The sequence below is a fragment of the Varanus komodoensis genome, unplaced genomic scaffold (genome assembly GCF_004798865.1).
Source record: "Varanus komodoensis strain SLA01 unplaced genomic scaffold, ASM479886v1 scaffold21, whole genome shotgun sequence".
Classification (NCBI taxonomy): Eukaryota; Metazoa; Chordata; class Lepidosauria; order Squamata; family Varanidae; genus Varanus; species Varanus komodoensis.
In genome coordinates this window covers 4,464,238-4,593,624 of record NW_025335589.1, presented here as the reverse complement: position 1 = coordinate 4,593,624, position 129,387 = coordinate 4,464,238, and the positions used below count along the sequence as shown (strand labels likewise).

General features: G+C 40.6%; 3 protein-coding genes across 8 annotated transcripts; 2 read left to right on the top strand and 1 right to left on the bottom strand.

Moving 5' to 3' along the window:
* Nucleotides 1–7,994: 7,994 nt before the first annotated feature.
* On the top strand, nt 7,995–68,876 carry TBC1D9 (TBC1 domain family member 9). The gene is made up of 21 exons (XM_044430762.1): nt 7,995–8,384; nt 29,218–29,328; nt 34,094–34,212; nt 34,842–35,070; nt 36,892–37,153; nt 38,874–39,081; nt 41,070–41,276; nt 44,882–45,052; nt 46,583–46,733; nt 47,953–48,167; nt 49,947–50,064; nt 50,577–50,862; nt 51,949–52,078; nt 55,193–55,291; nt 55,389–55,457; nt 58,873–59,113; nt 62,101–62,166; nt 62,653–62,739; nt 64,768–64,842; nt 64,953–65,053; nt 66,065–68,876. Exons 1-21 carry the CDS (start codon nt 8,258–8,260, stop codon nt 66,764–66,766), a joined length of 3,774 nt encoding a protein of 1,257 aa, XP_044286697.1. The 5' UTR covers nt 7,995–8,257; the 3' UTR covers nt 66,767–68,876.
* A 102-nt stretch (nt 68,877–68,978) lies between these two features.
* ELMOD2 (ELMO domain containing 2) lies at nt 68,979–84,370 on the bottom strand. 6 transcript variants are annotated; one of them, XM_044430764.1, is made up of 9 exons: nt 83,828–84,370; nt 83,027–83,174; nt 82,048–82,076; nt 80,810–80,907; nt 78,498–78,627; nt 77,274–77,407; nt 76,501–76,569; nt 75,729–75,862; nt 68,979–74,577 (listed from the first exon to the last, which is right to left on the bottom strand). In XM_044430764.1, the coding sequence occupies exons 2-9, from the start codon at nt 83,169–83,171 to the stop codon at nt 74,423–74,425; spliced, it is 894 nt and encodes a 297-aa protein (XP_044286699.1). In that variant the 5' UTR covers nt 83,172–83,174; nt 83,828–84,370; the 3' UTR covers nt 68,979–74,422. The 6 variants fall into 6 exon arrangements, with proteins under 6 accessions (XP_044286699.1, XP_044286701.1, XP_044286702.1 ...); XM_044430766.1 differs by having other exon boundaries at nt 83,839–84,370; XM_044430767.1 differs by having other exon boundaries at nt 84,210–84,370.
* Nucleotides 84,371–94,597: 10,227 nt separating this feature from the next.
* Nucleotides 94,598–128,830, top strand: MGAT4D (MGAT4 family member D). Its single transcript, XM_044430668.1, has 16 exons — nt 94,598–94,688; nt 105,387–105,548; nt 106,398–106,400; nt 107,663–107,815; nt 109,017–109,150; nt 112,295–112,341; nt 114,143–114,256; nt 115,975–116,050; nt 119,629–119,743; nt 121,658–121,788; nt 122,733–122,840; nt 124,669–124,862; nt 125,428–125,506; nt 126,319–126,391; nt 127,464–127,576; nt 128,810–128,830. The coding sequence occupies exons 1-16, from the start codon at nt 94,598–94,600 to the stop codon at nt 128,828–128,830; spliced, it is 1,614 nt and encodes a 537-aa protein (XP_044286603.1).
* The last annotated feature ends 557 nt before the right edge of the window (nt 128,831–129,387 follow it).

The following is a 129,387-nucleotide window of genomic DNA, read 5'->3' as shown; positions in this document are numbered from 1 at the left end:
TCTAAGCAGGTCAGACTAGAGTTAGCTCTAAGCAGGTCAGACTAGAGAAAGGTAAAAGTAGACAGTGGGACTAATTGGGGGAAGAGCAGGGATGAAGCTGCAGAAGGGCTGTGCAGTAGGCAGCACCTGAGAGAATTTAAAAACCATTGATTCATGTAGTGTGTCGTCAGATTTAATGCTAGTTTTAAACACAACAGAGATCTAGAACTTTATTCATCCTTCTGCTTGACGATAAAGAAAATAATACTCGACTGTATGTTTCCTTCTTTACACAATAGTAATATCGTCTTTAAGAATCCCCTGGGAAATTCTCAACTAAGTGCTTTTCTTCTGTTCATGATTCAGGTTTTATTTTTCTTTAATATTCTCATTGCCTGTTGGAGCTCTTTCTGTAAGGGAAAAAATCCACATGCAAACAAAGCTTCTGCATCTTTCTAGCAACTGCTTTATTGTGGTGCTCCAGAATTTTGATGGGCTTTAGCAGAGCTTTGCATAAAGCATCGGTATCGGTCTACCGAGATTCTTGGCAGTTGTTAATACAGAGTGGCTGAGTCATTTCCTCAAAATAGCAAAGACAGCGTCAGCTTAGCCAAAGGCACAGGCTGATTACTAATTAGGTTTCTTGGTTCTTAACACATCTGGGAAAATCACATGAAAGAAATTGCATATTAAATTTGCAAACATTGAAATGGCAAAAGAGGTAACTTTATTCTTGACACAACAAACCGACAGCTTTCCAGTTTTCTCATGAAGTAATAACAGTTACAATGAATGACTCAGTTTTCTTTGGTCATATCCGCACCACAAATTTAAACAAGTTTAGCAATAATATTCTCTCCTGAAGGAATGCAAGAAAACTACAGTTCCATCATCTCACCTATGTAGATGCCCCATGGCAGTAAAATTGGTACAGAATCATTGACCAGGTTTGGACAGTATGTCATGGTTTAGTTAACTCACAAGCTGCAGCTTGCTCAGGCACCAAGCTGCATATGAACACTGCATTCAGGGGTTCTCATGCTGTGTAACCTTGATGAGCACATTAAATAATTCTCACACAACCCTTAAACAGACTTTAGGTTATGTGAAGGTTGTTTAACCCTTGAATAACCCATGTTCACTGGGTTCACATAACTGCCGAACAAGGGTTGTATATTCAGAATGGTGGCCACACACACTGCAGTCTCACCCACACTGGGCTGATGTGTTGTGCAAAAATCCCTAGCAAGTTTGCAATCTAGATACGCCCAGTCACTCTCCACCAGAAGATTTCAAGTCTGTCCCCATCTCCTTTACAGGAATTTGGGTTATGCAGTGGTTCTAGGTTTAAAGGGATCATAAACTCAGGGCTGTTGTGCAGTACTTCACCAAGGTGTACTCACACCATTAAGAAGGTAGGAAGAACCCTGCAAGCCTCTGCGTTTGGTCCAGCTCTCTGCTTCTCACAGAAGTCAGCCAGATGCTCTATGAAGCTCAAAAGCAGGACAGGAAGACAAGAACACTCTCCTGCTGCTGTTGCCTAGCAACTGGTACTTCAGAGGCACAAGGCTGGCTGCCTCTCATCCTGGAGATAGCACTGGTGGTGTACAGTCATCCTGACTGGACAAACTCAAGGAGAGACAGGCTGTCAATGGCTACTGGTCAGTCTTATCTCCATTGCTTTGCATATTCATGATGGCTATAGGATGATAAGTAGCAGCTGAGGGCAGCATTCCTCTACTGTCCTGTTACAGTCCAGTTGTTGGCATCCCCCAGCTTCTGGCAGAAAAGCCCATACTCTAACAATGTGGTGTCAAGCATAGGGATGTGAGAGGAAGCTGGTTTGGGAGTAGGAACCTCTCAGCTTGGCCTCCTGGACTCCAGCCTTCTTTCTTTCTGCCCTCAGTCCACCTCACACAAAGCTCACAGCCTGCTCTGCAAGTGGAGCTCTGCTTCCATGCACATGACTTCAGGACTTTGCATATGTTGTGTACTTTGCACAAGGAAGCTGCTAGCATTCCTGAATGTTCATGGACTTGATCTTAGACTGACTTGCAAAGCATGGGAAAGAAGCCTGGCAAGCATATGAGATCCAAATTCTGTCTTGATTTTTGTATCCCTAGTCAATAAGTACTTCCTTTTGTCTGTCTCCAATCCCACTGTTCATCATCACTCAATAATTTCCAGCTTCTAGAATGATAGGGGGAGAACAACCTCCCCTCATAGTTGAAAAGAGCATTAGGTCTGCTTGAATGCAATCACCATCCCATTCAAAAGTGTTAACACATTTTGTTAGTTGTTCAATATGCTAATCTGTGTATCATTGCTAGTTTCTATTGCACGTACCTATTACGTTTGTCATTGAACAACAACCGCCTACCATTCTCTTGTTCACAGGGACACTGGTACCATCCCATCACCTGGCACAGCTTAATTTGAATGTCTGTAAACCCACATCCTCATCAGCTTAAGACTTGGAATATGAAGACATCCTAACTACAATGTTCAGCCAGCATCCCCTCCCTGCTGCCAACCCACTTTTGTAACATCCTACCCGATGAAAGAGGCGTGGAGATCTGGAAAGCTTACACAATGTTTTGATTCTTGAGTTGGCCTAATAAAGGTATTGCTGTATATGGATTTATAAAGATACTCTGTGTGACTCTGAAAGAGGCTCTGAAACATGCATTTTAACCTTGTCATATGTTAGTGTTTCTTCACAGCTGGAAAATTTCCAGCTGTGAGTAACACTGAAGCAACCATCCAGATAGCAAAACCAGACCAATAGTTATTTGTGTTTGTCATATGGTAGAAAAGCAGCTTTCCCTTCCTTGTGAACTTACCAGTCCATTGCTTTCCTCATTTTTCAGCAGAAACTAAAACTACATACTGATACAGAAACAAAGGAGTTTCTGCTTTTTAAGCTCTGCAGAATTTTTCTGGGAATGATCTTGAAACTAAGCTGGGCAACAATGTTCTTTCTCAAGAAAAGTTTGTGTAGTTTGGTCCTTTTCTTTTTTTAAAAATGTCATAAAATAAGAACATAACAAAAAGCTAAAGAAGTAACTGAGGTCTGTTGTAGAGTAGGACTAACAAGTAATTTTACTCACCACATTACGTGTCATTTTGCAGAGAAATATAAGAACAAGTAAGAAAGATGACCTAATATCCCTCTATTGGATGCAAGGGACCTCAGCACGCTCAGCCCAATAAAGCATGACAAGGATGAGAGATTAAAAGGCTATGTTTTAATCAGTAAGTTTGATTATGGCAAAAATGTAATCTACCAGAAACACATGGGGGAGCTCCCTTTTATACTCTGGATGACCAGGTAGCAAAGACAATTGCTTAATGGGTTGAAATTCCCAGTGGAACTCCTGATTAGCACATTTCAGTCCATGTGGTCTCCACATGCACATGAAAGGCTGGGTCACCTTAGAACTGTGATTTAAGTTTTTTAGGTTGGTGATTCTCTGTTGTGTAGCTGTTGGGGGTTCTCTAATATGGTGTTGGTGCTTGGGATATGACTAGCTGGCCCATGCCTAACTCCAGCCAGCCAAGTATGTCCTACACCTCCCTCCCAGAAGGAAGGAGGATGAACAATTGATTCCTGAGGATGCAGTAGAAGAGTATTTTGCTAAAACAAAAAGAAAAAGAAAACCAAACCTCCTACAGCTTGGCTGACATGTGAGGATCAGAAGGTAAAGCTTTCCCCATCATGGAAATAGATATGATCACCTGAGAATTGCTGCAGATCAAACTGCTGCTACCGCCCAGCATGGCCCAGTTCAAGAGTTGGCAGTCCAAAGTACAACACTCTTATTATCCAAGTCATAACTGATGTGTTGAAGGCGGAGGTATCAGCAGGAACAATACGTAAACATCTCTTGCATTATGCAGAAGCCAGAAACAGTGGCGGGGTCTGGGGCGGGGGGGAGAAGAGGACTTTTTCCATAAGATAGCTAATTTTCAATAAATAGCGCTGCTCGCTGTTTCCAGGGAAGGATCATGCTATAAGATCTTCTTCATCCCATCCTCACTTAGAAACCACAGACCAGTTGTAGTTCCAACCTGTATCAGAACTGCAGCCACCATCAGTACTAGCCAGCATGGCTATTAACTACAGTCCAACACACCTGGAGGGCACTAGTCAGGTTGGACAACCCAAGTCATCCGGCTCGTATCAGTCCAGCTCCTACAGCTTCCAACTTGGTTCTGCTTGCCTACTGCACAACGTGCTGTCCCAGTGGGCCAGTTTACACCATCACTGGAGCCCAGCGTAGTTTACATTGAAGCCATGGAAGTGGCAGGGCATGGTGGTGGTCCTTTTGACTATTCAACCCCTGGGGTTGCCATGGCTCATTGCATCATCCAAACCTGAGCTCCAGGGGTTGTTTGAGAGAGACAACAGTTATTGGAGGGTTGCTTAATCCTCAGTCTCTGCCACCTAGGTTCAGATGGCACAACAAACTATGACAACCCACCACTGGAGAGTAAATATTTGAAATGGCCACTGGCACATGTTGCAACTCGCTGGCCTGGTCTGGATGATCACTGGGACAAAAGCCATGGTGGCTGCTTTTCTCCGCTCTCTATATGCCAGCCCTGTGCCATGTCATTTCCCTAACCACCCTCACAGGTAATTATGTGGCTTTCCATATCATCTGTACCTGGTAAGGTGTTTAGATGGGTTGGCTCCAAAGCTACCCTTTGCTTGGCTTCAATGGCATGAGAAACCATGTGCCGAGAGGAAAATTATGGAACTCACATGAGGCACAATCAACACACGGGGTGGGGAAAAGAAGCCACTGTGGCTTCTTTCTCTTCATGGTCATTGAAATCAGTCCCTCTGTCTCAAATAAGTGATTGTGGGCTGTAGTGACTGTTTGATCCTGGACACTGTACCTTCCTCCTGATTTAACCCGGATATGCAAGAGCATTCTTACTCCCTCTACCTAATTTAAATTCTGGAGGATTTGCATAGGTCATAACCCATGGCTTTTCAGTCTGTTTATTTAAGCTAATACATTGTCAAGCATTAGATCACAGTATCTCAGCTACTTTAAGTAATTGAGACATTTGGATTGGATCCTAAAAGCTAGACTATGTATTAACTGAATTCAAATAAATAAAAAAATAAATCCAAGGGCTACGAATTGGTCAAGTATATTGACTGCACCCTGTAAAAATGTTTTTTTATACGTAAGTTAAATATTAATTACATGCTCACTTATTATTTGTCTGTCTGATAAGATTAGATGTGTGATCATCTCCCCACCTTAAACTATTTTGATCATTGCCAGTATATCATTTCATTCAGTCCAGTGGCCAGGGCTCTTGCTGAAACAATCCTGTAGTCTTGATTTAGTAATGAGACAGATCTATACTGTTCAATCTTCAGAGGATGTTTGCATTCTTCATGTATCATTTTTTAATTCATTACAGAAATAAAGATGTTTTTCACTGTCTGATTACATTATACCATAACATTTAAACTGAGCTGTCCTTTTATATGTTATATAATTCTCAGTACAAGCTATCAAACCCTGGCAGGCCTTCATGCAAAAGTTCTGCTATTAAGGGGTTAGTCCTATACATATTTATATGGAAGTCCTACAGCTTCCATCTGGGAAAAATGCTAGGCATCTTCAGAGTTATTTCTGCCTAAACATGCATAGGACCCTCAAGATCACCCTCAATAATCAATTATTATTTTTCATCTATGGTAAAAATGTTAAAAATCACCTAATGTAACTAATGTATTAGGAGGTTCAGTTGAGCTAATGCTTTGTACAAGTAAGTGTTGTACAATCCTTTAATCATTAAAGTTTAATGTGTTTGGTTCACAAAAGAAACCGGACCAGAACCAACTTTTCATTGCATAATTCTGTACCACAGTGCTCCTGGACACACCCCTTTGGCACCCACCAAGAACCCTACCCCTTTCAATTATTCTTATTATTTTACTTATATGATTATTTTTATCTTGGGTAGCTGGAAAGCCGCAAAGCTCCAACTACCCCGATTTCCTGATTTTTCTTGCCCAGAATGCTTCTGGGTCTCATGTAGGCTCAGAGTGTTCTTGTTTGGAAGCCCTAGTTCTGTCACTTGCCAGAGAATATAGACGGAAAGTTGGTTAGGGCGAGCTTGAGGTCCTGGGGGGAGCAGCAGGAAATGACTTGGAGGGCAGAGAAACTGCGGCTGGGAGGTTAGGAGAGACATTGGCGGGGTGCCTGTGCACATCGCACGATGGATGAATAGAACACATGATTGTAACTCTGTGAACAGATGTGTGCATACAAACTGACAGGGAGGCATCCCAGGGCGGAGGGAGGCACAACCATACCTTAGATTAATTGAGCCCCAAGCTGGAAGCAGTTTAACAGCCAAGATAATAACACCTATTTTCCAGAGAGAGAAAACTCCTAAAATATTCAAAATGGAAGTTGCCAACATTATTTAAACAAATAAGTGATACCAAGCAAGCAAAACAAAAACCCAAAGGTACCCTAAAGATACACCCATAGTCAAAGAACAGACCCCAGAGGTTTCTTTTATATGAGTAACAAAAGCCATTCTGCAAATGAGTAAATTTCTGGCCAGTTTTGCACATTTCATTATTCGATAGTTATTACAGACATTCAATCTTGAAGAAGTCTTGTGGCACCTTAAACACGACTGGAAACTCAAAATGCCAATGAGATGCCAGGCTTAAAAAAGGATATAGGGTCTTTCTATGTCCAAATATTGAAACAACTGAAAAAGAAGGCAGCAGGTGATGTGACCTATTCACAACAGCCTCCGCAGCAGGGAACACTATATTTCTGGCTGTGCTAATTTACTTCCCTTCCCCAAAAATCGACAGCTCTAATTAAGGCCAAGTTGAATGGGATGTGCTGATTACTTCGAGTTCAGCAAGCTCTTGCTCGCGCCCCTCTTTGAAGGCTTTCAGCTGAAGAACGGGGACTCAGAGGTCATTAGCAGGGACTGAACGGCTCCTCTCCCATCCCACCGTCTCCCCGAAAGGAGCTCAGGCGACTGGCGGCAGTCCGCAGGGGGGCTCCTGAGCGGGCTCCACGGAGGGCGATGGGGGAGGAGCCTGCGCAGCGTCGAAACGCAGCAAGGGCAAAGGCGTGACCTGCTCTCGGGATTGCAGGAAGTAGAAAACCAACAATAGAAGGTTGCTCAGGATCTTCGGCCGCTGGCCACGCCCATTTCGAACCTGGCGGCCGTCACGGCGGCGTAGGTCACGTGCTTATGTAGCAACATTCTGTGTCTCGCCTTCTGCCACCCTCCGCTGAGCCGGAGTGGACATGGCAGCCGGTGCCCACCTTCAGCGCTTACGTGCCTGGAGGGTGATTAGATGCGTTAGTGTTGTGCACGTTCCGAGTGCGCTCGATTTCTGAGAAATCAATACCTCCTGAAGAGGCCCCTGCTCAGACCGTGTGGGGTGGCCGGCGAGGGGGGAGGAAGATTTTGCAGCGATTTCGAATATATGTGTAATGTTCCCTGGCAGCATTAGCTAAGTATGTATGTGTGCATGTGGGCGAGCTCCGATGCCTAATGCGTGTCCGGCCTTGGTATGCGGGCTTGGACGGAAGCGCTTCAAAGATGATTGTTTATTTCTGCACGCCTCTAGGCAGTCCCACGCCCAAACCCTTAACTTCTGTTTGCCGAGCACGGTCCTCGTAGGGAGTAGCGCCGATTCGCAGCGGTATATCATCATCTCCCGCACGCTCTCTGTGGTCACTGCGCAGTCTTCGCTCCGTGGCGTATCCATGCAGGGGGGAGCCGAGCGGTTCTGCAGGCGGGGAGAGCAGCTCCGATTAACCTCGCATTTACGGTTGGGGGCGTCGGTTTGCAATCTGATCCTTCCAGGAGCTTGATTGCAGTAAGCCGGCTGGGAGACAGCGCTGCTGTTGCAGCCTGCTGGTGGTGTCGGTGGTGATGAAGTTGGGCGGGCCCAGCCGCCGCGGGTGCTGCTGATGCTCTCTGAGGTCACCGTTCCACTCGTCCCCGCGTCCCTCGCCAATCGTGCCTCTCGTTCTAGACTTGCAAAGGGGCTGCCCAGGGCTGGAGGGTCCCGGCGGGCATGCCGCCGCTGTCCTCGCTGCATCTTTTTAGCTGTAGCCGAGGCGTCGCTAGCTCCTACCTCCTGGGCTGGGCAGGACGCTTAAGGCGCATCGGGGCTTTGGAGCATCCGCCCGGGGACTCTGCATGATTTAAAAGAAAAATCCGAATCGATTGCCGTCGGACTGCCTTTGTCTTGGCCGGGAATATGTGGGTCAACCCGGAGGAAGTGCTGCTGGCAAACGCCCTGTGGATCACGGAGAGGGCCAATCCTTACTTCATCCTGCAGAGAAGAAAAGGGCACGGAGGAGATGGAGGCAGCGGAGGGATCGCTGGTAAGAAAATGAAGAGGAGACGCTCCTCTTTGCGGAAACGGCAGGATCTCTGTTTTGCCGCCGCGGTGTGTGTGCGTGCGTGTGTGTTTACATGTGTACTCAACATCCAGTATCTTGGTGCAGGGGCTGCATTTTGCAACAGGTATTTTCATTTCGCAGTGGAATACCTTGCAGATTTATGATTTGTGCGCTTGGTGAACTGAAGAGTAAATTCGGAGTGCTGGTCTTCCTCCATGCAGTGTTTTGTAATTCATCACCAGCAGCTTGCTTAGGCTGTAGATTCATATCAGTTCTCTCATACCTGCATACCAGTGATAACGTTTTTGAGATAGGACCCTTATCTATTTCCTTGTGTGGAAGGAGCATCCCAAGAAATGGGAGTTCTGTGAAAATGCCCAGAAATCACTGGGATGGTAATTCCAGTGACAGGGAGGAATCATACACAGAGAACTCGAAGCTGCATCCTTGCATGCTTTCTTGGAAGTAAGCCCTTATGAGTGGTATTCTCAAGTGACTGCTTCCCAGTTACTTTAATCCTTTTCTGATTTATCCTGAAATTGTCTGTGAAGGTTCGTCTTTCATCATTACTGCAGATATGCTGTATCAGGAATGAATTGTAGTAACTTGCCTCTGGTCCCAGAGTGAGTTTGGATCTTATCAGGAATACATATCTCTCATGTACAATTATTTATTTACTGGAGCCCACTTCTTTTATTTCACACAAGACACAATCGATCCTGAGCCAGCTGGCTCATAAGAGCTAGAAATGGTGTAAGGCACATCTGACTCTACAGCCTGCAGAACAGCAAGACTTAAGTGATGTAGTGGGGACCTTTCACACTATTCACTGTTTTGGTGGATCAGATGCACGTCTACACCTGACCTGGTTTAGAGGCAGCTGTCTAGTCCAGCAGTCCCCAACCAGGTGCCCCCAGAATTATGGGAGCTACAGGAACATACAAAGCTGCCTTTACTGTATCAGGCCATTGATTTGCCTATCACAGAGTTGTTAATACTGACTGGCAGTAGCTCTTCAGGATTTCATGTGTTTAAGTTTGCCTGCCTTACTTCAATATGCTGGGAATCAAAGCAGGAACTAATACTGCTGCGCTGCAGCCCATCTCAACACATCTGTAGGCTTCCAGGTTGGGGAAGGCTGATGTAGTTCAAAGACAAAACAAAACAGGCCTTTTCTTGCCATTCTAGACAACTTTTCCATTGAATAGTTGGAATATTAGGGGGGATGGGAGAATGATTATGGCTTCAATTCCTATTAGCCATGTATGGTTTTTGTAGCTAGCATCAGTCAGAAACAGTGAAGAATTCTTCAGGCAAGAAAATAGGATGTGGCTCCTTTTACACGTGCATCGCTGTGTTTTTATGGGCATGCACAGTACAGTTCAGGGTTGGCTTTACAAAACTAGCAGCTAGGGTCTGGTATTGACTATAAAATGAGAAGCCTTAATTGGCCATAAAGGTATGTAAACGGAAGAATGCGGGTAGGATGATCTTAAAGGAATGTTAATGCTCCTTCTGATATGGGATTGTTTGTTCCAGCTTTTTCAGAAATGACAGTACATGTGTCTTTTTCTGCACAAAAGTTCTTTTTAGGATAATTTGATTCAAATGTTCTGGAAAGCTGCTGCAGTAGGACTTTTCCATTAGCCACCATTACTGCATATAATACTTCCTTCATAGAGACTGATTGTTTCCCCCCACTGTTGATTACAGTGATTTACCAGCATGGAGAGCCCAGAAATGAATCATAAATACATTTCAGCTTTCTGCTTTTCTCAGCCTTCATGATCTCATTTGATAAAGTTGAATTATAGCAATGGATTTTGCATTCTGTTTTGATTTTTAATTCCTTTGCTTGGTTCTAATACAGTGCTGTTGTCAAGCAGCATCTTAAAACTCTTGGTCATTTTATGTATGTCTTATTCAAAAAGCTACTTAAGGCTATTCCAGTGATTGCTTGCAGAAGAAGCCCTCACTCCAATGGAGAGTTAGTTCTCTTGGCTACCTAGATAATTTACAGTGGAAAATGATTCAGATATAAGCTTCTGAAGTCAAAAGCTAGCCCTTTGGCCTTCAAGCCCTGCTGGGTTCCTATAATATGTACAGGTTTTCATGGATGTGCTGAAAGCAATGTATTTTCCTGTATGCAAAGAGTTCAGTCCATCTCTTAATCTTGTGGCATGACATAAAGGCTTAAAAAACTGAGTTTATGTGCTTGCGACAAACAATATGGTGACAACATTGTCACAGATTGTACAATCAGTTATAGAAAGTGTATACCAAGCATGCACATGGCTGAAGTGGGATCCATTTAGAGCAGGTGTTTAATGGATACAGCCCTTAGTACCTAGAGTGCAGTTCTGTACCTTTATGCTCAGAAATAAGCTCCATTGAATTCACTGAGACTTGTGTACACTTTTCTGGGAATACAATTGTCTTCTTGGCTGCCTCTCAGTGGGCAAAATATGTCAATTTATATGTAAAAATGTAAGGAATAACAAATCTAAAAGAAGATCTTAGTAGCCAGAGTGAGAAAGCAAGATTATTTTGTCCTGGGGACCTCTGCAGTATTTCAAATAAAATAGATCTAGAAAGGGGATTGGGTACAGCATTTGCAGCTCCACGAAATTTCCCATTTAAATATTTAAAAACATGAAAGTCCCAGGTTCAGTCTCTAACATTTCTTGTTTAAAGGTGATGGTGGTTGGCAGGATAGGAGAAGAGGTTAACCTGATAAAGCAGCCAGCCAATCAGAATACTGGGCTATGTGTACCAGAAGCCCAAGTCAGGATAGGCAGGTTTACATATCTTTGTAAGGAAAAGGTGCTTTTAAGTCACTCTGTGCCCAAATGCCTCCAGGTGCTTGGAAGCTTCAGTTTCCTCTTTCCTGCCACTAGGGTTGATTTTTGATATTCAGATCTTCAACATTTCTGCCCACACTGACAGCTATGTTACCAGCTAGATAGTACAGTTATTTATAGCAAGGGGATAGCACCTTTTTCAGTCCAAGGGCTGGCTTCCTTGGAAGCTTTCAGGGCCACATTTCAGTGGTGGATGAGGCCAAAAGCAAAATGAGATAGGCCAGAGACAAATGGGGCAGAGCCCAAATACCAAAAGAACCAGAACGTTTTAGCTTTAAGCTTATTGCCAGTAGCTTAGCCTTGAGCATTCCAACCTTTTAGAATGAGAAAAATGTACAAAAGCTAGGAAACCACCAGATGATCAGTGGTTGGGGGAAAGGGGTGAGGTCGGGATCTGATGCGTGGTCATCTGGGAATCTTAGGAGGGCCAGATTGGGATCCCAGCCCTGAGGTTCTGCACCAACGTCTTCTGGAGAGTCTTCACAGATTCATAAGCAAGTTCTGGGTCAGCTATGGGAAGAATCAGCTTCAAAATAGGCAGTTATGAGATCATTGCAGATTAAGACTAGCACTTGACATGGAACCCTGCTTTCAGATCCTGAATCTCTGCTGTTGTTTCTGTTTTATGTTCCGGCAGCTGCTTTCAAGTGCAGTCAGCAGGATGCCTGCATAAATGTGTGTTTTTAATGGAGACTTCCATTTAGACCCCTAAGGGGAACAAGGGATGCTGCCTGTGTTGACAAGAGCCATTTCTACAAAATGGATTGTTTTGCAAATACAAGTGGTTATGGTAGCAGCTGGATTGCATCAGTGTGGACTGGGTGTTGTTCCTTGCAGCTTGAGTATGTGGGGATAGCTGAAGTCTGTGAAATAGTGGCAGAGAGCTTTCTAGCACCTCTGTGGGGAGCTGCCTCTCTTTGATGTTTGAGAGCATAAAGTCATCAGAGAAACTGAGGGAGAATGGGTTTCTCGCATCATTGGATAGAGAGAGCTTACCTAACTGATGCACATTTAATACAACAAGTAATTGTTAATAGCTAACAAATCTATTTTTAAATAATGTCATTCAGTCAAAACATGAAGACTTAAAAAAGATCTAATGTTCTTCTGAGAATTTTAGACGCGTTTGTGTGTAAGTGTTGGTGCATGTGCTAAGATTTTATATTTATATTGTATTATTTTGTCATATTTATTATTACATTATTTAGTGATTATCGTATTATTTGTACTGTTTAGTGTTTGCTTGCCACTTTGTGAGAGTCTTAAATTCTGAAGAGACATGTTTATCCGTCAGTGGTATCACTTAAGGGAATGGAGCCATTGTTTGGGTCTGCCCCACAGTGGGAGGCACTGTGTAAGATTTTCCTAGTGAGGGGTGAGGTGAATAATCAGTAGCTACAGTTCACAGGAGCTCTGAAGATGGCAGTGCAGGTGGGCCAGATTGGTACTGGAGAACACCCCTTTGGGAGCACCATAACAGTCACCCACTGAAGTCTAGTACCAACCCAGAATACTTGACCTGCATAATTCATTTATAATGCACATTAAATGAGAAATAAATTAATCCTGATCTTTGTGAAAATGTTTTGAATAAATCACATTTTGCAATCTCCTTGCAATTAGCTCTTAATTTGTAGATGCAAATATTCTCTAGTATAACAGGATCTTCATATGCTGGGAGATACAGGGACAGGGGCATTGCTGCTTTTTATTTTCATTGTAAAGCAGAACTACAGTAAGGAAAGAACATTTTGTCAGTGGCTTTACAGCATTCAGGTATAAAGTAAGTCTTACTGTCCTGGATTGCACATAATGCTAACCTGTGGTTTAATTCTGGGTTCCGATGATGTGTGAACATGTGCCAATCATGTACAACCCTGAAAGAGAACCCATGGTTTGTTGTTGGGTTATGAACTCTAGGTTGCTTAAACCATGGGTTGTCATTATATGTGAACTCCAAACCATGAGTTGTACTAAAATATGGTTGGTTTGACCAGGCTACAAGGAAGTGGACAAGAATAGTCAAAAGAATCAGGAAAGGTCATACTGCAAATGCATTTTTGATATGGAGGAGTGGACAAAGGAGGGAGAAGCAAAGAACACAGGGACTGAGAAAGCAAACCACAACTTGTTCGGTTGCCTGCCAGATAAACCCTGCAACATACCATGGGTTAACTATGGTTTAGCATCATGTACAAACCGTACCAACATGACCCTCAGATAAATGTCTAAGTGGCTCTGAACAAGTCACTCCATTTGGACCTCAGCTGCCCTTCTGTAAACACAATGGGCACAATGGTGTCCATCCTTGTGATTGTAGTAAGGATGACAATGCAAAAAAAATGGTGCACAAAATCTAAGTTAAATATAGTACACAGGATCAATTTTCAAGCATTGGATGGTGTGGGCTTTCATATCTTTGTAATATCAGCATTGCATCCTTACAGTTGAGGGGCTGCCCCTTGATAAAAATCAAGTATACTCTCCACTTTTCAGAAGACTTCAGGGGAAAGGTCCTAACGTCTGAATGTCTCTTTCTTTCACAGCATTGCCAGCCCTGTTCTAGGCTTCTCAAACTTACTTTCTGTGTAAATCTTCAGTAGCTTTCATTTTGCAATCTAAGAGCATCCTATAACTTTCTTATTACTTGTTACATTTGTTTTGAAATATAAACCCTGCTATGCTAACCAATCAGGTCTTCAGAAATTTCCTTGTTTAGTAGATGAACTTGTGCAAATGAGATACAATGGACCTTGGAACTGATGTAATTGTAGTGTTTTTCCAGCTCAGTCATGGGTGATTCTTCCTGTTCTTAAAGATACAAATGAGTGAGCTTGTTAACCATGTGAGCTGTCTTATGAAATGAAGCAAAATTTATGAGCCATAAAAAGTTGAAAGGAAATAGTTACTATAACTATTTGTAACTATTGTTATAACTTGCAACCTGGTATAGTGCAGCAAATGACCTAAGACAGGGATGTAACTCTATAGGTGTTTGAGGACTGCAGCTCTCATCATCCCTGAATGTTGATTGTCTTGTCTGGAGCTGATAGGGGCTAGACTAGAGGATCACAGGTTCTGCCCCCTGCAGTGCTGAAATAAATGGTTGCATTTTCAAATGTCGATACAGTCATGAGTCTGATGGGGTGGGTGGGTGTGTGCGTACCTGTGCGTGCCTTGTCTGTTCTCCCTTGTTAATATGGGGTAATAATGTTGGCCTATTGTTTGAAAGGCTGTTGTTTGAAAGTGTTTCAGTAGGAAATCCCCCATATAGTTAATAACAGCTTTGATAAGCTTATGGCTTCCAAAAATCTAGAATAAGGGTATCCCAAAGTCAAAGATCAAACAGGAAATGGTCAGATCATCAGTAGTAGTTCTTTGTGGTGTGGTTGTTAGGGTGTTGGACTAGGGACCTGGGAGAGGTTCCTCAAAAGAGGAATAAATGTGGGATGTAAATGCAGTGCAATGTAGTAATAATAAATAATGCAACCCCTTGAAAGTGGAGCTGCTGTAAAAGTACCTCACATTCTGTTAAACAGAATTTGTCACACTGATATGCATTCTTATTTATGCACCTGTTATGCTTTTGAGTATCTTCTTTCCTCCCATCACTGGCAACAAGCTTCCTTATATTAGGGATGGTTGGCGTAACTGCAGGTCACTTGCAGCCTCCACAGCATTTTTTGGCCTACAGATTTATGTGATAGCCAAACTATATACGAGATGATTCACGGAGAGCTGCTGCTGCAAAACAGCATCTAATTTTCTCTTCACCATAGCCTCTAGCTGAAGTGTCCTTATGTTAAAGCAAATATTCAGTGGTGTAGTTGAGCTGAAAAGGATGCAGTACCAGCATCTATATTAAGCAAGGAAGCTGTCATGTGCCACCTCCCTGCTCCCCGCATCTCTCTGAGCTTAGCTACAATACTCACAGTAGTGGGCTGGTCGGGGGGTTAATTTTCCCAGCAACAATATATTGTTCTCTGTTGCACTGCAAAGTATTTTGGGTTGGGTTGGTCTAGAAAGAACATGCAGAACAAACAAGCAAACAACCCTTGCTCTTGGAGAAGGGAGAAACTGCTTGAACTAATTTGTTGCTGTTGCCTGAAGTTTTGGACCCTTCTTGGGGACTTGAGAATGAGAGATTGATATGATGAGCACCTGCATTTTAAAACTTACCTCTTCCCCAATGATAGCATTCCACGTTTCACAACCTGCTAGAGCAGCAGGCGTTTATGTGAAATGCAAAATGTTGTGATGCTGTAACATGAGATAATCTTCGTTAGACATGATGGGATGTAAGGGGAAATTAGGTGCATAGCATTGCCATTTTTAGTGGCAACCATGAAGTTATCCCCTGCAGGTCTTGAAAAGCCTATGCATTTCAGCTTCCATGTCTTAAAAATAAATAAATAAAGTTAAAAAGTAATGTTCTTGGAAAATTTGACGCCTGACAGGCTCAGGATTTCTGAAGTTTTTTAGATGGTAAGGTCCTTGAGGCAAGCCCTCTCTGTTTTGTGCCTGTGAAACTCTCTGAGACCATGTAGACTGACAGCCATGAGTAAATGTGTAGCAGCTGCTGTTTTGAAGAACTGTTTTATTGCACTGAATATCCAGTGCCCGTTGTCATTTTACCTTGATAGGACATTTGGGGAATATACTGATGTGCTAGGAACTAGCTTCTGAAAATTTTAAAAAATGCTCACAAAAGGATATTTTTGGGCAGGGGAAATGGTTTACTAAACATCACATTTAAAAAACAATCAAAGGAGTTATGCCGATGTAGCTAATTATGTACATATAAACTATGTAGATGACAGGCAACCCTCCAGGCTTGAACATACACCAGAGTAACCCTCGGTGCTAAGTAAAGTTGCCCAGCCTGTTCTGTTTGATTCCAGTAAGATGTTCCAGTGATGTAGGACTTGTGAGGTTCATATTTGGATGATGTTGTGCTTGGAGTTGCTCTTGAGTTAGGGTAAGTTTTAATGAACCAGAAAGTGAAGTTTTCCGTGTCTGCTCAAATATTGTTGCTATTGTAAAGGTTGTTCTTAATCACCTGTTGAAATCCATCCATGGTCATTATGTTCTACCATACAAAAGTGACAGCAAGAGCTATATTCACTTTTTCTTTGATGTATAGTCAGTGAAACTCCTGGGGTGTTTTGTTCCAGTCTTACCCCAATCCAGAGCTAGCAGGAGCCTTCAAAGTACTTAAGAGAGTGCATAAGTAAACACAGTTGACAAGGAGATCCTCAACCATATTTCAAATAAGTGCACAACTGAATATGGTCCTAGGTCACACACAGGATGCAGTGTGCTGACCCTCTCCTTCTGAACTTGGCCTATTAACCCAAGCCTGTCTGAGATCAATGGCTTCTGTTTTTCCCAATACTCTGTTGTTAACCTATCAGCTGAGTAGCATAAGAAAGAAAGATTGACAATTATCCTGCCGCTTTGCTGGTAATCTCCCCTCTCTGTAAATTCCTTTCATCCTTGCTGATTGCAGGAAACAGCTGAAAAGTGGAGAAATGGGCAGGTGGCTTCAGAGGCCCTCTGTGAAATAGTCCATGGAGGAAGAAATCATTCTGTTCGTCTATGGGCAACTCTAGAGGAGCAGGCAATTTCCTTATGATTGCAGCTGGCACAGGAAGGGCTACCATTCCCCCAAGGCTGAAATATTCTTTAGGCATAATACATACAGTGTCTAGGACCTATGGAACTTTCAAGGGCCTGTGTAAAAGTCTGCAATTAGGATTACAAATGTTTCAATGTTATTAAATTGAATGTAATTGTGGTTGTTTAGCAGTATAATATGTCTTAGGTAAATGTAAGTTAAGCATTAACGTGGCTTCTCTTTTTATTAGTAAAATCACAGATCCTCTCTTCAGGTTTCATTTTTGACAAAAGTTGATTCTCATTTGAGAATAGTGCAAGTGAAACTAGTCCTGTGGTTAAGCTAAGTTTCAAATTTGGAAAAGAGTGCTGTCTTTCACAATTTGTTGCAAAAATGGCAAGATATCTTGTAAAAACAGTATGAAAGTCTGGAAAACTTGTCACCAACTTGTCTATTATATATGCAATGACATTTTCTGCCACAAATTTCCTGTCTGCATATATACATGAAAACAGTTGAATTTTGCCTTTGAATGCATGTTTGAAATCTGATAGGTTGGTATCTGTTATTGCCCTTGCTTAGAAACTACTTCATCGCTGCATATAAATGTATGTACAAGAAAACAAAACAAAAAAAACTTTCATTATGTTTTGTGTATATTGCTTCCCTTCTTCCATTTCAATGATACATTTATCCTTTATAGGATGGAAGGACTGTGTGCAAAATTTGCCAGTGACACTGGATATTATTCAAATCAGTATTATCTGTGCAAACCTCATAAAAATAAAACAAACCAGGTTCTCAGTCATTTACCTTATGTAGTCTCCTTGTAGTTGGGTCATGTGAGTTCTTTAGTCAATTTTCATTGACTAAATGCAAGGCAAGTCTTTCAAAGCTTAGCCTTGCCTGATTTTGTTAAAGATGGGTGTAGCCATATGTCCAGTTCCACTTGGCCAGTGTTTCAAAACCTTTGAACACTGATAGCAAGAATAAGAGGACAAACTTCCTGGCAATTTCCCGCACTCCACTGACACCTGAAGACATAGTAAGGACCTCCTTGGGTACTCCAGCTTTGGCTCAGATTTATAGTACTATGTTAGAGCAATTGGCGGCATTAGCAGAGGTCAGGAGAGGAAAGTCTTGGTATGTTGAAATGAAATGATGTGGATATGAGGACTCATCTGTGGATTCTATTGTTTAGGGGTTTTTGTGGACACCAGATGTTGGACACTACAACCTTCCCATGATTGTGCCTCATTAGTCCACAATAACACACTCACCATCCCTGTGTATAGATCTGTGATGGTAGAATTTATGCAATGTAAATATTTATATGTAAATCTGTCTTTGGAGGTTTACATTATCAGAGTGCCTGGGGCCTACAAAGACTTTAATCTGTCTGCTTTCCACTCCCCTCATTCTGTGCTCTTCTTGAAGATTGCCGCTTCCCACTGGCTTGAAAAAAGAATCTTCCAATGGCTCTCAGGGGTGTGTGTGCGCATTTCATGTGACTCTGTGAAAATGGATGTGTGAATGACCTTTTTCTGCTCCTGACACATGGCCACCAGAAGATTAGTCCTGGGAGAATGTCACCCTTAGAATGAAAATGATTCTGCACCCATGGTCTAGATTAGCTTTCCTAGACCTCATGTGTTCCCAAAGTGATAGACTGCAGTTTATTTGTTTATTTAAAACATCTGTATGCCACCCACTTGTGCCACAGCACCTCTGGGCGTCTCACAACCACAAGATAAAAACACAGTAAAAACATAATAAAAACCAGTAACACATTAAAAACATCATTCTAACCCTGCATGGCTAGAGTTGCAGTCCAACAGGTCTGGAGGACACTAGGTTGCGGAAGGACGGGCTTTTGTGACTCTTTCTTTCCTCCCTTCTCTATTTGTAACTTCCAGAATTATTATGGGCATTTCTCCTTCCTCACAATAGGTACCGACAGCTTGTTCAGTGAGTAACAGTAACTTTATAAAAGACCTCTGCAGCTTTTCATGAGCCTAGTTATATCCCACTTAATTTCTGGTTCTTTCAAATGGATATCATGTAGTTGCAGCAGACTGACATGGATTTGTTTTCTAACCTTCCAACACAATTACCTAAAGGGAAGGGGGTTGTGTATTTTTGTAAGATACTTCCCAGATTTGTTGTTGTTTTGTTTTGTTTAGATAGCATCTAAAGGGCCATAGGATTCTTCAAACTCCCAGATCCAAGGTTGGGAAAGAGCTCTTCCCCTGAAGCTGTGGGTACATGCATGGATCCCACTCTTTCATAGCTCAAGTGGAAAGAACTGTGCTGGCTCCTTCTCTGAGGCTCCAAGAGCAGCCTTGGAGGAAGGGTATAGGGGGTACCTCTGGAACAGGGATGAGAGAAGACTGAGGCCTTTAGGTTAGGGTGTATTTGTGATGATGCTCCAGCTTTATTCCCTCCCCTCCAAAGTGTTTCAGCTGAAATCGCAGAAACAGGCTGTTTAGATGACCTGGAGGGTAGGTAGGAGGAGTGGGAAGGTGGAGATGACCTCCATCACTCTCCCTACTCTGCAAGTTTGGAGGTTTATTAGCATCTTGATTGGACTGCATCCTAAACCACTGTGCTAAATCTGGCTGATCTTATTTTGGAACAAAAGCAGCCCTGGGACCTTGATCCAGAACAATTTGCCAGTATGGAGTGTGGGTACATATTAGTCTTCTGCATCGCCCACCCTAGGTTGCATTAACAGGTACTAAAACAGCATTGAAGTTGGGGCCTGTCACACTGCAGCAGGGAAAGAATCTCAAATGTGAGGGTGCCGCAGCTGAGAAGGTCCTCCTCCTTGCTACACATGCAGGTATTGGAACAACTCAGAAACTCATCTTTGCCTCTTTGCTAACAGCTTATTCCACAGCAAGCGCCTGCTGAGAACTCTTGCCATTTGATGAATGTTCTCAGCCTCTAATGATGGTTGTCTGCTTTGGTTCTGAGCAGGCTTCCTCTGTCCTGCTGCAGAGTCAGACACCAAAAAACATACAAGCAAGCAAACCAACCCCTGCACTAACTTTCCAGATTTCTGGGCAGACTGCCAGGTTCACCACAGTGCTGCTTTGCCTTCCCCCAAGCCTTGTATCAGTGAAGTGGAACATGTTTGCCCATGGTGGGCAGCTTGTCAAGTACAGTGAATGACATCAGATTTGTTTTGCTTTCTATTAGGCACCAATATCAGATTGCAACCGTAAGAGCTAGTAAATTACTTTTCACAGTGGAAGCTGATATTCCTGGAACACTGAATCAGTGCATTGGACTCACTTGCAGAATACACGAGACAAAACATTTGGAGGACTTTTTCAGGATTTTGCATAAGCGGGTGCACTTACCATATGCTTTCTATGGAAGAACACAGGTTTGGGGCTTGACGGTTTTGCAAGCTGGCCATACCAAGGCTCCCAGCCTGGCTTACCTTAGCTGTGTTGCTGTAGGTCAGGGGTCCTCAAACTTTTTCACCAGGGGGCCAGTTGAAAGCTGCTGGTGCTGGCCGTGGGCCGGAAAGGTGGTGCCGGCGGTGTGCACGGGCCAGGCCGGGGGCGGTGCATGCGGGTGCACACACTGAGGCAGGGGTGGGGCGCATGGTGAGGCAAGGTGAGGCGGGACACAGGCGGGCACGGGGAGGGGAGGGGAGGCGGAGCAGGCACGCGCCACAAGGTGGGCGCATGAGGCAGCGGCTTGCTCACTTGGAGATTGTTTTCTCCGAGCAAGCAAGCCACTGCCTCCCCGCGCGTGGGGTGAGGTGGGAGGCGGGTCCAAATGGGCATGGTGGGCCAGATAAATGGGCATGACGGGCCAGATCCAGCCCCCAGGCTGTAGTTTGAGGACCCATGCCGTAGGTGCTTCACTCCCCATTTGGCTTGAATAAAAGTCATCTGGGGAAAAAGTCACTTGAAGCACTGAAATTCAGGATTCTCTAGTTTACCTCATCTGTGTACACCTTTTTTATATATATAAAAAAGTGAGTCGTCCTATTTTATTTGTGCACAGACATGTGAACAAACAAAACATGAACAAGAAAAAGGTCCATTGGTATTCATCTATTTCTCAGCCTCATGTTCTTTAGACATATAGGGGAATTAATAACAAGACATTTGTGAAGAGAAATAATAGCACTGAATATGTTAACTTCCACTCTGTGTCTTGGCTTGCTTCCTTGATTTATTTATTTTGCATGTGTTAGAAACTTTTCCCCCATTGATTCACTAAAAGCCCCTGGGAATAGACTTAGTGTTTCCCATTTATTAAACAGGTATTTAAAAAATTAGAAAGGGTTTAATTCCTTTCCTATAAGCATATATTTACTTTCTTCTTGAATTGCAATATTTGGAAGAATCCCGCATGGAAGGTATTGAATGAAAGCAGGATTATTATTATTATTATTATTATTATTATTATAACATTTCTATGCCACCCCTTGCCGAAACCTCGGGGCGGCTTACAACATGATAAAATACATTGAAATACAATAGTACATAATAAATTACCATTAAATATAAAAATACAAAAAATACATTGATTTACGAATACAAAATTAAAATTATCAGTATAAAATAAAAATGTAGGAGGAGAAAGAGAAGGAAGAAGAAGTTGCCCAGGCCAGATCATATGTTTTAACAATTGAAATGATGTTTAAATAAAAAGGTCTTTACCTGGCGCCGAAAAACCAGTAATGACGGTGCCAGGCGGACCTCTTTGGGGAGTGAATTCCATAGGTTGGGCGCCACCGCAGAGAAAGCCCTCCTCCGGGTACTTACTCTCCTAATTTCTTTCATGGAGGGTTCCTGGAGAAGGGACTCTCCCGCAGATCTCAAAGGGCGGTCGGGCATATACGGACGTAAACGCTCGTTCAGGTAGCCAGGACCCAAGCCGTTTAGGGCTTTGTAGGTCATAATCAACACCTTGAATTGGGCCCGGGCTTCAATGGGAAGCCAGTGAAGCTGATGGAGGACTGGAGTCATGTGAGCATAACGCCCCGTCCCCGTCAGCAACCTGGCAGCTCTATTTTGCACCAATTGAAGTGTTCGGACTGTCTTCAGGGGAAGCCCCACGTAAAGCGCGTTACAGAAGTCTAGGCGGGAAGTCACCAGCGCGTGTGTCACCGTCGCCAGGCAGTCGTACTCCAGGTAGGGGCGCAGCTGATTAATCAGCCGAAGCTGAAGGAAGGCGCTCCTCGCCACCGCTGTCACCTGAGCTTCCAAAGAAAGCTCCGGGTCGAGGAGTACTCCTAAGCTGCGGACCTTATCCCTAAGAGGGAGTGTTGCACCATTCAGGACCAGGTCAAATCCACCCTCTCCGAAACCCGATCCGCCAACCAACAGGACCTCTGTCTTGTCTGGGTTGAGTTTCAGTTTATTGGCCCTCATCCATTCCCTTACCTCGGCCAAGCACCGGTTCAGCACAGCCACTGCCTCACCTGGATTAGTGGAGAATGAGAGGTAAAGCTGGGTGTCATCAGCGTATTGATGATTCCGCAGCCCACACCTCCTGATGACCTCTCCCAGCGGTTTCATATAGATGTTAAATAGCAGAGGGGATAGAATGGAGCCCTGTGGTACCCCATGGCATAGCTGCCATGACGTAGAGACATGGTCCCCCAGCACTACCTTCTGGAATCGACCGTCGAGATAGGAGCGGAACCACTGCAAAGCAGTGCCTCCAACTTACAAGCACCCATAGTACAAATACCTTTTGTGGATTCCGAATTACAAGCAATAGTTTTTGCCCAATGAAATAAAGCTTTATTCAGTCATTTTGGTGTATCACTTTTCCATTCGAGGTTGATAAAATGAAACATGGAGAGGAGAGGATAAATCTTCCATGGACATAATTCTTTTTCCAAAGGCAAAATGACAGCCAACAACGTTCTCTTTTCATGAACCGAACCGTTATACCTTGGAAATACTGAGAACGAAACCAGGCTGTATTCATCTAGCTTCTTCCTTTAAAGAACAGCATCACACCAAACTAAACAACAGACCTGGCAAGCCTCTGAACTGGCTTTTTAAAATAAAGAGAACAGCCAGCAGACCTTTAAAATCCATAAGCTATATGTGTGCTTGTGTGTTTTAAAGAACTGGCAGATTTTTCCATTTCCCAGAATCTTGATGTTATCCAAGGGCTGAAACTTGAACATCAGCTTCAGTTTTTAAGTGAATGGACTCTTTAATATAGTAAGATTTTTTTATTACTAAATCACTTTATTTAATGGGAAAATACTATTTTGTTACAATCTGAAAAATGGAAAGTCAAGTGCCAGAAGTAATCACTAGTAAAGGCAGTGGAGGCTTTTCAGTAGATGCGTGCAGGACTGATTCCAAGTCTGGTCTTCTGAGAATACGTTCTACACTCTAATGCACACTGACTTGAATAGGATCCAGGAGGGAATTGCAGCTGGCCCTGCATTTTTTTTAAATGTGTGTCTGTCATGCCCCCCCTTCTCCCTGTTGCCATTTTGTGGTTCACTCTGCTGGTTGATGCTAAGGCTTGGTTTCAAGAAAGAAATCACTGAAGTGTGAAGCTTGCCTGACCCAGGGATAGAAAAACCACCCGTTCTTGTTATATGATGCCTGTTTTATTATTTCAGTATCTATCAGGTAGCATGTAGCCTTCAGGACTGCTGGCCACTGGTAGCCTCCTCCGTGTATTTGGCCCGTCCCCTTTTAAAGCCATCCAGGTTGGTGACCCTCACTACTGTCATGCAAGGGATTCCATAGTTTATGCACTGGGTGAAGATGATGGTTTGTAGGGGAGAATTGGTCAAAGCTTGGATTTGACCCTTAGTGTGGAGAGAAACTGTTATGACCTTTTGCTGCAAGGATCACCTGAAGTGATCTTACCTTTTGGAATTCGGTTGGTGTCCAGTGTGGTTCTTGGTGAATTATCATACACTACTTTCTCCAGCTAGATGGCCTCCAGAAGTATCAGTCTTGTCCAGTGTGATCAACTGTCAGGGATGATGGGAAGTGTTTCCAAACATCTGGAGAGCACCAGTTTAGGGAAGAGCCTGCTTGGCAGAGGCATGTTTGGAGGACACCAGGCACATCTTTGGCAGAAATGCATCTTGGTAGAGGCACTTCTGGGGGCACCAGGTTGGGGAAGGCTGTGATAGAGTGGTATAGCTTCTCTGGAGAACTGTTACTACTTAAGTTGACTTGTAAACTAATTTAAAAGTCACATTTACATTAATGAAGCATTTGTTATTAAACTATTATATGAAATATCACTTGACATCAAAACACTTCCCCAGGGCAATCAATCTAATACTGGATCCCTTATTGAATATTTGCTTGTTTGTTTGTTAGACTCTTACACCATGCCTTTGACAGTTTTCAAAGCAAAGTTAGGTAAAGTGAATAAAACATCAGTAATTAATGTGTCTATTTCCTCTCACTGAAGTCATCTTTGCTAGTCTTTATCTGATACCCTGCTCACTGCTAAGAGCCAACTGTAAGCCTACCAAAGTGGCTGCCAGGAAAACCAAGCATCAGAAGGCAGTTTACAAGGAATGAGGCTTCTCTGTGAAGCCACCGATGTGAATGTGCTGCTTGGCTGCTACATCTTCCTTTCTGCATAGCGTCAGACAGGAAAAGGATTCAGGGGGTAAATCGCCAACAGTCCTTTTTCCAGGTTAGGTGCTCTGGCTTTTGCTCCTCCTCCTTAAATGTGCAACAGTTGACATAACAACTCATTGACATGGCTGCCAGGAAAACCTGGCATTAGATGAAAGTTCCAAACATACATTGAAAGAGAATGGGTGTGAAATATGGTAGAGGAAGCCATTGTCTTTACCAGACATTAGCTTTTGATGGGTTACTGTGGCTTAAACTCTGACTCTTAATAGCAGATCAGGGCTTTATTTCCATCCCTCTGCTAATTTATTATGCAGTGTATGTACATCTAAACATTAAGACACATTTCAAGGTATAGTCTTTAGAATGGTAATGCTACTCTCAAAGTGGATTGTCTTCCAAGGGAGATGCTACTGCAGTGAGATTTATGGTTCATTACCACTAGCAGAACAGGAGTAGTTTGTCAGATAATAGTAAAGATGGCTGTAAGAAATCGGGGTCACCTCCATGTCAAAAGACATTGCAAGCGCTGACTGGGGAATGCTGGAAGTTGTAGCACGTTTCTTTCTAAACATGCATAAAATTATATGCTTAAAGTTACAAGTACCAGACATTGAGCAGTCTGGACAGAGCTTTTTATTTTGTTCCACTGAATTGTTATCAGCTGGTCTCTGACACAGCCAGGAATTCAAAACTGATGCATAATGGTGCATGACCAGTTTTTCAGGAAGCATAAGTGTGTGGAACAATTCTGCCCTTTGCATAGTTTAAAATCATGCAATTTTTTGTGATTCATAGGCAACAGTTTTCCTCAAAATAGGGAAAATTTTGCTAACCATTTTGTTCACAGATCACACATCTTATGTGTATAGTATGATAAATTGCAAGGTATGGTATCTGTTCACAGAAGTAACAGGACACTGAAAATGAAATATTTTGGGGTAGTGTTTAAAGACTTCTGTATTAAACAGAAAATGTAAAGTTCTGGGATAGGTGGTAGAAACCGTAGAACAGGGAGGAGGCACACAGAACAATCAGGATGGCAGGGTAGCAGAGGGGGAGATGCAGTAGAAGAAGCAAAAATTAAGCCCTGATTAAAACATGGAAAACAGAAGGAAAACAAGGAAATATATCTGTCAGCACCACGTTACTATGTATTAAATCAGGAATGGCCAACCGGTAGCTTGCCAAGTGACTGTTTTTGATGGGAGACGATAACCGAAAGGTTCTTCATGGTTGATTGTCAGATTTTCTCTAACCAAGCTGTTGGGAAAATAAGTTTTTGTGGAAGCCAACCACCAATTATCTTCCTCTCTCTCCCCTGTCCCCCATGCCCATACTCTCAGAGCTTGATCATCACTGTAGCAGAATATAGTGTTGGAAACATGAAGATATTAATGTGATATCTACTTCTTTCCTTTTCACAGTTTCATCTATGCTTCTTTCTCCCTTTCCTTTGATGTATGGCATGCTCTAGGAATTATCCCTTGCAGCCTCATCCTTTCTTCAGTTTAACTGCATTGCTTGAAGAAGCCTTATAGGAGAATCTCTCAAAGTCTCCCGCAACCCTATCCCTTTGTCCATGTACTCTTTCAGTGTTACTGTTGTCTTGCCAGTTAAAGCCACATTTCATGTATTAGTCTGTGACATCAAAACCAGAAGAGTCTTCAATGTGCCAGAAGCCTAACAGATTTATTATGATGTAACCTTCTGTGGTCCAGAGCCCACTTCAAGTATTTGTTATCCCTACTTTGAGAAATAGCACTGTGGCAATAAGAAACATGATTGCAATATGCTGGGGTGGCCAGACTTATTCAATGGAAGAGCCGCATCAGGTAAATGTCAGATGTTTGAGAGCCACAAGACATGAAAAAATATTCATTTTTTTATTATTAATTTATTCTGACCAAACAGACATCGCTACAAGTGATGTATTGCAGATAAGACTCAAAGGTTTGCTTGCTGCAAAGATATTATCCTCAACAAACCCTTCCCCAAGCCAAGGAATAACAAGACACTCAATCAGCTTGTCCAGTAAGAAGAGGAGCGTTACCAATTATAGGTTACAATTGTGTTGCCCCTTTTTTAAAAAAAGGGAACTCAGGATGGTGCACATGAAGGGCAAACTGCTTTTTTAGCTTCACAACAACCCTCCATGGTAGGCTGAAGTCAAACGACAGCATCCAAACCACCTCTGTGGTTCACACCATTTTTATAGCAGCCTCTGCAGAGGTGAGTTTGAGCAAAGTTCCTGTCGTGGAAGCAGCACGTGCTGCTCTGGCTCTAAGCCAGACTCACCAGTTTGTCCTTCCCGCACGCACGCCTCACTTCCGTTGGCCCAGGCTGACACCCTGACTGGCCAGTCACAGCACCCCACCAGTTGGTTGAGGGTTGGAAAACGAGAGTGCCTTAGTTAGTCTAGTGGCTTCACTGGAGAGTGCTCCCATTTGCTCCTCTTTCATGAGTTCCAAGCAGAATCACACATTGATGCATTTCAGTCCCTATGCAAACCACAAAATAAATTCAAAGAGCTGCACGCAGCTCACCGGCCTCAGTTTGGCCACCCCTGCTATATTCAATATGCAGTGAGTGCTTGCTTTGCCTTCCTTTTCTGTCCCTTACGTGACAGATGCAAGGGTGCGCTAGGCTGCAGGCAACCTTGCATTTTCTGCTGGGAATATTCCTCTCCTTACCCTGTGACCAAGCATATAAAGGCCACCTCTGATATTCTTTGCTATAAATTAAGAGGAATGCTTATCAGAAGAGGAAAACTCCACATATCCCTGAAAGTTAGTGTCTGAATACATGTACAGGATGCCAGTAAAGTGTTGAAAAAATGCTCAGTGTAGCATTTCCTTTATGTACAGCAAAGGCCAACTAAGGGACATGACAAGCAAGGTCAACATCTCAAATTATGCTTAATTATTTATCACTCGTATGAACAGAGTGGAGTTCAATATGTTAATGCTGCTCAGTCTCTGCCTCTTGTATTGACTGAGACTAAGACAAGGTGGGAAGGAAGAAAGGAAAACAGCTAATGGTAGAGATTACTTACTCCTGGCCAAAGGACTAAGAACAGATACATTTCTAGGGTAGAGAGAGAACTGAATGTATGCCTACTGAAAGTTTCACTGGAGTGATGTGGGGACATTTCAACTGCTGGCTCATTGCTTGGACTGTACAGTAACTGAGAGACTTTGAGGCACTGTGTTGTGGTCAGATTTACAAAGTTCTTGAGCCCCAAAAGCATGAAGTGGAGTAGTGAGGCATGATAAAGAGATATATTAATGGTCTGCAGTAATTTAAAAAAAAATCGGCTTGTATCCTTCTTGCATGGGTAAAGTTACGGTAAGAGAACCCATCAGTCTGAACAATACAAAGGGAAGCTTTTTATTCTTCAGGGTGGTGAGCAGAATGAAACAAGCTACTGCCACTGCTTCACAAGTGCTTGTTTATACACTAGCAGAAAAGTGCATACAGTATTCTCTTCATCATCAATATTCTGAGGAAGCTCTCATGCTTCCAGGTAAGGAATTTAGTTTTCCTCTTCTCAAGCTGTACTCAATCACTGCAACAGCCTGTCCCTGGATGAGAGACACTTTTAGGTGTGCTGAAAACTACCTTTGGATGCAGTATACTGCAACTAAAATTAGACATACTGTATATTACCTTCTTATTTAAATACATTATTGTAGGAAAGGAGGGTTTTTCCCAAAGCTGGCTCAGATTTCACAATCCTTGATCATTATCATTGCTATCTACCTTTGCCTATTTTAAGGAAATATTTTATTACTTTATTACTGTTTTGTTGATTTGTTTTATGGCATCTTATCATGATATTGTCTATGAACCACTTTGTAATTTAAAAAAATAAAAAGCAATATAGAAACATCCTCAAAGAAATAGCATGCAGAGTTAGAAACATAAGCCACTTTATGCCAAATGCTATACCTTTTTCTCCTTTCTAGCTAAGTGCTGCCTGAAAGAGATGCTGAGTGATCTTGAGCAGAGGTCTTTCAGCTTGTATGCATGTGCAACCTCTTCCTAACTAGAAATGCCAGGGACTGAACCAGGAACCTTCTGTATGCAAGGCATCTGCTTTACTTCTGACAGCACTGGGGCTCTAAAAAAAATGCTATGGCCTTTTAAACTCTGGCAAAGGAAAAACTGTGCTGACACCTCTGCATCACTTTGTTTAGCGGGAGCAGGGAAGGCCTCGCACTACCCAGATTTGCTGAATGCTCCCATGACCTACCCACCTTTCCTCCCCTTCCAAAGTGTGGCAGCCAAAATCAGCTTTGCAGGTAGCTGTCACTTCTCTACTCCTCATACCCTGCATAGGATGCCTGTAATCCTCTGAGTTTGGAGGTGTATGGACATCCCCGTAGGACACTGATCGTCCCTACTCCTTACAGTGGCGGGGGGGGGGGGGGATCACATGGGAAGATTAATTTGGACCTATCCGAGCTTACTTTTTCTTCCATTTAGCTTGCTTTATATAATGAGTGCTGGCAAACTTTATGTGCTTCATGTAGACCATTCAAGGAAATTAGAGCACTTCAGAGCAGCCGCATCCAAGGACAACAATCAAGTTACCATACCTGTTTTTACTTTCATATTTTTAAATCTGCTTTGCAAACATGTTCTTGGCTGAAATAGTCCATTTTGCTTCAAGTTTGTATGACTACCAGTAGATGCTGACCTTTTTCACCATGGAATTTCTTTTCCTCCAGGTCTCCTTGTGGGAACTCTTGATGTTGTGCTAGATTCAAGTGCAAGAGTAGCACCATATCGCATTCTGTACCAGGCTCCAGATTCTATGATATATTGGACTATTGCCTGTGGTGAGTGTGCAGATTGTAGTTGAAGTTTGCCAGAGGACAGAATGTTTTTCTTATTCATTCATTTATTTAGAATCCTGGTATTCCTCCCCTTCTCCAAAAGGGACACAAAACAACTTACAGTACTAAGAAAAGAAGTGCCTATAAAACAACCATAAAATCGTGGTATCTTGTTCACATAATTACAGTGTAAAAAAAATAATCTCATCTAAAATTACCAAAGCCAACAAACCAGGCTTTCTGTAAGCAGAAAGGTCTTGGGCAGCTCAGCCCTGTGACTGCTAGACAGCATTTAGATAGCCACAGGAGATTTCAGATACCCATCTGCAAGGTCAGAAATCACTTTAACCTCATAGCTCAGCATCTGTGCTTGGATCTCCCTCTCTCCCTCACCGTCAGAGAAGAAAGAACTGTGTTAGCTGCTTCGGAGGTTGTCAGAGCAGCCTCGGAGAATGGGTTTGGGGAGCATTCCAGCATTTGGGAAGGGAGGAAACAGGTACCATCAGCATGTACAGTATTCTGGTAGCACCTCAGCCTTCTTCCCTCCCTCAAAGCATTCAGGTGGCCAAAACTGAAATGCTTTGCAGGGTAGGAGGAGCATAGAGCCAATCTTAGCCACCATGTTTCTTCCATAGGATGTCTACAATCCTCCGAATTTGGAGGGTTCTGGGCATCCCAATTAGATTGTGCCCTTGCTTACATTTAAAAATAGATTCTCCTAGGAGGGAATTTCATAGACGGGGATGCCACTGAAAAAGCAATGACTCTGTGCCCAGGCAGAAGAGGGGATGCAATGTACAGGGCAGTGGCTGAATTTAAAAAAATGTAAGCCTCTTTGTATACATTTTGTTGTTATTAGGCTGCAAAGGTTTTGGATGCCACTGAATCCCATCAAGCATTTGTTCTATAATAGGGCATTGCAATTATTTTGACATACAGCCAACTGCAAACTAGTGTAGTCTGAGGGTCGTCTGTGACCTAGTGCAGACATAACACTGTCAATTAAGAGACTGTAAATGGGCCATCATAATGTATTCTTGTCTGTTTCCTCATCCATACAACAATTCCCCCCTCCTTTCCCTTGTCAGCATTAACTTGTATCCATAGTGGCAACGATTGGGATCAATGTTAACCTCTTCAGGTATAAAAGGAGTTTACAAAGTAATGGTTAACATTGTGTAGAATGTATTCATTTATTTGCTTGTTTGTTCATTTGTTTTAAACATCTTTCATAATACTAAATTTCAGAGCTGTGTACAGCCTGTCTTTCTTGTTATTAACCAGGCTATGTCCAGAAATCACACGACAGCCTTTTTGTACAGGGAAGAGAAAAGGGCTGCATCTTTGTTTTTGTCAGAAAATGTAATCACATCTCCAAAGAAATCAGATTGATTTATTTTTCTCATTTGGGTACACAGTAAAACTTGTTAATGGATTTTTTTAGTAGAACTCATAAAGCACTATACTGCACTTCTAGTGAACACTAATTATTTTTAATTAAGTCAGTAGATCCTTTTGGAAAAGTTCTCTTTAAACTTTATTTTATGTTTTTGCCTGCAGTTATGATTTGTTCACATTGTGTTTAAGATCATTGCTTCTAAGCTCCCTTTCTGTTGTAGAGCTCTATGATACACCCTGTAGCTGAGCGTGATGAAACAACTCAGGAGACAGCTGGATTGCAGATGGAGGAAACCTCACAGTGAATGCAAGAGAAACCTGGAATATGCCTACAATTGGGTGTATTTAGAAGCAGTGAGAGTAGCAAAGGAACAATACTTCACTGCCTCTATCCAAACTTCTCTTTGCTGCCCAGCAGAGCTTTTCAAGATCATCCAGGGCTTATTACATTCTGGCCCCAGGGATACCTTGAAACCATCTCAGGATCTGCTCAGTGGGCACTTCCAGGGCAAAATCTCTTGCATTCTCCACTGGTGCCTGGACTCCTGAGTTGTAGCAGTTGAGTCGGTGGAGCTATCCAAGGCACAGTCTGATCCAGTTTTATTGAGTTTTGTGAGTTATTTTATGAGTTTATTGCATGATTTTTCTGAGTTTCAGTTGGTATAGCTCAAGGATGTGGACAGAGTGCTTGGACAGGTGCAGCCACCTCTGTACTAGAGCCTTGTCCTTCCTGGTTTATAAAAGCCAGCAAGGAAGGAATAACTACCTATTGAGTGCAGATTAAACATTCAAACATGCAGTCTTAGATTTACAGTCTACAATAACCTTCTCCTTTTCTCTGGCTTTCCTTCTTTACATAACCCACACCGCATAAAATAAATTAAGAACTGAATAAGTTACAGCACAAAAGTGGGTGATTTGTGGCCCTCCAGATACTTTTCACTATAACTCCCTGGTCTCTCACCACTGGCTATGCTGACTACAACTGATGGGAGTTGCAAGCCAAAACATTTGGCAATTGCCCAGCCTGGTATAAATATTCCTATCAAAATGCTGCCGCTGTGAGAGTTTGGTTGTTTCTTTTTAGGGCCAGCAAGGAAGTTGTTAAAAAGTCTCTCTCTCTCTCTCTCCCTCCCTCTCTCCCTCCCTCCCTCCCTCTCTCTCTCTCTCTCTCTCTCTTTCTTTCTTTCTTTTTGCTAGACTGCGCTGCTTTTCATCAGCAAATCATCCTCATTTTTATCTCTTGCTTTGTCCCATGAAAATATATTGTAGTGTTCTTTCATTTGATAAGTCTTATGATAGCCACTCTTCTCCAGTAACTAGAATTGGCGGAGAAGAAAAGTGGAACAAAGGTAACAGATTGCAGGCTTTTTGTTTATCATTTCTGCTCCAGATTTAATGAGAATAATTTAAAAAGCAGAAACAAAAAACTAAGTGTGTGAATAGTGGTTGTGATATTTGGAAATGCTAAAATGTAACCTCAGCTATAATAGTAAAAATAAAGTAATTTAAAAGATGACTACAGAGCAGAGACAGAGATGCTGTGGTGTCACTGTATTTTTATTGCTTGACAGAAGACAAGCCATTAAAAAAACCCCAATGCACCTCCCTAGTGATTTTAATTTAAGTATTAACCCTATACGTATCTCTGTAGGTATGTAAAAGTGACAGGAAGAATAATTCTGTTTTTAAAGCCACATTCAGACTTATAATGATACATTTTCATACAATAATCACAAGCAAAGTCAAATGTGATGATCAGTTACATGGTTTTGCTGCTGCTGCTTAAATTATGTAGGCTCTCGGAAATGATTTGTCTTCCAAGCGCGGAGCTGAAATGCCAGCCCTCCCTGGAAGCTGCCCAGAATGATCTCATTCCTCAGCAGAAGAACAATGTCAGAGATACGCTTAAGTTTGCAGTTCCATGGAAATAATTTCTGTGTTAGCTTTATAATTTAGTAGATAGGAAATAATTGATTTGCACATTGCATATATCTGTGCCTTTATGGCACTGTTGTAACAAGATCTTCAGTGATTTATAGAATGTAGTACTGTAACACTTTGATTAATTCAGGAGTACAGTATGATTTAGCAGTATGATCCAGCTGAAGTTAAGCACTCAACTCCCAACATCCTGGATTGTGCTCCTGTGCATTTACTGATATTGCAAGAGCAAATAAAATAACATAGTTCCAGTCCACACACTCTTTCTCCTCAAGAATTGTACACAAAAAGCCTAACCTGGTTTGTTTAATTGTTCCTGAGCTGCTGGCTCTAAGGTTTAGAGCTAGATACCCCCTCTAATTTCTGGTGTTACATGGAATTTCTGCAGATCTCTTGTATCCTGGGAGCATGGTGTATCTGCATGCATGTGGTAGAGCAGGGGTCTTGTAAACTGCTCTGCTATAGACCACTCCCCATCTGCAGTGTGCGATGTGGTCCAGTCTCTCCCTCATCCTCTCTGTCTGCAATTTAGAGGTGATAATAATGGGCTCTTCTTTCCTTGAAGAACAATTATTTTCCAGCCAGAAGGCTTGAGTTTTAAAGAGTACAAACTCCTGTTTCTGCTTCTACTTTGGGAGGAAGGGAATGACAGAATGCTACCAGATTACTGATTCAATTAAGGCCTGAATTTCTACATTGTCCTCTAAGAGTGCTGGAAAATCATTAACTCCTCTGTTGAAAGATAACCAAGGCTTCAGAAATAACCAAGAGCATCCAGTCTGCCAACAAAGGAATAGTCAAGTCTGGTAAGGTCTAATCTGCCCCCTGTTCACATAGGCACTGTTCAGTGTGGTAGCAAAGTGCTATGTGAACAAGCTGCTCCAAAGCTGAGGTTTCTATTTCTCCCCTCTTCTGCCAAGCCCATGAGGAGAAAAACGTAAAATTTCTCCTCCAGTTCCCCAGAACATCTAAACTCAAGAACAGATGGTTTGTTTAAATAATGGTTAATGAAACCATACCAGGTTTAAACTATGGTTTCTGATCCTGGATCATTCTGAAACTATATTTCAAACAAACCAGTTTCTCTAGTTTGTGAAGAGTGGTTTCTTTGAAAGTAGATTTTCTCCTTTGTGAAAGTGAAGGATTGAGTAGTGGTGAACATGCAAGTTCACAACTATGGCATATGAGCTATGTTATTTTCATGTAACACTAAACCATAGTTTTCCTTTGCAGCCAAAGTGATCCATGGCATTTTGTTGAACAAAAATATTCTCCTCTGCTGGTTTGCTTCAAAATGCACAATGTGCTCTTGTACCTTTCTTGATAATCACTTATAATGGTCATACCAAACCTATTGGGTATTGTGTGTGTGTGGCACATGATGAAGTTCCAGCTATCCTCTGTAATTTTTTTCTTGTTGTTATAGGTTGTTCAAGGAAAGAAATAACTGAACATTGGGAATGGCTTGAACAGAATTTACTGCAAACTCTTTCTATCTTTGAAAATGAAAATGACATAAACACATTTGTCAGAGGAAAAATACAGGTAGCACATGGATCATCAGCACTGTTAATTATGTGTATGACTGGGAAAAGTTATTATGCAATTTGTCCTTAATTCCTGATTTGCTGGTTTGTGTACTTTGGTTTTAGGAAAGCATTCTTTCCATTAACAATGTAGTTTAGATTGAGGAAGTAAACAGCCACATCTACATGGACGTATGTAGATAAGCTAAAATTCAAAGAGCTATTCCAGGGACTTTTTAGGGGTTACTGCTAGCCCAGTGGACTTTTACCTTTTAACAGCAGGTATGCACATACCAGCCATATCATGGGTCTGCTTGAAATCAGTTTGGTTTGCCATGCAGTGCGGGGTGATACTGTTTAAGGCACACTAAGATTAAAGACTTTTTGGCAAAGTGAATCTCGCTGTGTGTCTTGGGATCCTGGCCGTATAAATTCCTCAGTTTCTCTATTCAAAGGCCTATGTGACATCCTGAATAGTTTCAATTTATCTGTTTAGACTTTGCGTTCCAATGTCCTTTTCTGTGTGGTTTTGGTAAGCTGATCCATATATTAGAGGCATATGTGTCTTGTGTACTTCAATGCTGGAATGTAAACACAAAGCGCACAGATTATTTTGGGCTGGCCAAATTGTTCTGTGTGATCTTTTAGGGCATCATTGCAGAATATAACAAAATCAATGGCATCAGGGAGGATGATGACACTGAAAAATTTAAAGAGGCGATCGTCAAGTTCCACAAACTTTTTGGGATGCCTGAGGAAGAGAAGCTGGTGAATTACTACTCCTGCAGTTATTGGAAAGGGAAGGTCCCACGTCAGGGCTGGATGTATCTCAGCATTAACCATTTGTGTTTCTATTCCTTTCTCATGGGGCGGGAAGGTATGTATGAGCAGCTTCTGTATTTATTAGTAGCATCATTCTAGTACTAATGAAAATGAGAGGGTTCAGTGACAGATGATGTAGAAAAGCATGCATGGATCCCAAGAAAGCTCCTATCTTCCCACAGTGTTTCAGACATCATTTGATGTAGCCCAAGAGTTGGCAGCTGCTCTCTGGACTGTCTTGTTTCTCCAGAGAAAGTTGCCATTTCCTTTTAAGAATGGCGCAGCAGTCACTTCTGTGGCAACCTGGGATGCAAATTATGCCAGAGTACTATGGGGAAGATAGGAAGCTGCTGCATACTGAGTCAGATGATGGGCCCATCTTGCCCAGTATTGTCAACACTGATTGGCAGCAGCAGTCCAGGGTATCGCACAGGATTCTTGCTGAAACCCAGTCGGAGATGGGAATTGAACTTGAAATCTCCCGCATACAAAACAGGTGCTCTGCCACTGAACTACCACACAACCCCTCATGTACAAAGTTGACCGTGGCAAAGACACCATGGTAGATGCAGCTTCATGTGTGGTAAGCCGAGAAAAAGTGACATAATGGTCTGGAGAAGCTGCACAGATTCCCTGCTTTGGATGAGTCCTTGTTGCTCAAGTTAAGAAGCAGGTGCTGTATTTGTCACGTATCAAAAACTATATATGCAAATTAGCTCATTCTTATTGAGTTGTTAATATTGTATATAAATTTAATTTCTCCCCACTGTAGGTAAGCAGTGTTTCAGATGAACACATGCCCACAGCCTGCATCATTTGTATGGTCATCCTCTGAGATGTTGACAGCTTTGCATTGCAAAACAATATGATTAACTGAACCTTGCCTGACTAGCATTTGGCTCATCAACATCATTCTGCCTCCACATTCCTAGTCCCTAAATCAATTCTGAACTCTACCTATTTGTTTTTGTCTCTTTAACCTCTTATGTGTGAAGCACCCACAAAAGATCTTAGTACTGCTTTAATGGGTGTCTTACACGTCACTTTTTATTACTAAACTATGGCCTCTGATGACAGCAAGGTCAGATGTTTGCTGTATGTGGAGAGATGACAATTATATTGATTTACAAATGTAAGCACTTCTTGTTCTTCTGGTAGCCCAGCCAGGTGAGCCTGTGAACAGGAAGCGCAGATGCCGGCCAGCCCTTCCTGTTTGTGTTCAGCAACTGGTGCTAGGGCAGGGGCAGGCCACCTTTTTGGTCTCACGAGAACATTTGAGCTCTTGCGTACCAGCAAACATTGCCTTGTGCTAATAGCAAAACACTGGGAGTGCCTCTGCCTTTCTGGATTCTGCCTTTTCATGTCTGCCTCTGCTTTGCATTGCCACACATGCACAGGCGAGCACCCCACAGCCCTACCAGGGAAGCAGTAATCCAGCGCATCAGGAGATCTAGGGGCAGCAGGACGCTCCCAGTCTGGCAGCGTCCTGCTGCCTCATTGTGGTCTGCTGAGGAGAACATGGAAGTCGATGGCAGCAGCAGGAGGGGGGAGGGGGGCATCCCAAGTGAGCACGTTGGGGTGGGCTAAGGAAGGTGGGTGAGGATAGTGTGGAAGGTGTGCAGGGTTGCAGCAGGCACACTCATGGGTGCCTGCAGGCATTGTGCTACTGGCCACTGGGAAGTAAGCCTCATTGAAGACCCTGAGATTCACTTCTGAGCAAACATACATAGGATTGCACTGCGAAGTGCTGAAACAAGAGTCGTCGAAATGTAAAGGAATGTTCTCATGATCTATAATTATGAGAAGGCTCTTGGTTTTTAATTATCAGTGATTTAAAAATACTGAACTTCTGCTGTGGCTTACTTCTTTTTCGCAGCCAAGCTAGTCATCCGGTGGGTTGATGTCACCCAGCTTGAGAAGAACGCCACTCTGCTTTTACCTGATGTGATCAAAGTGAGCACAAGGTCCAGCCAGCATTTCTTCTCAGTATTCCTCAACATCAACGAGACATTTAAACTAATGGAGCAACTTGCCAACATAGCCATGAGGCAGCTCTTGGACAACGAAGGCTTTGAGCAAGATAGGTCACTACCCAGACTGAAAAAGAAGTCCCCTAAAAAGGTGTCTGCACTAAAACGGTAAGTGTTGAAGTCAGGATGTTGATATGCAGTTCTTTACTGCAAAACCTTTGAGCAATGTGTGGCGAAATATCCAGTTGAAATCAACACTGAGCAAATGTAACTATTTTTTTTTTGCTTATGTTCAACTTTCCAGTAGTGGCTAGTGGGTGGTTTGATAGTTGTAACTACCTGGTGCCACTTGGGACTTTTCGGGCGAGTGGGGAACTCCTTGCCCTTAAGTGCTAGGAGCTAGAGGCCAAGTCAATAAGGTCGCAGACTGGATAGCCACCCTCATGGTCATTGGGATGTTCCCACTAGGTTGACTGAGATGTCCCCTGGCTTAACTCCTGACGGCAGGTAAGAGTGTGAGCACCTAGGACTACATCTGTCTTTCGATTCATTAGGGCTCCTCTTATGTTTTGATGTTCTGCTTTTATGTGCAGAATAGCACCAGTGGTAGGAGGCCGTGAAGAGTAGAATTTTCTGCATACAGGCTGTCTCTCTTTAGACAGCTTCCTGCTGTTGATATCAGGCAGACACTGGTGTTCTGTTTTTGGTGCCTGCTAAAGATGTTTTTATTTAAACAAGCCTGCCCTAGCTAACCAGACAGTTTTACTGGCAGAATTTTATTTTAAACATGTTAAGTCTGTGTTTTATTTTTTCTAGCATTGTTTACTATGCAAGAGTCTTTTTAGATATGGAACACTATGTAACCCTTGTAAATAAATAAGTACTCTGTGTCTTGCCTGTAACAGTAAGCAGTTATTTACTACTTCATTTTTATAACCCAGTGGCAATTTGTTGCATATTGTATTTTACTGTTTTGCTAGAATGTGCCCTTTCTGGTGTATATCAAGAAAAGGCACGCTGGCTGGCTGTGGCTTTGGCTTCAATTCCAATCCATCAGTGATGAATTTACCCTTAGTACTCATAACATTCATCGGTCTTACAGTTACTGTGAAACTGCAAGTCATAAGGCAGCCTTCTGCGTACCCATTTGCACAGTCTCCATAAGCAACAAGGAATTCCATCCAGGCAAGTGAGTGGAGGACAGGAAGGAGCACACCCAGCCTTGTTTAATGCTGGACTCAGTGGAAGCCACTTCCCCACCTCCTTGACCAGCACAGCAGTGAACGAGACCACCAGGGGAAGCACAGAGTTCCCCATGGCCCTGCCTTTTGCCAGCCAGCTGCCTCTTGGCAACTGGGTGGGGTAGAAGGGAAGTCCCTCCTCCTCATCCAGTGTAGTAAAACACAAGCAGGTAAAACATTTTTAAGGAGCAATTCTGGGGCCCTGCTCATTGTCTGAGGACCAGAGGACACTGCATGTTCCTTTCTTCTAGGTCACAGACAGCAGTCCAGCCTCAGAAGGGAAAGTTGGAACTGTGTCTCCCACCACCCACCTCAGGCAACACAGAAAGAACCTTCAGGTGAACAGGGCAGGGCAGGAGGAGATGCAGGTGATACCCACTACTCTTCCCACCCTGCAGTGGATGATTGGAAGCTTCCAAGTGTGGGGCTTCCAATCATCTATGTGGAAGATAGTAGGTTAATAGCTCTTTCCCCACCTCCAAGCTAATTTACAAGACTGGTGTAAAGCATGTTAATATATGTACAGTGTAAGCATATAGCCCATAGAAATAATTTCTTATTTTGATGCTAATGTTTGGGACCACAAAATGTGGGTTTTATCTATGAATCTGAATATGAACACTGAGACTCCAAAATACTTCCTCCAGGGATCTTGATGCCAGAGCAAAAAGTGAGAGGTACCGTGCCTTGTTCCGGCTTCCAAAGAATGAAAAACTAGATGGACATACAGATTGCACCCTGTGGACTCCATTTAACAAAATGCACATTTTGGGTCAGATGTTTGTGTCTACAAATTATATCTGTTTCAGCAGCAAGGAGGAAAACCTGTGCAGCCTTATTATCCCACTGCGAGAGGTCAGTATAAAATCTGACCTTTTTATTATATGGTATAAGTCAAGCTCATTGATTTCTTCTTAGCTTCTAGAACACAACTTGACATTGAACTTCAGTGCTTTATTTTCAAGTTCATTGTAGAATGCATGTAATTCGTAGAAAATTGGTATTCTCTCTCATAAGACCATGGGGATCTCTACATTTTTGGCTCCCCTCCTCCACGGTAAACCTAACAGTAGCATGCTGTACTAAAAGGTTAGAGGAATCCATGTCTCATTGATGCAGTAGACATAATATATGGGGGCAGTGGGGAGGGCTGGGAAGGAACAACAGAGTCAGTTCAAGAATTCTTTCCTTGTTTAACTGCTATTTACATTGCTAATGTAGCTCTGTTGCATTATGGGCAGCTTAAGCTAGTATTAAAAAAGATGATGAGCCTGGTTGGGAAGAAGATTGAAAAAATATAATCTAAGTAACTGAGACATCGCTTGTGATCTTTGAGTACAACTTAACAGGATGTTAAGTGAAAAAAACAAATTATCCCTTTCAGCTAATGAAACATTAAAACTGTACTAATGCTTGACCATAGATCGTTAAATCTATTTCGAAAAAAAACCTGTGTAAACTGAAACTAAAGCCTTTGTAAAATGAAACTCTATTATCCTGAAGAGCCTAATGCAATTTTTATTACTTCTGATAAACTATCTGAAAGCAGTGGTTTAAAGATCTTAAGAGATTTTCTTCATGCTCTTGAGAAAGAGTCTTTCAATGTGCTTTCATTTATTTATTTAATTTAATGTTTAATTCATGGTGAAATAGAAGTATCACAGTAACATACAAACAACACACAGAGAGAGAGAGAGCATGTTAGAGCGTGTTAATTGTTCAGGAGCCTATGTTAAGGCACAATTCTATGATTGTTTAAACCAAAAAAAAAGTGGTGTAACTGCCAGCTGTAGACCTTTTTCTATTTAAACGTGCATAAGATTGCACTTTCTTGAGGAGGGTAAAAGCATGTCGTGCAAAAGATCAAAGGTTCAGCGTCTGGTATCTCCAGTTTAAAAATAATTGGGTAGCAGGTGAAGAGAAGAATCTGGGTCGAGATCCTGGAAAGTCATGGCTTCTCTGGATAGACAGTTCTTGGCTGACATGATATGAAGCAGCTTCCTTTTTTTCCCATGTTGATTCCCAAGATGACTGTTTGGGGCTTTACATTCTCTCTGTAAGAAAGAATGTAGCTGCCCATGGTTATAAGATATAGCTTCTACTTTGTAGCTTGCTGCCAGTCTGATCAGTTTCATCTAGGGTATTTTATTTATTTAGAGATTTCCTAAATGCTCAGTTGAAGATGATCCCTGGAAGAACTGATCTATAAGATGAAAACAGTACTCCTCTCAAATGATCTTAGCTCGCTTTTATTGAACATCAAAATGTTATTGGACTGCCTATTCTTTGAAGAACAATTGTTACTTCCCTTATCCCAACATCCCAAGTGCAACTGGTAATTCTGCTAATAGTGGAAAGGCACTAAATACCATTGATACTCAGTCTTTCTGTAAGAATGTGATACTTCTGCAGCTCCAGTACTGTACAGAATTGGGTATCTTGAAAAGCATTCTACTTACTGTGTTGAAAAACATGTGAAAAGAATGTTTTTCATCATGCAGAATATCTCTGCAGATACAGGACGTGCTCCTCTTCAGGCTATTGCCCTGCACATGCACAGGATAACAGTTGTGATTGTGTAGGCATGGAGTTGTGGTGCTCCTCTTTTAATGCGTCCTTTCAGCATGGCAGATAGAACACCAGAAGAGGGCCGTAGTTGAAGGTGTTTAGCCTTGCTGCTCTGAGGTTGGCAAAGGAAATCATTAGCAAATATAATGAATAGTTATATAGGCAACAGACCTAAAATTGTGCGATGGCCAAATCCTGAAGAACTATGACCTGCTGTGTGTGTTACATTTTTTTTCCTTTGTTCTCTTCCACGCTCCCCAAACCCCTATCCTTAGGTGACTATTGTAGAAAAGGCAGACAGCTCTAGTGTATTACCCAGCCCGTTATCTATCAGCACTAAAAACCGCATGACATTTCTTTTTGCCAATTTAAAAGACAGAGACTTTCTGGTGCAAAGAATTTCTGACTTCCTCCAGCAAACTACTTCCAAGATCTACTCTGAAAAAGAGATTTCTGGAAGTTACAACAGCTCAGATGATGAGGTGGGTAAATAACATAATCTTTTCTGTCACCAAAGTCCATTTCAGGTTAACTCAATTATTTTATTAAGAGTTCTTGGTCTCAAGTAACAGTGTGTGCAAGACTAATATTTGTGAAGCAGATGTTTGCCAAGCTCTGTTGACATAAAGTTTTATGGTCTTCCTCATCCTTAATGAAAAGCTGAGTTAAATATGAATCTTCTCATTGGCCCATTTCACCTGAGAATGCACCTGTAAAATTGCTTATTTGAAAATGCTTCCATCGGAATGTGCTGTATCCTATGACATAATGCTATAATGTCACTAGTGCAAATTGTGTTGCACTAACATAAGGTACTCTAACACAAAGTCAATAGCATTAGCTTGCATGACATGATTCCCAAGAAAACCTGTGGCTAATGCTGTGGGTGTTGCACTACAAATTCCTTATACTAGTGTAATTTAATTCTTGTCCATTGATTCCCCAAACATGGAAAGCTTGTACATCAGGGAGAAAGCTGCTTCTGCATTTCTGAGGTGGCAAATGTGTATGGAAGTTTCAAAGATTAAAGGAGGAAATGGGACCTAGATGTAAAAGGCTCCTGGAAAATAAGCTTGATTTTCCAGCACTCTCAGATCATCAACTGCATGGTACACAGATAAGGAAGGAACTGGTGGTTGCTATGACTTGGCATAGTCATAACATCAAACTATGGTTTAGACCTACAAGAAAAAACCTTTCAAAGAGCCTCAGGCTTGCACACATTCTTCTCCCCTTTTCTTTTCCCCCTCACACAATTCTCTCTCTCCTTTCCTGGCTTTGAGGCAAACCATAGTTTTGTTATTTTGCCCAAAGCATAAAACTCTGGTGCATCCTCTGTAAACCAGAAGCAAATGCTGCTTTATAATCCTGGTTTGCAGAGCACGCGCATGTCAGTGTATGTGACAGTTTGGATGAAATGACACATGATGGGTTGCCTTCAAGGAGGAAGAAAGGAGGGAAGGGCTGCTGGGGTGGGGAAAAAGGAGGATGCAAGCCCGATGTTCAGCCATGTATCTACAAACACCAACCCATGTTCTAAACCAAGTCTGTCATTGCCAGTCCAGGCATATATGCAGTCTTGCAAAGTGAGGATCAAGGAATCTTTCACCAGCAACTGCGACCTAAGATTTCAGAACCATCAGTCCAAAATGAAAATTACTTCTTTTTAAAGAAACCATCTGCTTTAAGGTTAAATGTAGAAATATATCTAGATTCAGAAGATGTCATCTTGTCTGGAAATTGTCTGATGCTGGCGTCAGCAATATGCCAGCTATTGACTGTTGAGAGTTTGCCAACTTGCTGATGAATTGCAAAGCAGGAAAACTCAGCAAAAATACCATGACAGGGGACATATAAAATTACAATAATGAACCATTTTGTCTGTATTACAAATGTATTCTAATTAGCACAGAGAAATTACTGAGACCAAAAAGTTTACGACTTGGATTTTAGCTAGTAGAAGGCATTTTGCCCAGCTTTGGGGGATTCCCTCCCCCATTTCCCTGGAACATAGCCTGCCCCATTCTTCAGAATGTTTTCTGTGTCACACTTTTGAGGCTGGAGGGGCATGGAAGTCTATGTCCATCTACCCAGCTACAGCCACCTAAATCTGGATCCAAAACAGTAACTGGTTAAAAATTGTGGCAATGAGCCACAATTCAAAAGCTCACCCCTCTGCGTCAGATGATTTCACGAACTGTAGTATTTGCCTTTATATGTGCTTATGTTTACGCATGTCTGATTTATCAGCAGGCTGAAAGTAAAATCCTTTCACAGTCTTGAAAAGGTCAGTAAGCTGACCTTTGGCTTGTCTGGCTCAAAATGGCCATGGGGCTTTTTTCAGCTATTCCTATGAGTTTGCACAGCTTGTGACACATCAGGCTAAATGCAGTCCAACAGTCATGTGTGGCAGCACACTAGGTGCTTGGCAAACCTCTCTCTGGAACTGAAATAAACACAACCACCCGGGGCACTGAAAGCAGCAGGCAACCCACAACACATTGTAGGGCAGCATTTGGCTTTGTAGGTGACAAGGTATACAAGTCTGCTATGGATCAGAGTGCTTTCATTTGGTTAAAACCAATTCAGTTTTGTCTTTCAGCAAGCCTTGACCTGGGCCTATCATTCTCCCATGTTCTGCCAGGCTCAGAAGTAGCATGCCATATGGTCTCTTTTTAATCTAAGGAAAACTCAGTTCCATTTATGTCAACCTTGCAGACGTTTTGGACAATAGTGTTCAAGATACTCATTGCCCATACCAACTGGGCCTAATAGAAGCAGCTGACTAAAACATCTGGAGAGCACCAGGCTGGGCTGGAGAATCTCTTTCTTTAGCTCCTTTTATTTCCATGTTTTTAAAATGTCATGAAAAATAAATAACTCAACTATCAAGTAATAAGACTGTTCATTTGTCCCACAAAGATTCTTCCTTCTGCTTCTCCCTGATAATTTGTCAAACTATTTACTTGTAAGACCATCCCCATTTTTCATTTTTTGTTTGTTTGGCAAGAAATCCACAGTAACCTAGGACTGTGACACAAAAGTGCATGGTGGCTGAACAATTTAGTTGCTACCAGAAATGTTGGACACAATCACCAGAGAACTGTAAGAAGCCACCGGTGCAGCGTTACTTTCTGAGCATCTCGGATAGGAAAAGTGCTTTGCCTTTCACTTTGATAAATTATGTTTCTTGAAATTTTCATCAGAATAATTTTCCTTATTAATAAAAAGTACAATGGGGGAGGGGAGAATCCTGTTGCCACGTTGTTGTTGCTGCATAGTGGACCAGATCACCCTGCTGGGTTAGTGTGATTGTATTGCTTTTCTAGAGTTAGCTGATGGGATTACTCCTGGGCAAAAATTTTAACAATCATGCCAGTCTGGTAATTTCAAAAAGCTTTAAGTTGTTCATTGAAGAAATTCAACTTCTGTTCTGTTCTCTTAACATGATGAAGTCTTGTGATTTAGGACACCACAGAAAAGGTTTAGAAATTCTTTTGTGAGAAGGTAAAATATTCACACAGGGCTGCAACCAATACTAACTTAGGGCACAGCCCGAGCCTCTCTAACCATGCTGTGCTCCTTGATGCTTATATTTGCTGCAGTCTAGTGCAATTTATGCTTTCCTTAATGATTCTTTTACAGGAATTCTACCATTGTAAGCAATCATTGTGCAGGCCTCTATTTTGAATTAAAAGGCTGCAGGCACCTGATTGAGAGCAGGGTGTGTTCAGGCTTGTGTCTCTAAGACTTTGTGGCACAATGTGTTTGGCAAAAGTGATTTTTCTGCCGCAGTGCTGCAGTCTGTCTGCCCTTTCCTTCTCCCATCCTCAGTAGCTTGAATTACTCGAGCTCAGCACTGAGGCTGGCTGAGAAGGGTGGGCATTGTGACAAGAGCCGCTGCACAGGCCAAAGTGCTTCCTGCCACATAGCTATTAAAAGCTCAGAAGCCCCTTGTGGCAATCTGCAGTTAACAACCCGGTCGGCACCATCATGCCAGCACAGCTCAAGCAGTTTTATCCATGCGCTTCCTGCCTGCACCTGAAGAGTTCGCAAATGATATAATTTTTCCCCTCCTTCCCATCAGCTCTATTCAAGGGCAAGTAGTATCCTTTCATCAAGCCCCCAAAGGAGCCTTGGTTCTGAAGCAGATGGAGAACGACAGTTTAACTTGAATGGCAATAGCATCCCAACTGTAACACAGGCACTAATGACCATGTATCGGCGACGTTCACCTGAGGAATTCAATCCGAAATTAGTAGGTCATATCCTCTCCCCTCCCCCCATCTCGCTGGCTAGCAAAGTCCTGGCTACATTAATGTTTAAAAGAAATGAATTATAGTTCTGTTCTGATCAGTTCCTTGATTTTACCTTCTTGTTGTCTGGATGCACATTTAGTGTAGGGAAAGGATTTCTTGGTCTAATAAAAGATTCTTAGTGAAGTCTCTGCATAGTTCATATGAAAAGGTAGTGCTGTGAAATAATAACAAGTTTTATGTTTTTAAATATGAAAAATTATATTCATAACAGCTAAAGACTTGAAAGGCACATCAAGTCATCCCTTGTTCTCTTCTGACTTACTTAGATTCAGCTACTTTCCTTAGGGAATCTGTTGCCCAAAAATATTTAGTTATTTATTTATTTATTTTTCTATTTATATCCTGCCGTTTTCCTACAAAGGACTCGAGGCAGCTTACATCAATACCCTCCCCCAGCCCTGTGAGGTAGGTTGGGCTGAGAGTCGGTGACTGGCCCAAAGTCACCCAGTTGGCTCCATGGCTGAGAGGGGCCTAGAACCCAGATCATCTGAGTCCCAGTCCCATGCTTCTAACCACTACACCACACTGGCAAAATGGAGCAATGATTGATGTAGCCTTGACACAGTGCAATGCCTTGAAAGTCACTGTGGACACATAATGCCTTGGAAAGGCGGCCAAGCCACAGATTAAAGGTGCGACCCTATGCATATGATGCATTTTTTGACAGGAAAAAAATCCTGTGTCTGGGCGTGCTGGGCACTGTAGGACTTCTTTCTGTCTGCACAGGATTGCACCTTAAGTGAACAGCCCTGTAGTCCCTGCACAGCTTCTAGAGGGCCATGTAATCCCCTTGAAGCAATTGTGGCTGCATAATGCCTTGGGAAGATTGTGGTCTCAAAAGGCAACTAAGGAATAGATTAACTAAATGAATATATGTGGAAAAGGTTGTTGTTGTAGTCATAGTCATAGCTTTTATAGTGTTTAACTTTTTCAGAGCTAATCCCATCGTGAGATTTCTAACTACCATCGAATTGCAGGAATTTCTCAGATATGAATGCATGTGTATACATATATTCGTGTTTGTGTGTGTGTGTTTCTGTGTCAAGCAATATTAGAACATGAGCGCACCAAATAAATGTGATGTTGGAATGAGCATACTAAGAAAACAAAAAGAGTTGGTAGAACCCTATCTCCCCAAAAATAGAAGTAAAGAATACAGTGACTTTGGGGGATGGCTTCATTTTTTGTGAAGTCTGGATGCATTATTGGGAGTTTTGAATATGTAACCCATTACATAATCCACAATTAGTTTAAGGATTATGCAAGGGTTGTTTAACCATAAAATAACCCATACTTGCCAGGTTTGTATGACACAGTACCCCCCAAGGAGGGGCTGTTTATGCAAAGTGGTGTTCATGGGTGCTGTGACTTACTCATGGAATTCTGCCATGTCCAAACCAAGTCAGTGTTTGGGAGGGAGGGAGGGAGGATTCTCTGTATTTTATACTATGTCCTCCTATATTTTTAAGGCAAAAGAATTTTTGAAAGAGCAAGCTTGGAGGATTCATTTTGCTGAATATGGCCAAGGCATCTGTATGTATCGTACAGAGAAGACAAGAGAACTTGTTCTAAAAGGTATTCCTGAAAGCATGAGAGGGGAACTCTGGCTGCTCCTGTCAGGTGGGTATCAGTCGATAACATAGTTTTATGATTTTGAGTCAGATATTTATTTTCTCAGGTGGTCTGCTTGTGGAATACATTATATATAAAACAGGAGATCCAAATGATGAAAGATACATCAGATAAATAGAACTGCAGCTTGCAGTCTCCAAAAGCACAATTCTTTTGTGTGTCTACTCCAAAATAACTCCCATTGGGTTCAGTAGGACTTGCCCTCAGGCAAAGGAATATAGGATGATGTCCCAAGCATGGGTGCTCTTGAAACACTGTCTTTAAATTCAGTGGAATTAAGTAGCACGCTCAGAATCACAGCCTTAATTAGTGAGGTATGTTTTCCTTTACCAATTGGTAACTTGAATGTGTGGGAGTTTGGGGGTATTTAGTTGAACCCAACAAACTTGACCTTAGAAGAAGAGGCAGGCGAATCAATGGATTATGGTAAACCAAAGCTCTAGTGACTGTTAACTTGAAGGCAGAAGTTCTTGTAAGGACATGACTTGCTTCTCATAATTAATAGCTGGGATTGCAGAAGCCACATTAGGCACACCCTAATAAAAGGGCTTGGGTAGGCCTAGAAGGATTTTTAAAAATTACTCGAACAGCAACATGATGTCCCCTGTATACCATAATATTCTCCCTAGAAGGAAAGGTTACAACATCTGGGATTGCTTAGCCTAGAAAAAAGGCAAGTAAGGGGAATGTGATAGAGGTGTGCATGGTATGAATGTAGTGTAGTTAAACTATGGAATTTGCTATCATAAAATATAGTAATAGCCACTATGGATGTATTGGAAAGAGGATTCAACCAATGGATGGAAGATAAGGCTATCAGTGGCTACTAGTCTTGATGGCTGTCTGCTGTCTCCAACATCAGAGGCAGTATAAGTTACACTGGTTGCGGAAGAATGTGGACTTGAGGTTGCTGTTACCTTGTATCCTACTTGTGGGCTTCCCACAGACAACTGGTTGGCCACTGTGTGAACAGAAAACTGGACAAGGTGGACTCTTGGTCTGATCCAACGCAGCTCTTTTACAAACTGTTCTGGAGAATCCTCCAAATTCCAGTGCAATTTGCTGAGTGGTTTCAGGCCTGCTGTTTATGAAAAGAGAAGCCCCAAGCTTGTTAGGCACGTGGAACTAGCTCCACAGCTCTTTTGATTCCTGGTCTATGTACGTAACCTATGTTCTCCTGTGACAATTTGTTGTCTTGCATTCTTAGGAGCTATTAATGAAATGGCCACCCATGGTGGCTATTATGAAGACTTGGTGGAGAAATCCATGGGAAAATATAACCTTGCAACAGAAGAGATTGAGAGGGATTTACACCGCTCCCTCCCAGAGCATCCTGCATTCCAGAATGAGATGGGTATCGCTGCTCTGAGGAGAGTACTAACTGCTTATGCATTTAGAAATCCAAACATAGGATACTGTCAGGTAACTGATGCTCCCTTCATTTAGAGCCCAGATTTTTTCACTCACTCCTGCATTTATCATTGAACTGAATTATTTGTACCTAGGCCAGATTTTTTAAAACTCTGCTTTCAGTGTGCAACCAGCTAGTTAAGCATTAGTGTCTCTTGCTAAGAAATCCACTCATATTGGCAATACTTGCACAATTGGATGGGCTTCAATGTGGCAGCCATGCTTACACATGTGTTAGGACTACCCTGAGACATTTTGCACTCCCAAGAAGCTTTGCTGTCGGGTTTAAGAGGCACCTGGATCCCTTGCAGTGTTGTAGAGGAGACTGAAGCCAGTTATGGTGTGCCCTCATTCCTCTGCACTGCTTCCTTGGAGCCACTAAAAAATAGATGGTGCTTGCTTGGGCTGTTTGGGCCAGCCTGATGAGTACACTGTTTTGCAAGTTTTCAAGATACCCTGAAGAAAACTGAACACTTCATTCATTCATTCATTAACAATATTTGTACTTGGTCCGTTATAAGATGTCCCAGGATGGCTTACATCAATAAGTGCTAAAGTACATAGTGAAAATGAACTTTACAGACACCTTCAAAGTATGGGGTAGCTTGAAGCTTGGTACAGAAGCCAGGGGGAAAAAATAAGACTAATCCTGTTCTTGGTGCTCTGTCAGGGGCAAGAGCTTTCCAGTCCTGAAAACCACATGCAATGATGGCTGGAGGATGTGCACACTCACACATACGTACATGAACATCCATGCCAGCAATCCTGAACATAAAAGAATAAAAGACATAAAGAATTTCTTTGGAGTTCATTTTTTTAATTTTCTCTGTTCATGATCCCAAACAGGAACCCAAATGAAAGGACAACTGTGAGTTTCCAAACTTGTGGCCATGTTTGAAAAGTGCACATTTTTAGAAAATGCACATTTTCACCCTTTAATCTCTAGGATCAAAAACCAAATCTATTTTGGTTGTGCAGTTGAAAAATGCACACTTTTTGGTTCCAAATAGATGGGAGCACCTTCAGCGATGGGAGCAAAATAAATTGGAATGAGTATACAATTATTTCTCCCTTAACTTTGATCCAGTAAAGTAGGCTGAAAAACCAAAAACCTTATGAAAACTTAAGGTTTTAACAAATGGAACCTGCAACAAAATGTTGCTGTGTGTCCTCCCTCCCCAGAGAACAGGACTGGTTCAGGTCCAAGCCAGCCATTCTGTTCAACTTCTATAACTTTCTGCTGTACCTCACCTTACCTGTTTTCTTTTCCATGTAACATTCGGTGACTTATGAAAAGAATTCCTCTTCCACTGGGAAGTGTACCCTTAGATTTGTAATTTTTTTATCCTTTTGCAATTCTTGTATTCGCTCAAACATGCTGATAAATGCCTCTTCTTTCTCAGTGACTTGTTTTGACTGTGTGGGCATCAGAGTTTGCCACCAGAGTTCCCTATTAGAGGAAATATTCTGTAAAAGGTGAAGGATTTAAAACCGCTAACACAGTAACACAATAGGTTTTTTCATCCTCTTTGGCTGCATCATTCAGTCTTTAAACAGCATGACTAATGCCTCACCACATTTCCTGGGAAGAAAGTGTTGGGGGCTGTGATAACTTATTAAAGATGGCCAAACAGCTGCATGATTGTACCTCTTAGAGAGGAAAACACTTTGCAGCCTAGTGCCACTGCTGCTCTCTAAAACTAGGGCAAAAACTAGGGCTGTTGCTTGAATATATCTTGTTATCTTGAATGATTAAAATGAAGTATATGTCCTTTTTTAAACCTTTTCTAGGCCATGAACATTGTTACATCAGTACTGCTTTTGTATGCAAAGGAAGAAGAAGCATTTTGGCTGCTTGTGGCTTTGTGTGAGCGCATGCTGCCGGATTACTACAACACAAGAGTTGTTGGTATGTTGAAGGAGTCTTTAAAGAGCCTGATAATTTATAACTTTACACCTATTTTTAAATTGACAGAAAGTTAGCAGACCTGCCAGTGGCCTTATTTGATTCACTGATGCCGGGTGACTATTGAATGGTTGGACATTTGAATTTTTGAAAAAATAAAATAAAACTCAGTTTTATTTCCTGTTTCACATCATAGCCAAACATAGGCTTTCTGTATTTATTTGTAACATGGACTGCAGAAATCAAAAAAGATGCAGTCTGATTAACCAAAGGCTACTAGGAACAAAAATAAGCGGGCTGAAGATTTTGATTATAATGAACTCAGTTTTCAGTTATGTGAAGCAGATTCTTTTCAATGGTTTATTGTGCTTACTTATGGCTAAGTAATGAAAGAACTACTGTAGTTCATTGTAAGCAAGTTGGAAGAAGTTTCCACTTGGTGTTTTGGTAGATAGCACATGTATCTGTTGCACTAACTCAAATTTTACATCTTAATTAATGATTATATCTTACAGGTGCCCTGGTGGATCAAGGTGTGTTTGAAGAGTTAGCTCGAGACTATGTTCCTCAACTTTATGACTGCATGCAGGACTTGGGGGTCATCTCCACGATCTCTCTTTCTTGGTTCCTCACACTCTTCCTTAGCGTCATGCCCTTTGAGAGTGCTGTGGTGGTTGTGGACTGCTTCTTTTATGAAGGCATAAAAGTGATATTCCAATTGGCATTGGCTGTGCTCGATGCAAATGTGGACAAGTTGCTGAATTGTAAAGATGATGGTGAAGCTATGACTGTACTTGGAAGGTAAGCAGTGCCTCTCTTTGCTTTGTTAAACTAGCTTGTCATTGCGAACATCCTGCTTGCTTTAATACAAGTAGCATCAAATGACTCTCTTCTCCCTTAAAATGCAATTATCCCACCCAAAGGCTTTTCATAAGATAGAATGAAATAATCGCCATTCAGTGAAGGCTAGGCTTGTTCCGTCCTGCTCACTGGCCCCATGGTTGTGCTACAGCAGCTGTCTCTGGGACTGTGGAACAAGCTCCCCACTGTGGCCTACCTGGCACCAACTTTACTATCTTTTCAGCACCAGGTAAAGACCAACCTCTACTGCAGGGGATTCAAGTAGTTTATTGGGACCTGCTCACTGTTCATTAGGTCTGAAGATGTTTTTATATTATATTTTATATTATTATACCTCTCTCTCTATTTAAAATTTGGCTTTAGATTTTGTTTTGTCCACTTTTTATGATGTTTTAATATAATGTATTGTTACTGTCATTTTAAATGTCCTTTGTGAACCACCCAGAGAGCTTTGGCTATTGGATGGAATAGAAATTAATTAATTAATTAATCTACACCCCCCCCCACCAGTTCTGTCACCATCATCTGATTCCATTATAAGAAGCTGCCCAGTACCTAGTTGTTTCTGTACCACAGTATTGTTGACCTTGGGCAGTTGTTCCCAAACAGAAGACTTTCACTGTTCCATTTCTTTAGTGTAACAGATGTCCAAGAGGGCACCATACACTCCTTCATTCCATCCACAAGCTCTGCCCACATTTTTCCCTCTAGCTAACTTCTTCCCTTCAGTGAATGCTCTTAGGCAAGCCGTTCTCTTTCCACCTGAGCCACAGTATATAGCAGTAGCCAATACAGGGCTGTTGCGAAGAATAGCCGAAATAACTCGAATGAAGTGCCTTGGGCTTTTTCCAGAAGTGCTTGGAAGTATTTTCAGTGCAAACTCAACTTGCCTGGAGTGTGCATGTGTGTTTAATAAATTCAGGGGCGGGGGAATAAAATGGACAGTTTTTATTTTATGCTTGGATTAAGGTTACTTGTTGAGTGGTGCCTGAAGGTGTGTCAGTTGTTTTCCCTTGCCATCTGTAGGTATTTGGACAGTGTGACCAATAAGGACAGCACTTTGCCACCAATTCCTCATCTTCACTCACTACTAAGTGATGATATAGGGCCTTATCCTGAAGTGGATATCTTCAGGCTCATCAGAACTTCCTATGAGGTAAAATGACCAAAAAAAATAAAAAATCAGCAACTCTAGTGTTGAATCAAGAGAGGGGAAAGCAGTACAAATGAGATGTTCGGCTTTATGTACTAGGAAGAGGAAAAAATCTCACGCAGAAATCCTGAACCAGTATACCTGGTGGTAAATCCCATTGTATTTAATGTGACTTAGATCTGATTGCACAAACTCCTCTTCCCACCTTGTCCCAGGTATGCCTGTCCCTTAGATATGCATGTATGCCTTAAACTTAGTAAGACATGCAGTATGATCCTGCATTTATACATTCCTGGCTGGAAGCAAATCCACTGTGTTCAGTGATGCTTACTGGCTGAGCAACCTTGCTATCTCGGGTGGTGGAGCTTTCCAGGATATCCATCATCCTGTTGGACTTGCAGCGGCCGGGGCAGAAGGAGAGGGAGAAGTAATTTTCTCATTTTCAATTTTCTTCTCATTTGTCCCTGCTAATATTCCTGTCTTGGTTCCTGTGGGAGGACAGTTTAATAATCCAGCTCCAAGGCTGGTGTAGTCTCCACCAACACAAACAATGCGGGGGCATGTTGAGAGAATGGAAGAGATTTGGATGCAACAGTTCCAAATCCCACCCAGTCTGCACCTGGTACACACCTAGAATACACTCTTTTTGCAGTTACTGCCACTGGAGTAGTCGGGGGGCTCTGTGTCTGCAGTGAGGGAAGCATGCAAGAGCAGAACTTCTCGACCTGCAGACCTCCCTTTCTGCAGGTAAAGACGGAGACCCGCTGTGGGAGACTCACTATGTCTTACAGTGCCCTTCCAGAGGTCACAAGATTGTATTCCAAGGGCATTTTTCAGATCATACCAAGCCGTTCTGAGAATAAGACATTATGTGTTCTTTGTTTGTTGAACAACCAATGTTACTCACAACAAATGATCAGGAGCACGACAATTTGGCACGGCTTCTGTTTCAGGCCTCCTGTCTGCTTCTGCACATATCCTAGCTGCCTTTGTGGTGGAATCCCTCTCCAGTCCTTGTATTTGCAATGACAGGGAGTGCTCTACCCCTCCCCATTGCTACATAGCTTCAAATCTACATGTTGCAAAGCACTACATCTTGGCACCCCATTCCCTATAGAGGGAATCTTGCCCAGCCACTGGGCTGCCACCCATTTTCTGAATAATGTTAACACTGGCAAACCTCCTGTTTTTGTCTTTCATATTTGCACAAATGGATTCAGGGGCTTCACTCTCCCCTTCAGTCCATTACAAGTATGCCGAGTTGGACCAACATTTACATTCTTAAGCTGTATCACTACGACAGCAGCTAATACAGTATCCAAACACAGTATGCCCTCTATACATCTAATCATGCCATTTGTCAAATTCTTCTCTCATAACATGTTCTAATGCCAGCTGTTCAGTTCCTCCTCCACATCAACACTTCCCTTTCCAATAAACTCCCAAAACAGGAACAGAGCTTTTGCTATGGGTGCAATGTGGAGATTATTTCTGCTTTGCCTATTTAACAATTGAAGAAATTTGTGAGTAAAAGAGGACATATGTCTTGCCAAAGTGCTGCAAATGTGTCACTTCAAACATTTTGTACAATTTTTAAAGACCGTTTTTTTTAGCCGGGGTGGGCGGGGGACGGGAAGCAATATGGATCCTGTTGGTACAAGCTTGGGAGTGATCCTCAACCCAGAGCTGTCTTTGGAAGCTCAAGTGACTGCGGTGGCAAGGAGCGCTTTCCTTCAGCTTCGGTTGATCCATCAGCTGCGTCCCTACCTGAAGGACGATTGCCTGGCGACAGTGACATATGCATTGGTTATTTCCCAATTGGACTTCTGTAACGCGCTCTACGTGGGACTACCCTTGAAGACAGTCCGGATACTTCAGATGGTGCAAAATAGAGCAGCCAGGTTGCTGATGGGGACTGGGCATTATTCTCACATAACCCCAGTCCTCTACCAGCTTCACTGACTCCCCATCAAAGTCCGGGCCCAATTCAAGGTGCTGGTTATCACCTACAAAGCCCTTAACGGCTTGGGACCTGGTTACCTAAAGGACGCCTGCTTCCATATTTGCCCTCCCGCCCCTTGAGATCGGCGGCAGAGGCCCTTCTCCAGGAACCCTCTGTGAAAGATATTAGGAGGGTGAGTACCCGGAGGAGGGCTTTCTCTGCGGTGGCGCCCCACTTATGGAATGCACTCCCCAGAGCGGTCCGCCTGGCACTGTCGTTATTTGTTTTTCGGCGCCAGGCCAAGACCTTTTTATTTAAACAATATTTTAATAATTGTTAATATTATTTATTGGTTTTAAATTTTTATAGCCAGGGTGAATCCAGATTTTATTTTATATGTATCTATTTATATGATTGTTTATTTATTATGTTGGAAGCCATCCCAAGGCTTATGCGAATGGGATGACATACAAAAACTCCAAATAAATAAATAAATATAAAATATTAAGATAGAAACATAGAAACAGAGTGCATCAGAAGGGGTCTCCTGGGCCATCTAGTCTGACCCCCAACTCCAGCTGGCTCTGCTCATGACACTCCTACCTAATATTGGTGAAGGGGCAAGTGCCAACAGCGAAGAGGAGGGCAGATAGCAGCAGCACTAGCCGAGACTGTGAACAGGAGCTGGGAGGGGGAGTTGTCACTCTTGCCAGGCATCTCTTGCATCCACCCGTGCTGAAGCAACTCTGCCAGGGTTGGTTATCACAACAAGCCACCCTGAGGAACCCCACTATAGGCCACAGGTTCTCAGAGTGGCCTCTGTGAAAAACAACTCATGTTATCTCCACACCAGATGTGGAGATAACACCATGGCATCCTGCAGCTCATCCATGACAACCCCCCATCACTTAGCATGGTGTGTGTAGCATTGCAGTGTTCTTAAGAGCACTATTGAATATTAATATGTTCCACCAATTCAAATGATGCCAATATTCTTAATATTGCACCCAAAACTTGCATGTTTTGCACACGCTGTCCGTCTAGTACTGAGTGATTAGGGCAAATTTATTTTGTCAGAGCAAGATGTAAAACCTAAAGTTAAAATAGAGGTTTGCTTCATGAATAATAATACTGCAGATGTTACAGCTGAGCTGGATGATAATTTTTCTATTTAGAAATTTGGAAGCATACGAGCAGATTTGATTGAACAAATGAGATTTAAGCAAAGATTGAAGGTGATCCAGACCCTTGAAGATACTACCAAACGCAATGTGGTAGGTTTTTGGAGTGTATATTGATTAACTGTTTCTTGCATTTGGAAGCCCAGCTAATTTTATGAACCTAAACATTTCTGCTTTAACTTTTTGAAAGGTACGAACCATAGTGACGGAAACCTCTTTTACAATAGATGAGCTGGAGGAGCTGTATGCTCTTTTCAAGGTAAATTTGAAATAGATGTCTAATTCATAAATTATTTAGTGTCATTAGATTGTCTGTTATCTGTGACCCACCGTATTTTAGCTTCCATCAATTTCCACTGAATTTTAGTTTGTCAAAAAGAGCGGCGGGGAGTGTACAAGAGACTAACATTATAAACTGAATGATAGTCATTCTCTAAGCAACATTTCAGTTGGGCTTTCAGGCATGATACAGGAGATGAGTTTGGTTACCTTGGTGTTTGATAACCTATGTAGGAACTGGATGTGGGGAACACCACCTAAAATCCGTGACTTTGATTACCATCAATCATGGTATCCTTGTGTACCTGGTAGAGCCAGATCTTGTCCCTCCTTTTTTGCACTGGTGTTGGTCCCTTTTATCACGTCATGTCTAGAAGGTGGTGTTGGGGGATTACTGTTCAATTCCATAGCCATCAAACCGTGGGGTCCCACAGGGTTAGTTCTTTCCCATTTAACAGTGAAATGAAATGTCCATTCGTGTAAATATCACATGACATACAAGCGAAAGAAGCCATTCAGTGCTTAGGTGTGAGGATCCACTAATATGCTGGTGATTCACATCTCTGTCCCCTTAAATCAGGGAAGCAGATTGACCTCTTGAATACTGCCTAGGTTGATAATACTGCCAGAGGGTGACCAAGCTGACAGGCGCATCATCAGTCTGTAGAAAGACTGTCCAGGGAACTGGAATTCAATCTGTTCTGAAATGGACTGTGCTTCCCCTGGAGGATCAGTTCTGTAGATTGCAAACTGCTCTCTGGATCTTCAGGGAGCAGTTGTAGCATGGGGTGCATTTGTGTTATTGCACTTGGTACTCCAGCTGCGGCCCTGAGGTGGTCTGACATGGCAGCCAGTTGTCATGCTTTGGTTTAGAATATTTGGCTTTGCAATATGCTCTGGTGGGATTAACCTTGAAGAGCTTCTGGAAGCTATAAGTTGTGCAAAATGCAGCACCTAGGTTGCTCACAAGTGCTTGTTATTGGGACCATACTACACGTGTCTTGAAAGACCTGTACTGGCTCCTAGTTGTTTCTGGGCTCAATTCAAGGTTTTGCATTTAACATTTAAAGTCCTAAACATCGTAGGACCTGCCTGTTTAAGGGGCCACCTATCTTATTATCAACTTGCCCACTTGCTAAAATCTTCAGGGATCCTCATTGTCCACAAAGGCCCATTTGTCAAGCATGCACGAAAGGCCTTCTCCTGTGTTGTTCCCATGCTGTGGAATGTGTTGCCTCAAGAACTATGACTGAACCTCACACACTTGACTTTTAGAAAGTTCATGAAGTGAAAACACTAAAAATGTAAAGCAGAAATAAATATTTCACTTCCCTTTTTGTTGCTGACTATGCAAATGTGGTATTTTAACATGCTGCTCAAGTGAGTGTTTGATTGTGGAAAACAAAACCAGCTGCCATGTAGCATTTTTTTCAGTTACTATTAATTGTAAAATAATGTTTTCCCACTATTTTCTGCAACATGATCATAACTATATACTAGTTGTAAAGCAATAATTATAACAACCAGAGAGTTCAGGCCCATGACAATGAATTAGAGATTCAAGCTTCTATTAAGTCAATTAGAGCTCAATCCTATGACCACAAGGTAGGAGCTCAGGTTCAGAAACACCCTTTCTTTGCGCTTACAGCTGTTGTGCATGGAACTGCACCAGCTGTGGCTCCGAGGTTCAAAAGTGTCCTTCGAGATGCCATTTTGTGGGCATTCTGAAGTGGCAGAGAATGGAAAGGATGGGCTCTGCCAACATAATTACAAAATACAGTTACAAAATACTAAAACCCAATATAAAATTTTTAACATACAAAATTTAAAGCAATTTAAACAAATAAAAACTCCAATCAAATACTAGAATTGTTAAATACAGGTGATGTAAATGCTCTGCTGTAAGCCACTAAATGTCTGGGAGTAGAGGACAGTCTTAACCTGGCACTGAAACATTGAGAGTTATGTTGCCAGGCAGGCTTCGGTGGGGAGAGAGTTCTGTAATTGTTGGGCAGGGGAGAGGAACCACTGAGAAGGCCCTCCTACTGAGAAGGACCTCTTCCCTGCTGCCACCTTACAAGCCTTCCTCGGAGGTGGCATTCAGAGGAAGGTCTCAGATATTGATCACAATGTCTGAGTAGATTTTTGTCAAGAGAGATGGTGCATCAGGTATTGCAAGCCATGCCACATGAGGCTTTTATAGGGTAAAACCAACATCCTAAAAAGGGCTCAGAAGCTTACTGTTAACCGATGCAAGTGGGCCAAAATTGATGCTATATGCTCAGACCTTCTGATTCCAGTTACTAATTCTGTTGCATTTTGCACAAGCAACAGTTTCTGAACAGTCTTCAAGGACAGCCCAACAAAGAGTGTATTGCCATAATCTAACATGGGAGCTATGAGAACATAGTTTAGTGAAGTCAGGCAATAAACAAATACAGTATACTCCCGTGAAGTAGCGGTTCAGCGTTCGTGGCCTCAGTCTTTCGTGGAATTTTCTGTGCAGCGGCTTGCTCGCAAGGAGATCAGTTTGGACTTGCTCAGAGAAAACGACCTCTGCACGCGTGTACCCCTGCCCCTGCCTCACCACGCGCGCACACCTGCCGCCCAGCCTGGCCCACAACCCCTGCCCAAACTAACTTGGTGGCCGGTGCCCATCGCCAGCACCAAATTAGCAGTTTTTCACAATTCGCGGGTGCTCTAGGAATGTAACTCCCGCGAATCTGGGGGACTACTGTATATTAAATGCTTTTGCATAGATGCAGATAGGGCAACCTGTGCTTTCCTGTCTCCAGTCATCATCCTCCAGTTTCTGTTAGGATCGGGAGAAGAGTATAGTATATAGTTAAGGGCTCTTTGTAATCTTGCCATACCTAAGCTATCATAGCCACAAGGGCTCAATGCAGGAAGAACTCTGTGACTAGAAAATGTAAAATGCAATTTTCTGGTGTCAGAACTGTGTTACTTCTTTGATATACAAGGACTTTAGTGCAGGCATGGGCAATTTGTATTCATCTAGATATTAGCAGATTGCAGTTCCCATCAGCCTATGCCATTGACTAAAGGCTAATACCGAAGGAAATCATAGTTCAGCATCTGAGTGGAATGAAGTTGTCCACCTGTGCTTTAGTGCATTGGTGGCACTGAAGTGGCTTCCTTCTTAGGAGTAATAGTATCAGCCCCCTCTATCATAGTCAGTCATCAGAGATTGTTGGATTTGTAATTCAGAACATCTGGAGGGCACCAGGTTTCCTGCATTTGGTCTATTGTATTGCCAGCACTAGCAAAGGTGAAATGTATTTTTCAAAATTCTTGTTTCTTTGAAAGCATCATGAATTGTAATGGCCGGTGCAATAATATCTAAGGATAATAGCATGTGTCTTGCTTTTCTTCAGGCAGAGCATCTCACTAGCTGCTACTGGGGAGGCACCAGCAATGCTACTGATCGCCACGACCCCAGCTTGCCTTACTTGGAACAGTACCGCATTGACTTTGAGCAGTTCAAGGGGATGTTCGCTCTCCTCTTTCCTTGGGCTTGTGGAACTCACTCTGATGTTTTGGCTGCCCGCTTATTCAGATTACTGGATGAAAATGGAGATTCCTTGATCAACTTTCGAGAGTTTGTTTCTGGGCTAAGTAAGGAGAATGCAGGCACTAAGTTCCTTTTCTGAGGCTGAGTTCATCTCTCCCTTTTCCATTAACTGTGAAATCACTGGTTTGACATGCATTTCTAAATGGCTGTATGCATTTATGTTCTAACAATTTCGATATGATTATATCTGTGAAAATCACTTTCAACAGTAGGTTATATGGAGTAGCTAATTTTCTTTTCCTCAAACTCAATTCTGCCATTTTGTTGCCACTAGAAGCTAAAATGCATTCCCCTTCTTAATATTAGGTTGTTTGTCAGTCAGTAATTGTCATTTAGGTTTTCATTCTACTATTCAAATAAAATGTGTATCTGTTCCATAATATGTATAGGACATATTCTAAATTTTCCATTGTTATACATATTGATCTATATCAATGTAAATTTACGGATTGAAGCTAAGGAGCAAACAAAGAGAGTAAAAAAATATTTCCAAAATCTTAGCAACATTTGAGTTGAGCTTAAAATAATCATTCCTTAAATAACTTGTTATTTACTGTTTCAAAAGGTCACTTTGTGAGTAAAGATTGCTTGTAGCATTTTGTGAGGGATGGTTTCTAAGAAAAGCCCAATTTATGCTGTTCATGAGACACTCTCATACGGCTAAAGTTTTGCATAATAAGTATACACTGCATCACTGTATGATTGGATGACACCCCAAAATGGAACATGATGCTGATGCATTTGGGAGCAATTAATATATCACCATGTTTGTTCAATTTCCACTTTCCACTAAAATAGTGTTCAAGGTAGCTAACAATAGGTACAGAAATTCATTAAGTAAAATACATCCAATGAAATGTTAAGAGATAAATAACACTTATTTGAATAATACCATGGACTAGACTGAAACTTTCCTCAGTAGCCAGAAACCTGTTTGAATGTTGGAAGGACACCTGGAATATAGCTACCCTGGCCTCTCTTTGTGGGACGTTTAATAGCTTGGGAAGAGCTTGTATTTCCACAAGATGTGCCTCTGATAGTAGCAGGAGAGAAAGAAGTATGTTTCCTGAGGATGTTAAAACATGGGGAGACTCATATGAGAGAATGGGGTCTGTGTCGGTCTTTACAGGTCATAGTCAGCAATCAGAATTGGGCTCAGAAAGAGCCAGGTAGCCAGGGCAGCTGTTACATCAAGGGCATCACATGCCCTATCTCCAGTCTGAACAATAATCTGGCCCCAACATTCAGGGTTAGTGAAAGTTTCTAAAAACTTTTCTATCTCTTTCTCAAACATTGCCAAAGAGTCTGTGGGAGTCCTGAACCATTATCTGAATTCAGTGAGGGACTGGATGTAGGAGAATAAACAGACTCTGAGTCCAGAAAAGATGGCGGTACTGTGGGTCAGTAAAAAGGCCTACATAGGACTAGTTTAATTTTCAGAGTTGGAATATAATATGCTCTGCATGAAAAACTCCTGGATTCCACTAGGGTTGGGAAAGAAACCTGCCTGAAACCTAAAGAGCCACTGCTAGTTAGTCTAGATCAGCCTTCTCCAACCTGCTCTCCAGATGTTTTGGATGATTAACTCTCATCCTTCCTGGGTATTGGCTAAGTTGAGATGTAAAACTTCTGGAGAGTCCCAGATTGGGGAAGATTGATGCAGAGTCTACTGAGCCAGATGGACCTGTGTCCTAACCTGGTATAAAGCAACATCCTATGTTATTCATGTGGAATACACTCCCCAGAGAGGTTTGCCCGGCACTGACACTATTCTTTTCAGCACCAGGCCAAAATCTTTTTATTTTCCCAGTATTTTAAGGTTTAGGTCGAGGTTTTGAGTTGTTACTGTATAGAATGGATGCTGTGCTTCACTTTGTTTTATTGTAAGACCGTCCTGAGACCATTTGGTAATGGACGGTATACAAAAGTTTTAAATAAATAAAAATAAAAATATATCCTCCCTGCCAGCCCTCAAGAAGGCTGCTCCTCCCCATGTCCCAAAACAGGCTATACCTGCTGTTTGTGTTCTTTGGCTGAGGGTGTTTTCTTTCCTGTGTTAGTTAAAAACTGGAACATAAAAGTTCCATTCATACCATCCAGACTGTGACCTCAAGTGGACATAATTATAACTTTCAGTATTCTGAAGCTATATCATAGTCCCTAAGACTTTTGGAATAGCCCCTAAAGCAAACAATAGATTGCAATTATGAAAGCAAAAGAGCCATGCATTGAACCAAAGGCTTTCCTAGTCCAGCATATTGTCCATTTAAACAACCAGCTGCCTATGGGAAGCCCACAAGTAGAACATAAATGAAGTTATATCACCCTCCTGCTCATGTTCTCCATCAGCTGGCATACAAACCTCTGATAGCAGAGTAGCATATAGCCATCATTACGAAAATCTATTGATAACCTTATCCTCCAGGAATTTGTCCGGTCCCCTTTAAGAGTCATTCAGATTGGTGGTTATCACTACCAGTTAGGTTGCATATTCCATAATTTAACAATGTGTTGTGTGCAGTGTTTTTAATTTGTTTTGACTCTCCCACTATTCAGTTTCATGGAATGAACTTGAGTTCTAGTCTTATGGAATGGCAGGTCTGGGAGCAGGAGACAACTTCTCTCTGTTCACTTTCCCTATATTACAAATGTAGTTGTGATTACTGAATTTCCATGTAGACAACATATTTTATCTCAACAAATATAAGAATATAATTCAATATTTAACTGCTTAAACTCATTAATATGGATTTTGTGAATTCACTATTTGGATAGGGAGTCCAAATTTTATTTATGAGACCGAGTAACGTGGTTTGATTGCCTGATGATCACCTATTTGTTTCAGCATATATGGTATGAAAACATTTCAGTGTTTATGGAATGTATATGATACTTATGGGATGGAATGTAAATTAGAGATAGTTTTCTAGCTAAGATAGCTCAAGGTAAATTCTAATTGTTTTGAAAATTGTATGTTTTGTACAGTATTGACTATATTCAGTAACTGATAAAGTGGACATAATTCTTCTAGGTGCAGCATGCCATGGAGATCTTACTGAAAAGCTGAAGTTGCTATATAAAATGCATGTTTTGCCTGGTGAGTAAGCATAGGGCCATGCGCGAGGCCATAACATTCTTCTAAAGACTCTTGCAAGTGCAATCCTATGGTTATTTACTCAGATGTAATACCTACTGTGTTTAGTGGGCTTACTCCTTAATAACTGCGTTTAGGGTTGTAGCTTTACTGAGACACATCCTGTAGCCCTGTCCTGCCAACCAATAGTGGACTTTCTATTCCAACATAACGATTGGTTGGGGTGGCTTTGCAACATGGAACAGTCATAGTTCTGTTTGTTTGCTTGTCTTAAATCAAAGTTGTGAATTACAATGCAAAACAGAATAAGCACATTGATTAAACTATATTTAGTGCAGCAAGTAGTTACAAGTAATTAATAATTTGATGATTGTTGCTAAAATACGTTTCATGTGGATGTATATCCTAATGTATGCAAGTGAGTTGACCTATCTACTGAGCTGTACTCGATACTTCAGTGACCTGATACTTGACACTTCTTTTGTGCAGACCCATCTTCTGATCAAGAAGAGCCAGATTCTGCTTTTGAAGCAACTCAGTACTTCTTTGAAGACATCACACCAGATTGTACACATGGTATAAGAATTTATCTCAGATTTATTATCTGTCCTCCTTCATGATTGTCATGGACTGGCAATGTTGCAGGAGTAGAAGGGAAAAAAATAGAGCACCCACAATTATTTTTGCTTATCTCTTTTAATGGTCTGTTCTACTACCACCAAACAGAAATGTTTATTTCTCTGGCTGCCTCCACCAAACCAGTTTCAAAACTCTCTTTCGGAGGAGTCCACAGAACTTCAAACTTTACTGATTAAAAATATCAGTAGGAAAAAGTTTTAAAATGTGAATAGACCAACACACACCCCTATTATAATAAAATAATAAAAAAACCAGAGGAAAATGACTGAAACTCACAAGTGTGCATGCAGAGACTCAGGAACACACACACACACACACACACACACACACACACACACACAGAGGGAGAGAGAGGGAGAGGGAGAGGGAGAGGGAGAGGGAGCGAGCGCTTCTTAACCCCATAATCCCTTAAAACCAAACCAAATAGCAAAAACTGGAAAACAGTTCTTTTCCATCACATTAATCAAAGCACCACTCTGTAAAGGGGACATTATAAGACATTGTTGTGGTGCTCTTTTAATATCCAGAGGACTATTAATTTAATCAAAAGTGTTTTCCAGCATTGGACTCCGGGAATTGCTTAGTGACAAAATTTTGATTGCCCCAGTCAAGTGCCATGGCCTATTAAGTGGCATGCAAACATTTCCTTTCTAAAGATTTAGCTCCATGATCTAAAGATCTTTTGACTATCATAAAAGAAAGAATGATTTACTTATTGTGTAAGAGGCAGACTCAGACTGTGAGGGAATGTAGATAGCAGTTATCTTCATGTCAGGGTCAATGTACCATATTGTTACACCGTGGTAAGTTTAACTAATACTGGAATTTTACGCATGTCCACACAGAAAACCCACTGAGTTTAATAAAGAGCTAGCCCAAGGTACTTCCGTACCCAATATAAAGTACAGATACATCCTTCCTACTTACAGAATTTAACAAGAATAATGGCTGAATCTTATTTCAGTGCTAGTGGTAGAACAGCATGCTCCATCACTTCTGTGAAACAGCAAAACAGTAGGACAGCCTTCTCTAATCCATTTCCCTCCAGTTGTTTTGGACACCAGCCTCTGTCAGAATAGTCTAGAATACTGGCAGTTATAGCCCAAAACATCAGGATGGTACTAGACTGGGGAAGGACAGGAAAGGCTGCATATCATCCATAGTCTGGTGCTCCAATATGCCATTGCTACTTTTCTTCCAACACTTGCTACCACAGGTAGCTGCCTCACTATGTCTAATGGTAGAGCTGGCCCTGGTTCAGTGTGGCATATTCCAAGGGAAGTAGACAGCATTGTAGTTTAAGACTACAAATTACATAACTCTACTTTAACAGATAACTATTTCTATTATATATAAATAACTGGCCACCATCTCCCAGCCTGACGAAGACACAGATTATAGAGAAGAGGTGAGTTTACAAAGAGAGAAAAGGGAAAACTGGGGATGCTGATGTTTATATGTTCAAAACTGCTTCATGGTAGTCCTGATAGGCACTGCAACTGGAGATAATGTCAGGATCTCTGTTTGCCACTCTGAACTATTGACACTTTAGGATCAGTGAAAAGTAGAAATGCATTCTTTATCTCAATTCTCTCTTAGTAGCTCTTAGTCTGTTTTATTAGATTTCTATCCTACCTGTTTTTCTTTTTAAAGAATACAAAGCAGTTTACATCATTCTCCTCTTCCTGCTTTCAGTCTTTTCCCCACAGCAACAATCTTGTGAGGTAGGTTAGGCTGAGAGTCTGTGACTGGCCCAAGGTCATTCAGTTGGCTCCATGACTGAGTGTGGACTAGAACCCAGATTGCCTGATTCCCAATCCTGCACTCTTAACCATTACAGCACACTGTATCAGAAAGCCTGGCTGATAACAGATTTCCCAGGCTTGTAGTCACTAATTTATTTAATTGTATAAGTGCCGAGGTCTTTTAAAATACACTAATTACATTTTTTCTGCATATTATTAGTTGTTGGTGTAGAAGGCAGGAACAGACAAGGAGCAGAGGAGGGATTTATTAACGTGAGTGTGAAAACTGAAAAAGGTATGCTCTTTATCTTGTTAGTTAAGCTGGTATGTGTACATGTGCAAATTCTGGTTTGTGAAAGTAGATTTTTATAATTCTTTCATTGTCTGGGCAACTGATTGTAATAGGTAAGAAGAACTCCCAGGAAAACAGAAATTACCTTAGAATGTGGAATCAAGATAATAAATCCAAAGCAAAGAATGCAAAGGATTTGCCCAAACTAAATCAGGTAAGCTTTCTTGGAACAAAAAGAAACATTTTATATACTTTTAACAAATGCAAAACTCAAGATTTATTAACCGAATATTCGCTAAGAGTACCAAGCCATTTACATCCCAGTAGGCAAGAATGAAATAAGAACTCTTAGAACTCTGCCTCTGGATTGGGTCCTATGCATGTAAAATGTGAGGTTAAAAGTCCCATATCCAGCCACTAGAACTGCATTTACATCCCATAACAGGGCTGTGTTGAGAGGTAGCACAGTTGGCTTTATTATTACTGGTAGTAGTACTTAATCAAAACCTAACAAGGAAACGCTTTTCCTACTTACACCAGCTGGTGAGCAGTGTCATGAAGGTACTGTGGATGAATGCAGAATGTACAGCTGTACTGAAAGATCTATGAATCAATCTCTTGTTCATATGTATTTAGCAAAGGTTTTTTGGGAGTGAAGCACATCTTCCTCACACTCTTGCACAACTCAAAGATTCATCCACTGGTTCTATTTGAGTTTGCATAAATAAAACCTTTTTATTTAACTGTTATTTTAAAAACTAATTTAAAAATTTAATGTTTAACAGTTGCTTTTATTTAACTTATTTAATTGTATTTTGGTTAATTGTTATTTATTGCTGTTTTACTGTTGTTTTAGTGATTGTAAGCTGTCCCAAGATGCCATGCATAAGTGACAGCATACAAAAGTTTTAAATAAATAATACTGAAACTGCTGCATCCAACAGGAAAATAATAGGGCAGCATCCAACAGGAAAATAAACACAGCCAAAGTACCTCCTTCCCTCTATAAAGCGTTTCCACGTAAGAGCAGCTCTTCCTTTTTCTTTTTCATAATCGAACTATGTCTTTCGAGACCCAAAGGGCAGGCTTGGAGCCCTTGATATGGTATCAAAGGTGCAGCAAGGCAGCTGTGGACCTGGTTTCTCCCTAAAATGGAAAATAACTCTAAGCATATACAGTAGAATAAATGCATTAAGAAAATAAAGCTCCGTATTTCTTTTACTAGGGGCAGTTTATTGAATTGTGCAAGACAATGTATAATATGTTCAGTGAAGACCCCAATGAGCAGGATCTTTATCATGCTACTGCAGCTGTGACAAGTTTGCTTCTGGAAATCGGTGAGGTTGGTAAGTTATTTAATGTCCAGCCTATTAAAGAGCCCGAGAGTAGCAGCAAAGGCATTCAGAATGCCCCACTTCTAAAGAAGGGAAGCCAGCAGTATCACCTTGAACGTGATCCTTTCCAAGATGGCTTCCTGGCTGATGAAGAAGAGAATATTTGTGGTGATGGTGCACAGATGGAGGACATTAAGCTGGAAGATTCTTCTCCTAGGGATAATGGAGCTGGTTCTTCCATGCTTATTTCTGATGATGACACTAAAGATGACAGCTCCATGTCTTCCTACTCCGTCCTAAGTGCAGGTTCTCATGAGGATGACAAGCTACATTGTGAAGACATCAGTGAAGACACTGTTTTGGTTCGAAGCAGCAATGCCACTTCTCTGCCAAGAAGCACTAGCATTGATAGAGACTGGGCCATCACCTTTGAGCAGTTTCTGGCTTCCCTCTTGACAGAACCAGCCCTTGTGCGGTACTTTGACAAGCCAGTGTGCATGATGGCAAGGATTACAAATGCTAAAAATGTGCGGATGATGGGCAAACCCATTATATCTGTGAGTGACTATGAAATCTCAGCTATGTCAGGCTAAGTGAGCCAGCTAATTTTTTATTGCATATGTTAGGTTTTTATTACGTATTACAGGTCCTGTTTTCAAAACTTGCTAGTCCTCACTCATGTGGACACACTGGGATGTAATTCTTACCTTGAATTATTTTTCTCTTTATGGGAAACATTACCAGAATGCTTTTCCCTGCCAGTATACATTGGGGGGAGGGGGTGTTCATTGTCTGTGGTGTGTGCGTGTATTATTAGCCTTGCTATCCATGGATAAATTGGTGACAATTTGTTCTGTTTTAACTTAATGAAAAATTGTGTATGTTTTCCAAACAGGCCTGAGATCTTTAAGGAAGAGACTAGTAAAAATTAAAAATGGCTGCTCGAAGAACTAGCACTGTATGTGCTTCAGTGTGCCCATGGAACTCCTTTGTATACAGTTTTTCTCCACTCACTTTGGGGGAAGCAGCTCTACATTAGTATGCCTTTTTTTGCACAGAGCTGTTTCCTTCAGCTTGAGGCAGATAGAGAAATGGAAGCCCCTGTAGGCAAGAAGCAGCATGTGTGTGCACTGGAATCCCTGTGCCTGTAAGGGATTGGTAGACTGAGGCAAAAATAGAAAGGGATGCTGTCAACTTGTTTAGGATTCAGAAGTGTTCTGTGCAGCATCCCTGGTGGATGTCTTGTTTGTTTTTTTTTTTAATCAGGATTTCTAATACTTTTTAAAATGCATTCTTCAGGGACACTGCCAGAAACTTTCCTTGGCACCTGCTCAAGACCGTACCTAAACACTTCACAGTACCCCTTTTTAAAATGAGAGGATTTTTAAAAAATCTGTAGATAATTCTGTGTTGACAATTTTAGATCTAAGCATTACTATGAATCTAACTTTTATCGTAGATGAAAAATTCATAGCTGAATGGCAAAATCTCCATTTAAACCAGTCATTAGCAGGAATGTAATCTAAAAAAGATCTGCAAGAAAATGTAACTGAATGTTTGAAAGTCTTAATGAATGAAAACACTGTCACTTTATTATAGATTAATATTGTATAATGTCATTTACTGAATGGTATGTTGAATGACAAATGGAGCACCTGCACTTTGAATCCTTGCTTCTTTCTCAGAACCATAAAATGGACAGAATCCACTGCTACAGTGCACATAATTCCCACAGGCTCAATAGGAACCTGTTTTCTACAGCCCATACTGCATCTGCAGGAAGGAAACAGGATTTCAATGAGCCTGTGCAAGTTCTCGGAATGTGGGCACTGTGGCCATGGTAAGATTGGATTGTGCCCAGTCTTTAAAAAACCAATACCTTAGTTGATTTTTCATTTACAGATGACTAGGCCCAGATCATTCTTATATACCTGAACTTCATTTGCTGCCTTCAAAAATATATCCATTACTTTTGTTTTTTATATATTGTATATTATCATGTAATTTTTTCCAATTTTTTTAGCCAAAGCTATGGGCTTAATTCTTATTTAAAATAACTGTCAAAAGTAGTTTTAACCACAGTAGGTAAATGTGAATAAGGCTCTTTTTAAAAAAAGAAAAGAAAAACATTAAACTAGTATCACATGCAAATAGTGTGACTGTCTTTCATTATGTAATTCTTCTAGCATGAATTTCAGTTAGTTTTATGTAACAAATCAAAACTTGTATTGAAGGAGGGTCATCTCTATAACAGATAATTTAAAAGTTAACAATGCATAGGATGTCTCCATGGCACATATTTTCTTCATAGGCCTGTGACTGAAGCATGGAATATGGAATCTTCCCCAAGGTACCATCCTGAAAATAAAAACTTTCTGTATTCCTGTCCAATTGTATGTGATGGGTGGTAAGGTTTTAGCTAGAGGCCTAGCCTGCAGTACCCTGCTGCATGAAATCTCTGGATTGGGATTAGTGACATTGGTATCAGAATTCCCATCAAAGAGAAGCATAGCAATTTGCTTAAAATGCTTCAGCAAAATGATCTCTGCCTAGGGATAAAACACAGAAGCAGCAAAACTAAAATAAGCAGCTTACAATTACAAGCCCAAAACAAATTACTAGGTAGCGCTACCTTTCTACTGAGTCCAAAGAACATATAAACTTGCCTGAAAAAAGAATCTAGCTGAAGGGTGAACATTCATTGATATGCCTACTTTATTCCTTGGGCTGCTGCTGGTCATATAGATATTATATAAACCATGCTTATTTTTCAGTTCTTGATCAAAGGATTGGAGACTTGGAGACTTCTGTTGAACTTTTTATTTGATACTTTAGAATGTTTATGAAAACAAACAGAGGGAAATACAAAAATGCTGAACTCTAATATAGAATTCTAGCAACAGTGCAGTGGAAAGTTCTGATATAACACACTTTGCTAAAAGAATAGTTTCTGGTCAGCTTTTTCCTTACTAATATTCTCATTCCACTCCTAAACATGTATCACATTTTATTGCTTCCATAATACAATAAGCACATACTTTTAGGTAGTTGACAGTGGCCTTACACGTCACTACCCACAAATGTTTCTTACAGTGGAATGGAGAACACTTCAGCAACAGAAAGAACAATTTTACCCATACTAGTACCACAACAGTAAATTAGTAGAAATACAATTCATAAGGACTAGAAACAATAATTAGCAATACAGGCTACTGAACCTTACAACTTTAACAGCTTTGACAGGAAATAATTTGAAGGAATAAAGAAAAAGCTTGCTTTCAAAGATAAGTCCATTGCATTTTGGATCATGTGGTTTCTATTTCTACATCCTACATACTTTCAAGATACTCTATCAATTGCAACAGAAGTAAATAGCCTGATAAACTTGGATACCTAGGGTTGTATCCAATATAAGTTTCTCTTAACACCCATTCTATCAGTGGATTTACTCTGAAGAGGATTACCATTGGATACAATTCTCATACAGGACACAACCAATAAAATAGTACCTGATGCTTATGAACAACTTCTGTAATTGGCAATTTCCTTTTACTGAATTCATTGAAAAAATCTGCAACTGAATCCACCTTCGTAAACTTCTATTCATTCGCACTCAAAAGTTTCAAGCAAGTATTTACAGTTTTATGAGCAACAATAACTGATTTTTGTAATTAGCATCCTTAAGCAAGGAAACTATTTACTTGTCTCAAGAATTTTGCACTTGTGCTTAATTTTGTACCCTAATCCATTATTTTGCAAGCCTGGATTTTTATGAAATTGTTTTGAGAAACCAAACTTGGACTTGTTTATTCAATATTGCCATACATGTAATAATATGCTATTCAAAACACAAATATTATAAAAGAAATGTACATGCAAACAGTTGGATTTCCTTCCATGTGATCACACAGGTTCATAAACTTTTGGGGAAACATAGAAATGACTACATCTATTTCCATGTAAACTTCCACACCCATGTTCAAATGAACATTTCTCCATCTGGTCATGTATTTAACTCCCTTAAAAAGAAATCAGTCTTTACTTCAAGGTGGACTGAAACTTTGTAGAACATGTTCAGAGCTACTAATGTATTAGGATTGTCACAATGCAGTATTATACTAAACAATAAATCCCTTTCTACTTTTACAAAATACTGCTGCCTATCACCAAGTTTTTAATGTTTTCACAGTATGAAATAAGGCGATCAAGTGGACGAACTACAAGTGAATTCTTAGTGAAAATGGACAAGGATGTACACATGCCTGGTGAAAAACTGACTCAGTTCAGATGGAATTATGTCACATTGATTAAATTAGGTTTCACTGGACCAGGAACAAACCACAAACACATGCAGTTCCTCCTCAGACCATCCACTTTCCTCAATCGGCCAACATCAATAAAGCTTTTCTGTATTATTTTATCCAGTTTTGCCACATGGACATTCTAGTTTAAAGGTTCCTTCCAAATCAAGACTAAGCCCTGGTATGACAGGAAAAGTTTTGCCATACCTAGAAAAAGGTAAGGAGCACATTGAGTATCACCAGTCCAATCAACAGCAGTATAAACTGTCTGAGATTATTCTATTTGACAGAGACCTCTACATTTGAAAATTAACCATGGAATCCTAAACATTCAAATGGGATTAATTCCCTGAAAGGATGTATAGGCTTTTTAGTTTAAGAATGTATTAAGCTTTTGCTATTTTAACTGAACATTACATCTACCTGGGACAAGATAGCTCAGGAACACTTCTTTATAGTTTTAAACCATACACTCAATAAAGAAGATACAAATCATTCTAGTCTGCAGTGAGTATTTCAAAATATTTACAAGACTGGCATCTCTCAGAACTTCAAAAATCCTTTCAATAAATATTCCTAATTATGACTATTAGTGCTATTTAAGAGTACACTGACTAAAACCGATAATGTTATCACCTTACAGCTTACGGATAATCTTTTTCATTTGATGTTTTATAATTGTTTAAAGCTATGCATATTTTGTTGTCAAACATTGATCTTTTTAACTACAGTTGCTCAAGAACAATACATAAATTTTATGGCAAAAATGCATTATGGTTGTTGCAGATAGAAGGTATTGCTTTGCATATCCCCAAACAAACCAGCATCCAGACATAACAGAATCAGCCATTGGGTAGCTTATCAAATGTTCTAGGTTTCAACACCCTCTGGTGGGTTCTGTGTCCTGCATAAGCAGCTGGAGGACTTCAAGCCAAAATGTGTGAACAGGTCCACAAATTTATTCATCATAATTAATCTTCCCCATCTCCTGAACTTAGGTGGGATTGTTCTACATTGTTTAGATGCCCTGTAAGCATAGCTGACATTCAGCAATAGAGACAAGATCTTGCATTCCCCCTACCTTAGGAGATAGACATGTTCATGCCAAATGGTCCTTTTGGCTGTAAAGGCTACCCAAACGGTGAACCCCCATGTGGCAACATGTAACCATTGTTTGAGAAACCAAAGTAGATATATCAGAAAATGAATTTCAGAATCTAGCCCAGAGTTTTAGTAGACTCAGATCCCACAAAGCCTTTTTCTTAAAAACATCCTGAATGGATCTAAGTTGTTTGGTTGAAGGGCAGTATCATAGCAACAAATCATTTTGGGACAGCTACTTAATCTTGTGGCAACCATTATTTGGGAGGCCAAAATGCCCATTTCAAAATTAACACTTTAAACATTGATGGAATTTCTATCCTACATGTTTCTTGCCACTGGGCAAGAAAAGGTACAGCCTTAAGTTTCTGACACATCGTGACCCAGACAGCATCCAAGTGAAATATTCATTAGAACCTGGATGGCCTGAATCAGCATCTCCAGTCCCCCAAATCAACCAAAGTACACTCATTCCCATAAATCCAACAAGCAGACTGAAGGAACAATTAAGGCAATGGAAAAAATAGTATATTATGCAGAGATGTGTAGGGGAATACAATGTCCTGCACTTTTCATTCAGAACTAAACAATAAAAAAGCAATATGGCAAGCTCTCATGAAGGCATGCCCTGAATACTCTCCAGTATTCTTACTTGGGAATTTTCAGCTTCCAATATTTTGATACATATAATATAGTGAAACTACTTTTTAAAAACCTAACTGAAACGTACGTTTCCTATTAGCATTAAAGTGAAAACTCACATGGAACTTAATGTGTCATCACTGTATCTCCACACCATGAAAAAAGGGGAATAATTTCTTCATTTTAACAGTTTAAGCCAAAAATTACGTTTCTGTTCATTCTGCACAAACCAAGAACTCCAGTGCCTATGCAAACCAAGTATATGAGCTTTTCCATTTTCTTTATGACAAACCTCAGCCTCCCAATTCAGAGAAGGAAGCAAAGCTGCCATTGCACACAAGAGCTCAAGGGGTACATCTATGCCATATGGTCTTTTGGATTACAACCCAACACATTTTACACATATCAAATTTCTCTTGCAAGAATGTTTTATTGCAAAATACTAAGCATCTATAAAAATAGATGTAGATATTAAAAACCCTCACTAACCCTTCTATTTTGCTATTAGGATATATTTTGCCCCTCAAGGGAAAACAATTTTAACCTTAAAATATATTAAACTGTCCCATAAATTAGATGTAATCAGTGCTGTTTTTTTCAAAGTTATGCCAGATCCTTGATTATTATCAGGTGCTATAGGATTTTTGTTCAACATAGGAAATGTCTGCAATGCTCGAGCATTACCAAGGGCATCACCATTCACACTATTAATAATAGTAAATTACAAGCACAGGAGTTCCAGTGTAGATCAGTACCCTGGTATGAAAGTAGAAAGAGTCATGCCCTTTGTGTCATTCTCCTGCTGTGGACCTGATTATTTCACCATCTTTCCTGACTATCCATGCTTGCAATTTACACTGGAAAAAAGTTTGCATTTTGTCCAATGGGAAGGGTTTTTTGCAATACACGTAACAATGGGTTCCCCAAACCGGTCAAGGAGCATTGTTTAGCTCCCACAGCAGGGTCCTGATTTGAAGTGCTTGCTATCTACATACATGCATGCAATATGCTATTTAAAAGCTGTTTGTGCATCTGCTAAGTAATTTGGCTCCAAATTGCCTGTACATGTGCATCTTTTTCTTCCTTCAGATCTTCTCTTCCTGTGCTGCTTTTTTTCACTGACAATATCATTAATAAGTCAAGCAACTAAGTATGGATTTTGCTTAATTCTAGTATCAGTCTTAGCACAGCAGCCATTATGTGCTAGAATCTGTTCAGCACTGATACGGGGTCAGTTCCAAAGCCTCGTGGATGGGGCTCAAATGCAGTAAGTAAAAGGCACTTAATGATTTAAAAAGATCACCCCACTTATAAAACACACACATACAAACACAAGGCTAGTTACAAACCAAGCTTGTTTAAGCATGTTTGATACAAGACTTAGGTACAAAATCCTACTGTCTAGATTGTCTGGGAATACACCATCGGAGTTGCTTTCCTCAATACACAGAACAAAGAAACAATAAAAAAATACAGTTAACACTGATTATCCCCTTACATATTTTAAGCTCTAACATTCTTGAGCTCCAATGTTAGCTGTCATTTTGTTAGCTGACAAAGGGAAAAAGGTCCAATGGTTGATATAGGAAGGCAATTGCATAGCCTTAAATAAACAGAACACTGGGAAATGTTTCAACCTTAAAATAGTTGCAAAGATTCAAAGTTTTAATCCACCAACTATCATGACAAAGAGCAACTAAACCTGAAGCACTATGGAATAAACTTATATAGGCATAAGTGAAGAACTTTTCATTCATCCAAATAATTTAAACATTGTGTGTAAATGGCCAAATGGCCCTTGTTAACAGATCATACATCCTAACATACAAATCTACAACAAAAGCTATTTCTATTTGTGAAACTTTGCAACATATCTTGTGATAAAGTAAACATGAGTCAAATTTGGGGAAAAAACGCTATCGCTAGTCAATATGATGCAGCCCGAGAAACTTTTTCACCTTCTAGTACCAGATGCACAGAAGTTATTATGTTCTGTGATCCTGTGAGGGTCTTTGTATTTTAAGATGTTCTTACCTCCAGCAAGTAGAATACCATCCTAAGTAACTGTTGATTGTTCAAGCTATTGATTTTTTCAATAAAAAAATAGATGTACAAAACTTTGATCAGTAAATGAAGTTTTTGGTTAAATATGAGGATTCCAGTCAAGTGCATAATTTTCATCTGCAGAACCCACAGGACTGCACATTATGATTTTTCATTTTTTAAGGCAAGGACTGTGTCATAATCCTGGAGCTGTTTTTTGACCTTTGCATGAAACTTCTCTCTATACTGGTTGAAGTACATAATACTTTCAGGTTTTTCGTCAAACCAAAATTGGTCAAACTTATAGGCCAAATAACCTGCAGGAACCAAAACAAAAAAACAAAAACAAAACCCAAAACATATGTTGAGACCATACATTACAAATAAATTAAATTTGAAAAACTGCAGCCATCATTAAAATTGCATTTGATTCTCCAAATACACTGGTTAAAATCAAAAGACCTACTTCAGACACAAGCAAAAATATAAACCCCAGCACTTTTTTCTTTCAAGTTTTTATTATTGAACATGAATCTTGAGTTAGATCCAGATAGAAATACACCTAAGGGGATGGACAGTGGGAGATATCCCTTCTCTCTCATCCTCTGAAAAGCCTCCTGCTCATGGAGGCTGTATCCACCTGATTTTTAGGGATTCTCACACTCCACAGCCCTCACCTTTTGGTGGGATCCTCTGATATTCAAAGTGCTTTTTGGGGAAAGGACACATCAGCTTCCACCAAGCTCAATATACGTACATTTACCTGGATCCAACATAAGATTATTCATGTATGTGCATGCAACAAATAAGAACATATATATACAAGAGCATGCTAACACTATAAAAAGAACAGGCAGTATTTAATATTCTTTTGTTCCACCATGATTTGGTCATAATTTTTAGGGCAAACTTGTATTATTTCCAAAGAAGAGAACAAGCTAGCACAGGCCACATCAGTGAACAGTGGAATCTACTAAATTTTCTCACACAGAATGAGTATGCCAGCATCAAAGAAGGCTATAGTAGGTGTTCGGCATCATTATTCAAAGTGTTTTTTCCCCATAATGGACTGTGGAGTAAAGCAGATTCTGGAAAGAAGTTCTGCAACTATTTCATCTGGAAGAAAACAAGCCAACTCTGGTTGTCTGGAAACTAAATGGCAGAAGACTTGATTATATACCTTTGTTCTCCTGCTAATGTGTTATATGTAGTATGTGTATCAGCCCATGGAAGCTCAACTTTCATCTACAGCAATATATTGTATGTTTGCTGAACGTGTGTTGAAATCTCACTTTACAGCTTCAAATTGAGGTAGACTGAGAGGTTCCAGGTATAATTCAACATGCTTTTCAGCAAATATACTACATCTTTTCCAAACTTTTCTGCAACCACAACAACCTCTAAATAGGTTCAGAAAGAGAAGTCACCAAAAAAAAAAAATCTGTGAAGGATACCTGCAGATACTCACAATAAAACTGATGGAAGTCTTTCATCTGTGGTACACCAGCAACCAGGTTATAGAAGTGAACTTTTAAAAAGCCATTCTTTAATAAGCTGTAAGCCATCTCTGTCAAATTGATCCCAACTATTGCATAGGAATATCTGTGACAAACACACATTCTTATCACAATTATTTCTCTGCACTTTTAACAATGCTTGTAAGCATTATTAATGTCCAATATTACCAAGGCTGCACCAAGCTAGCCACCTTAATGGGGCTTGAAATCCTTGAAATAGCAATAGCAAAGTTGTGTGCGTGCATGTGTGTTCTTTCCATGTACAAACTGTTCTCTTCAGCAGTACACCAATGTCTGGTGTTCCATGTTGACAGTTTTTAAGTAACAGTTTTTAGTTTAATTTCAGACTTTATACATGTTTATGTGAAATGTTTTTCACATATTCAGTATGAAAGGTGATGTAAAGACAAAGTCCTGATCAAGCCTCAGAGTTGTTAAGAGAGAAAATTAATAAAACAGATAGTTTTGTCACGGTGCATGACACCAACATGCCAATCTAGACCTAGATCGGAGAAGGGAGGGAGGTAACACAAAAAACAACTTTATATATTGGGCAAATTACTGTTTCAGACTCACAAATATTATGCCAGCTTTCCCTTTAGAAGCAGAGGTTAACTGTGCCTTAAGATTATTCATCAACAATTAAAATAACTCTAGTTAGTTTACAACTCTTTCCTCAGTAACAGACAATTAGCATAATAGTTTTATTGAGAAGTGGCTTACCCTAGTTTTGGATTATTGGAACGAGAAAGGATTTGACGAGCTTCACGTGGATAGTGTTTACTAAAGTACCTGAAAACACATGTAAGCATAATTACTTTAGTTTATAAGAAACTACTTATGCTAGATGTGACAAGTTACTACTGCAGAACATTGAAATAATGAACTTTGCATTAGCTCTTCACCTACGCTCTAGTGTAACTAAGGGAATGATAAATGTCCTCCATCCTGGATGCAGAAAGGCTTTACATGCATTCCTGCAAGGTACCACAGCAGTGATCTTCATTGCACCACACATCAAACCTTGAATTTCATCTAGATTGCTCTTTCTGGCCATTTAAATGAAGCACCATAGAAGGGGAGGGAGGAAGCTGGAGAGTTGTTTGGATAGGCATAAGCCACTGGTCCCAACCTCTCCCCCACCCTTTCCCCAGCAGAACAATCCTTTAGTCCTTCCATTTTCTGACTTGAAGCAGCAGCCTGCACAGTACTTTCAGAGCTGGCTGTAAGTGAGGTGCAGCAGAGGAGTCTCAGCTCTGAGGAACCAGAAGCTCCAATTCCAAATAATCCTATGCACCGCCTCCTCCGGACAATGTTGTGAGGTTAGAGGACTGAGGTCTGAGTTAATGATGCCATGAACAATACAATAATAGATTCTGAAATAATTCATTTGGACACATTGGATTCTAACTACTGAGTTCAGTGCTCATTGGCTCACTCTCTACTGTTGCACAGAATAATTTGATTTTCAATCATGAAAAAGCATCTTGACTTACAAAAGATTAATTAATCCCAGCATGCCCATTCCTCTGAAGTCTGTTTTAGGGTCATCACCTTGAAAACCAACGTCACACCACTGCTTCGTGATTCTAGCCTTCAGTTTTTCATGGGGCATCAACAAATTCCAAAGCTGCATAAATACGTACCCATTAACACACTTACTGGTATTTCCCTCACGTCATTATCAGGTATTCAAACAAGTCTCAGTTAATATGATGTAATTACAGCAACAGACTTTAAAAAGACAAACCACCTATCACCAGTTTACACAAACATCTCCAAATAGTCCCTGAAATGTATTAACAAGGATTGCTTTTCTGTTTGTTCACATTAAACTAAAATATCTGTCATACTGATCATATATACTCTGTTGTGGGAATGGAGCCCTCCTGCCCACCACAAATTCTCTACTTGTTGTAGCAGAGAAAGTTGATCTATGTGAACAGTTTTGCCTCCCTATCAAACTGCGCATGGCAGCTCATGCAGTAGCTCCATGAGTACTGGTGCGAATGCTGAACTTGCATTAAGGCACATGAGTTCACAATAAAATATTTTATAACTCTCTTTTAACAAATGTCAGGTGCAAACCACAAAGGCTGCACTAGCTTTTAATAATAATAACCAGAAGCACAATGCTGTAAGGAGTGCCAGACTTAATCAGAACATTTAGTTTAGCATTTTGTCTCCAAAGAGCTGTCAGCCAGACATTTCTAAGAGATCATAAACATGGAATGATAGGAAAGCATTCTCAATTTTATTACCCCTGTAGAGACAACTACTGAATACTGAGGCTTTAATTTTTAAATAAACTGGATAATAAACAGCTATTTATATTGTACCTGACAATAGAGTTATCTAACCCTTTTTAAAGCCATCATCACTTCCCATGGCAATTAATTCCATAAATTAATTATGCTGTATGAAGTACCTTTGCTTGCTTTTTCTGGACTTAGTATTGAATCAATTTTATAAGGAAATATTGTAACTTGATAATATAATAAAAGGCAGCTATTTCTATCAATTTTTCCATGCCATTCATAACTTTATAAATCTTTATCACTGCCATGCAGTGATCTCACTACATTGCTACTGCTAAGGCTAACCAGAGATGTGCAGCTTCAAGTAGATCAAAAACAAATATATTATTAATGATCACGGAGTCACAAGTTTAAACTTAAGTATCTGAAAAGAGGCACTTAAAACCTATCCATCATTTTCACCTCCATTAGTTGTTCCTCATGTTCTTTATTGTCTGAATTATATGGCTGTTTTCTCAGCTCTTCTACAGCCAAATAAAGTTTCCTGCAACCAGATATCTGCAGCAAACATAACTGTAGTTTTAAAGCAAACCTGCAATATATGAAAAAGGCAATTTTATTTATTTATTTATTTATTATTTATTTAGAGTTTTTGTATGCCATCCCATCGCTTAATGCCTCGGGACGGCTTACATAAACAAACAAACGTAATACAAAAAAATACAAATTATACAAATTAATTTGTATATTTTAAGTAACAGTTTTCATTTGCAATAAAATGGTACACAGTTTTATCAGTTAATATGGTTTGAAATTTAAGAACTTTCAAGTAAGAACTTAGTAACACCCACAAAATTATGTTGACATATCTCAAATATGAATACTGGTTTACCATTGTAGTAAAGGATGTTGTAAACTTTGCTTACACCGAACATCCAATCTATGGTTTGGCTGTTAAGACTGTGCCTTCATACACACCTTCCTCTTACAAGTTTTAATTATGTTTCTCATGTTTTTGTTTAGGAAAATCAGTCTGCCTTAAGCTGGAATTGGAAGCCATCTAAGGCTTCTATAAATCAATGCCCCCTTCCACCCAGTCCAAATGTAATAATTAAGATTTTGTGAACCAAGCAGCAAGAGACACAAGCTGCAAGAACCCGAGGCACTGTCACAACAGCCAAACCATGGTTTTACTTTTACATGCAAACCAAGCTTTTATCATCTGTATTGTAAAATCAGCTGTCCTGTACATCCAAAAAACTAGTACTTCCTTAAGCAACCTTGGAACTAACAGAAATGCTCCTTCTCAATTATTTCATGTGCCTCTAACATCTTCTGGTTACAATGGTAGATTCCAGTAGTGTGTGGAAACAGATGAATACTGCCCAGGAAAAGGATCACTCTATATCCACTATTTTCAAATACCCTAAGAGCCTGTATGCTCTAATTCACAGGCTGTTCTCACACCCTAAATGAAGAGATCAAATATGAAGTTGAATGAGGACCACAGTAACCAAAACCTTAATATCTACAACTGGTTAACTTGCCTCTTTTTTTCTTTAGTGTGAGTACTCACTTCCAAAGGCATGACTCCTTGTGTCTCTCTTGTCCCTCCACCAAATTCTGACTGATCCTCAGCTCTGCCCTAAGGCTGATGCTCGCTTTTCATTGCCAGCTGCCATTAAGAAAGCCTTAAGCATTCGAAGTCAGAAAAGCAGTGCCCAAAGACAGACAGACCTCCCTCCTAGATTCTCTCACACTGATAAACTGCCTCCTTTCATTGCTTCAGGGTATATACCAAATATGCAATGTACTTCAAAAACAAGCCCTCCTAACACTGGACCTACCAAACTAAACATGCTAAAATCGCCCTAAATGACTACCATGAGCAAACACATCCACCATCAATGCCTTGGAACTATATGGGGAATGGAGAAGCTTGTCCATAATCAACTGGAGTTATGCAAAAAATCCTACTTATACCAATGAATGGTGACCAGTTAATCTCAGACTGCTGACATTTAGGAAAACGGATTGCAGCTTTACTGAACATGATTATGAGGGAAGGGAGAGAAACCTGTAACGGTACTCCATACATAACTTCTCATTTCTGGTGCAGCTGTGCCCCACCACTTTCTGCTTCATTCAAAAGAAGAGTGAGAACAAACCCATGAACCTCTTCCCATGGCCAGCAGAGAGGAGTGATATTCCTTATGCCACAGTAGCCTTTAATTTCTTCAACATTTTGGATGTGCAAGCAGTGTACTGCTCATTAGATTACAGTTCAGAATATGGACTAATTCTGAGAATGCATTAGTAGCCACGCGTTTAACAGAGTATTACCCATTTCAAATCACTGAGAACACTATTCATAAAGCCATGTGGTCTAGTTACAAGAACTGGGTATGTAAAAAAATGTTGTCAAGTTTGATGAGCCTTCTAATGTATTTCAATTCTTCAGATACATTAGACTACTACACAGAGCTAATCTAAAAATATGTATGACACAGAAAACAACAGTAAAACTATCACTGATTTCAGTGAAGATGGACTCTGCTCAGATCATGGTCTATTTATGTCAAGATTAATATATTTAAAATTACACTATATTAAGCAGATTATCTTAAGAATTCAGCTGAAGTCTTAGCAGCCACAATACATTATCTGGATCACATTAGTCAAAAAATCTTTGATTAATCTACCAAACAGTATCTGTAAGAGCAAAAGATGATTGCCAGCCTCAAAGAAAGTATTAGAGATAGTAGCAGACATACGTTGTATCTTTCTGAATATTAATCTTCTTTTTCTGTATGATTTCTGCTACACATTTTGCAACTTCTTCTTCAGTAGTGCACACAGCCTTTTGTAAAGCCTGATAGACATAAAACAATCTTCAGTATTAACATACACTTCATTGATAAAAACCATTACTATAAACTTCAAAGAACATCAGAAGATCATTACAAAAAATTCAGTCCAATGGTAGCACTAAATGCATTGCATCAATGATAATTATAATAATAACGGCTGCAAGAATTCAACTGATAAATTCTGTTTTCAATCTCAGAGGATTAGGGGCATGTAATTGTTCGAGGTATGCAGAAGTGAGGACTGTCCCTGCACTTCTACCACCCCTCAAGAGACACAGAGCAGAGGCTAGGATACCACCAGCATTCGCCGTAATCTGATAAAGCCTTACTAACTACTGCCCGAGTGCTGACTCCAAAGTTGCACTTGCAACCTCAGTCACAACTTGTACGGAAAGGACAGCACCAGCTGTTAAGAGTAAAAGAATGGCATTCTACAATCAAAGACCCCGCTATAACCTTGGAACACTTTTGTGAGGTCAGGGATGGTACTATGTGCCTGTCTTGAAAGCATCAGCAGCCATAGGATTATGCCATTAATCATTCAATTAAATATGCATAAATGTACTTATATACAAAATTGTATCTCTGAGGAAAAATGTATTCTTGCCTGGAGTTTTTGTGTCTCCGCTCATGTGAAGGGAGTGCACAAGTTCATGCACATCAAACTGCTCGTTCACAGAAACTAGCACAAGCCATCAATTCTGGCTCATAATTTTGCATTAATGTGACCAAAGCTGAAGCAATGTTATCATACACTTTTAACGTTTATCCTCAAAGTGCTCTGCTGACACAAAATTCAACCCAATCCTATGCTTATTTACTTAGAAGACAGCTCAACTGAGTATAAAATTTTGAAAAGCCCTTCTCAAAAAGTAACACAAAAGAAAAGGTTGACTTCTGAGGGCAGGATCCACACATCAGAACAACTAGTTCAGGTGCTTTAAATGTATGTTTCCCATTCAGCTAATACACATACACCCATGAAGGCAGCAACTGATTTTGAAATTAATGTGAATGTCAAAATTAGTGTCGATACATCATAGTTGTTTTCAAAGCAAACAGACAGACAAAAATCTTGCTTGATACACACAAACTCTTAGTCTCCTTTTTAGATCCTGTGTATAATATAAAAGATAACCTACCTTACACTTTGATGTTTCCAATGAATGCTCTGTAATAAGATAAAAATGTAGAAGTTATTCAAAGAACCTGATTAATAGGCACAACTGTGACGCTGGCTTAAGTCCTCCATGCAACATTAAAAACATGTTAACTATTGACTAAAAATCAAACAAAAACTAGCAAGAAAGAAGTGGTTTCTTTTCTACAGTTGCATTTTAGCTACTTCCATGCTAAAGAGCCATGGAAACACTCTTCTATATCGTATATACATCCATATTATTGTAGTAGCAAGCATGAACATGGAAATTTTTCAATTATAAGGACATTTTTTGCTAAAAATTAAAGATCCCAAAATTTGGTTCTGTAATATTTCAAAATTGAAACACATTTGTGTGTGTGTGTGTGTGTGTATATATATATATATATATATATATATATATGTAATAATGTATTAAATTCTGTGATGGTGGTGACAAAGTCTGTGGAAGTCACTGAGATGCCTGATGCTAGAGAAACACAGGACAGGAAGAGGAATACCTGGCTGCCATTGACCGAGCCATTCAGTTCCAAGGGAAAGGCAAAAAAGACAACAAAGCCTAGGAAAGGAGACAAAGAACCATAGGACCAAGGGCATAAAGGGCTACATATGAAAGGAGAGGGGAAGATAATGATAGACCAAACTCTAAAGGAAAGTATGGATTTAAAACCAAAAGGGTTTTAAAACCAAAGTCCAATGGGGGAAGAAATAAACCCCACAAACTAGCTGGACGGGGCACATGAGCAGAATAGTGAGGTGAGATTTTAAAGCAACTATTTAAAATGAATCACCCATCTTGGGTACAGGAACCTCACCCCACAAAGAAATAAAAGGAAATTAAAGACAACAATTCTTTAGGGAAAAGGCAAAAATATATCTTGACTTGTGGTTATCAAACTAATTTTAGAGATTAAAACATAAAAATCTGTGTATAATATTCTTGTATGTTTCACACATATTACCTATTTTTAGTGTCCTTTCTGCATTTTTCCTTGAACCATCACAGATACGCTGAAGTTCACATTTTCCAGTAAGTTGTCTTAGGAACCATTTTATCCAAAATCGGAAAATATTTGTGTACAAATACCTCCATAACTGTATGATCATTTTCTATAAAAATGCACAAACCACAAAAAGCGACTTAGTATAATAAATATTATAAAACTTGGTTCATAGGATTAGGCTGTAAAAGCACTCATGGGCAAGCTGCTTTTCTGCTTATTCAGAAAAGTAGCACTCTGTTCAGTGGAAAACTCCCCAGGTGGGAACACAATTGGATTCCAAACCCTAAATTCCAGTTCCAGCTCTCCCACCTATTACACTAAGGTCACATTCCAACGAAAGTTAGAATCTTATGCAAGTCTACTCAGAAGTAATTCCTATTGCATTCAATGAGACTGATTCAGAGATAACTAGCTTTAATTTTTCTCAGTGTTGCCCTTATTTTCTTGCAAGTTAAGGCATTCTCCTAGGCTTTCACATTTCTGAACTTGGGCCATTTTAATCTGCTGCTTTTACAGCCCAATCCTATACATATCCACAGAACTGTTTCACTGAGTTTAACAATGCTTATTTCCAAGTAAATGCATACAGAATTGCAGTCTTATTTACTAGTGTTTACTACAAATTTAACACATTTACACTCATTTTGTTTAATAAATAACAATCCAGTAAATGGTTTGGTTAAACAGCAATGTATAAATATTCTAAAAGATTAATTCCCCTTATTGTAAAGAAATCTGTAATAATTACAGAACTCTTACCCAAGTAGTACCTTTAACGGACAAATTGATTGTTATGAATTACTTTCAGAATAGGATTTCACTCAATTTGTCGTCCTTTTATTTCTTTTTCTTTCTTTTTATTTTTTGGTAAATGTATTTCAAAACAACACCCAAGTGCCAAGCTTTACCACCTTCTTTCTGGTCGACAGCTAAACATTTTCACTATATCTAAAAAATGATAATTTTGGGAAGTCATGTCAGCCGCAGTCTTTAAGACCATAGTTTCAGTATGAAAAAAAAAATATTGTGCACGTCACCGAAAGAAGCCTTCTTTTTCCCTCTCTCCGCTTCTGTAATGTACCTAATCCCAGAAGCTAGTATTAGGCCATTGCATGGCAACTAAACTTGAAAAGGCTCAAACCAGTATGCGACGCTGGCATCCCGCGCGCGAGCCACATCCCAATGTACTCTCACCAGCACCCCCCTGCACGGTCTCCCGCCGCCCATTCCCCCTTTTAATCGGTACCAAACTTTGATCACATCATCCCTGCGAGGGTACGGCAGAGCCCTCAGCGGCGTCACCAACAGGCCCCTCCCCCGAAACGGAAGCGGCTTCCACACAGACCCGGAAGTGAAAGCTGTGGCTATGGTAGGAAAGGGCGCTTAGTTAACGCCTCATGGAGCACAGTCTTTGAATAAATTTGTTGGTTGTTTTACCCACCTCCTTAGATACTACACAAACGGAAGAGTCGGTCTCACCTTCCATAGGCGCCCTGCCAGGAAAGCGAGGCGACGTGTGAGGGCCAAGAGGGGGCGTGGCGTCCGTTAGGCCCGTTGAGCGACGGCACCGAGTAGGCGGGACCGTCCAGCAGCCAGAGAAGAAAGGACGCGTCTTGGCGCCAGCGTTACCACGGCAGCGGGGGCTCGCGCGGGCAAAGGGGCGTGGCGCCGCGGCTTGCCGCCCGCCTGCCGAGGCGCGGCTCTGGCAGCGGGAGGCGGCCGCCTGCTTTTTAGGAGGCGGCCAGGGACGGGACGGTGGACGCAGCGAGGCACGAAGCGGGAGGTGGCGACGGCCGTCTTCCTTAAGGGCTCAGGGCCGGTCCGGGCGTTCACTCAGCTTTGGCAGGCGGAGCTGAGAGAAAATCTCCGGGACAGATGAAAGGCGCGAGGGACCCCCCTGAAGAGGTTATTTCCCCCCTAAGAGGCTGGGATAACGGGATGAGCTAGAAGAGGCGCAACGGGGGTTGTGGGAGAGCTACACGGAGCTCGACGATGCAGTAGAACTATTGATTTCTAAACGATGTAAACTCTGAATTATATTCTCACAATTATTGTGAAATAATCACGAATACATGGAACTTCTTTACATGACGGATTTAACCCGCTCTTTTACTGCAGCTTCCTCCGTTTTCGTTGCGGGAGGAAATGTGTCTTTACGGGTTTTTATCCTGGAATTTGCGTTTCTCGATTTTTCTATAAATTCGCTAAGCACAAGGTACCGCTGTAACATTACCTTAGTATGGCCGATTTACGGCTGTGCACGAAGCTGCTGTTCCCTTTTGTAGCGATTTAAAATTTAATACCAGACTTTCCTTGGACTAAAGGAACCGAGAAAACGTCTGGAAAATACAATTGAGCCGATGGAGGGCAACAACCATGTGAAAAGGCCTCACATACTTCTGTGAGAGATCGCGTTTGCCCGCTTGGTGCCTCTCACACAGAGTTCAAAGATGGCATGTCTCAGTCTAGTTATAAATAATTTCGATTGCAAGTTTACAGAAGCATATAGAGTAATGGTTGTAAACCTTATTGAATACTCTTACATACTGGTTAATGTGGATGTTTAATACCAGTGGCATCCCACATACATACTTGTACTCTGCTCCCATCATACTCTAAACGGAAGTAGACGAGCAGTGCAATGTTACCTTACTCAGTTCTTGCTAATAATTGAGTATGCATCAATAAGAGAAAGGGTCTGCTAAATGGTTACCTGGAAATTGACAGGGCAATAGAAGTTTGTAAAGAGAGGGGCAGAATATTATAGGTACCCACACATACTGTCCGTGAATATCTCAGTCATAGCCATGGGTGAATTCGGGATGCAATGTTTATATTGTAGGAAACAATATTAAAAAAATAAAATGGACAACAATGAAAAGAATATGAGAGTATTGATATTCAGAAAGGTACAAGACAAGGATGCCCCTTATCACCATTGTTATTCATACTAATTTTAGAGGTTTTAAATAGAAGTGTTACGGAAGATATGGACATTAAAGGTGCTAGAATCAGAGATGAAAGCTACAAACTCCAAACATTTGCAGACGACCTAGTTTTTATCTTAGAAGAACCTTTGGTAATGGCGCTTAAACTTTAAAAAAGAATGGAAGACTATGGTGAAGTTACCAGGATGAAAATAAATAGAGAAAAGTCTAAACTACTAGTCAAGAATCTCACTGGAGCAAAAAACAACTTTGATGGAACAAGTAGTTCTTTAAATAGTTAAAAAGGTTAAATATTTGGGAATTTCTTTAACAGCCAGATGTGCTACATTGAAAGAAGATAATTATGTTGTTTAAGGTGACTAAAAGCGATTTAGAAAAATGGGCTAACTTACAATTGCCAATTTTGGGAAGAATAGCCATAGTTAAAATGAATATATTATCTAAGCTTTTGTTTTTATTCCAAACAATTCCTATAAAAATTGAAAAAAAGGTTTTTTGATTATTTAAATACACAAGTTTTGAGATTTATATGGCAAAAGAAAAAATCAAGGATTAAGTTAAAAATGCTCCAGGAGGCATAAGATACTAACCCAGTATAGCTGATGTCTCAGGAATAATTGTTGTTTTAGTTTAAATTAGTAGAGAAGATGATAATAAATTCAAGAAAATAAAAAAATATGGCAAACTAAATTACTTCCAAATTTAACGCAGGAGTGTGTGGATGCTTCAGAGACTGACAAAGGTGCTGGAAGACTGAGTCTGAAAGCTATAAATATATCTAAATCTGACTTTGAAATCACCAAAGCATGATGTCCAAATAGTGAAAGGTAATGAAATGACTGGTGCATTCCCCAATATAATATTTTTGGGAAGAAGTTCACTTGCAACTCAATTGTGGTCTCAGCTGCAAAGTGCTGCCACTGAAATTAAAAAATGTGAAGCCATGTAATAAACCACGTGGCGAGATGCTTGTTATGTACAATTAGAATAACCTCCCTCCTGTGGACAAGTAAAGGATATAAGGTTCGCAAATAAAAGAAAAATAAGAATAGCTTAGTCTGTCACTGAAAGAGAGTTCACAGTCCACAGCTGGGAACCATGCAACTGATTCAACTACAATGAACTAGCAGCAGACCAGTGAGTCAGGTCATCACAGTACCTAAAAAAAGGGGGGAATTAGAAAAGGGGAATATTTTTCAAAGAGAAAACTGCATGAGGCCAACAGCAACACTTTTTCAGTGGACTCCAGTGAGGAACCAGCAAGGGTGTAAAGAGCACTAGATAAACTGCAGAAACCAACTCATAAAATAAGGGCAGAGTTCCTTTTGATTGCATGCTATACCATGCTTTTATCTACCTAGCAAGCCTGGTTATCACACAAATATTCTCAGGAAAGTTGTGACCCTGAACCTGTGAACAAAGTACTTGATCATCCATTAAGAATGGTTAATGATGTGCTATGTAACCTGGCCAACATAGTCAGTGTAAAAATGACTTTCTCTGTGTTTAATCAAAGATTGCGACATTTAGAATCAGCCATAGAGTCAAGCTATCTGATCGTATTTGCCACTCCATTTAGCAGATCTGCTAGCAAGCCTCAACTACACCCCAGGAATGTTCCTGCACAGGCTGAATTGGGAGCTACAGAAAAATCCATTCCTAAAGAGTAGATGACATCCTGATCGTGAGTGAAGGGAATGCAAAAAAGATAAGCAATAGGATTGTGATAAAAAGTTGTCCTCTTTTTTTAAAGCAGTACGGAGAAAGACAAAGAGTCAGATTAAGAGGAAAGGAAGTGCTTTACATTGGACACTGGATGACTATAGGACAGGGGTGGTGAACCTATGGCACGTGTGCCACAGTGGGCAGGCAGAGACCTCTCTGTCGGCACGCAAGCCGAGTCGGCCCAGCATTGCCCCAGCAGCCAAGGATCAGATAACAACGTACATAGGGGGGATGCGCATGCTCAGGAGTAGTGGTGCCAGGTGATGATGTCACAAGCTGTGACTCATTAGCCACGGCTCATCTGAGCTTTCACATGGCTGGTCAGTGCACTGCCAAAGATACATATATATTTGCTTGGACTGGCTGTGAGCTGTTTTTTCTAAACTAAAACCTCAGTTTTCGGGTTTTATTGCTGTGTCGCAGTGGCACTTTGCAATAAATAAGTGGGTTTTGGGTTGCAGTTTGGGCACTTGGTCTCTAAAAAGGTTCACCATCACTGGGTTAGGGGTAGAAAAATGAGGTGTCCTGGTATGATTTTGATGGTTGGAATGTGTTTAGAATGGGCAAAATTTATGAGCTGTGCAGAAAAAGCTACTCAAGAAAGGCTTTTTCAAAATCGCCCTCTTTTCCAAGGAACTTTCACCCTGTTTTAGGGTTAGGGGAGTGCACCAGGGTAGGGTTAGGGTTGCAAAAACGCAGTGTCCTGGCATGATTTTGATGGGTAGAATGTGTTTAGAATGGGCAGAAAGGATGAGCTGTGTAGAAAAAGCTACTCAAGGAAGGTTTTTTCAAAATCATTCTATTTTCAATGGAACTTTAGCCCTGTATTAGCCTTAACTATATGCACTTTTGTTGGCAGGGTTCTGTCTCGGCTTTTTAGTATGTTGTCTAGATTTGCCATAGCTTTCCTCCCAAGGAGCAAGTGTCTTTTAATTTCTTGGCTGCAGTCAAGAAATAAAATTTGTCACTACATCCATCTCCTCCCCATCTGTTTGCCAGGAAATGATCCGACTGGTTGCTTAGTTTTCTTGATGTTGAGTTTCAAGCCAACTTTTGCGCTCTCCTCCTTCACCCGCATCAAGAGGCTCTTTAGTTCCTCTTAACTTTCTTGCATTAGAGTGGTATCATCTGCATATCTGAGGTTGTCGATATTTCTCCTGGCAATCTTAATTCCAACTTGTGATGGGTCGCACACAACTTTGCGACTAACAGCAACAACGTGTGTGAATGCACACACAGGCCACCATTATATGTTTCAGCTGTCAACCAGGTTACTTTACAAGCCAAATGTTACTCCTCCGGATTAATTTTTTGCAAATTATTATATTTATTGGCGGTGATTGTGTAAATGCTCTTGAAAAATGCAGGAACTACCAACAGATTTCTTTGGTAAAGTTGGCATAAAGAAAAGGCACCCTTATCAAGAATTTTGATAACCATATGAGCATATTTGTAAGCACATTTTGCACCTCTGTCAACTAACATGGACATAATGATTGATAAAATTAAATATATATTTTGTACACATGCCCCATTAGAGCGTAGTAGTCTTCTTCAAACTGAGAGACTCATGATCATTCAAGGTAGGAGAAGCAATGGTGGCAATCTTGACCTCCCTGTTCCTCCCATCCTGCATTTTCACTAGGTGGACCACTTTGGAGCCAATTGCATAGCAGTAGCATACATAAATATACCACACAGAATTTTTTTTAATTTCCAAATAGGCATGGTATCATGCAAAGACTCATTTTTTAAACATTTTATTCTGGCTATTTTGAAGAGGTGGGAAGGAGCTGCTTTAAAATAGCTAATATCCTGGTCATTCAAATTTTCTCCGCTCCCTGCCCCCAGTTACACTTCTCCAAGACTCACCTCTTTGCCTCAGAACACAGCTGGGGTGGCTTCTTCTGTGGTGACGGCAATGGGAAAGGGGATGAGAATTCTGATTCTTAGCTCCAAGGACAGAGCATTGTTTCCAGCTTCTGAGCTGGAATCCAAACTATCCTATGGCTCTTCAGATAACGTCTAGGAGCCATAGGAGCATTCCCTCAAGCTCTAATCCTAATACAGTGACTGAGAATTAAGCCCCATTAGACAGAGCCCAATAAACATGCCTAAGATTGTTCTGTATACAGTTTCAGATGGTAAACCAGCTGTGACACACTTTGGAGAAATAATTTGGGCCATAAATTGCCTTGATAACAACCTGGTTAGATTACTGTAACGTGCCTCAAGCAGCCTATGAAGAACGTTCAGAAACTTAACTGACTCTGATAGTATTAACCGGGACATTTAGCTCATTTTATTTGTCTGTTTTAAGAAGTGTGCTACTTGCTAGCAATCTCTATACCTCTGCTGGAGATGACCATTCTCTTCTTTGCCTCAGTGAGTGGCCTGTACTGGACCCTGCTGTGCAGCTAACAATGTATGAGGCAGTCACAATGGCATAGATCCTTCCGTCTTGGACAATCTGTTGGTAACCCAAGTAACTCATGCTATCAGAACAGTGACAACACAGCTGCCTCTCAGCTCCATCATTCTCTTTGTTAATGAAGTCCAAGCCCATACAAACCTTCTGGTGTGGCCTTCAAGAGTATTTGCTCTATACTAGATCTCCTCTAGTCATACTAATATACCAGTTATCAGAAGATCTGACCCATCCACAGGGACCATGTCATCAGGTGGGGCTCTCAAAATGTCAATATTGACGTGGGTACTGGAGGTCACTATAAAGGCAGCTATTTTTCTTTTTTTACTTAATTTATTGGGAAATTCAATCAACACCCAATAAAACCTTATCCTTTTACTTACATACCCCGATTCTCTTCATCAGTCATATGAATCTAAGGGTAAGGTGCCTCCCAGGTAGTTAGAGGCAAAGTTAGAAAAGGAATGAAAACAAAGGAGACAGACCAGAATGTCCAGATCAGCCATTCCTAGAGACTGCTCTTACTCGACCTGCTGCTGCTACTGATACAACACGGACCTTCTTATATTCCTATGTCATTCAATTCTTTCCTTCAATCACAGAATTCCTCTGATGGAAGTGATAAGAGGAAAGAGTCACAGAAGGCTGGCAAATGCAACTACTGTCAGGGGACTGAACAGTAAATCTGATTAGGGAAAGCACCATAAAAGACTTAGTGAACAGGGCCCAAAAAGTGGGAGAACCAATGAACAAGAGGTTCAGAGGTTACATTTTTGAAGGAGGGGTACAAAGATGACTCCAGCTGAAAATTAGGAAATATGGAGGAGACAGAAGGCTGATACATAAGCTGAAGATGGAAGAGAGTGAGGGAATTAAAAGTCAAAGAAGATGGAAAGCCAGGACAGAAGAATATCTCTGTTGGTATAAAAAAAAGAGCTTTGGAAGCAGCGGAAATGTGCTAAGGAGGCCAAGGGGATCTTAGAAGAGGTGAACTTCATATAAATTTGATATGGATTTCCTGCAGTTTTCTATCGGTTTCAAATTGAATTGACTTGTACCAATGAGTTGTACTAAGTGTTAGTCTGACTGAATACCCATTCATTTCAATAGACAATGGCTGTATGTAGGACTAACACTGGATACAACACATTAGGATTAGTTGCTTTAAAATGCAGATTTATTTCCCCAATGCATTAGGTTATTTTGAAATATTGGACAGATATTAAAAGAAAGCTAAAATTCATAGGTTACATGTATCAGTGGTGACTCAACACATTCACATTAAGTGGGGCATCCAATTTTTGCCAGTCCTGTCCTCCTGTAGCAGTCCTCTGTGCCACATCCCATTTTGTTCAAGAGAGTCCTTGAATGTTCATGGAGTGACTAGGGGCTGCAGTAGTTTCAGGAGTGGATCACAAAAATCAGGTGCCTTAGTTTGTATGACCTACTTTGCTGTCCATTAGCATCAAGCCATCACTTGATAGAACCCAGTAATATTGCTCCTCAAAAATATTTTAGTGCACAATTATTTTATTATAAATCATAACTCTGCTATTTATATGGCCCCTGCTTTGTTTTAAACGAAAGACAGCTCTCAGAGCTAGACATTGATATTTTTAAATACTATTCTTTGTAGTGCAAAATAAGACTATGAATTTAAAAATTAAAGCAATGGTAATTAAGATTGTACATGCTAAATACACACCAGCAAACAGATCTACCTCCCCACCAATCTGATTGCATAAGTTACTGTTCACATATAATGCCTTTGTCATCCAGCTAATTACTAGCTCAATTTTGTGCAAATTTAAATGTATCTAAGCCTGAGGATTTCAACTGATTCAGCTATTGCATTTAATTTTATCAGCTTTTGTTGCATTCCTTTGCATCTGTTACAAAATGTACAGATACTATATGTGCAGCCTGAATTTCTAGCTGTTTGCTTAGAGGTATCACTGTGTTCTATGGTGTTTTTATTCATGAGTATGGTGTGTATATTGCAGCAGCTTTTCCCTTAATATAACCAATAAGCATTAGTATTGTTAATATAAATTCTACCAATTATCCAAATAGAATCAATACCTAATGTTGTCAGTAGATCCAGAGAACTCCATTTACACTAATCAATTCTCCAGCCTGACCTGTCAGACCTTTTGAACAGAGAAGGATAATGACACCTTTTTTACATCATACTCTCTTGTTCTCCTTTACAATCAATGTAGACAATAGAAGTTTATTCATTTTCAGATAAGCAGCTAGTCTCCAGTAATGGTCTGATTTATCATGGGTCTATATAAATATTTTACTTAGGTTTCAGTCAATTAAAAAAGAGACCAACATACAGGATTATGTTTCAAGAAGGCTTCCAGTTTGTCAAATATGCATCTTTACCTGTAAGCCTATTTTTGAAAAATGCTTGCTTTATACATTCAGAATAAAAGATATATTCAACAAGACTACACACAGCAAAAATGTATAATTACTATATCATGCAAAATTGGACCATATATTTGAATAGTGTCCCACAATGTAAATAATGCACAACTTCCAATGCTACTTTGATTACAGTGATAATTTTGGGTTAATTATAAACAGATAAATCTTAAAATCTATGCCAGAGACATCAAATAAATGAATATTAGAATTCTGTCAAATAATTCCCTCTTTATTTCCTTATTCCAGAAATCATGCTGCAAACGCTATAGGAAAGGCTGTCTGTTTACGTTGCTGTAAGAATACATTCATTACACACTCTAGTACACTCATGGGTACCGTAAACCAATAATAATCATTTATGATTTATAAATGAATATTAAGAGGGGCAGTAAAACTGTCCTTGTAAACTGCTAAAGACAAGAAATGCACTCCAATGTAAATTAAGGATCTTAAGGTATAGCTTAACACAATCTGCTACATTACAGGAGATATTTTCATCTGTCTAAAATGCATAAGAAACAACTTCCACCTCCTGTTAAGTCTCTAATATCTATAAAGAATAGCTTCTGCATTGTAACATCTACGCCAGCATTATGCAGGAAGAACACATAAGCATTCTTGGTGACTGCCACATAAAATTCCCTGAAGATTTATTTGCCAGTGCTTGAGACTAAAAGCATATTGACCTAGAACTTTGAGATTCCAGTTAATGTTCATATTTATGCTAAACATGGAGCAATATTTGTTTTAGATAGAACTGAAACAAATGCTTAAAATGAATCACAAACTGCACGTGTCAAATGTGCAAAGAAAATCACTATTGAATTTAACATTTCAAATCCATGTTTAATCAACTGAGAGTTCAGTACACCTCGGTTTTACAGAACCAGGGTCCTTCATTTACTTTGAAATGAGTCATTTCGAATGCTGTACATTTCATGAATATTCTGGGTTTAATATCCTCATGGTTTCTACACATAGGCAAATTAGATTTAACTTATTAATAAAAGCTTGTTCAACTTTTGTAAACTTATATCCAGAATGATTTTTTTAAACTATCTAAAATCAAGTAATAGTGAAAAAATCTGAAAACTGTATTTGATCCAGCAAACAGGGAATCATTATGCTTTTCCATTTATGTTTGTGTGACTGTAAAAAGCTGCTATTAAAAAAGCATGTTTTTATATCCTGGGCTAAATATGTGCAGCTACTAGAAATGCATCTAATTTGGTGGGAGCTATATTTCCAGGGGCCAATGGACAGCTGAATTGAGTATTCTGAACAGTGGAACACAAATCTTCACATTTAATTCTACGATTGAAGAAATGCTGCCGGTTGAATATTGATCTAAAAGCCATAGGTCGGTCCTAACACTCCCCATGCTCCCCTGCCTCACGAATGAGACCTCGACTTCGGGGGCTTTCCCACTAGGGTTGACTGTTAAACTGCTCCTTCCAAAGAGCAACGAGGTAGACAGGCTAATATACATTAACGGGGCTCCTCCCTGATTTATTTCCTGGCCCAGCCTCACTGTAGAAGAGGGACGGCTTCCGTGGTTCTCGCCGAGGGAGCCTTCAGAGCGTTCGGCTGGCGTCTGCCGAGACTTCTCGGTCGAGCGGCTCCGCAGGAAAGCAAGCGCTGGAGGACGACGCCTGGGAGGCGGCAGCAGTGCGCTCTTGGTGCGGAGCCGGAGAGATGAGCGGGGCATTTCATCCCGCAGGCACACACCCGTGATCCTGGAAGGGGGCAGGCCAGCCGCCTCCTTCAGGATAATCACGCTCCCCCGTGGGACGTGGGGGGGACGCCCCGGCGGACCCAGGAGTCGAGGAGGAGGAAAAGCGCGCAGCCGCGGGCAGAGAGGAGCCGCTGCGCTCCCGCATCGCGACGCCACCGGGGAGCGAAAGGAGGCGGTGACGCGCCGCGGCGCACAGCTGCCAGGCGCCGAGCGGGCACCCGCGCAGCCCGGCCACCTCCCCGCCAGGTGGCCGGGAGATGAGGCTGAGGCTGAACAGCGCACTGTCATTTGTGTGCCTGAGCGCAGCCTTCTCCTTTGCCTGGTACGCCGCGTGGAGCGGGAACGGAGGTGAGAGAAGTTTGGGAGGACGAGGCGGGCGGCGCGGAGGCTCCCGCTCGTGGCGCGCTCGGACTCGGCGGGGAGGGAGGGAGGGAGGGAGGCGGGCGGCTTGCTCGGGCGAAAACTTCTTTTCGCGGAGGGAGGAGGAGGCTGGCCAGCCCGGGCAGGGAGCGAGCGCCAAGGAGCTTCGCTTTCCCCTCTTCTCTAGGAGCGGCGCGGCGCTCCCGCGCGTCGCCTCTCGCAGGGAGATGGCTGGGAGGCCTGGAAGGCTCTCACTGAGTTGTTATGTGCTGTCAAGTCGGGTCCAACTATAAAGGAGGCCCTCCAAAATGCCTTGTCCTTGGCAACCCTGTTCACGTCTTACATAAGACGGTAGCTTCCTTTGTGGAACCAATCGATCAATCTCCTGTTTTCTGCCTTCGACTTTCCTTAATTTGATTGTCTTTCGCAGTAAGTTTTGCCTTTTCATGCCGTGCCTGAAGTAGGACAGCCTCAGTTTTGCCATGTTTATTTCCCGGGAAAGTTCTGGCTTGATCTGATCATGGACCCACCTGTTCATCTTCCTGTACGTGCAGGGTATTCGCAGAGCTCTTCTCCCGCGCCATGCCTCCAATGCATCAGTTTTGTTCCTATCAGCATTCCTCACTGTCTAGCTTTCACACCCATACATGGCGAACGGAAAACGTATGGGTGCTGTTGGCCTTGGTCTGCAGTGAAACGTCCTTACACTGGATTATTTTTGTAGTTCCTTGAGTGTAAAGATGTTTTACTGAGCTCACCTTCAGCATCTCCACAAGCCAGTTTCCTCTTGGACCAAGTGCTGCTGCCCAGGCTGCTGCTCCAGAGTTCTTAGCCCCACGTTTTGGGTGCCCCTCCTTGCTAACAACCCAAGTCTCCCCAGTTGGTTCCAATTGGTGGAAGGTTGATCTGCCAGGCACTCCCAGGAAGCAACCCCTTCCCTGATGCGTCTTTGAAAGCAACAGCAAACTCAAACAACAGATGTGGAAATGCATTTAGGTAGGAATAAGAATTTGCCAAATCTGTTTCAGCTATGTTGTAAGGTACTGTCTTTTGCTTTGTCCTCTGCCTAATGTAGATTCAGACTTTTTTAAACCAGAATTCTGCATGCATTATTTTGTGTTATTTACTTTACACTAGCACATTAATGCAAGTGTGCAATAGAGCAAATGCAAATTAGTACAAATCCCCCCCCAAAGTGGGGGTCTGCAAGTCAGCAGAAGCAATGCATGACACCGTTCCTCTACTGAATCTGGAGATTAGATTTTCAGAAATCAGAACCCTGAATCTGTTGTGGAAGCTCAGGAATGCAAGGATGGTCATTTTCTTTGTCCCTTGTAGAAGTACCACAGACTGTAAGGAAATCACTTCTAATTGTGGAATAAACCAAGACAGAAGCCCCCTTCAAATCCATTGAACTTCTGAGTAAAACCATGTCCTAATAAAATCTATCCTTCATGGTGCTCTTTTGGTGGTTTTTAGCACATATATTAAAATGTGTGCTCCTCCTATATTTTTATTTTATACTGATAATTTTAATTTTGTATTTGTAAATCAATGTATTTTTTGTATTGTTATATTTAATGGTAATTTATTATGTACTATTGTATTTCAATGTATTTTATCATGTTGTAAGCCGCCCCGAGGTTTCGGCAAGGGGCGGCATAGAAATGTTATAATAATAATAATAATAATAATAATAATAATAATAGTACTCAGCCCTGTGCAGAGAACCCAAAGGATCAGAGAGCAAACTGATTGGCCATAACTGGAGCTTATTTATAAATCCCAGTCATTTCAAGTCTAAGTAGGCTTAACATACTACACTGTATGTTGCAGTTCACTCACATAATGCATATTTACACATTATGCAATCTACAATTGTTTGTGTCAGTAGAAGTTACGTACTTGGAAGTAAATATCTTAAGGGCCAGAATGTCACTGCCAAATAGGAGTAGCTGGACAAAAAAATGTTGAGACAAAACCCAAAATGCCAGAAAGTTCATTTTGCCACCATTTAGTTTGTGATCAGCCATAATACTACACTGGGTGGAAATAATCCAGCTAGAGTCAAGCCTGGCATGTATTTACTCTTGTTTGTTCTGCTATCACGTAAATACAGGGTTCAAATGTATATATATATATTCTTGAGCGCACTGCAACTACAGAGGAGGATTCGGATAAATTTTTATTCTCATCCTCTATCATTTCTCTACTGTGTAGTAGTGTGACAAACTATAAAATAATGGTCAGCTATACAACACTGATTGATCCCACTGTGTCTCATGGAATCAGGACCTCCTAAAATATAGAAAAACTATAACTTTATTTCAATTCCTAATATCATAAACATCAGTAATCACACATTTCTGGAAGTAAACCTCCCAAGTATACTTCTAAGAAACTGTATTTAAGATTGAAGAGTAAGGTCCAATCTGAAACATATTTGGAAGAAAGTTCCATTGAGATCAATAAGATTTAGGGATACGTTAATAGAGACTGTTTCCTCAATATCAGCCATTTCAGTTTTGAAATCTGAAGGAAGATGTCTGGGAGCTTCAGCAAATTGTAGTTTATAAGCATGTTTGGACAGATTGTCTTGCTACCCCCCTTCCTTTTTTGTCCCACTTTGAGCAGTGGGTTTTGTTGATGTGCTTTGAAAATACATGGGGCCGTTTTTTTTTTTCCTGTAACACACAAAGTAGCCTTTAATGCCGACTCATATTGTCAAATCTGCATGTGACTGAACACACTTTCTCCATGTGGGGCACTGTAAGTTGCCTGGAAACTACATGGCCCCTTTCATCAATTTTGAATGACAGATATACATTTAAACCAGTTTTCTCAGCAAAATTCAGGCAGATCCCACTAATAATTTCCTGGTAGTCATTTTGATATATTTTGATAACAAAAGCAGCAGTTTAATAGAAGTGTGTCAATATTCCCAATTGATACAAAGTATAAGCATTATATAAGTATATAATGGCCCAGAATAATTATGTGATTTTTAAAAAAAATACTAATATGCCATGGCAATCTCTGTAATGTGTGCTGACTGTTGATGTGCCAAATAATTATATATGCTCTTTATTAATGATTCAGACTGAATTACTGGTCATATATATCATGTTTTGTAACACACAGTATGCCCTTGAATTGGCTATTTAAGGTTGCTTGTAGGATCTGAGGATGTTTGTTTCCCATGTCTGTGCAGCCACTATGAATTGCTATTGCAGGATTTTTAATGTAAAATAAATTTTGAGTACCTTTAAGCTTAGGACCCTTTCTAGGTGGCAACAAGATAAAAACCATATGAAGTGAATGAATAGAATCTATATATACATATTCAATCAAAGTTCCATAAAAACAGAGATTACCAATAACATTAATTAATGAAATTTCCAATAAAATTAGTGGCCCAAGACCAGCCCAGAAAGGCCAGCCAAAATATGTACATCTTCTAAAGGTTTACTTGAAGACCTACAAAAAAGAGTCTGATAAATCTCTGATGACAGCTGATTCCAGAGGTGTGGGGCCACCCCTGAAAAGGTCTTGTTTCTTCTATTCATCAATCCAGTTACTCTTGGCAATGGCAAATGAGGAGGGCCACTCTTGATGACCTTAGACAGCAGGGAGTCTAGCATGAGAGAAGGCAATTCTTCCTATAACTTAGGTCCAATGCATTTAAGATTTTCAAGCTTAAAATCAGCCCTTTAAATTGGGCTCAGAAATGCACTGGCAACCCATGTAGCTGGAACAGTTTTGATGTCACATGAACTGATCAGCCACACCTCAGCTGAAAGTGGACATATTCTGCATCAGCTAAAGTTTCTGAACTGACTTCAAAGACTGCCATGTACAACTCAGGCCTGAATGTCACCAGAGCATGAATAAGTGAGACAACTGAGTGAGAACCATACTCACTATAAATTGGACACTAAAAATGCTCAATATAAGGAAATTTGTGGAAAGAAATTCCATATCCTCTCTTCCTAACTGCAGTCACCTGCATCAAGTGAAAAAGCTTTCTGGAGGGTTAGAGATAACTTAATAGGATGAAATGTAGGGCAGGGAGGTAGCTCCAGAAAGATGGAATTTCCCCAAACCATAGAATCACAGAATTCAGTTGGAAGGGGCCAGAAGGACATCAGTCCAACCCCTTGCTAATACAGGACACTTAAGTTACACCATCCTACTCAGATGACTGCCAGATGCTTTTTGAATGTCTCTAATGAAGGAGAGGCCACAACTCCATTGTCATCCTGCTCTGACAGTGAGAAAATTCTTCATGGTGTCTAAGTGTAAATCTAGTTTCTTTTGACTTAAGCCTGTTATTCTTTGTCCTGCACTCTTCAGTGAACAAGAAGAGATCCCGCCCATCCTGTTTGTAACAGCCTTTCAGGTACTAAACCATGTTTAGTTTCTAAGACAAGTTATTGTAAAAAATGCACAGAAGAAAAAGTTCTTGTCTCTCTCTCACAGTGACCCTTTTGTCTCATGGATGAATTTGGGAAATATTAGTGAAGAGTTAACGCATTTGAGTATGATTTGTGGTATCTTTTTAGATTTTAATTTATCCTGCTCTATTTTATTCTTACATTCTGCTTTGTATAAATGAGAAAGAAAGGGTTTCCTCAAATGTTAACATCCTTGGCTTAACTGCAGAATTAAAGTAGAGGTATGAATGTACTAATAGGGCTGCAATCTTTCACTTACCTAGTAAATCCAATGGACACATCATGAGACAGTGAGACTCGCAGGAGAAGACAATTATGTTAGGGAAAGTCAAATGCATTAGATGAAAGGGAAGACCAAATATGAAATGGACTGACTCCAAAAGGAAGCCATAGCCTTGAACTTGAAAGAACTGAATGGAGCTGTCATGGACAGGACATTTTAGAGGACTTTCATTCAAAGAGTCATCCTAAGTCAGAGATGACTTCATGGCAAATAACAACAAAAAATCCAATTGAACTCAGTAGAGCTTACTTCTGAGTAGATATGACTAGAATTGAACTGTGAATCTTTTAAACTCACTTTTTCCCTATAAAGTAACATTAAAAAAGGGAAAAAGTTGTTCCTGAAAAAGAAAAGTAAGAACAAACTAAAACAGAAATAAAATAGAATTTTGGGAAGTCTCCAGTAGAATGTCAGTTTCTCCAAGTATAGGAAATATTGTTGAAGCCTTATCTTGCTTATATTTGGATACTTATATCAAGCTTTCTTGCTTGTTTTCTGTTCTACGGTGCCTGTATATTTGTGGTATCTGTCTTTTGTTTCCATATGTACACTTCATACTTCCCTTCTGTAGAGAGCTTTTCTACATAAGACATGTATTGTTCTAAGTACACTTGGCATAACCTATGGGAGTGAATAATTGTTCTTTTTCTTTGGAAGCCCAGCGTTTTTCAATAATAACATTGAACAACAAGCAATGATACAAGCAAGGATGGGGAAGGAGGACATTAGATAAATTCTTTATGAGATCAGATCTCCTTGGTTCTGTCACCCACAGCTAGCATGAATTTCATTGAAATGTGACAAGCAAGTGATAATATAGAGATGGAAATTCTATATTACAGAAAATATGAATAAGTAGTTAAAAGCACATTACTCTAGCACAATAGCCAGCATGTTAACTTTGTTTTAACTTGTAGGTCAAGTTGACATAGGTATTTTAAACAAATTCAAACCAGGAAGTCTATGTGTTCTTTCTTTTACTACGACTTCTTTTTAATTCTGTTTGCCCTTCTGAGCTCTAAAGAAATATAATCCTCATCTTTATGAAACAATCAAACAGCTTTTGGCTGACTGTCCTGAGACAGTCAAGCAAATTGGAATGAAACATACTCGTTTTTCTTCCATGTAAAGAGACCTAAAACCAGATTAATAAAAAATGCATGCAGGAGTACTTCAGAAAACATATTTTTAATAGATGGGGCACAGAGCAATAGGATGCCCATATGCCTCCAAGCTGAGAGGATTATGGGCATCTCATGGAGGGTGGAAGGAATGTGCAGGTGATCTCTACCTCCCCACTGCTTCACCATGCCAGTCAGCCAGACTGCTGCGGACTTCTGCTGTCTAGCTGAGACACTTCAGAACCAGAGGGTGGCTAAAGTGTTGCTTGTGTATATTGTATCTTGGTAGCCTCAATCTCCTCTCCAGCCCCTGGAAAGTCCGCTTTACCCTTTTTCCAAGCCAGCACAGTTCATTCTGTGTGGGTAGAGTGAAGAAGAAACTGGGGTCGTCAGGATACAATGTAGCCTAGCAAAACTCCAGCTTCCTTCCTTCCTTGTCTGAAGCACCTTTGTTAGACAACAGAAATCAGCAGTGTGGATCCCCAGTCCAAGATCAGGACTGCTTTTTCCAGTTTCATCTTTGGGAACTTGAAGCAACCTTTGATTGCTTTGTGTACTGTCTTACACTGAATTTTAATGGCACGTTTGTTTGTTCTGGAAGCTGCCCAGGAAACCTGAGTTATGGGGCAACTACATAAACATACTAAGGGCACAATCCTATGCACATTTACACAAAAAGAGCCTACAACTGCTAACATTCCCCAACCAAAGTGACTGAAGGGGAAAGACTGAGAGTTGTAGTACCATTTTTCTGTCTAAACATATGTAAGATTGCATCTTAAATACTGAAAACAAAAAGAATTGTGACAATACTCTGCCAACAAGTCTCTCTAATGTCAAGTTTAGTGGCAATAAATGGTGCAGGTGTCCCTATGAAATGGCAATCAGCCAGGGAGCTAACTAACTAATCCATGAGTCGCCCAGGTAAATGCATAATACTTAATAAGCACTGTATGAGGCATTCGTAAAATACCGTACATGCTTTATTACTGCATTTCTCCTCATGAAAGTAGATCTTCAAAGAACCAAATCTTGAGCTAATCTTAGGAGTTTTCTTTGAAACTGACTACAGCAATTTAGGAGAAAGACCAAAATGAACTTGCGTGTTGAAGAACTAAGCATACCAAAAGGCAATCTTCTCATCTGCTATCATTACAGGATGTGTAACAAGGCAAGGGTTAATCATATCACAAATTATGTTCTAGATAGATGCAAACTTGTAATGTTTCAGCAGAAGACATGATTATCAACCCTACTTTGGTAGAGTTGGGCCCATCAGGTCTGGTAACGGTTCGAGCATAGACTTGGAAGAACATGTCTCTGCCCCTTCATTGAATGTTCTATGTTTAATCGTATAATCATCTCTCCTGCAGCCAGCAGCTTCCTTAACTACCTAAATTTCAATTAAAGCCCAGGGGAAGATGTCATAAGATAACCCTTCCCTCATGGGCTTTTTCAGATTAGGGAGTACAGGCAGCCAGAGTGCAGAGAGTTGGGGAGATGTGTTTATCCTTCTACTACACAAGCACCATCTGCCAACTTGCAATAAACTCCAAAATACCAACAGAAGACACTCTAAAGCACCCTGAGAATGAGGCAGGAACATGGAAACCTTTTTTTAATGGGGAAATAATTTTTTAGGATATTGGAGGTGTAGCAATAGCACAAACTGTAGTGAACTGCAGACACTTGCATAGTGATTTCTTCCACTGATACCCACAACTGTGGAAAATTTGCCCCTGACAAAGCAGCTTAATGATGGAGGACTCTATCCTCACAGAAGCAAGTTACATGTGTTGCCGTCAAGGATGTTTGGTGTGCTTTGAAATGTCCAATGCTATATTGAGCACAAGTCAGCTGTCACCTACAGAATAATGAAGAAACATGTGCAGTTTCGATTAGTGTTGCAGGATTTCCTTTTTCTATTAGCTAAGCATGTCTTTCTGGCACTGCACTCTTAAAGCCACACCCAGCATTTCAGCAAGGAGGGTCTTCTGAGACCCTCAGAAAGTTGTTCATATAGTGATATCAAAAATAGGGTCGTCAGCACTTGACCTGCTTCTGCTTATTCAAGTGGTTGCAAAAGCACTTTGCAATTTCTTGCACAACTGGAGGAAGCCTGCTTCACTTTTCTACATCAATACTCCTAACAAGACAGCAATTTTCACTGTGCAATGAGTAGAAGAGACCTTCCATATCCAGAAAAGAATTTCTGAACTTTTCTTTGACATTTTTGTCCTGTCAATCACTATGTATACCTTCAATTTCTCTGCAGCATTGAGGAAGAGCTCTTCTCAGGCTGCTTTTCTGCTGCATAGCCTCGAGGAGGAGCTGTAGCAGAATAGCACAAATGCACCAGGAGACAGAGCATCATTTTCTCCATGGTAATTTAACTGCTCATATTCCCTGTTCTAAAATACCAGGAAAGGATATGGTCTGAAGGAGAGAAGAGAGGCAGCTGTCTTGCTGCTGCTCAGCGGGTTTGACCAATGCTTGGAGAGGAGACCATCTGGGAATGGCATGTACCCACCTTGAGTTCTACAGTGGAAGAAAAGTAGGATACAGATGTAATACATAAATATAAGCCACAAAACAAATCTGGAGCATTACAGATTTATTCTCTAAAGTATCTGTAAGGAATCATGAGTGAACAGTATGTGCCTCAGGCAGAAAAACCCCTTGGATTTAAAGCAGTTAACATGTATGTTAGATTCACAACTAGCTTTTGCTGATTAGTGGTGTATGTAGCTTATGCTACTTTGCTCTTACATGCAGAATAGTTTATTTTTAAGATACCTTGTTTGCATTATTGTAGAAAGATTAGCCAAAAATCAAGGTATTTTTGCAAGAACATGCTTTCTTAGAGCTATGTTCCTCCAATAAGAAATTACTGTTAATAATTACAGGTAGATCTGTGCATAGATTATAGCCATATTTTTCTTTCTCGGTAGCTTGCAGCCACAATTAACAAAACAACAATATTCCCAGAGCTGCAGTAGCTTCATTTCATGATGCTGTTGCTCCAAGGTCTCACCCAGGCTTTTGTGCATAATCTTCCCCAACAGATTTGACAAGGAAACTAAGGGCCTCTTCTGTACACTTTGCATAGCTCAGATTTCCATTTGGATAGAGAAGCATAGCTCTTCTGTACTCAGCTTTGTATAAGGTAATTAGCTCAGCAAAACATTACTCAATTCCTCACGTGAGTAATACATGGACCAATTGCACATCTAAATATCTTTAGGCAGAAAAACAGATCCAATGCCATTCTGAACCTGATAGCTCCCCTGTTGAACATGTACTGGAAAAGCCAGTTTCTGTACATGGAAATAATGTAGTTATTGCTGTACATAGCTCAAAACAGGCAATGGCAAAACAAGAGGAAGAGGTTTGTATTAAAAGAAGAACCAATGAGAGTAAAAAGGGCAACTCAGATAATATGGCAATCCACCTATTGCTATTCAACAGGGTTTGTGAACTGTTTTTCCCCCCTTCATTGAGGCTTTTGTCTCTTGCTTCTAACAGAAGACAAGCAGCTGCCAACAAAGGAAAACACTTTCCAAAATGCACTGGGTGACAGTAAAAGGCTTTCCATAGGCACCTGAGACTCCCCCCTTTTTACTCTCTCTCTCTCTCACCAGCCCATCATCTGGCTGCCTGAATGGGTATTCCCCTCCTCACCCCATCTTGTTAACCCTTCTCTTGGACCTAGGTGAACCAAAGGGGAACAAGACAATGGGAAACAGAGGCAACGTTGTTGCCAAGTAGTGTGAGAAAAGATGGTGCTGTCCAGGTGAGAATAGGGGTATGGAGTCCTTGAGGCAAAAGAAGCCATGCTGGGGTATCCTGTCACTGCTCTTTGCTTACTTGATGGATCTGATTACTGGGGACAACGGCGGAATAGACACTGCTTAGGTTGGTACACATATGCAGTACATTAATAATATGTAAATTCAGTAAGTGCTTAACAATATTTACAAGCCACCTGTACAAGAAAGGCTGTTTTGTACATATGCAGCTATTTTATTTTATTATTTATTTATTATTTATTTATTTTTCAATTTATATCCTGCCTTTTTCCTACAAAGGGCTCAAGGCAGCTTATATCATTCTCCTCCTCCATCTTATCCCCACAACAACAACCCTGTGAGGTAGGTTGGGCTGAGAGACTGTGACTGGCCCAAAGTCACCCAGTTGGCTCCATGGCCGAGCAGGGACTCGAACCCAGATCCTCTGAGTCCCAGTCCCATGCGCTTAACCAGTTAAAAATAAAACCCACTCATATTTCACTTATATACATCAGTACTATTTACTCATGTAGTTCACTGCTAATTAGTGGAATTTCTTCAGAATGAAACCTGTATGGGGTTTAACTATATTACATGTAGCTCAGTGATCATCCTGGCTTTGTAATAGTAATTTTTAACTGATCTCTTGTAAGGCACATAAATGAAAATAGGCTTATCCATCTATGTTTTACTTTTACTGTTTAAGCAAGCAAATCTATGGTCAATGATCCTGTCTTTGGATAGATGGTGAGGGCCAATAAACTTTATCAAGATTTGTAAGTACCTTATGTTCACTTTAAATAAATATTTGTACTGATCTATAAAACCAATCTAGAAGATTATAAAATCATTCAAATATATTAATTCTTTTGTTTCCTAAAGCAAACTACCATACTTTATTTACTTAACTTTATGAGAAAGATGTGAATGTACTTTTGAAGTCCGGTTTCTCTTCTGTTCTCCTGCTTGTCATCAGAGCACTGTCCATTTCTGAACTTTATTCCTCAACTGAAGAAAACAATTTGCCTTTGCAATTGCAGGAAGTGGTTTAGATTTGTACCAAAGACAGCTTTTGGAACTTCACCAAAGACTCGTGCACGCTGAGGAAGAAAACAAGAAAAGATCCCATGAGCTGGGTGATGTCCTGAATGAAATCAAACGTTTCATTGGGGAGCCAACCAACACCTCCATAAATGTTACAGGTTTGTGTTACACCTCTTACGTTGTAAACTCATAACTCTCTCAAAAAAGGACAGATATTTTCCTTCAAAAATATAAGGAGGCACATTGACTATGCTGGAGATGATAGGCTAGTTCAGTAGGAGAAAACTACAAGGCCTCAGAGTTGTGAGGACAGGGGGAAGTGTCTTCTCAGAGTACAGCAGGTAATGAGAACATCAGGGTCACAGAAGCCAGCTCCATTTTCTGTGTCCAGTTATACTGGTGCTAGGATTTCATTGAGCTCAAAATGTAGAATTGCACATGATCTTGAATTTTTGTTTTGTAAATCAGGGTTTGATCACAAACAGTTTTGTTCTAAAATATTAGGGGCATTCTTTATAAAGCATGGAATGGCTTTATAATGGGGGAGGAAATATGTTAGCTGTATGCTTCACAACTGAAGTAATATTCATAGCCATCCAAAGGGGGTCCACATATGATTACTCAGTCCAGGGTCCAAAATTACCTAGTTCAACCACTTAGGCATTGCAAACTAATAGAACAGAAGAAGAGGATAAGTACCACCAGAAAGAGAAGACAAGAGGGGATTGCCAAATTTCCAGTGTCTGAGGCTAGCAGTTGTAGGTTGAAGGATGCAAGAGTTCCAAGGTAGTCAGAAACAGGGATCAGGCAAAAGCTTACAAGCAAACAGCTCCAAGGCTTCTCCACAGACAAGGGGCAGGTAAGAGAAGGGTCAGACTACAGGTAACAGGCAACAAGGTCACAACACAACAGCTAAGGAACAAGCAAAAGAGTAATCAGAGCTCCACCCAGAAATACTTGACCCAAAAGTCAACCGAGGCAACAATCAGGAATCAAGCAAATGAAAGTAGGTTCAGAAGTTCTTGCCAAAGTTACTGTCAAGAACTCTGTAAGCCAACCACTGCTGTTTTTATGTAGAGACTGTCAGGGTCACACTGAGACTCCAGCATGAGCTGTTACAGCTGCAACAGGAAAGAGGGTCTTTGTGAACAAACCTCCTACATGTGAGCAGACCTTTTCTCACAAGGAAGCCTCTGGCTGTCTAATCTTCCACCTTCTTAAGTGGTATCTCTTCTGAGGGCTTGTGGGTTGCTCTGTCTGCACCTCTGAGGCAAAGGCCTGACCTCCACAGGTGAAACTGTTGTGGACTTTTCCATCACATGCCACCTTTTCCACTGTGTGCTGTGCTGTTACTGTTTTGGAAACCAGTATATTCCCAGACTAGCACCACTAGGCCCCCAAAGAAGCACAGTATTAGCACAGGAAACAAGTATGCATTCTGGAGAACTTCTAGATTTATATTTGTATATGTTTCTGTTGAGGGCCTGCATGTGTTTAGTGATTAAATGTGGAGCTGTCCAAATCAGATAAAAACTGGAAAATGAATGTGCAAAAATTGTGGAACCTTGTGACCTCTAATTTAATTCCGAGCAGTTTTGTTCAGTCCTTTCATTCCTTTCTTCCATGCTGGACTTTTTACTGGAAGGGACCTTAGATGACTAAAAAGTATTGTGGTAGAAGGGCTATGGGTTATTGTATGGAATTACAATTTTTGTAATAGCTGATTGAAGGACAACTCATAAACTAATATTTAAAATATTTTAAATTAGCTTATATACAGTTCATTTAATAACCTGCAGAGAAATCCAAAGTTTGTTTCTTCAGAAGTAAATCTCACTGAGTTCAATAGCCTGTGCTATCCGATAGGATGAGAGCCTTAAAATGTTAACCATAATGTAAGACATAGGATTTACAATACAAGAGATATGTATCAATTAGCAAAGCAACTCATACATTCTAGGGTTCTTCTCAGTAAACTAAACACAATCAAAGGAAAAGGTTGGTAACCCCTGTTTTACGACTTGATCCTGATCATGGTGTATGGGTAAGACCAGAGCAGAAAGTGCTTGGCATTCTGAAGTTTAATGAACCTTCTGGGGAGGGAAGGCCAGCCTCATGCAAATGCTCTTAAGCATGCAGCTTGCACTGTTTGGCAGGGTAGTACTTATCAGCTGAATTTGTGTCAGTTTGGGGGGAAGGCTGGCTCTGTAGACAGTTAAGTTAGCATTTAAATTGAAGTATCAATCTCTTCCCCTCTTTTTTCCTGGTTAAGACCCTATGGAGTGGAAAGTGTTGAGTCTCCCAGTACCTATTACCAAAAAGACCCCACTACATCTTACAAATATCCAATACTATCTGCCTCATCTCCAGGAGCATGAAAATGGGATTCATCCAAATGTTGTGATTGGACAAGGAAGGACTGGGGGTGAGAATGTAATTTAATGTTCTATTCACTTGTTTGAGAATGTTCATACTTCCTGATTCTTATCCTGGCAGTGGAAGGTTGACCTTTGTGTAAATGAATAATTCCGGTGAAGAAAGCTTTTGTCTGTGTTTATCCATTTGTGTATGCTTTGGCCCCTATCCACTGCTCTATGTGCAGAGCCCTGCAAGTGCAAATTATGCAGTGATCATAAGCATCCAGTTTGTGCTTGCCATTTTTACTATGCTTATGACATTTTTGCAGGTTTTTCTTCTTAGAACAATAATTAGGCATACAATCTACTGAGATAAAATGTTAAGCTCAACGTAAAACTTAGTGTTGTTCAGTAACTGTCCTGCTGCATATTCATCTGTATTGGAAGTAGAAAGAAGAGAACTGTATTTATAATTTCATATATACTGTATCTTGCCTTTTGATCAGGGTACTCAAGAAAGTTTATGGAATTTGTTATTATATTTCATTTATACCCTGCCATTTTTCCTCATGCAAGGAACCCAGGCAGCTTACATGATCCTCCTCCTCTCCATTTATCCTTACAACAACAACCCTATGAAGTAGATCAGGCTGAGAGTCTATGACTGGCCCAAAGTCACCCAGTAAACTTCATGGTTGAGTGGGGACTAGAACCTGCATCTCCCACATAACCCTAAGGAAGGGTTGTACACAAAACATGTTAGAGAATTCTGTTTTTGAAAATCCTGAAAACATAGGAAACTACAATATATAGCTTTTTTTTTTTTGGATCCCTGCAGTTTTCCTCTTGTATGTTGTACTGAATATAGACCAGTTGTCTTTCCTATTTTGGTATCTCCAAACTCTTTTCAGTACGTGTTGGGTTATTATCACATGTAATCTAAAATCTTTCCCTCTTCAATGGATTTAAATTTATTTAGTCATTTCTAAGAACAGCAGTAATATCATGTTAAGAATATTGTCATCTTAGGTTCCCAGCATTTCCTTAGCCAAGATGGGGAATGTTTTGTTTAGGGTCTTATTTCTTATTTCTTTAGTTAATTGTCTTATTTGTATGGTTGACTGGAGAATGTTTGGAGCTGTAGGAGGTTTTTTTTCTGTCTGAACATGCATAAGATTGCAACCATAGAGCATGATTTTTGTGGTTGCCTCATTATGATATTTAAAATAAATTGTTTCTGGAACTGATAAACATTTTCTTTAAATTTAGTGTCTCTAGTAATGGGTATTCCAACAGTGCGAAGAAAAAAGAAAGATTATTTGATGAAAACACTAAATTCTCTTTTCTATGGAATGTCTGAAGAGCAAAAGAACAATTGTGTAATAGTTGTCTTTGTAGCAGAGGTAAGATAGCATGAAATGATTATGTTATGTTAACAGGAAAAAAGTAATCTATTAGATTTATGTATTATATTTAGTAACCTGTGCTCTGCATAGTTTACCATAACTTATATATATTGTATATTTTTTAACCTTGTAACTCACTCAATGAGCCCTATCAGTTAACATGATGGGATAAAATCCAATAAATAAATAAACTTATGCAAGGATTTATTTAATAATATGTTAGTTATTTATGTATTATCTCTAAAAGCATATGAAAACCTGATTTTGTTTCCTGTGGAAAGCTGAACCTTGGCCAAAAGTAAAATCTGTGAAAGGGCTTTGTTTAATTTAAGAACAAAAACAAATATGACAGGGTAGACACATAATGGTTGCAAAGTTGTAATCAAGAGGATATTGGGTTGTAGTTAAATTTTGGCCTCTTCTCCAAAGGATAATGTTACCAAAGTAGGCTCTTACAGTTTTAATTGGCATTCTCATTATTTACAAAAAGAGAGAAACTGAATTTCTCCCTCAGTTGTGTATCTTCAGTTATTTTTGAGTTTCACAACATTATTGTAAAACAATATTCTAATAATGGCTCTTATTCCACCAAGCCTTAGTGGTACCCACCAGACCCTCTTAACTTCTCTTATTAGCCATTCAGGTTCATCCTGAATGTTTCTCATGTTCTGCATATTCCTTAATACATAGGAGATGCCATGTGCTGTGCACCTTTCTGGTTTCCTTGCTAAAATTGCTTGCAAATTATTCACCATCACATCCATTGCTTTGCTTCCTCCTTTGTTACACACGTTCTTGTCCCTAATATTTGGCTCAGTGCTTGGCTCCGGGCTTTCTTCTCTCCCCAAATGATTTATGGTTTTATAATTTAACATATTTTAAGCCACCTTCAGGGCAGGAACCCTCTTGATTAATCTTGCCAAACATTTTGCTTACAGAGTGCATGATGTACAGTGTACCTTCTTTCAGGAGTTCTCCAACTCAGTAGTGTAGACTAAGAAAGCAAACCCTTTTTAACAATACCATCTGCCTTGCCAGCTAATCTCTCCCAGACCTGGTCTGCAAGTAACAATTACTCATCAGATTGTGCTGTTGGGGTGGAGTGCTGGAGGGAGTGGTTTTTATTCCTGAGTTAACCATAGGTTGCTTAGCCCCTAAACAACCTGGTAGTATGTCACATCACACTACTTATGTAGAAGCCCATGAGGGGACAGTCTGTAAACTGGAAAAGGTTCCTGTGTTACAGGCAGTGCTTCGATTCATGCATGGCAACCCATTTGTTTTTGAACTGATAGGTTGTGTGTGAACAGCTCTTCATTGCTCTCTCTATCAGTTCCCAGCAAACACCAGCTGTGCTCCCAAGTCCTCCACTTCCTTTACCCAGAGTTTTTGTTTCCTAGCACACAGAGCAGGTTTACACATAATGACAAGCTATCCAGGAAACTGCACGGACATGGCTTGTTGTGATGTGTGGTGAAGAGCGGCACTTTGGTTTTCATGGAGCCCCATGGAGACACACTGATCTGTTTTGAGGTTTCCATGCTGCACTGTTGCTTGTCATCATGTGTCACGCCAGTTGCCATATTTCTGGGCAGTTTCCACATTCCCACCAGCAAATTTGGAGGCAGAGTGGCTGCAACTGCCACAGACACCCCAGCCTGTATTTCGCACTGTCCCGTCTAGCAACTGCTGGATAGCTAGCAGTGGAACAATGGTTAGATATCTCCACACTCCTGTTCTACCCTGCCTGCATGTGACTTTCTGATATCCAGAAGTGCTGCACCAGCACTTCAAAGCAGCACCATGCTTGTGCCATTGTGGGAGCCAGTGATCTTGTGTGGAGGCTGCCCTGCATTGGACCTGGGACCTCTTGCCTGCTGCACTGAGCTGTAACGCCACACAGGACTCTATCAGTATTGGATTAATTGACTGAAAGTCCTGGGTGTGATGGATAGAGAAAAGGGCCCATGTCATATGCTAGGCCCCTGGAAGTCTAAAAAATCCCCAGCACGAGCCCCTCTTCCATCTGACTTAGGGCTATGGGATTTGAGTGTTGCTTGCTAGAGTGGAAGAGCGAAATCCCACCTGCCTCTCCATTTGTCATTTAAAATTATTTTTATAAGCAGGCCACCACAAAGCCCATCAATTTTCAGAACTGTTTGAGCCTCATTACCTGTTTCCCCTTGCACTGATTTTTGCAACTAAGTCATCAGTCAGCTTGCCTACTTTGAACTTGTTATTCAAGTGTGTTGGTTAAATTTTAATGGAATAATTGACTGGCAAATGTTCCTTTTAAAAATATGCGGTGCCAGATGCTAGAACTCCGTGTCTGTCATTCCTGCAGTTTTATTGGCTGGTTCAGCATGGAGAGCTATATAGTAACAAAAGTTACAGGGGCGCCAATAATGTAGCACTTTGATAAGCTTGTTCCTTCATCAACTTTCAGGTTGTACTCCCTGCCCACTTGTTTTATACTGACAGTGCTAGGGGTATATGACCTTGAAGAAAAACAATAGTCTCTAGCACAGCATCCTTGTGCTGATACCCACAACAGCCTAGAATGCCCATCCAGAGAGTCCAGATGGAATCTTCCCAGTTGATGAACTTCTGAGGCAGCAGCAAGGAACTAAGAACACATTTCATTTCTGTTGCGAAACTAGATGATAACCATCCCATCCCAACTGCAAGAAAGTAGTATGGTTGCATAGTGGCACAAGTTGCTGTAGACATATTGCGATTGCCCTGAAGGTTTAAAGCTGGAGGCAAGCATTCATTCTTTCACATTCTGCTGATTGCAAAGAAACATCAGCCTGTTGGCCATTTTCATGCTGGAATGCTTTTGGGTATGCCTGTTGGCATTGCTATATAAATGTTAAGACAGAATATATGATTATTGCAAGCTTTGTAACCCGAATTGGATGCCCTCAAGCCCTGAGTGATTAGGTCATGAAACTCTGCCTTAAGTTTGTCAATGCAAATTAAACTACTGGAAGTTCTGTGATGGATATCCTGAGGCCAGGAAACTGCTTGGGTAAATTTTCTCACCAACAGGTTAGGAAAAACCAGTTTGTGATTAACTCAGCTGCCCTCTGAGAACTCAGTTTTCAGCAGAGATGATGACGTTTTCTTTAAATGTTTCAGGTGGATTCAGAATATGTTAACAATATTGCAGAAAGCATCAGAAACAGGTAAGTCTTTCACACTATATCAATTTATGATGGCTTAAAAGTAAATATTTCTATACCATTTTTAAAAAGGTACTCTAGTTGCAAGTACCATGGGCTACTGTGATGTAATATGTATAGGTAAAGTATATATGCAACTATTTGGAAGGTGAGTACCAAATTTTAACCAGTACAGCCAGATGTGAGGGTAATTATACAATTCTTAAAGAGTTGTAGCTGTCTGTCCACTGCTAAATGCAATCCAAAGTGCTCGTGCTTACCTTTATAGCTTTACATGGTTTGCAACTTAAATACCTAGAAAGAAGCATTTTTTCCTATTCTAGAACCTCAGGCTTGGGGGACAAATCTGGCCCTGTACAGTTCTTCACAAGACATGTGTCTTCCCTTGGCCCCACTATGTTACCACTGCAATTACAGACTTTCTACAGTTTTTCCCTCAATGCTTCTCCTAAGGATTAGTTATTGGTAGGAAGAACCTACACTACACTACAGTATGTTGATTTTTTTAAAAACATTTTTGCTCCAGACTTTCTCATCAGTGTGGCTCCTGAAAGCTGTGGGACTGTAACTCCCATCAGCCTGAGGTGGGATTACCAATGCTACAACTTTGGTCACAGCTTCAGTTCAGTCATTCAAAGGTCACTGCTTGGCATTACAAATAAATTAATTAACTTTATTACATGCTTTCTTGCCTATACTACTAGAGCTCACATCTTGGAGGTTCCAAAATGTGTATGTGTATACACACATGTGTGTGGTGAATATTGAGGGTACATGACATCAGCCTGGCCATTGTGGTGACCTGATGCTTGCAGGACACAGGTTCTGGTGAAGCAGTGCTCACTAGTACCAGCAGCCATCACTGAGACTAAAACAAACCCAGTCTCCCAAGTTCTCAGATGCACTTGGTCCTTTGGGAATGACTTGCCAAGGATCCCAGTGAGGGCCTCTGTCTCTCCCATATCACTTGAACCCAGGGTCATCATATGAAACTGATTTGTGGGATGTTTAGGACAGACAAAAGGAAGTAACACAACATATAGCAAAGACTTTCAGATATTTGCAAAAGGGAGGTTTCTGTCTCCCAAACCTAGATAAGATGGAGTCCATATGTTTTGGCTGACTTGGCCACTCTAGGTCAACCCTAACGGTGATGCCTGCAGATTAGCTAGCATGTGAGGTTATTTCCTGTGCAGGTATTTCTACTAGCGTTGTGACGATTCTCCCCAGAGTCCAGCCCTCTTCAGTCAGATTTCTTCTCATACACAGCCTGTAGTTAGGAAGACCGTCAAGCTGAGAGGAAGCCTGTGGACACGCACAGAACTCTGGCTGCACAACCAGTGACTTCCTTCTGGAGCACAAACAAAGGCTGCAGGTCGCATGCACAGAAGAGGGGCGCCACTTGCACGGTGCTCATCCCCTGGCAGGCACCTGCACAAATGCTTGGTGTACTCACCAGGAAGTCAGACTCACAGCTGCATGAAAGCGAGCTGGCATCTGGGGAGACAAGCCCAGGACATCCATCCCCAAAATGGACTCTTCACGCATCCCTAATCTACATCCTGATAGTGGTCAGCGGTAGCATCCAAAGGTTGCTGCAGCATGGTTGGCTTCCTTGTAGCTTTTTTCCCCTGCCATGTTTTCTTGGGGGTCTGCTGATCTTTGAAGCATATCTTGATCCTCTATAAGCATATTTATTCCTCTATAAGCATATGTAAATAAGCCATTGTGCATGTGTGCCATCTGTACCTATGTGTGAAAGTTCACTTGAAGAGAATACTGTTTTCTATTTTTCTTTCTTTAGCTTCCCAGATGAAGTGCGTTCTGGAGTTCTGGAGGTTATTTCTCCCCCTGCTTCCTATTATCCTGAGCTCTCCAATCTCAAGGAAACCTTTGGAGATTCTCAAGAGAGAGTAAGGTATGAGAGGCAATACGAGGAGCATCTAAAACTTTATTAAATATTTTTTTACATTAAACATTTATTTAAACACATAGAACTCACTTTTTGAACATACTCCCAAAGCAGCTCACAACAAAGAAAACATTGCAATAAAACTTTGCTTTATGTATGTTTAATTAACAAATACCATAGCTGCAAAGAGAATGTAAATATTTCACAACAGTTCCCAGCAGATTATATGACTAAAGACCCCTATAAACAGAATTGGCTTTATAGCCTTTCTGAAAGGACCCATTCACAAAACTGAGAGATCTTTAACAGGGGAGATATCCAATACTGAAGCCCACTGGCATGAATGGGGACCCTACTGCTAGTCAGAACAGGCCTCAAATCCAGTAGTTGCTACAAGAGGTTATCATTTCCTGATCCCAACAGTTGGTGAGACACCTATGAAGGAAGAGTTCACTCAGGCATGACAGACTCCAATTTGTGGAAGGTTGTAGAATTTAAAAAGCAGCATCTTCAATTTAGCCCAGAAACCAAAACAATCAGGAAATACTTGAAACAGAAGTATGATCGGCTCTATAGAGCCGTTAAAAGTTATTCCACTTCATATTGGACCAGCTGTACATTTCTAATCTGCTTTCCAGGTAAGATCAGCACATTGCAGTAGCAGAAGGAGCAATCCCAGGGCCCCCAGAGAGCATCTGAGGGGCCATCGGATGGTTCAGATTAACTGCTCCCAGGTCAGAGACAGCATTCCCACTTTAGAGCAGGGAACTGAAAAACTGTTTTCCAACTGCCTATCCCTCACAGCAAGTGCAGAAAGGGCTGCAAAAAGCTTGAAAAGAAATATCAGGGAGGGGTTAAAGGGTCTGGTTTGTAGCCTTTCCCTTACATTCATGAAAGAAGAAAAGACATGATAGCTGCATCGCACCTTTTTATTATTATCAATAGGAGCTCTCAGTTTGAAAACGCCCAAGTCAAGAGGTTACTGGAGCATGGAAAACTTCTTAGATAAATCTGCATTTGGCTGGTAAAGGTGCCATACCAACGAATGCTTGCAAAAGACATTCTTGGTTACAACTCACAGATGAAGATGCCTGGGTGCAAGAGAACCTGCAAGCAGTGGAGTGAGTTCTTTCAGGGAGTCACCCTTTTAGGCAGTGGCCAATGCTTTAGCTGATTTGTCACCATCCAGTTCATAACTGATTTTAGGCAGATATTCCATCACCCCTTGCTGGGGTGGGAAAAGTTGTACATAATTTGCATACTGTGGTCACCTCACTCCAAACTACCTCTTCCAACCATTTCATGTGGATGCTTAAAAGTGTAGAAGGAATGACAGATTCCTGCACAGCCCCACAGGTTAATTACTATGGAGATGAATACTAATATTCCACCATCACTTTCTGAAACTTTCCAGCAAGTAGAAGCAGACACGGTATAACAGAATGATGCCAGCTCCATGAATTTGATACGATAGATACCTTGGCTAGTGATAATGAAAGCTGCTGACAGACCCAGGCAAGTCAACACAGTTACAGTCCCCATCATCTCTCTCTCAGAGTACGTCATCAGCCAGAGTCAGCCAACGAGGCAGTTTCCATCCTGAACCCCAGCCAGAAAACCAGATTGAAATGGTTGTAGATAAAAGTTTGTTTTGCTAAAGAGAAAGAACATAAAGTTTAAAGGTAAACTCTTCTTTAAGAACATAATTTCTTGCTTATGTTTAGGTGGAGAACAAAACAGAATTTGGATTATAGCTTCTTAATGCTCTATGCTCAACCAAGGGGAACATTTTATTTACAGGTATGTTCATGCACTGCCTACATGGCTAGACTGATTAAAGTGTGCCATGCTTTGCCACTAGAATCATTATCCACACACATCTCCCTCACTTCTGAGAATATCTGTGTCTCTGTAATCTTCACTTGTTATATTATTTTCTATATGCAGTCCTCTTCAGGGCAGCTGGAACTAGCTTGCTGTCCTCCTTGTTCCAACTGTGAGCCATTTTTGGCTTGCTACAGCCTTTTCTCTTTTCTTTTTCTGAGAATCACAAAAGGCAGCTTGACAGTTGGCTTTTAGGATCCCCATTTTGGCAGCTACTGAAAGCCTCTTCACAGTGCCAAAGTAGTACCTTGGAGAGTTTGTGAATGGCTGACACACAATTATTTAGAATCAACACCAGCATTGTCTTCAGATGAAATTATTATTATTATACTTGCACAACTTTGGAGGTTCACAGTTGTACACATGCAAAAACTTGAAGTCTCAGCCAGGATAATGCCCTGATGATTACTTGCTTCCAAACTGCAGCACTTACTAACCCTGGACTTTTCCCCAAAGAGGCTTCAAATAATGTTTTTCCCCCTTTGTTTCTTTTGACAGCTGCCAAAAGGCAAACTGACAAGAGAAAGCAAAGGCACAAGTGAAAGGGTATGGTATGATTAAAAAAAAAGAAATCTATTTGCAGACATTTGTGCGTGCAAATTATTTTAAATGATTTGACAGTTCCAGACAGTCCCTCCAAGGTGCAATTTAGACACATCAAAGGGGCTGCCAAAATGGGGATTGTGGAAGCCAGCTTCTCACCACCTTTTATGATCTCTCACAAAAGAAAGGATAAAGGGGAAGAAAGCTGCAATGAGTGAGCAGAAAATGGCTTGCAATCACAGTGGAGAGTAGGAAGACAAGTTGGTACTACCATGTTGTCCCCTAGGATACCCACAGGGGGACCATAGGAGAAGAAGACCAACAACCCATGGTGAGTCTGTTCATCTGGTAGGTGCCCCATAGGTTGTCTGCAGAACAGCCAGTTCAGCATGGCTTACTGCCAGGGTGGATTGACATGATGTGTGAACGTGCCCATTATGCTTCATCAAGCTGTGAACTACCAGACAGGGTTGGCTTTTAGGCATTATAGAAATGTAAGACTGAATGAATGCATGTCAGCATTCATTCTCAAACTGGGATGAAGGATAATCACATTACATTCCCTCTTGCATTGTTTCTGCTTTGTTTCTACTAGAACAACACAGAACCAAGTGGAAGTGTCAGGCACATAGTACATTTACTAAGAACTGGCCATGACCACTACATGGATTTTTTGAAACTAGGACAAGAAATGACTCAGGATGTATTATTAATATATTTCTGAGAAGTTTATCATAAAATCTAAATCTTATTTTTTTGACAAATATTCATAGAAGTACCCAAAGCTGCAGTTATGAGTATCTTCTGCTTGTGGCACTGGTATGTACTTCAATAGGTGGCAGCATATTTGCTAGCTAGTACTAGTTAACTAACTAGTGAAGTTGCCATCTGCTGAAAGATTCTTAGAAATAGGCCCTGAGAAATAGACAACTGAAATATCAAAAATATTAACAACAGGAAATGGAAATGTTGCTCTACTGTGTATCAAGAGGCAGTAGTTCCACAAAGACTATAGTCAATAGTCATATTTGTAAAAAAAAAAAAAAAACTAGTGGTGAAACTCAACAAGAAGAGGCAGGAATAGAATACCAAGAAGACAAGAATATGGAGTTCTGGAAAAGCGTACAATCCAGTCTCATCCCTGCATAAAACTCATGAAGGGTATTATCCATACCGCATATTGAGCAGTGATACTGGGCTATCTGTAAACTGTTTGCTCCTTTATTCTCTCCTTTAGGTAGGGAGAGAAGTAGAAGGGGAATGAAATTCACATGTTACATATTCCTTAGGTCTGGGAGAACAACTGGGTGAGAAATCCTCTTATGGGTAGCATATGCGAAGGACCGACAGACCTACTTGTGGCTTCCTTTCCTCTTAGTTGCCCTAGAAGCAGGACACCATTTGAATTACCTTACAGAGGACAGACCTTTATTTGAAGGAATGTCCTGTCCAAGTCTGGTTTAAAACTGAGAGCTATAAGATGGGAGAGCAGGGCGTGAAGTTGCCTGTCAACAGTTAGTACCTGGACAGCAAATTGAGCAGCAACACAGGGGGCCACCTTCCCCACTATGTATTTTTATTTAAATTGTAATCTAAAAGAAAGCCTTTCTGGCTAATGGGGAGAGAGAAAATGAATGAATGAAGGTGCACCTATACATATAAAATTAGCTTATACACATTTTACATACATCTTTTCCCTCATTTCTGGGAATGCATGTCTCCCTTTTGGGCAACAGTCACCCTGCTTTCCCACCCACATGGAAGCTATCATTTCTTTCTATTTAATAGGACAATGTCCTTATTAATCAATAGAAGACCAAGGGAGGATTAGAGAAAATAGTGTCAATCTTTTCAGTGCATGCAGTTGTTCATGTTTTCTGTAGTCTATAAGGGACTCTTGAGAAACTTTTAGCCATGCCAGGGAACAGATAATGGTTGTATGGAAGCAATAAGAGCAGGCAATCAAATCCCTCTTCACTTTGGGGGGAAGTGTAATTATTCTCTATGTCCATTTAGACCTGCTTCATCCTGCGATGATTATGCATTTCCAAAGTTGAAAGCATCTTTGAGAAGCTCTGTTCCAGTAGCTGTTAGAAAGTGCTTTTTATCAATACTCAGGGGAGTTGAAATGAAAACATTAAAAACTGCAGCAGCTTTTAGCATCGAGATTCACAACTCATGCAAGAAATCAGGAATATTTATTAGGAGCACTGTTTCCTTTCAAAAGTTACCTTGTACTCACACCATTTCACAAGATAGTGTTCTTATTGGTTGCAATTAACTTGCTTTAAACATGTGTAGTAGTAAAGATATTAGAAACTAAAGTAATAGAAATTATTTTAATTGCATATTCATCTAAGCAATGTTGCAGAGATCAGGTTGTTAATGGTAACAAAGAAAAGCAACTTCAGTTAAAGAACTATAAATCAATTGGATATGCCTATTTTTAATAAGGAAAAGGGCTATTGCTCAGCTGACCAATCCTTGTGAAGCCAGGCAGGGGAGTAAAGGAGCAGATCCTTCACCATTTCCAAAGCCCTGTTGGCTCGTACTGGTTAAGGCAAGAGTTTTAGTAGAGTATAGCTTTGCCAGATTTTTCAGCCCTAGGAAACTTTTTAAAAATGCCTCTACTCAAAGCAATGGATAGAAAATTGGTTATACCAGGTCCACCCTGCCTCATCCCTGAAGCACCTCATTTCAGTGCCAATGGGAACAGCACTGGTGGTAGAGTTATGCCCTTGCAAATCCATTTCTCAGTATACTATTATGTGCCTGTTTGTGCCTGAATTTCCATTCCTATGCTAATAGAGTACAGAGCATTTTGTATTTCTGTTGGTGTCATATTCTTATTCTTTTTCCCCTTTGTTTAGTTCTTCTTTCTGAAAAAAAACCATAATGCCCCAGGGTCTATTTTGCCATAATTACTGAAAAAGAGTTAATTCCTTTTCCAGCTAGAAGATGATATTATAGCCAGTCCTGAATACATCCAGATAATAGAAACATTTGCTGCACAGCAGGAATCAAAGGAGTGGATGATCCTGGAATTTTCTCAGCTTGGGTTTATTGGTAAGCACGCCAAACATATCTAGATTGCAAGGGGCTGATTTAAGCAGAAATTAAGAAGGGGTGATAATGAAGCCTTGCAATTTTTAAAGCCAGTGTGGTGTAGTGGTTAGACTGCTGGACTGGAGACCTGAGGGATCTGGGTTTTAGTGTCCAGCTGGCCATGAAGCTCACTGGGTAGTTTTGGATCAGTCATTCACTTTCAGCCCAACTTACCTTGCAGGGTTGCTCTTGTGAGGATAACATGGAGCTCTGTAAGCTACCTTGAGTTCCTCACAAGAGGTAAAAAAGGCTGGTTATATATGTACTGTAGTAGTAGTAGTAGTTATAGTAGTAGTAGTAGTAGTAGTAGTAGTAGTAGTAGTAGTAGTAGTAGTTTAACTCTGAGTGCTTCCAAGCCAGGCTTTTATGGCATAATTGCCTGCCTCATTCACAGAATTTTACCAGAGAGTATGAATGACAGCCTTTTCTACCTGTAGTCTTCCTGTTTTCCCATCACCTCTTGGGTGTTTTTCCCTAGCACAGAAAATCAATTAAGGATTCTGTCTTTAAGGAAAAAAGACCAAATTACTGCCATAGCTTCTGATTGTTCATACAAGCCCTACACTTGGAAGCTCCTTAACACTGGATTGTGGCTAGGATGTAAACTAGTGAGACTTAATCCTTCCAGCTCAAAGAATTATGAGCATTGTATGCATTGTGGGAGCTCTAGGGGCTGTTTAGGGAGTATGAGATCACTCTCTTAATCACTGCTGCAATACACTTGTCCAGCCAGATGTAATTCATATAGAGTTCAGTGTGGCTGACTTCCAGGCAAGTGGATATAAGAAAGGAGTCTTAGTATGTATGAACTGTAAAATAGCATAATAATTTCAAAACAAATGGGGCAGAATCTAAAGAATAGCTAGTAGAATTCTGTTGGCCCAGTTCTGCTTTCCTGTCTCTTTCCCCCTGTAGCCCTCTGCACTATCCCCCAAGCCCCCCCCCCCACCAAAAAAACTGAAAAAGCTGTGAAAAGTAAGAAATCCTCCCAAATGGTATTAAAGAAGGAAATTGGAAAAGTTTGGCAGCACCATCCCTCAGGCCTTTACATGTGTGTGCGTGCACGCACACACACACGCTTTGCAGAATGAAACAAACCTGTAAGAAAATCTGTGACTGGTCAAAATAGGGTAATTTAGGTCTATGCAGGATTTTGACTTCCTCCACTGAATTGCATTGTTCAGCAATGAAAGCAACACATGGTCAAAGTAAAAGAGAAGATACCTGCTTTCGATCATATATAATCATTTGAACATGCACTTAAATGCAAACACTAGCATAAGTGACTGCTTGAAACACCATTAACTGATTTTGTGTGCTTTGAACTTCCTTCAGGATTCATCCTATTAGGTTAAGGCAGTATTTATAGGTTGTAAGTGACATTCTCTTAAACTGCAGATGCCTTTCAAAGTTGAATGCTTAAATGTTCCATTGTGATTTCATTTAAGAGCTACGCTAGCTCAGAAACACTTAACTTTGGCTGGACAGTGCCCTAAATCTTGCCAAAATAAGATAGCTGATAGAATGAAGTGCTTTGACCAATCCTGGTACTGAACTTATAAATCATATGCAAGGAATCTACCCAGTGTTCTATTGCACTTCTTTGGGGTGTGCAGTAGACTTCCTACATGTTTTATTACAATAAAGCATGTGATATCCACATTTCATATCCACATTTATGCACACATAGGGTAGACTGACCGAGGGACCTAGGTTTGTGGCAATAATTTCTGTTTCGACTAAGTATGATTAAGTGTGGATGTGACCCATTAGCAATAAATAGGTATTGAGAAAGTAAAGTTAATAACTTGTAAGTTACCCTCTGTGTTGCAAAGAAAGTTATTTTCTTCTCCCTTTCAAAATATGCATTTTCAGGAAAATTGTTCCGATGCAGAGACTTACCACTGATAGTAGAATTTTTTTTAATGTTCTACAAAGATAAGCCAATTGACTGGCTTCTAGACCACTTACTTTGGGTGAAAGTTTGCCATCCAGAGAAAGATGGAGTAAGTATTACATTTATTAACAATAACAAAGCTGCATTTGAGAGGTGGTGGGGAGGGGAGAAAAGAAGAAACAGGAATGCTTACATTTTAGAAGAAAATGCATATGCAACCAGAATTTGCTGAAATGTGAAAGAGTTCAAACTAATTAACTGAATTGCCAGTGTCAACAATTATGTCATCCTGCAGTCAGAAATGTATATTCTTTCTTGTACTTGCAAACAAATAGCATGATGTTACAGAAATAAAAATGAAGAAAAATGTATTTCAGTAGTCTTTACCCTTCCAGCAAGTATCTTTAAAATCAACTAGACTCTGCAGCTAAATAATTTGCAGGTTATTTGAAACCAATATATAAAATTTCTTACCTGTTTACCCCACTTACTGCCCTGTTAGGGTTTCCTTTTCCCAAGAGAACAGTGCTAATAATCATGGCATGCACTCCCACATGTTCTTATGCACTAGGAAATTTATTTTAAGCTTCCTCCTTCATTAGTCCCCTACTTGCCCTGTCTGTTCCTAACCTCACTGTACATTTATATGCAAGCATTCTTCCCCACTTACCTTTCCCTCAGTTTTATCATTCTAACTTCATTATTTCCTTCCTTCCCAATTCTCAGCTGCTCGATACAGCTATTTCTCTGCCATGGTGTCTCTATAAAACTTTCATCTAAGCCAAATAACTCTCCCTGAGGCTGAAGGCTTTGGGTCATTCCACCCACCCTTGTACACCATTTTCCACCACAACACTTAGAATATTTGTGAATACTCCATGGGGTCACACCAAGTCAGCTCATCAGTGATAGTAGCTATACCTGCCCATCCCAGCACAATCCAATATAGATGGCTTGTTCATCCACGCCTGAATATGTTTTGGAAGACAAAGTGAAAAATATTCACCTGGGACTGTTTCCCCTTTCTTCTCTCTGTGTTGGTTTCCTTTCCAGAAACACTGTGGGAAGCAAAAGGATACTTTACGCATCCGTTATAAACCATCGCTCTTTCAGCATGTGGGAATGTATTCTTCTTTAGAAGGAAAAATTCAGCATTTGAAAGTAAGATCCCATTTTGGTTTCTTTCTTTCTCTGAATTCATGATCCAGATGCAGAGAACATGGAAATATTAGTTTTTCTCAGAATGCTAATGACTGCACCCAATTTAAAAAGTAAGAAAATTAAGCACCAAAGCCCTCATCAGCAGCTGGTTGTTCATACTGAACTGCTACTCAGAAAATACAGTGAACAGATGTCAGATCTAGTTACATGCCCTTTAAGGGTTTGATCTATATGAATCTGTAGGGGTAGCTATATCAGTCTGTTGCAGAAACAACAACAACAAATAATCTTCTGGCATCTTAAAGACTTTGGGTTTATTCATTGCTTCTTTTTTATACTGCCCCAGAGTCAAAGCTCTCTGGGTGGTTTACAGATTATAAAAGTACAATAAAAATAATAAAATCAGAAAGTTTAAAACAGTTTAAAAAGATAAAAAAGACAATAACAAGGAATTAAAAAAAAATAAAATGGATTATTCTGTTTTAAGTGCCAAAGATTACTAGACCAGCCTTTAATACTTATATGGGAGGAAAAGAACATTCATGGCTCTTTATCTTGGGCCAGCCCTGCCTAAAAACTCCTGGCTACAAAAGTTTAGTATTTGAATGGCACTACTATTAGAGAATCATGTGGGCACTAAAGAACATTCCCCTGTATCCTCCAATGAAAGGATTCTTTTCCTTGTAAAACCTGGAAGAGAAAACTGGAAAAGTGGGGGAAAGCTGATCAAGTGTTTAAGTTTTTGACTTCTAAGCTTGAGCAACCCAACTGATTCAGAGGCCAAGAATTCACTAATGGTCATAGAAACTGCAAGCCTGATTCTTACCTGCACCTCTAACCTGCCTCAATACTGCTGCCCCAGCATCAATTTGCCTCTTCCTTAATTATAGAAATGATTTATTTGAGAGAAAATCAGCTTTTGAGCAGTTAGAAATGTAATGAATGAATGGTTACTTTGGTTTTTATACCATCTTGTTTTACTTCCCAGTGGCTAAAATTTTGCACTAGTTTGTACACATAGTTAATATGCTGTTAACATTTAGTGTAGTAGCCTTGTAAATCTTGTTAAATTACTTATGCATATCCTAACATGTATGGAATGGACTGGGCAGGGCTGGGCTTATCATTAGGCAAGGTAAGGTGTCCATCTCAAGTAGCAGATGGTAGGGAACAGTGATGGAATCCTCCTGGCTGTTCTCATGAACTTCTTGCTTCTTCTCTGCAGTGGTGGACACAGCAATGTATACCACAATGATTGCCAGGCCTTTTAGTTAAAGAATGTTCTGTTACTTATGCATAACTATAGCCTAAACAACACATTTAGGGTACTACCTAATGTGGCTGTCCATCACCCTCTGAACTTGAAGGCTAGGATTGCTTCCATGCTCCTCTTGCCTACCAAAACTTCTAAACACCAATTTGGGCTTTCTAAATGTTTTCCCCCAATATGCAAGAAGGAGACTGAGGGACTGCCAGGATTCCCTGGAAGTTGTCAATGCCTCCTTCCTTCCCTTCCTACCCACCCACAACCCTGACTGCTCACCCAGCACTGGCTTTGATGATGGTCTTCTTTTCAATTCCCAGCTGCCATGGAAATAACTGGCAGCTGCAAGGGCAGACGGAGGACCCTCCAAAATTAGAGTCCCAGCTCTGACCTTGGAAGGCATTTCTGAGGTCAGAGCTGGGACTCTGCTATCCTATGGCTCCCAGACAATGCGGGGGGTTATGGTATTGTGCCCTTAAAGTATCAAGATTATAGTTTCGCTATATACCATTCATTTTGGCATCAAGTTCATATTTACATAGGAATATACACGTACTCTTACAGGATAAAGATTTTGTCAAAAGCTCATTATTTAAGGCACATGTCAACCCACCGGCAGAAGTGACTACAAGCCTAAAAGTATTCCAGCACTTTACCCTAGAAAATGCTTATAAAGGAATAGAATGTTTCTGGGCTTTTGCTCCTGTGGCTGGAGATCATATCCTTTTCAACTTTGGGCAGCCATTGAACATAGAAAGGTAGGTATTCTGTGATGCAAGAATATTTCCCCTAATTTAAATATTTTTCCTTTTAATATTGTTCTTAGGGCAGAGTCTTATGCATGTTTAGACAGGAAAAAAGGCCTACAACTTCCAGCAAGGCTGGAGTATTGCGGCCTAAACTTGTATAAGACTGTGCCTTTAATTTCCCCAATGAGTAGAGAAGCCACTCAAGGAGGGCAGTTTTGACGGAGAAAATGGCTTGTGTTGGGAGAATTAAGCAACCCACTCTTCCACTGCTCCTTTCATCAAATTTACAGTTCTCCACAGTTTTTCATTTTAACACCCACCTACCTTAGATGCACACACAACTATTAAAGCAGGAGACGGTTACACATGCATGCTACATCTAATTTCTTTCTCAGTCTCCTTTATAACCTATCCCTAAAACAATAAAAGCTAGATTTGGCTTAACTGTCTTGGGTTTTTTTTAACTGATGTGTAAGCCATGTTTTTGGCAGAAGAAAAGATAAAATGTTTTACAATAAATGGCCTAAAGATGAATGGCAAATTTAGTAATCTGTGTAAATGTATTATTTTGCAGGTACTTCTTTAGAAGTGGAAATATGGAACATCCTGGGGACAAACTCTTCAATACTACAGTAGAGGTCTTACCTAATGATGTAAGTATCTTAGTTCACACAACCATAGAACTTTTCAGTTCATTATTAAAATGAGAAAAAGGAGTTGTTTCCATCTTAAGTTTTCTGACCGATAGCCCCAACCTATGAGGATATTACCATCTCAATATGTCAAATTTGTGATCACACAGAGAAAACCCCGCTTTCCTATTTTTTTCAGTTCATTATCTGCCTCCACTCTGAATTCAGCATACAGGGATAACATCAAGGCCAGTTCTCCCATGAAATGGAGTAGATCTCTTGTCTCAAGTGTTGGATCTGAAAAGGGCCCAGTTCGCCCACATCCGGCTACTAGGAGGGAACCCACATGCCTGTGCCCGTTCATGTGCAGATGCTAGGTGCATGTCACCTCCCACCAACTGCTATTCTCTGGGTACTTAATTAGGGGATGGCCTGATCTGCACCCCCAAGGTCTAGCACTAACTGCACCATTTAGAGAAAAATATTGTTCTGATCTTCAGTGGTAAAGAGACATTTCTCATATTTTTCAAGGGCTGGCAAATCCTGACAGATATATGGTAGCAGTCTTTCTTTTGTAGCTAAAATTTAACCCTGTGGGCATTATGACACCATATTGTTTCCAGGGGCATTCATGGTGGTTCTTGCTTGCTTGCTTGCTTTTTCAAAAAGAGAGAGAGAGAGAGAAAAGGCTTCTTTCACTAGCTGGTGAAAAGGTTGGGGGAGGGAGATTTTTGGCCAAGCTCTAGTTAGATTGGCAAAAGGGAAATATAGACAATAAAGTCTAACTTTTCTTTCTGAAAACTAGTTGGGATGCTCTTTCTTTTTTGTTACAGAAGATTGATCTGCACTCTGAAGGCAATGCACAGAACTTACACACACAAACTCAGGATGGCTATTTTCAAATAGGTAAAGCAAGATTTCTAAATTGGATCCTGCTTCTAAATTTTAGAATTGCTAATATTTTAACCGTTGAGGATGAGAGTGTTGAATTCAAAGATTCCTTCTACTCACAGAAGATCCATTTTATTCTTTGTGGTGGAATGTTTGATGAGGAAAATGAAATCTAAAGATGACCAGTCACGTGCATGTGCTTATGTCAGTTGAAACAAGATAATTGCTAAAGAATAGACGTGTTATAGCACTGTGTAAACTCTTTGCACACTCTTGTGAAAAAGTCTACACTAACAGTTATTATAAGCATTAACAGTTCTCTTCCTTCCATTCATGCTTTCATGGACTACAGCTCCAGCATGGCTTGGGATGGTAGGAGTTCTAGTCCTTGCCACCTGAAAGGCATTAGGTTAGGGAAAGCTCAAGCCTATAACCAGGAATGAGCTAAAGCGGGGGAGCTGATCCTCCCTAATGTTTCTTTGCCCCGCCTTTTTTTAATCAAACAAATAATTATAAAATAGTTTACAATTTTGTCTTGAAAAGGTCCACAAACTGCCCCCTCCCTTTTGGGTTCCCCTTGTGTAACTTTCAGTTGGCTATAGGCCTGGTCCAGGCAATGCCCAGCATGTAGGCTGCCTAGTTTAAGCTGTAGCAACTTCTTTGAGCAGAGGAAGAAAATAGTGCTGTGTTTATTACTACCGTCTAGCATCACTCACTAGAAAGCAAAGTAATATGTCTGCATGATACAATACTGTCATTGTACTTAATGATGTACACCAAGGTCTGTCTGAATATTGTAGCATGCCCTTGTATGTTGCAAAAAATATAGAATAAATTCTTTGTTTTTGTGACATTGTTTCCCTTAGGTTCTTCATAATCTATGTCAGTCTGCGATAGCTAGTTTTGCTAAGGAAATGAATTATTTGTCTCTTGGAGTGTTTCCATTAAGATGTAAATACTATGATCTTCCATTTTTTAATTCTGCCCTTTCCTTGGAGTAATATGTCAAAGGCTTTTTTGTTGACTATTCTTGTAAAACAATTTTGTTACAGAATATGCCAAAAGTATTGTTTTCATTTATATGCAGGGACAGTTGAAAATGGAATAGCGGATGGCACCATCAGCCCATTTTTAGGAAGAATACAAGCTCTTCGTTTATCTATTCATAGTAGTTCTCCCATGTGGGTATTATTGAGTGAGGTAAGTGTATAGACAAAGCAATCTGCCAAAAGATAATTAATTTGTCTTAAATCTTAATTTGACCATAAGTCCAACTACAGCAATATGTAAGAAGTTTTTTATGCAGTTTTGTTTATAAGAAAGTAGCCTTTCCATTTAAGTTCTGGGGAGTCCAATTCCTCTTCTTCAGAAGCTTTTTAAACTTGTTGATGAACAGTACAACTTTGCTGTTTAATTGATTCCAGACATCAATAAGCAAAGTAGTAAGCAGCACTTTCTAAACCTTGACATCACGTTGCTTTTGCAAGGGTTTTGTTATTATAAAGTGTCAATACATTAATACTGATTATTCCATAAAATTCTACATTATTTTTCTACAAATATTCTTTAGAAGACATCAAAGTATTTGACAGATTTGGGCAAAACTATTAAGACTGCAGTACAATGAGGGTGCCTGTAACTCTCTGAACTTGGAAGGATTGCAGGAGGCCTGTGCATGGCGAGAGGAAGATGAAGAGAGAGTCACCTTTGTGCTCCTCCTGTTGTGTCGGGCACGTTCAGCCTCTGAGCAAATGGGATGGAGTCTGAGGTGCCACCACAGGATATTTTGTACAGTGACAGAACCTCTCTCCTTCATCCCACCTCTCCCTGTGAGTAAAACTCCATCTCCAAGGTCACTCTTGTGACCTGCCTGGAGCCACAGCCAGTGTGTCTCTTTTCACACTGGCTAAGAGAATGAGGGGCAGAGTGCATCAAGTCTGGAGCAAGTTTCCAAGGCTGGAGCTGGGACATTAAAAACCCTATACTAATTTTAATCATAATGACCTAACGGAGTAGTGCTGTGGTCCCTGGCAGAGCATCCCAAGGTCCATAGAATATGTTGGATTCTCCTCCTGATCCATGGACATTCCTATGACCTAGAGAAGAGGACCTGAGATCAAATTGTGCTCCTACCCATGCTCCATCCTGGCCATTACACAAAGGGTACGGAGGAGAGAGGCTAGGAGCCACAAGATCCTACAGCCTTTCTGTCACCCATCCACATCTAATAAGTGAGCTGGATGGACTGGCATATTGTGGCAGGATGCAGGTGCAAAAGAAGAGGAGGTAAAATTGCCTCCATCGGTCATCCCACTCTGCTGAGCAGTTCTGGGCAGGGCACAGGATAGGTGGAGGGTCCGGATATCAGAGCATAAAAGTATTCACTAAGTATTTACAGATAGTAACACATAACCTCTCTCCTTTTTAATGCAGATATTTATAAAGACATTGTGAAAAATGAATCAGAAAGAGACTTCTTGAAGACTATGGAAGATTTAAAGGCTATGTGGAAGCAAGGCCATCTAGTGGTAGCAACAAAAAGGGTCAATGATAAAAATTTAATTTCCTTTCTAACGCTTATGCAATGGGAAGGAGAGCATTTGCACATTCTGAATATAAATATTAAATTTTTGACATAATTGTAATATATAATATATAATGATTAATATTATAAAATGATTATAATATATCTCCAACAAACCATTTGTCAATAAAAAAATTTTAATAGTTTTGACAAATAAGACTATAATTCTTTGTACACTAACTAGGAACTCAGCCCCACTGTAGATCTGGAACTAACTATGCACAGGATTGTGCTGTTATTGGCACATATTAACTAGTATACAGTAGACTAGCAATGCAATTTAATATATTGTTTAAAAACTATAGGATGTGACCTGCTAAATTACACACATTTAAATTCCCAAATAGTTGGAGAATGTTATATTATTTAAGCATTATTTATTTTATGATATTTTTATCCTACTATTCCCTTAGAAAAAACTCAGATA

Excerpts from the sequence above, each read along its gene's own strand:
- TBC1D9 (XM_044430762.1), top strand. The coding sequence starts at position 8,258 with ATGTGGGTCAACCCGGAGGAAGTGCTGCTGGCAAACGCCCTGTGGATC. Across the intron at positions 8,385-29,217 it reads AGGCAGCGGAGGGATCGCTG|GTCTCCTTGTGGGAACTCTT; the intron begins GTAAGAAAATGA and ends CTTTTCCTCCAG. Across the intron at positions 55,458-58,872 it reads AGCTGTATGCTCTTTTCAAG|GCAGAGCATCTCACTAGCTG; the intron begins GTAAATTTGAAA and ends GCTTTTCTTCAG.
- ELMOD2 (XM_044430763.1), bottom strand. The coding sequence starts at position 84,295 with ATGGGCGGCGGGAGACCGTGCAGGGGGGTGCTG. Across the intron at positions 80,908-82,047 it reads TGGAAACATCAAAGTGTAAG|GCTTTACAAAAGGCTGTGTG; the intron begins GTAGGTTATCTT and ends TATGTCTATCAG. Across the intron at positions 77,408-78,497 it reads ATGAGGAACAACTAATGGAG|CTTTGGAATTTGTTGATGCC; the intron begins GTGAAAATGATG and ends GTATTTATGCAG.
- MGAT4D (XM_044430668.1), top strand. The coding sequence starts at position 94,598 with ATGAGGCTGAGGCTGAACAGCGCACTGTCATTTGTGTGCCTGAGCGCA. Across the intron at positions 124,863-125,427 it reads CAGCCATTGAACATAGAAAG|GTACTTCTTTAGAAGTGGAA; the intron begins GTAGGTATTCTG and ends ATTATTTTGCAG. Across the intron at positions 126,392-127,463 it reads GGATGGCTATTTTCAAATAG|GGACAGTTGAAAATGGAATA; the intron begins GTAAAGCAAGAT and ends ATTTATATGCAG.